General features: G+C 43.4%; 4 protein-coding genes across 9 annotated transcripts in view; 3 read left to right on the forward strand and 1 right to left on the reverse strand.

Moving 5' to 3' along the window:
* Positions 1-2,065: 2,065 nt before the first annotated feature.
* LOC116785231 (T-cell activation Rho GTPase-activating protein-like) lies at positions 2,066-27,745 on the reverse strand. The gene is made up of 5 exons (XM_032684503.1): positions 27,524-27,745; positions 19,214-19,409; positions 18,659-18,776; positions 6,746-6,932; positions 2,066-2,264 (listed from the first exon to the last, which is right to left on the reverse strand). Exons 2-5 carry the CDS (start codon positions 19,313-19,315, stop codon positions 2,252-2,254), a joined length of 420 nt encoding a protein of 139 aa, XP_032540394.1. The 5' UTR covers positions 19,316-19,409; positions 27,524-27,745; the 3' UTR covers positions 2,066-2,251.
* Positions 27,746-27,831: 86 nt separating this feature from the next.
* LOC116785098 (T-cell activation Rho GTPase-activating protein-like) lies at positions 27,832-79,647 on the forward strand. Of its 2 annotated transcripts, none has more exons than XM_032684316.1 (12): positions 27,832-27,900; positions 35,233-35,321; positions 71,768-71,809; positions 72,244-72,328; positions 72,436-72,489; positions 73,070-73,136; positions 74,583-74,755; positions 75,537-75,698; positions 76,106-76,215; positions 76,778-76,973; positions 77,333-77,450; positions 77,656-79,647. In XM_032684316.1, the coding sequence occupies exons 1-12, from the start codon at positions 27,859-27,861 to the stop codon at positions 78,831-78,833; spliced, it is 2,316 nt and encodes a 771-aa protein (XP_032540207.1). In that variant the 5' UTR covers positions 27,832-27,858; the 3' UTR covers positions 78,834-79,647. The 2 variants fall into 2 exon arrangements, with proteins under 2 accessions (XP_032540207.1, XP_032540208.1); XM_032684317.1 differs by having other exon boundaries at positions 74,586-74,755.
* A 10,694-nt stretch (positions 79,648-90,341) lies between these two features.
* On the forward strand, positions 90,342-98,291 carry RSPH3 (radial spoke head 3). The gene is made up of 8 exons (XM_032684098.1): positions 90,342-90,538; positions 90,714-90,801; positions 92,102-92,243; positions 92,829-92,974; positions 93,541-93,744; positions 94,743-94,905; positions 95,958-96,044; positions 97,890-98,291. Exons 1-8 carry the CDS (start codon positions 90,417-90,419, stop codon positions 98,150-98,152), a joined length of 1,215 nt encoding a protein of 404 aa, XP_032539989.1. The 5' UTR covers positions 90,342-90,416; the 3' UTR covers positions 98,153-98,291.
* Positions 98,292-101,877: 3,586 nt separating this feature from the next.
* PLAGL1 (PLAG1 like zinc finger 1) overlaps positions 101,878-143,615 on the forward strand; it is a 50,582-nt gene continuing 8,844 nt past the window's right edge. The window contains exons 1-5 of one of the 5 annotated variants that reach the window (XM_032682809.1): positions 101,878-101,950; positions 122,049-122,091; positions 137,115-137,270; positions 138,309-138,421; positions 140,658-140,807. In XM_032682809.1, coding sequence (XP_032538700.1) covers positions 122,073-122,091; positions 137,115-137,270; positions 138,309-138,421; positions 140,658-140,807 — 438 coding nt within the window. In that variant the 5' untranslated portion in view covers positions 101,878-101,950; positions 122,049-122,072. Of the gene's footprint in view, positions 101,951-122,048; positions 122,092-125,159; positions 125,284-132,657; positions 132,759-133,155; positions 133,304-137,114; positions 137,271-138,308; positions 138,422-140,657; positions 140,808-143,615 lie in introns of those variants that run through there. The other 4 variants (XM_032682811.1, XM_032682812.1, XM_032682810.1 and 1 more) reach the window with 4 other exon arrangements.

The raw sequence follows: 143,615 nt of genomic DNA on the forward strand, positions 1-143,615 counted from the left end.
ACCTCTCAGCAATTACTAGCAACACCTTTGGAGCCAGATTTGTTGGTTCACTGCTCTGTTTTGACCTTCAAGCACTTATGGTGTGGGAGGAGAAGGCTGAGGTGCTGCTGGACTCCAGAAGCAAGGTGTTGTGTCCCTCCACCTGGTATCAGTTGAGGGTAAGGATAAAGTGACTCCAGAGGTAGTGGTTTAATTATCTTGGAACAGTAAAAACATTGTCATTGCAGCAATCAATTTCCCACCCATGTCATTTGGCCTTACAGACTTTGCTTCGGGTAGCTTAGTACAAACATATATGCATTAGAGATCATCATAATCTTGCCTCGGATCATCTCCAAAGACAGCCCCAGTTCGATTCTAGATCTGAGAGAGACCAGGAACACAAGAGCTGGGAACACCCTTGTAGTTCTGAGTGAACCATATTGTCCCTAAGGCATGCTAGGCTGTCATGTGCGGCGTTTTCCTATGGGAAAGAGATTGCCCTGTGTTGTTCTCCCTGGCTGTGCCATGCCTGCCAGGGCAGATAGAGAGGAAGGGGAAAGTACAAAGTCAGCTATGGCCTTCTTTTACAGAGCTCAGATTTAGGGCCACGTGCTGTGAGCACTTGGGATGTTGTCAGAGTAAGGGCTTCACAGTGGGCCATAGTGGGTAACATGACCTGTTTCTGACACAGCGTGTTGAAATGCTGTCACCTGGGCACAGACTCACTTCAGAGTGTCCAAGTGCTCTGGGCCCAGGGACATGAGTGGTTTCTTGCCTGCCACTCATGAGGAATCTGGTCTTTGAGGCTTGTTTGTGAAAGCCTGCAAGAAGTACTCAGCCCTCTTCACGCCACACAGCAGTCCAGACCTTCAGGGTGGTTTCCCTGCCCAGCCCTCCATGGCTGATCTGCCAGGCAGGACAGCAGCACAGAGTGGGAAAACTGAGAGTCCTGGCTACTGCCCTGGTTATCCTTTACCTGTGTGACATGGTGAGGCAGGAAAACACTAAAAGGGCCTTAGAGACAACAACAAAACAAGGTGTGCATGTGCAGCTGATTCACAGGGTGGAGTAACAGCTGGATGCACTGGTAAAGCAAGACATCGGTCTCATAGGTGGGGACCCTCCACAGAGCAGATGTACCTGGGAAGGTTCAAGGGCATTCTGGAGAACGACACCTAAGGTGTTCCCAGAAAGCCACGTGGACAGAACTAATGGAAGTAATTCACCCACACTATTTCTCTCAGGGCACAACGCACCATTTTTAACATTGGTGTCCAAAGTGATTGGAACTCTCCTGATCCCTTTAGGAGGCTTTCTCATAAGCAAGAAATGGGACGGCAAGGAATAATTTTCTAATGTATTATCTTTCCAGATATCTAAATGTACTCCTTCCCTACATTCCTCTCAGTATCCTCCACCCCTGTCGCCTGAAATAACTGCTCACTCATCACTGTAGTTTAGCCATGCTGTGCTGTACAAATCCAGAGAGATAAGAAACAATATTCTTTAGATAACAGCACTGAGTCTTGCACAATGTTCTCTCTTGTCTCAGAGTTCAGTCTGCACCCTTAGTTAAAAAAAAAAGAATGTAAAAACAAAAAATGAACGCCTCTTTACAGAAATTGCCTTAAAATGCAGCATGCAATATACTGTGCGGTTTCAAGCAAGATTATGGCTACCATTTTCCCCACGGTTTCCAACGTGTTGTATTTGAAAGGGTCTCTTTTTCAGTGCTTCAAGCAGCAATTAAGTATTGTGTTTCAAATGCCACAACACATCAATGGTGAGTAAATAATGGCTTAAATAAGAAGTAAGAAAAAGATTTGTTTGCTTTTGCAGGTGTTAAATTTCAGCAGGACAATCTAACTTAAACAAAGCCCTAAACAAATGTTACTGGAATTCCTGACTGACAACCTGAGTTTCATGTTAGACAAGAAAGATAATCAAAATTATTTCTCCTGGCTCTAAAGTCTCTAGGCACTGATTTTTACCATGGCTGTAAATTTCTGAGATTGAGTTTTTTAACTTCATTTATAACATTTTTGTTTAAATTGTTAGTGCACAGGAAAAATGATTGCAGAAATTTTGTGTAGTTAAAAGGTTTACTTTGTAATGAATATCTTTAAAAAACCAAACAGTAAAACTCACACTGACAAGTACATTGCAGGATTTAAATGTGGATTTAGGTTATTTTCTTGTTCTTCTGGTAACCTGCTTATTACTCCCCTGACAAGAAATGTAATGCTACGTATCCAGTCCCCAGATGGATTCAAAGGTACATCCTGTAAGAACATTAGGAAAAAGATAAGTGAATAATTTTTAGACAGTAATTAATTCTGTGTAACCCAGGAAACTCAGCTGCAGTGAAACCCTGTTTGCAGAGAAGGGAAAGAAATCTGCAAGTTGTTTCAATGCAAGCTAGTGATGCTTGTAAGTGAGCCCCTTTCAAGGATTCAAGCTTGCAATCCTGTCAAAGCCCTTCAGAGTCAAGATGGTGGGACAAGGCCTGTAGCTGAGAGGTTTAGTGGAGAAAATTCCATGACTTCACTACGACAGGCTCCCACGATCATTCTTAATTGGTTACTTTAGATTAGTCTCTCTGCCAACGTTTGTTAATGTGAAATGATAACCTTGAACTGTGTTCACGGTTTAAGTATAATCTAAAGACCTGCATGAAGTGTACAGGGACAAAGTCAGAAATTCTTTTGCACTTGTGTGAGGTCAGAATCAGGATGATTCTGTCAACCTGATCACAGGATTGCAGCAATCCAGCTATTTATGGGCTTTATCAAACATCAGATTAAGAGTCTGTGTGTGCCAATCGTCTGGGAATTAGATCTTACCAGCCCGATTCTGCTACTTTTAGCCATGGTGCTATTACCTGATTTATTATATAATCTTATTTAAACATAAGTAGATGTGGAAGAGGTAAGTTCTATGTTTCTTAGAAAACTTGAGCTGACATGAATAGAACAAACTAGAGGTTCAGCAGATATAAAAGTCTGAGGTAACAAGGTAAAATTGAAATGGTCCTGGTCACTACAGTTGCCCTGTTTGTTTTCAACTCAATGCCTATGCCAGTTGTTTGTCCTAGAAAGAGAAAGAAGAGAAATTCTTTAAAATAACAGATTCCTTTTAATCAGATCTGTAATTTAATGATCCTCAGGCTGGCTCCAGGTGTTCTGGGAGAGAAACAGACTCCTGTGGTGTACACCAGGACCTTCACTGGAGCGTGTGTACAGGGCAGTACATGCAGGATGGGAAGGGCCTGCTACAGCAGTCAGTAAACTTTATATTATCCTAAGACCATAATAAGTTGGTTTAACTATTCTTCATGTCTTTTTTTTTCATTAATCATTAATATTCAGTTAATACAGCAGTGAGCAGAATGTACCCACAGGTTTATCCATAAAGGAAGCAATCTACTGCCGGCTTTACACCAGTGCTGTGTAAACACTTGAGTTGCATTAAGTATTGCATTTCTGTGGGAGTAGTGGCACATTCAGGTGAGCAAACAAAACACTTTACAGAAAACCAAGCACTTCTGGTCCAGCCCCAGCCCACGCTGCTACCAGCCTGCAACTGTGTAAAAATAAATCAATGTTGTTAATGAAAAAAAACCAGGAAGTGAAAATTATCCCATCTCTTTAAAATTCAATGTTTCTGTTAGTTCCACAGGACTTCTGCTTCGTGCAGCTTGAAATAGCATTAGAGAAACCCTGGTCTTACTCCAAATGCTCATGGATTTCAGTCAGTCAGTCAGTATCAGGCCCAGGATGGGTACTTGAACTGAAACGGTGAGAAAGGAAGTGCAAGGGACCACCATTACTTCCCAGCATCAGAGTGATTTCTTATAAACACCTTAAAATACTCTTCAAACATTAGAAGTATTAATAAATATATAATTTTACAACCCCTGTACTGTCCTGTTACATCTACCTCTGTGTGAGAGATAGATATTCCTCTATTCTTGATCCCTAAATCACAGATTAGGTTTCAAATGTCATTATTCAATTGTTTCTTTCTCCACAGACATAACACTTCACTGCTGTGCAACAAATGGAACTGACCCAGAAGGAGGCTGGGATCTGCAAGACCCTCCTCAGATTTGCAATGTTTCCATGCCTTAAAGCACAAATATGAACTGTTGTTGGGACCCTGTGGCATGTCGTGCCTCATTGTCAGAGTCTGTGACTTCAGCTCTGCCTTGCTGGCATCATCCAGAATTCAGTGAAATTACAAAACTTGTTTAATCCTGTGCATACACTTAAGAGTCTTGCTGAACTTGAGCTTGAATAAAGCATGGATCCAGCAGGCATTTCTGTATCAAGGATAATAGTTGACTAATGAGTTCAGGAAGAGCTGATGGACAGCTTACAGGGACTGTGATCTTCAGTAAACCTAATTTACATCCTTAACATTTTTAGAATTTCAGTATTGTGTCTGTACATCAGAAGTCACCGGGGCATATGTACTGCCCTGTTTTCTTGCAGACACAGGAGCTTTGAATTTTATTCTCTACCCTACCACATTCCAATGCAATTCCTTTCCTTAATGAGCATGCACCCAAAATGACCTCTATGTTCCCTTCTTCAAAATGGTGCACTGTTTCCCTGAATGCTGGAGCTAATATTTTCATGACAGAAGTTGCAATTTTTTTTCTGTGCAGCAACATTTGCAACAAGACTGGCTTTGCAAACAGATTTTTTAGCCTCTCATTAGGTTGACAAGAATTTGGTCAGCCTGGTAAGAAATTTTTGCATGTGGCAAACTAATTTTATTTAAGCACTCCGTTACATTAGCCTTTTAAAAGAGCCTTCTGAATGCAAAGGCAGACATTACTCCTCAGTCTACCCTTCCCTGTGCATTACAAATTTTTTATTAATGAGGCAGGTAGAATCTGACTTTATGCAATCAATTATAAAAATATGTTAACAACTTTAACACAAAATTAGCACCTTTCAGGACAATAACATCATTCCCAAACTTCTCTCCATTACATGCTATTCCTTACTGGTTACAATTTGTTCTTCATCATTCTGTGAGTCTCAGAAAACTGAGCAGTGTACTGCTCTGGTGACCAAGCCACTAGCAAGGCAGAAACTGGATCTGCCTAATCATTAAGCACTACTCAGATCTTTTCCCCCCACAAAAGATGAGACTCAATAAGCATAAAACCTCACTGACATTCCTTGATGATGCCCTTGAGTTGTGGTGGTGGTAAAACTGCTCATCCCAGTCACCTACAATTACTACACGTAAGTGAAAAAGTCCACTCAAATCAGCCACTCCACTAACAATGCAGTTTCACTATTTTAATGTTGGGGAATTAGTTGCATTTTCCTTTTGGCCCAAGTTCTGATTTGACTCCCTGTTAAGTCAATGAGGGCCTAGAGAATCTTTCCCTTTGCTTTGGTGATAGGGGATAAGCCCAGCAGTCAAGGTTTATTCTTCAAATATTAGCAGAAATTCTCTGCTTATCAGACAGTCAATACTGTTAGGTCAAAGACAATAAAATCCTTGCATCCAAATATAAGCTTTTGTTAGATCTTAGCTGACAGATGGATTTATAAATTGATAATACAATCTTGAATTTCTTCTTAAACTTCAGTAAAGGGAAGCATTTGAGAAGTGTGAATCTTTCCAAAATAGCTCCTTGAGGAACAATACCAAAACTGTGATGCCTACTCAGGAACTTTAATGTCAGTGAACCTTGACTTTCCAATTATTGTAAACTGTCTTTAAATAAAGAGTATTACAAAACTGGCATCTAGTTTTATATTTGTTTGGACAAAACAACTCAAGACGCTTGGACAAGGACAGAGCTAACCAGATATGAAGCAGATCTATGCTAAACCTGCAGACTTAACTTTCTGCTCCCTCCTAAACTTTTTTCCCCGGAAAATTTACCAGTAGGCTTTATAAAAAATTCCATGAACCTTTAAGCGCTGAGGGCGTGCCCTCAAGCACCGTGAAATTCCTGAAAAGACTCTCATAGGTTTCAATAGAATTGTAATCAAGCTCTGAATGTGAGTGGCAAAAGACTCTCCAGTTTCACCTTCTAGATGTGATCAACAGTGGTGGAAGTGCCCAGCTTTGTGAAATGTGTAAAATTTTATAGTACACTGTTGTATATGGCTTGGTAGTAGTCCCAGTGTGACAGCTTGGGAACCCTTATAGAATAGTATATGTTAATTCCTGACTGAATGGTTTTTCATGAATTAATGATCAGCAGCTGCTGGAAGGAATGCATTTCCCTTTCTTTCAACACTGTTTCATATATAAACACACATATAGCATGATACGCCTCTAAATGTATGTATAAAAGACATATAGCCAGGATTGCTCTTCAGAAATTACAAAGTAGTGCCAGGTGAACAGTAGCATAATCTCTTGTTTAAACAATTCAGTACTTCTGGGAATAACTTTTAAGCCTTAACATAAACAGGTTCTGAAATCCTAGAACAGAAGTTGGACAAAGAGAAACAGCTTCTGCAAAGTTTATGTATTGCATTCCACTTGCCAAAAACCTAGTCTAAATCAGGAAATGGTGTGAACTAAACTATTCAAAGTCCAACTAATTAATATTTTACTCTAACTGTTAGCAAACAGTTATAGTAAAAAAATCCATCCCCATCTGTGTGCTTAGTGTGTGATGGGCTTGGATTTGCCAGAAACTGTCCAGGAGCCGTTGGGTTTAGGCTCCAGATTAACACAGATATTGTCTGCACAGGCAAAATCCTGTGGAAGATGAAGGACTTACACAAATGAGTACTTCAGGGCCACACCAATAGGTTGTTGCTTTTCCAACCTGTATTGCTCCCAGAAGATGCTGGGAGCATCCTTTCTACTGGCTGTAGAAAACTGGGGATTTCCGACACCCAGCTCACGTGGCTTGATTTCTGCATCCTCCTGGGAGCTACATCCAAGAACTCCAGGGATCACAATTCCTGCAAGATTTAAGGGAGGCATTTTGCACAGCTTGTTCAGTCTCATGTTACATTTGCCAAGCTAAAAATTGTAGCTTTCTTAAAGTGCTGTGCTAGTTGAACAGAGTTTGGTGAATGGGAAAAACTTCCACACTCATGTAAGAATACCAAGCAACTGGATCTTGACACTACTTACTGTTGAGTTCTTTGACCTCATGAAATGGCAATCTGGTCTTTCACCTTTCCTGGTGGAGTTTTCTGACCTTACTTTCAGGTGCATACCAACATACACAGATCTACTGGGAACCTGAGGGACTGCAGCAGCCAAAAGCATATATCCCAACTATAATCACAAACTTTCTATAAACCAAGCATGAAAGTCACACATGGCTTTTATGAGTGCAGTGTTCTAGAGGCTATTTTTCAATGGCACTGAGTAATATTTAGCCCATTTGTTAAAAGCACTTGAGCTATATGAAAAAAAAAAAAAAGAAAATCTGCAGTGACCTGAGCCATTGGACTCTGTGCCATCCTGTCATGGAAGACTGGGGATGTGAGGATACTCCTATCTAGACCCCCAAATCAACAAAGCTGAATTAATGTATTGTCCAGAGAAGGGCAATGAAGCTGATGAAGGGCCTGGAGCAGAAGTCCTATGAGGAGGGGCTGAGGGTGTTTAGCAGAAGAAGAGGATGCTCAGGGTGACCTTACCACTCTCTACAACTACCTGAAAGGAGGTTGTAGCCAGGTAGGGGTTGGTCTCTTCTCCCAGACAACTATCAACAGGACAAGAGGACATAGTCTCAAGCTGTGCCAGGGCAAGTTTAGGCTGGACATTAGGAAGAATTTCTTCACAGAAAGGATGATTAAACATTGGAATGGGCTGTCCATGGAGGTGGTAGAGTCCCTGTCCCTAGAGGTGTTCTGGATGTGGCACTTAGTGCCATGGCCTAGTTGACATGGTGGTGTTGAATCATAGGTTGAACTCGATCTCAGAGGTCTTTTCCAACCTAATTGATTCTGTGAAGGTAGTTTGTATATCTAAAGATGGACTCAACATGGCTGCTTCCTGCAGGTTCATTTCACTGGTGTCAGGGATATCCCAAGGGACATAGCACACCTTCAGTCAGACCAACACCTAAGGCAGCTGTGCCTGCTGTCACTCGTCCCTCGCACCCGCCCTCCCCTCAGGTTCGTGAGCCCAGCTGCCCCTGCCAGCCTTTCATCCCTGCGTTGCTGCTGCGACAGGGACAAGCGACCGCTGCACCACAGGATGTTCTCCCCCTCTGCAGGTCAGGCTAAGGATGAACCCCCTGAAATATGCCTCTGTCCGCCCTACCCGCAGACCTGTGGCAACCCCACACTCGGGCGCTGCTGCCCTCTCCATCCTGGCCATCAGAAGCAGGAGGAGGGAGCCCTCCAGCCCCGCCATTCTGCGCGGAAGCTGAAGCGCCCGGAGATGACACAGGGCCTCGGGGCAGGGACGACGCCCACTTACAGCAGGGCAGGAAGCCACAGTGTCCCCCTACTCCACCCCAGCCCGGCGAGCCCGTGACTGCAGACACTGCTCCCGCTGCTGCTCCCCTTCCCTGCTGACACGGCTCCCGCTCCCCAGGGCATGCGCACAGCCGGCCGCTCCCGGCACCGCCCGTGCCAGCCCGGGAGGCGGGGGCGGCGGGACTTTGCCCCGGGAGCGGCGGTGCCGTCACCCAGGCGGCGCCCAATGGTCCCTCGCGATTAAAATAGCGCACTATAAATAGCGGCCCGCTGGCGGTGCCGCCTGGCCGGGGCCAGGTGTGGCGGGCGAGCAGGGTAGGGGCCACCGCCCCGGGCCCCGCCGCCATCGCCCGCCCCGCCCGTCCTGCTCCAGGTCCCGGCTCACCCGCGCCCCGGGGAACCGGCTGGGCGCGTCCCTGTCCCTTGGGAGAAGCCCCAGGGCAGGGTGTAACGCCCTCGAGGCCTCGCTGACTGGCTTTGTCACTTCGTCCTCCCTCAAGGACTCGGTGACTCTTCCTGCAGGTGTTCGTTCCTTCCTTCCTTCAAACCGTGCGCCCCTCCTCTCTCTAAAGCAGCCGAGGGAAGCCGGTGCCATACCATCAGGAAAAAAAAAAAACAACTACCCTGTTCTGGCAGCTGTGCTATGTGTGTGCTTTTAAAACAGCATCTGTTTAAGACCTGAGACTGGCTGTTCCAGTGAAGGAAGTGGACTGATAAACCTTATCGCCTTGGCCTTAGCTCTTCCATCTCTCCTCCATTAGTCTGAGCCATGGTGCCACAGGAGAAGGTTGCAGAGATATTACAGGGCCAGGCCCTTTCTGGGTAAGATGCTGACAAAAAGATGCAGGCCTGCCTTCCTTGGGGCTTACAGCTCAGGCCTTCTGATCCTAAGCAGACATACACAATGAACACATAAACCCATGTCCACCATGGAGACACCTGAGGTGGGGTTTTCTTTTTATCCCCGTTCCCTCTGGTTGAGTAGAGGAGAACTGTATTAAAACTGACATGACTCAGAATGACAGCAAATAGTCTCCTGTTTGAAGATTCTTACCTTTTTAAAAAAGTGATAAGGTAAATGTTAAAAATACACCAAGTTCCTGACTATGCTCAAGATTTTAAGTGCTCAGGGGATCACTTCAAGATGTGTTCCTACTTGCTTAAGTATGCTGGGTTTGTGGACATGCCCACAACACATATTTCTTGGTCTGCACAGTGCAATTGCATTACACCTGTTTTCATCCTACTAATTGCATATAGTCCATTGCTCCTTTCATATCGGAGGAGGTGTCAGGTATAGGATCACTGGGTTTGTTTTTTTAAGGGTGTTTTGTTTGTCTGGGAGGTTTTTGGGTTTTGTTTGTTTGTTTTTTGTTTGGTTTGGTTTTTTGGTGGCTTTTTTTGTGAGACCTTGGTAAGATAAAGAATATGGACTTGCTATTTAGGAATATATTGTGCAGTGTATTTTATATAATTATATATATATATATGCTTTCATACAGCTGAATTCTCAAAATATGAAGTTTATTCTCTTTTTTCCCCCCTGAAGTTACCATAGATTCAAGGAGAGCTATTTACTGAAATGTGTAGCATAGCAACTGGGGTAGAAGAGAGATCATCAAATGAAATTATGAGGTGGCAAGTTCAAAGATACCTCTTCACACAAAACAAACCTTGGAACTCACTGCTACAGGATGTCAGGAATCAGTTCAAAAAGCAATTAAGCATAATCATGGAAGAAAAATCTGTGCAGAGATGTTCCACACAAACACCTCTGATTCAGGAACTCTTTGAGGTGCAAATCCGCATCCTGCGGAAGCATTTTGGGGAGCAGCCTCCCCTGTCCTCATGCTGTCATTAGGCAATTACTGTTGGCTGCTCTAGGAGTCAGAATCCTGGACTGGACTTGAAATGCTGCTGTTCTGACCCAGCACGGTCATCCCTATGATTGACTGTCATTTCATTAAACATTGGGGGTTTTTTTCACAGTCTTTAATAAACCATAAGCAACAATTTTTTCAATAAACCTTTGTGATACAGAAATGCTGTTTCGTTATGCTCTGGTACCTCTTATTCTTTCCTCCCTGTTATTTTGATTGAGAGATGGAAGGTTGCTTTGCTGTGTGTTTGTATAATGCCTCATTATCAAGCTGAGCATGGCTCCATGCCTGTATTTCCTAGTTAATTATTTGATATAAATAAATATTATTAATCTTTATTTCTGAAGATGGCCACAAGCCAAAAGGTTTGCTGATTGCATAAACACCCAAAGTAAGAAACTGTGGAGCTCCAGTCCTCATTTGCTGGTGGAATTAGACAGATGGGCCATTTGAGAAAGTGATAAAATACCAGCAATACCTGCCTAAAGAATTACAAATTCCATGCTCCATGTCTGCAAGGGCTTGTATTTATTATCTAGGAGTGCAGGAACAGACCTTGTGACCCTGCTGACACTGAAGGGTGAGATCAAGGACAAGAGGCCAGCACAGGAGAACAGGCAGTGCCAGCCCCCATCTCTGCCTGGAACTGCCTGCTGTGCTTTCCCCGGTGAAGCCAGAGGCTGGCTGAGGACCCACGGTGGGTCCGTGCACACCAGAGGTGCTCTGCAGCCCCACATCTGCCTGTGGCAATGCCTTCTTTTGGCAGAGAGGACCAGGTGTCTCCAAGGGGGCGTGGAGGGCCTTGCAAGGGGTTGGGCAGGCACCAACTGAGGGCCACATCCTGACATGAGGCTTGGAAATTGGAAATGGGGTCAGCTGGGCTTCAGAGGCTGGGTCCTCAGATTTTTCCTTGTAGCAGGGAGATACAGTTGCCTTGTGCGACACAGATAGCTCCCGTTCCAGCCTTGCTGCCAGAAGGAGACGGGTTGATGCATACACTTTCCCTTAAAGAGTCAGTTGTCCATATGCATCGGATTTTTTTTTCCAAAGAGAAGCAAAATTTTAGTGCTCAGAGGTAGAAGTGCCCTGAGATCATATGGAGAACAGGAGCATGATCGTCCCATTGTACTGAACAATATTCAGCAGAGGTCTTCTGAAAAAGATTCCTTTCCTGTCAAGGCTGGAGAACTGCTATAGACGCTCATGCTTTTTTTTGAAGATAACGGAAATCCAGTGTATCAGTCCCAGGGCAGGGGGGAATAACCTGAGGGAAGACTTTTTCCCTAAGGAAAAAGTGGATGTGAAAAAGTGAAAAGAGGATGTGTTTCTTCTGAGGAGTATCCTTGCCATACGGATTGGATTTTATAGCTGTGTGCACCTTTTGGATTGGAGGCATAACCTCCAAAGCATACAAGGATCCAGCTCAGAATGGATATGGGTAAACCAGCAAAAGCCAAATGGCAGACCTATTGTTCTTTCTGTTTGTCTCACCTGTATTTCTGTTACTCTGCTGATTTTGCAGGGGATCAGGGAGAGGCTGCATGCATACAGAACGACAGACAGCATCTGCTTACAGAGATTAACCATGGAAGCCAGTCCTGATACAAAGTCATGTTTCTTCATTGTGACAGCCTATTGTATTTCTGATAACCATGAGATCATGGCTTTAGCAGCCCCTCAGAGCCAGCTGTTTCATAAGGATGAGTAGTTCTTCAACAGCTGCTTAAACATGGCACTGCACCTTGTACTCAGATGCTTTCTATAGCGCTTTTTCTCAGAAGCAAGTTAGCATATAGCGCAAATAAAGACAATAAAACTGAATTTTATCTTTAGTTGGAGGGCACAGGCCTGAAGAGGATGGGATAGGTCATTGAGCTCAGTTCCACAGAACCAGCAGCAGGGATCAGGCTTCAGCCCAGAAAGAGCTGCAGAACAGTTATTCCACCTGCCCCATGCTCAGTGTATGTTTATACCATGTTGGCTGCACGCCTATGGCCACCTTCTGTACTTCCCAGTATCTTTTTAATGAAACTCAGGCTATTAGTAGATGTCAAAAAGTCACACATATGAAGTTGCATAGGGGGAGAGGAGAGGTCAGTGGCGCTGGCACTGTGTCCCTGTGGCTGAAGTGTTTTCCAGTCTCAAGTCCCATGCTGCTGTGGCACCTATTCAGCTCATGCCAAGTTCTTAGAGGAACAGGGTAAAGCTCTCCCGACTTCATTTTCCTTCAGCTCATCCAGTCCATTCCCACAGGCACTGTTGCAGCCCTGTGCTGTCCGCAAGGCCAGGCAGGTCCTGCAGCCCAGGCACAGGGTATAGATATGTTCATGTGGTGCAGTTCATCAGCATAACTTCTGTGGGAACCACAAGTTCCCCAGCCAACCATGGGGAGGGACAGGAGATCTTGTGTCTCAAAAGCATTTGGAGAACAGCAATATTTTCTTGGAGTGGGGCAGCAGCTCAGAGACTTTGGAAGAGGAAATCTTTGATAAATTGTCTAAAGGAACCAAGGTAGTAGGGATAAGGAAAGAAAAGAAAAATTTTAAATTTATATTTTTTTTATTTTATTTTCAGAGAGAAAGACTTATTTTATTGGCTAGTATGTCTTCAGACAGCGCTGACATTTTCATTCTGTCTGTCTTTGTCACTAACTGGAACTAGACAGTGCCTGTAATTTGACAGTTATACACATGAAAATACATTAATTAAGATTTGTAATTTTTACATTTTAATTAATGATATTTTTTTTCTTTATTTGGAGTGTCAAGCTAGTGTTGAAGGGAAATTGCAATTCAAAATTCAGAAAGCCACAGTTTTTAGAGTGTTTGTTGGAAGTAATCTGGGCATACTTGCCAGAATAATATGCTGAATCAATGTTTATTAAACAATGGTAATGTACTGGATTTGTGAATTCCAGTATTAGTGATCTGATTACTTACAAAACCCATGTTCTTAAGATTTTTTAATTTAGTAGATTTTTATACTTGTCTGGAACAGAAAATTACAGTTCTCAGCTATTTCACTCATGGTCACCCAGCATTACATGTAACCTCAGTGGAAGAGACAAGCTTTGGGGAAGCCCAGAACTAGTGTCACTGCCAGCCTGCTCTGTCTCTGCCTGCAACCCTCTGCCACAACCCCAACACTGTCCCCAAGAAGCCCCTGTAGCACTGTGGTCCCATGTGGATCCCAAGGCAAGTCCATCCTTGACACTGCATGTAGCAAGAACCCATCAGACTTTCCATAGGCACCTGTGGAGTGTCCAGTGTAAAAACTTTTGAGGGCTGCTCTGGCAAATCCTAATGTTTGTGGGTTTGGCTTTGCCACATCAGTAAAATACCCTTCAGAAGGATATTTTTATTGAGATGGGTGAAGGCATTAAGGAGTACAGAGCAGGGGTGTCCAACAGTGGATCCTTGGGCAGGACAAGTGTGGTTCCCAGGCTGGAGTGGACTCACACGATGAGCAGTGGGTTGTGCAGGTACAGAGTCTGCCAGGTGACCTCAGGTACCACCTCTGAGAAGAAGTATGTTGGCAGAGATGACTCCCCATGGAGTCATGGTCCCATGGGGATCAGGTAAACCCAAGCTGGAGCTTTCTCTTCTTCCTTAACCTTTGGCCATAGGAGGGTTTTGGCAGGCAGCTTACAGGAGCATGAAGGTTGGTCACCCTGGAGTAACCTCACTTCTCCAGCCTCAGGACATTCACTTGCCACTGCTACACAGCAGAGACCCAAGGGTCAGTTGTCACTCTGTCAGGTACACAACTCTTCTACCTCTCATTTCCGACCAGCTCCCTTCCCATATGTCAGTTTGTCCCTGCTACACATTTCTAATGCTGCTTTGTGCAAATGTTTTAGTACATGTGGAAGGAAATGCAGCAGAACCTGCCCAACCACTGATCTGTCTACTAGCAAGATGCCCTTTCTGGGTCAGTGCAGTGCAATTTTATTGGCATAGGAGCCTGTCTGGCTCCTAAGTAAATTCTGTTGCTACTGCTATCTTTAAGTTAGAGCAAACTTAAATAATTCCCATTCAGCCAAAGGAATGTGACTGCTGGGCTGACTGCAGAGCAGTCATGTCCTTCCACCAGCTAAGAGTCACTTGCAAAAGGTGTTTTGGGAATGGTCATTATAATAATTTTCTTTTAAACTTGGGTACACCTTATCCATGCAAAGAAATATTTTTCAATAAATAAGCATTCCAGGTGCCTGTGCTGCTGTTATCATTAAACAAATATTTTATTTAGGGGGCATGGAAATAGGTTTATAAGGTTTTTTTATCAAACACAGTCATTAGCTGTTGACAAAAGAACACAGACTGCCCCATATATTGGGGCTAATAGAATTGGCTCCCCTGTTCTAATATATTCTGCAAATTTATTGTAAGATAATTTCTACACAATAGTAATATTTTCATGCTACATTTTTTTTGAGGGCAGATTTTAAAGTGTGGGTATGATTTACAGGCTCGGATGTATTTGTAAAGTCTAATGAAGTAAAAATGGCACTCTCATATGAATGATGCTACAGGAAAAATATCTACATGTAAGTTGTCACGTAACTTTCCATAAGTGCCCTGTATCCGTACTACAGCAGGTGGAGGGTGAAATCCCAAGCAACATTAGCTAAAACACATTAGGCTGACCTTGTAGTCTCTTAACAATTTTACAGCATAAAAATCCAAACAAATTCTTCACATTATACTTAAAAAAAATTGTATGAAGTCAGGAGCCTGTCTTTCTAGATATGACCAAACGTGCTTTCTTTTTTCTACTTGTACACTTCAGGTATCACTTCAGGTAAGTGAGGATAGGACTTTCTGAACAGCACTTTTAGTGTTATGTGAAGATTAGCTGTGATGCAGAAGCCTTGGAATTTCTCTTGAATGTGTTCTTGACCTTTCATAAACCAATATTACTGAATTATTGCAATGGATATAATTAACTATTTTTTCTTACAGCAATTTAAGAACAAAAATAATGTCACAGACAATTTAAATACAACAGTTCAACACCATCTAACTAAATTTTCCAGCTAATAAAACACAAAGTAGAAGTGGCAGAAATAAAAATCTTCCAGTGTACTACTTTCCCCTTGGACAATTTCCAAAGTAAATATTAAAGTCAGCATTCAGTTGCTCGCATCTTTTTGCAAATAACCATAGCAAACCTCTTAGTAATGCTGAGTCCCTTGTAAAGGTATGACAAGATATCCACTAATGAGTAATCCTTAAAATTGACATTTAATATTCCACCAAAGAAGCTAAAACATTTACAGTTCTCACATGCCACACCTTAATGTCCTTTTTAATAATTTTAATCCAGATAAAATAAACCATAATAAGACTGATTTATATGAAGTCATGACAGGAGTTTCCATTCTCATGAAAACAAAACTGGTGTAAAGTCCAGCTCCCTCTGACTTCAATAATCAAACCAAATTTTCACTGCCAGCCTTTGACTTCCATCTTGCATGTCACCAAAAGAAACAGAACAATTGTTCTCAAATACTAACAGGCAGGTGGAGTGAGCATCGACAATTTTAGTTTCAGAGAGATGACATATATTTTGATACTTTTAGGAATGAGTGGTAAATAAAAAATATAGCCCTTGAATTAGTGTGACATAAACCTCAGAGTTTAAAGAGGAACATTACATCTTTAGAACGTGTCTGTGGTGTGCTAGCCTAATTTTGACCTCAAAGCATCTGAATATAGACAGTTTAACACATTCAAATCTTCAAACAACTGAGTGGATTTGTTGGTGCTTGCATCTCATTACTTCAGATTTTCAGCCACCTATAGAGAGGCAAATACCTGTCACCTTCCAAGGGCATATTTCCATGTAAGCAATAGCTGTCCTGATTATCACTAGATGTCCTAGCCCAGGATGGACAGAAGGCAGGGTCTGCTTTTGAAGCCACAAATAAAAGTGCTCCAGTGAGGTCCAGTGGACCCTTTTGAGGGTATGGAATGTGGAGCAGGTCCTTGAATCTTCAGGTGTCATTCCTGACATCCCACTCTCAGACTGGGATCTGCCCTCCCGGGTCAGCACACATGGCAGACAACAGTCTGAACCTGAAGACCTTCAGGGACAGCAACCTTTGCTCCACTGAGATGCCCACGTGAGACTCTGTCAGGGCAGAAGAGGCAAATGTGATGCTAGCTTTCCTGTTAGTCATTTACCAGCTCCCTGCTGGCCCCCAGGCCCATCCTGGGTGGGTCTGTCTGCTCCATCTCCCCAGGACAACGGGGCGAGCGTGGCTGCTGGCATCCCCTCTATATCAGCCACATCAAGCTCCATGACTGTCTCCATAAAGATGATCCTAATCCTCTGTTGCCCACTACAACAATTTTGGTACAAGTCAGATGGTAGAATTTTATTACCATTTCAGCTTTCAGCTTTTTATTTTTACCTTAAGCTATGGAAAGTGTGTTTTTCGGTACCTTGCCAGGTTGCATCAGGAAGCCTGACACTGGTCTCCTGCTCACTCCCACAGCTGTACATTTAGGGAAGCCCAGTACCTAAGCCTATGTCCATACAACCTAGAGAAATTCTGGAAAAAAAATATTACACAACTCAAAATGCATGCTAAGCAGGAACAATGCTATTACACTGAATAAGGTCTGCATGACAAATGCTAAAGTGATGCCTGCAAAATCAGTCACTCGTGGCCATGGTGCAAACTGTTGTCAATAAATAGGTGGGTATGCAAACCTGCCTTTGAGGAAAGGCTTTAACCACAGGTAAAAGTGCTTTGCTTAGTATTATCAGTGACATCTGGTGGTAATAGGCAGTAAATTCAGTTTAAATATTTTTAAAGGTTATGTGTGATTTTAAATGGCTCATCCCAATTGAAGTATTTTACAAAGTTGTATTTCCTAAAGTGTATTTCTTTCTGACAAAACCGTATAATGACCGTGTGACTTGCCAGGAGCAGAGACTAACCACGTCTGTATATCGCATAGTATTTTTTGGTGGTGGGAAACACTGGAACCAAGTAACCCACCAAAATATTTAGTGTGCCTGAAAAGCAGTTGATAAACATCCGTTCTTTGTTACTGTTTGCTACATATTACCTTGTGTTTCAAATCTTATAGTCATTCCAAATCAATGAGTATGGCAACAATTCAATAGGTGCAGATGGGGGACCAGTGTCAGCTAAGGCAGAAAGAAGCATGAGTGCATCTGGGGGCTAGTGATGAGTGGGCTGGAGTGAGACACCACACACCCTACCACAGACAGTGTAGGGGCTGCCAAGGAGAAGCCAAGCACTCACCTGGACCCTGTTTCTGTGTTCCCAACAACTTCTTGGGCTGGACACCTTTTACAGGGGACTCTGTAGGTCTCAGCTGAAAGCAGCAGAACCAATGCACGTGGAGAAGCCCCTTCCTTAATTCTGCACTTAACTTCATTGTGTACAATGAAGACTTTTTTGTTTTAATACCTTCACTGAGAAGTTCCTTTCTGATTTTGCCCAAGTTTAGAATCAGAAGCTTGTTTCATACAGGAGAGATGTTTTGACAGTGCTTGGGGAACTGCACCTCTCCTTTTGTTGCTTGCATGGCCCCATGTACTCTCTTTTCTTCTTGGGTGAAAAATGGAGAAAGTTGTATGCCCAGAAAATCACATTTCTGACTCCCTATGTGCACCTCTCTTGATGCTTTTCTGAATGCAGCTCTAGAAAGCAAAAGCTGCAAGGACTTTGCTGTAATTTTTAAATGTGGTGTTTCAGTAAGGTAAACATTATCCAACAAATGAACAGTAAAATGAAACAAAACGTGAAACCTAACTTAAAACATACACCAGGCATCCATGAATGCTCTAATGCCATGTTCTCTGTAATGTCTGTGACTTTTTGAAAATGGGTCCTGATAAGATGTTTCATGGCACAGATTTCTGAACCCAGCATCTAGACTTTACAGTTTCAGTTCACCTTGAAGAACAAACAGCTCTCGGAGCAGTTAACTTTGATAAGGAAAGTGTAAAAAAGGACATGGATAACATATCGGCTGTGCTGAAAATGTGTCTTTCTTTTCTTGTTCCTCCTGAGAAGCAGTGACAAAATAGAGATGCCTGGACCTATTAGGTTGGGAGAATGATGCTGTTTCAAGCCTGCCAGAAAGATCCTTGAGGTATCCACACATCTGTAGCAAAATGTGCTTAAGGCAGATGTTTAACATTAGAATTTAATTCTGTTTTGTGAGTGTTGTCATTTGAACTTCTGGAAAGTGTTCCTATAGAAAAATACTGCATTAACATATTGAACTGTCAGCAAATCTCTGGGTTTCCACAGATGTATTAACATACCAAATTAAAGAATTTGGCCCAGCAGCCCCAGTCTGCCACATCCCCAGTCCATTCTCATACCTGTGGAGCTGTCTGTGTGCTCTGGTGACTCCTCAGCTGAGGCACAGACAGGGAAAGCAATGTCTTCCTCAAATATTTCTGAGCAGTTGTTTATGAGGAACTCCGCCAACGCTGTCACCTGCACACAGAAAAAGCTCATTTCAGTCAAAAGGGAAGAACACATATTGAGCAGTCTTTCCTGCCTGGTGCTGCAGACAGATGCATCTGCCCCAATACAAACAAAATGCCATCAGCCACAGCTTTGGCCTCGTTGCCCAGACAACCCATGGGTGACAGTGCTCACTGTGTGCCTCTTGCCCTCTGCATGCAAAGTATCCAGGAACTGTGCTGGGACTTAGGGGACTGTGGGCAGCTGCTGCTTTTGCTCACAGGAGGCAAAATGAGGGGCTGTCTGGCCCATCACATTGCAGGCTGAGGGGCACCAGAGCTGAGGGCCACCCCTGATATCCAGGGGTGCTGTTCTGTTGAGCTTTTGCAATAGCAGTGGCAGTGGGATCCCTATGGATGGTTCGGAGCTGCCCCAAAGGGAGTGGCTGCTTGGTCAGCTCAAGATACCTTGTCATTCATCTCCTTCTGTACTTCCAGTGGGAGCATGCTGTCCGTCTCTGGGCTCAGCATATTTGGGCCAACACAGATGGCCAGGTTGCTGGAGTCCATCCTGTTGGTCTCAGCATTTTGGCTGATGTGGCGGAGCAGAGAGAGCAAGTGCTTGAGCAAGACGAGGTTTGGTTTAGGCAGTTTGTCAGCCACCCTGCACGAACAGAAACAAAATGTGACATTAATTGATGGTGCAGTGGCTTCTGCTTCTCTATTTGAGCAAGTCTCAATTAAATTCAGACAGACAATGCTTCCTACAGAAAGAGTCATGTGTGTGTTTTATTCACTGCTTAGGAGAAGTATCATTCATAAATCCCCAACCACAGCTGAGTATGTGGTTAATTCTAAGATCTTGAATTACAAGGTCTTGATTGAAAGGCAGCATTGCAGCAGCCCATGTCCTTGAGTAGATGGGATGACATCAGGAGCTGCCACTGGAAGCTTCCCAAAAGCAGGTGAAAGCCTGTGGTTGTGCTGTGCAGGTTTCAAAGCAGTATCAGTCAGCCTCTACTTCTGCTCTTTCTAAAGAGCAAAACATGGCGGTGGTCTCCACCACCGTGCCCACCAAAGTGCCCAACTTTACTGCCAGCAGATATGAAGGCTCTCTTTCAGTGACAGTCCCACAGCACCATGATGCTAGCTGAGACACTGCAGCCTCTGCCCTCTTTGTATAATAGCCATTTTGTAGGGCAACCACCATTGGGGTCTGTCCCAGACAAAATCAAGTGTAAGTGGTAAGGGTGGGAAAAGAGTCTCACTGGGAAGGTCAGAAAGGACTCCAAGACATGTAGCTGAAGCAGGACTGTGCAAGCCAGGGCTGTATGAAGCCAGGGAACAGGAATATGGAGAGGGATAAGGACATCTCTTCAAAAAGCCACCACTTAAGTCTCAAGTGCAAAAGTCATTCAGACCCTCAAGATACTTTAGAAAAAGTTACTATGGTTACTTCATCCATCACCCCATAGCTGAGGAGACCCAGAATGAAGGTGGGTAGTTGGGTGTGGGTCAGTCGCAGCTTCCAGAGGGGCTGCTGCTCCCCAGGGCATGGGGACTGGCACACAGCTGCTGTCTGCACATGGGTCTGCACAGCTGGGGCTTGGGCACTACAGGGTCCTTGGCTGCTGCAGTTGTCAACTGCAGGTTTTTTGAGGACTGAGGAAAATTGCGGTCCTAAATGTGTCAGCTGGAAGGAAACAGTTTTGACTTTGTGTTTGATAAGAAGCCTGCCCCGCCTGTGGCTTTGTTAAGAAGACTTTCACCTCCCCACAGGGCTCTCCAGTTTGGCTCTGCACTCATGGTTGCACAGAGGAGGCCCCGGGGGTTTCCAGCTCCCGGTCCTACTCAGAGCCCCAGCATCATCCCCTGAGTGTGTGTGTACACGTGGGTGCAAGGGGACGGTAAGCTGACACAGCAGGCGCTAGAGGGCAGGACAGCCCGCAGCAATCGGGCTGTAGAAACAGGTAGAAAGACACTACTGATGTTACCTGTTGCACATTGCACACCCTGCACTAGTGACTTCCCTCCTCTGCTAAACCCCAAAGGCATCGGCCTTTTGCAAAATCTGGTCATATTTATAATGTGAGAATCCAAAATCTAGGGTCACCCTACACAATCCACAGTAAGAGCACCAGAGACTCAGAATGGTTTGGGTTGAAGGGACCTTTAAAGATTATCTAGTCCAATGCCCCTGACATGAACACATGTCCTCTACTAAGTCCAAACCAGGATCCTGGATTTCAGGGCTTTCTAACTGCAGCTGCTGAGTGTTTCCACAGCATGCTTCAGCTTTCAAAAAGTTCAGCAGAGCTGTGTCAGTCTGTCATTTGAATGAGATTGGAGGAAAAAATACATTTCCCTGTCTATATTCAACCACCTTTTTGGATGTCCCAGTAAGTAACCCTTGTCACCTCCTTACCAGGATCTGGTGTTTTAGCTTTCCACTGCCATTAGGAGATGCCTCAGCTGGAGGTGGGAGAAACTGTGCAGCACAGCTCCTGCACACTTTGTGAGAGTGAAGCAGAGGCTTTAGCACACAGATAGGCAGGATGCTGAACTTCTGCTTTCTGTTTGTGGTTTGTACAGAAATCCTCCTGCAATATTCGTGAGGAAAAAGGATGTAGCAGAGTCAAACCATTGAAAGCCAGAAGTTATTCTGTGGAGCAAATCTTCCAAAAAGTTTGTATGCCACATGGGCTCCAAAAAACCTGGGGAAATTTTCAGAAGTACTTAAGTTCCTGGCTGCTTTGAAAACATGTCCAGGGACATTGTCGACGTGGAAATCTAGTCCCACAGCTCAGTGGAAATGACAGGACGCCCCTTTCTTGCTACTGCTTCACTTCTGAAATTGAATACAGCATTACGCATGGAGCAGGATGTGTAAAACCAAATGAAACACTCAACAGCCACCTAGAAAATGCATGCTGTGCCTCAAAAAGCATAGATTATCATGGGCTCATTACCAAACCCTGTGTAGGGAGCAGCCTTGTTCTGTTTGCACACTGAATTAAACTCACTTAGTTTGCAGTCTCAGAGCTGTGATTGGCAATTCATGCCCTCCAGCCCCTCTGGCTGCTTTTCCAAGATCAGAGCTCCTGGCACAGACCCTGACACAGCTACTACCCTGCTCCCCAGCTAAATAGCTGCCTGCATAAAACACTAGCATTTTCTCTTCATGGAAACCTGGAGGGAGTGCTCAGCAAACATTATGCAATGCACTTAGAGCAATGTTTTCAGAAGGAATGCATTCCTGCTGTCTCTCTGCTCAGGATCAGTAATTCCTCTGGTGCTCTTTGGCCTAAAGGGACAAGTACTACCTCATCCCACACTGCCTAATACCTGTTTTCCTTCAGACCATGGACCTGGACTCTCTTGCAAGCAGCTCTTGCTACTCAGGGCTGGGGATAAGAAAAGGGTGCAGATGTGCCTCTTTTCCAAAGTGTACTAACCCTTGAAGATACAGATCCTGAACAGTTGTTGTAGAATGTTGTAGGATACTCAGATCCACCACATTTGCAATGCTTGACCTATGTGCAGTGTCTCCGGGTATGTGTGATCCATGACATCCCTCCACCTTGTTAGCTGACATGAACAGAAATGTCCATCCAGGGATGACATGAACTCTGAGCTTGGAAATAAACACTAGGAGAGTCCCTCAAGAACATCTAGATGACTGAACAAACCCACCTGGGCGCAGGTTGCCTCAAACACACTGCACGCTGCCAGCTACCAGCACTGCAGTCAGCATTTGTCCTGGGTGCAAAGTGATTGTGTGGCCCAATGCAAGAGCCAGGTGGTCACCGTTGCTAAATCTCCTTCTGAGCAGAGAACCCCTGAGCTGCAGAGGCACACCACCCAGCCCCCAGCACACACATGAAGTAAGACTCTCATTCACTGCATGGTCCCTCATCACACTTTCCAGCCCTCTGATCCAACCCACAGAGCAACCAGCACACAAATGAGAGGTTGCACACCTTTGTAAATAAAATCTCAAGGAAAGAAGGATTATGGTGTTTGTCTTCCCAAGCCACCGTTACACATGCTGATGCTCTGCTTCCCAGGGAGTGGTTGGACATCTGCCTGATGATGGGAAGCAAGGAATGAATTCCTCTTTTTGCTTTGGTCGCAGGCACAGCTTTTGCTTTTCTTATTAAGCTGTCTTTATCTTGACCCTTGAGGGTTTTTTAAATCTTATTTTCTCCCCCTGTCCTATTGAGGAGAAGGAATGAGAAAGCATCCAGGGAGATGTCTGGCAGCCAGCCAAGATCAACCCACTAGTCCTTTTTCTTGCCACCCAACATGGGGCATGAGATAACGCCAGTTTTGATCTGGGCATACTATAGCTGTGGCAGCTGATAATTGGCAGGCTTCTGCATGGCTCACAGGGCTCATTTGATTTACAGCATAACAGAGCCTAGGGCTCTGCAGTGGCTGCTTTCAGCTCCTGTCTTTGCTGCAGTGCTTATCTCTGTGTTTTGCTGTGCCTGGAAACATTCTGATAAAAGCAGCAGCCATGTGCTTGGCCCTAGCACAAGTACCCTCCCTGTGCCAGGAGGCCTGTCCTACAGAGAGCTGAGGGATTGCATCTCTCTCTTCCCCTCTAGGGCTGATGTGTCTGCCTTCATCTTCAGAGGTCCGCACCAAATCCCTATCTAAGCCGCTTGATTAATGTAATCTTTTTGTCGTTTGCATAGAAACTGATTTTAGCCTGATGTTATGAGAAAACAGTTTGCCAGTGAGGTGACAAGGAAATGTGCCCTTAGGACATCAATCCCTGGGTTGCAGGGTATGTGGGAGGACTTGGGCGGGTGCCTGGGTTATCACTTCCCATAGCCTGTGATCTTGCACCTCTACAGGCATGTAATCCCATTCAGCTGGTGCACTACTTGGTGGAGGGGTGCCTTGCCTGCCCCAGTGAAACCCAGAAGCTCTTATCACTTCCCTAGGGTTTTTCTTGTGCTTCTTGAGCCTCCCTTCAGCACCATCAAGGGAACATGGTTGAGACAGGGACCCAAACCACATCTGGGAACACTATGGATAAGACAGGGATCAGAACCCTAACTACAGTAATTGCCTTAATAGTCAAAAAGAAGCACTGGATACAGAGGTCAATGGGTCCATATCATCAATTAGTACAGGAGCAGGAGGAGGAATGGTCTGATCAGGAAGCTGCTCCTTCAGCAAGGAATCAAGAGGAGGAAGTAAAAGAAATCACCGAGAGGTGATAGTGGGTCCCTAACCTTTGGCAGACTTCAAGATATGCTGCAATGTTATAGCCACCAGCCAGGTGAGCAGATTGCTGCTACTACTACTGAAGAAGGCATCCAACATCTGAGAGAATTAGTAGTGCTGGAAAGTCTTCTACAGTGACCTGGATGACAACCATGTCTCCAAAGATCCTGATGTCCAGTGTACAAGAGCAAGTACTAGAAGGGTTGTCCGTAATTCACCAGCATTATATTCCAGTCACCTGGAGATGATAGACTAACTAGACTCTGATATACCAGCTGTGGAGAGTGACCCATTTGATCTGACTTTTGAAGAAAACCTGTTTCTCTCCTTGTCCCCACAGACCAGCACCTTGACTGTCGGGGTGCCCAGACACACACTGTGTGCCACTCTCTGGTTCCTCCTGTGCGACTGGGCAGGGGACATGAGGAATTGAGATGGTGAGCCCCCTGTGAGTTAGGAGCCCATGTACAGAAATTGAGGGGGAAGAGGGAAGGCAGCTGATCAGGAGGGCCATCCAAGACAGCTGTCAGTTCAGCCGCTGTTGAGATGGTGAAAGGCAACCAGCAATCTACCAGGTATGGAAGAGGACTAAGGCTGTCTTCTTGGTTTTGGTGAAGGGACTTCTGGTCTGATGCTGAAAGGGTCTCCAACCTGGAACAGAGGGTCACTGCCTTTGGTCAGCAGGAGGAAAGTGAATGACTGGTTTTACTGGACTGTGTGGATTTGATGACCTGGCACACTGGATCTGCAGAAGTCTAAAGCTTTGGTAGACACTGGTGCACAGTGTAGCCTAATGCCATTACAGTACATCAGGTAGGAACTCATCTGAATTTCTTGATTGACAGGGGAGTCCCAACAGCTGTCTGTATTGAAGGCTGGGGTGAGCTTAACAGGAGACAAATGGCAAAAGTACCCCATTGTGACCAGCCCAGAGGCTCCATATATCCTTGGCATAGACTGTCTCAGGAGAGGGAACTTCAAGGACCCAAAATGGCAGTGATGGGCTTTTGATGTAGTTGCCATCCTTTAAGTAGCTTCCTGCCTTGCCCAGCCTCCTGGACGATGCCTCTGTTATGGGGTTGCTGCATGTCAAAGAACAGCAGATGCCCATGGGTACAACGATGGTGCACCATTGGCAATATACAGCAACCAAGACTCCCCAGTTCCCATCCATGATTCATCAGTTGGAGGGCCAAGGAGTGATTAGAAAGACTCACGAGGTTTTCTTTTAAATCTCATTTTCTCCCCCTGTCCTGCTGAGGAGGGGAAGTGAAAAAGCATCTGGGTGGCATCTGGCAGCCAGCCAAGGTTAACCCACCACACTTCTGTGCACATACATACTCACAGACTTTGTACATGTGTTTATATGCCTGAACATACATATGTTCTCCTCTGAGCTAATTCACTTAGTAACAGCAGGCAAAGAAGACCAAGTCAGCTTTAGAGATGGTGCAAATGAATGCGAAAGAAAACTTCAGGTTGGAGAGTTGACATCAATTCCTTGAACTAATTATTATTATTACCGTATTCCACACAGCTTCCAGGGAAATGCTGTCCCTGATCCTAGGAAAACCCAGGTGCTGGCACAGGTCCTGCACCTTTCAGGTGGTCTGAGCAGTGCCATTAGCGACACCTGAGGAGTAATTGTCAACAGAAGCGATGGTACCAGAGCCTGGATCTCAGTATGTACAAGACGTGGCAGATGGAGTGCAAAAGCAAATGGGCTGGCTAGCAGCAGGCACGTTAGTAATGAAGTGTCACAGGAGCTCGCAGATTCCTCTCTGATTTTACTGGGCTATGTTCCAGAGTTCGTCTTCACCTTTTTTTTTTTTTCTTAAGTATCTGCAAATGAAAACCTGCTAAGCTCTTGGATAAGTGTCCTTTAACTTCTCAGCCTCTTATGAATTTCAAATAGCATTTTTTTATTATGTTAATTGGTGACTGATTGTTTTAATTAGGCATCCCAGTTAACCTTACACTGCTAACACGGGTGAGGCTTTGTGTAGATCAAAACATGTTTGGTTTTTTTTTTTTCTTTTTAGCATAAGCATAAAAAAGAAGTATGAATTGTAAGAAATAAGATGACCCCGTTTGCAATTCTGATTTTCATTTTCTTTCTTTCACTGCAGTCTTCAGTCGTCCCCTTTTGAAATTATCCAGTATTTTACATGCAGAAAGGTCCTGGCCAAGACACTGTGTGAGCTTAGAAGAAATTTCTTCCCTTTGCAGCAATCCAGAAAACATTTGTGACCTAAACAGCAAAGCAACAGTCTGTCTCAAAACTCTCCAGTTTGAGCTAATATCAAATAATAAACACATTTGTAAATGTAGAAATCAATCACTCCTGATCATGCTGTCTGGGAACATATTGCAACTTCCAGAAAAGCTGGCCGGCATTCATGTCCTGGAGGGCTTAACTGAGCCTTCACAATAGTTGCACTGACGATGCCAAACCTCGTGTAACTTCCCTGTTGATTTCTGCAGGCTGCCAGAGGATGTCACAGAGAGAACCCAGAAGCTCAGAGAGAAGTTTTGTTAGTATTTTATACAAGTGATGCACTCAGCAATAAAGCTGAAAAAATGCCAGGGGAAAAAACCCAAACAAACGAAGAAGCTCTCCAGAAATCCCCGGATCACTCAGAGCCAGAAGAGGGAGGATAATGCTGGCAGAGCTAGGTACCTGGTTTGTGTACAGTTGCTGACTGTACACAAGCAGGGGCAGAACTGCTGTCATTCAATGCAACTTATGTGGGAGTCTGTATCCACCTGTCCTTTCAAGGGGTCTGAGTGGTTCTGAAAGGTGCTATATTTTGCTGTTTGGGATGCTTTTCCCCTTAGGAGTGCCTTGCGGACAGTCAGGGATGTGAAAATTCATCCCTCCCACTCCTCAAGGACAAACTGGAGCTCTTAGTAACCATCCCACATTTGACAGGACATTTGTCCTTCTTATGGGAAAAAGCAGTTCCAATGCTTTTTTTTCCTAGCAAAAATACCATAATCCAGACTGCAAGAGCTGATGTCCCATCTGCAGGCAATTCATCATTACTTGAAACAAATCCTTTATCTGTAGCTGCCAAGCAACACAACTCAGTGCAAGCAGGTCACTTTGTAAAACATGCTAGTTAAGTACAGGCAAGTCTGTAGAAAAATAATCCGCTTTGAACTAATAAAGCTTTCTAGTGCTTGGATAACTTAGATTTCAATAAGAAGATGGAAAGTGTTGGGTAGTAAGTAGAAAGTCAATCCCAGTTAAAGAGCTCTGTGCAATTCTTACTAGACTTTAAAGGGTGATTCCCCAAACCTGTGCCCAGGACTACACTGAGGATGTGTTTTCCAGACCGAAGTGGACACTTGCATGGATGATGAATGCATTACAGAGTCTATACCTCCAGGCCAATGGTGATACAGACCCCTACCCCTTAAGTGGCTTGGGCCCATCCCTCGTTCCTGCATGCCCGATGGGCACAAATTTAGGCTTCAAGTTCTCCGGCACTGGTGCTCGTTATTTCCGACACCCTACGGTGTTACATTCATACCTACCACGTCGCCTCGGTAATGATCCTGGCAAGGGAGGGCTTGGCTGTGAAGAAGCCGTGAAGGCTTTTTTCTTCGAGAGTCACTTTTCGCTTTTCACTTCATTTCTCGCTGCACCTATCGATTTTTGGGCTCTCCTCTCCCGGCAGGTCCGTCCCTGCCAGCGGCCCGGTCGGCATGCCGGCGGACCCCCGGGGTCTGCTGCGGGAGGGAGCGGCTCCTCCCTCGGCGGGGAGGGCTGGGGGCGGCCGGCGCCGGGGTCTCCGCTCACTCTCTCCGGCTTCGCGCCCGAGGCGGATCCGGACCCGCCGCCCAGGGCTTCTGCAGCCCCTCCCGGAGCGATGCCGGGGCCGCGGGCAGGCGGCGGCCCCGCGCCCGAGGCGGTGAGTGCGGGGCGCGGCGGGGCGGGGGTGCGGCGCGGGACAGCCCCCTTCTTCACGGGTGTTAGGGACGATGCTGGCCGCTGCCGGCGCAGGTGATTTGCGGATAGAGGCAGCTGAGGAACTGCCAGGGATCTGAGCCTGGTCCTGAGTCTGGTAACAAGCGAACTCCGAGACTTCCCTTGTACCACTCTGGCGATGCGCCTCCCACGGCACTGGGCCGGTGCCGGACTGCTGGGCTCCGCGGGTTCGTGCTCTCAGCCCCGTAGGGCAGAGCTCTCCTTATCCCGAGAATGGGACCGCGGGAGCCGGGTGGTGTCAGGGTCAGACGAGCAGGGGCCAGGTCGATGTGCAGTTCCTAGCTGCTTGCCAGAGATGGAATTTGGAGACTGCTTGACGATATCACTGCACTGTCAGATTGCTCTGGTACCGTGTTAGGGCAGCAGAGTCCTGAAAAACAGAACAAACAAAATAAAACCCTCACCCACGAGTAAATGGACGTTGGTTAAAATAAAACCGGGGAGGTTCTTGGCTATATCTGTGTGAGAGAGAGTTAAAACATCATTGTGTGGAGAGGTTTAACATCATTGCAAGAGACACGTTTCACATCAGTGCGTGCTGTGAACTCTGTCCCGCAGCACCTGGTAGTCTGGTATGAGACCAGGACCAAAGCCTGGTCCCCTGGGGTGTCTCAGCTGCAGCGATTGCTCCTGTCAATAGGGAGAAAGGCCCCGGCCACCAGCCCATCGATTTCGAGGCCAGAAGGGACCGTTACATCATTTAGTCTGACCTCAGACAGGAGCAAGGTGCTGGCTGGGCTGGCTGGGAAACAAAAAGAAAACTGCAGAGGACTGAATCTCTGCACTGAGCCATGGTATTTCTTCATGGCATTATCAGCTTTGATAAATAGATTTTTCTGCTAAAAATGAGATTATTGGCAGGGGCTTTCTGCATGGATCCCTTACACAGAGATGCATGGATGATAAGTAGAAGCTCCAGAGCTTCCAAATATAAAGCCTGGAAGAGTATTTTATGTGATAACTGATCTGGTTTTCCATTTTACCTCCTACTTTTCAAAACTAAGGCTGATGGCAGAAATGGATTATTTTCCAATGAGAAAGTGCTTACTTAAAAAAAAAAAAGAGTTAAGAGGAAAAAAGAGAAACAATTAACAGTTACATTTTCTTCAAAGAAACTGTAAAGAAACTGTCTGTAGAAACACTGTAAAAAATTGAAAATTTCAGATATGCATATTTTTCTCTCCTTCCCATTTCTTTCTTTTTAACCTCTTTATTTTTCTGTTTCTGAGAGATAAAAAAAAAAAGAAAATAGTAGGTGATTATTTAGCAGAGAAAATTGGGATGCTGGCTGCCCCAAGATCAATTTTTACTTAACTTTTTTCAAAAGTAACCTTTCAATACACATTGAAAAAATTTGCTATTTTCTTTCGACATAACACAGCCCCAGTACTCCCATCCATAGCATGAGGGTGGATCCGTCTTACTGCACTTTGATGCTTCACTTCTAGTTTTATGGATCTATTTTACTTAAGTCTTATGCTTTCTCAGAATACCAGCAGTCTCTGAAAATGGAACAAGTTAGTACCAATAAGGCTCTTCACCTTACATCCCACTGTTTTTGATATTAACAACGTCCACAAACCCCTTGCAATGGCCCAGGAATGAAGCATCACGAGGAAGTTCAGGCTGTGCTGGGACATGATCCCCTGAGGCAAGAAGGGTGACTTGATTCCACAGCCCTGTGTATACATCAGTCCAGTGCACCATCTGCCACAGACCTCTGGGTCCTCCTGGGAGCTTGAGAAATGCGTATCTACAGCAGACAGTCATGGATGTCTGGCTTGCATGATGTGGCAGGAAAAGGGACGACAGTGTTTGCGGTTAATGAGGTCCACTGCAAAGCTGCTTCCTGCAGTAATTTATTACCTTGGAAAGCAGGGGTGTGATGTCAGACAAATAACTGGCCCTGTGGGAGGTCAGGACACCAGGAAGGCAGGATTAGGAGGATGGGAAGATGAGGGGGAGAACAACATCCCACTACCACTGCTGCTGTCTCCAGCAGCAATGCCCAGCAGAACTTGGGGGGGAAGGGGAGGATTTGTCACAGCTGGGTCTTGGAGAGCCTTCAGCAAGGCCCCTGTGGAGGCTCTAAATCACACTGATTGCACAGTCAATAAAGAAAATCTCATCAGTCCCAATAACCAGGCTGTCAGCTTTTAAACCTATTTAGATAAAGATCTGTTTATTATTGTGTTGTTAGAAGTCCAGAATAAGTGCGTTGACTCGAGTGATGTTAGTGCCACAATGTAGGAGAAGAGTTTTAATATAGACCAGGCAAAGGCAAATTCTACTTTTATTTATTCTACATAAGCCTGGACCCACACCTTGGGATGGCTAGTTTAAATTGAGTGCTGCTGATTTCAGAGAGACCACTCTCTGCCCACGTTGATATAACTGAGACCAGAAATCCTCCTATTGGGTAAATTTGTAATTTCTTTCCCAGCCTGCCTGATTGAGCCAAACCAAGCCCTCACCTAAGGGAGTATCTGTAGGGCAGCTCTTACTGGATGCAGTGGGGCAGCAGAACACCCAACAGATCCCAGAAGGTTCATGCCCTGGTCCATGAAGGACAAAGGAGATGGACAATGCAACCTATCTGTGTGCCACTGGGAAATACTTACAGAGGGTTGCCCATCTGGAATGTCAGCTAGTGGGACTGACTGTAGAAACAGCCAGGGCATGCACCAGTCAGAGTTTGCCTGACTGACTTGAGAATTCTCCCTGGCACTGCAGCATAATTATCTCTAATCATTATAAATTAGAATATCACACATAAACTGTTAAAGCCAACCCTGACACTTGCTTTGGCCCATGCCAAGTAGCAGTGCCCTGCTCCACCACTGCCCTGCTCCACCACTGCCCTCTTTGAAGCAGCAACATCCTGGGCAGTTCCCAGTGGGGAGCAGAGCCCTGCCTCAGGATTAGCAGCACTGGCTACCACAGGCACAGCCTGAGCCATGAAACCAGCAGCATCTGCAGGTGGTGTGGTTTGGCAGTGCAGCACCTCCATGCCTCTTATCTCCCCTTGCTGCTAACCTCAGGCAAGAGACAAAATTGGGAAGAGAATCAGGCAAAAGCTCATTTAAATGACTCAGTGCCCTCAGGAGCCCTTTTTTCTTCCCTTTTGGTGGTCTGATGTGCTGGCGTGGTCACAACTGCCCCAGCCTCCTCTGCATGTGCACATGCAAGATGTGGCCAGGGAAATGAAAGTCCCTGAGAATTTCATTGTGTACCCTGGGAAAAGCTGGTTGAGGAAAGGCAGGTTTACCTGCCAGCACACCTCCTGGAAACTTCCTGGGCTTCCCTCCCTGCTTCTGCTTCTGGTGTCTCATGCAGTTTGGTTTAAGTGACTATTTAATGTGAACTGTGTGAAATATCTGTGTTTCTGCCAGTGATGGATTTTTTCAGGAGAAGAAGGAAGAACAGAAGTTTGCTGTTTTCACAAGGACTCTCACCTAGTGTGGTGAAGGGGGCAAAGAGGCTTTTAATTTGTCCTTAAGGATTGTAGAAGTATGTTTTGAGATGGGGAGGCATTTCTTAAAGTCACGAAGAAACAAAAGTCCAAGGTTTTAGAAATGGGATTAGTTTTCAGCTAGTGCTGGCCCTTGCTTGCTGAACAATCTGGCCACCTAAAAGTCTCTTCAGATGGCAAAATCATGTCCCTGTATACACACTTTGAAAGGCTTTCTGAATGAGTAAAAACAAGCAATGCATTTGCTCCTATAAACCAGCAGGATGTAGTTAGCTCATCTGAGGAAGAATGACTGAATTCTGCATTTTCAGGTTTTTTTTGGTGGAGTGCTTTGAGATGAGAAAGGAGATTTGACTTCTCTACCAGTTTCAAAAAGGAAGTAATTTGGTGCCAGCGTTGTTCAGCACTCTCAGTAACCTATATCCCACCACAGCCTGCAGAGCAGTGGGATATTTTTATGACTTTCCCTCCTGTTTTTTTGGTTATGGTTGAGTCTTTGGGCAGCTCTCCTTGTGGGTGTCTGGGATGAAGCCCTTGTGTGGTGCATGTAAGTGATTTCCTTAAGCAAATGGCTCCCAGGGAGTGCTTCTGAAATTCTGCCGTCTGCAGGTGCCATCCTTGTGTTATCTGCTGTGTGCCTCAGAATGAGAGCAGGTCACAGGCTAGAGTAAGAAGGGCTGGAGTTAAACTTGCGGCAGAAAGTGTGATATCCTCCATGAAGCAAGCAGAGATTTCTGTTAAGTGGAGAAAAAAACCCTGAAGAGAGAAACTATGATGTAACTAATAGTCAATACTGACATAAATGTGATCAAATTCTCCCAGCTCTTGGACCACACGGCAAAGTTAATTTGTCTTCTCTGCACCTGCTGCAGTCTTTCAATAAAAATGACACTTAGTTTTTTTCCACCAAAGTAGTGGCAACACTTGGCAATAAAGTGTTTCTTCATGACATAACATTATTTGGTTCAATAAATCAAATAATAAATCCCTTGTATTTGGAGTGAGAGGAGGTACATCAGGTCTGATATTTTCACTGGTGACAAAATGTGCGTGTGTGTATATATGTAACTTGAAATATATAGCTCATTTAATCTTTGCTATATGTGCTTAATAGATGAAATTGTGGCAACTCTAGAACAACAGGAATAACAGCAACAGGAATAATTTGCTTTACACTTGTCTGGGGAGAGGAACAAACCCATTCTTCCCTGCAGTGCAGCACTATTTCCTCCCCAGTCCTGGTGGCATATCGATCCAGGCACCATGAACATCATACTGCCACCACCTGTAACCCCCATCCCACCCTGGGTGGCAGTTGGGAAGGTTGTGTTTCCGAGAGCATCTCCTGCCTGCTCTGCAGAGAGTGTGCCTGGCTGGTCCTAGGCAGATTCAGAAAAGGTTCCCAGCCAACCTTTTGGAGCCATGTGATGGCAAATGTTGCACCAGATTAAGAAACTAGTGTCTGCCCTCCCATGTGCATCCTGTTTGGGAGTCTGCATTGCACAGTGCTTGTGGGTTTAAATGGAGGCAGGATGACAGACAACACTGAGAGTTCTATAAGCTGATGTAGTCAGTGCTCGTGATACAAGGGAGTAAGCTGGGGAGAAAATGGGCCTCTGCCTGGGTGAGGATTGATCCTCACTTCCCCTGCAGGGTGCAGATATTTCCCTTGCTGTATCTCTAAGCTAGTGTTTTATTCTGACACTGCAAAACCTGTGATGGCTAGACCGTGCCTTCCACACAAATGCTATTTTAAACTGGAGCTGGAGGACTACCCCCAGCCAGAGTCCCAATGGGCTCAAGCATGAGGACAGCACCCTACAGCATCTTAGGAGAATAACCTTTTCCCAAAACACTTTTAACTCCATGAGCTATGAAGTGACTGCTGTGAGAGCAGCGCAGGCTTTGTCACGTACTGACCTTTTGTTGAGCAGCTGAGTGTAGAAGACCTTCTGGTAATAATGAGTCAACACTTCAAAGAAAAGACCTGCTGCTCTGATAACAGACTCATGTACGTAGTAAGCAATTTCAGTGTTCATTTCTTTGACTTCTGATTGTGTAAATTTAGGTATTTGTAAAAGGTAGGCAGCAAAAAGGGCCATGATAGTACAGGCAGGAACAAGCATTGCCTTTAGAAACCAGATCCTCTACAGGTATGAAGCAGTCTCACCTACTTCTGTCACACAAATTCCCACATCCAGAGAGGCCACGGGATTAAATATACCAGTGCCAAACTTATATAAATCAGGAGTGAATATACAAAGCCACTCCTGTCTTTCATTCTTCCTAGCAGAAAGTAGTTTTCTAATATCTCAAAGCAGTGCTGCGGCAGCTTCATGGTCATGCCTGCCAGCACCTTTCCCTGCAGCCAGAGCAAGGTGACTTCTGCTGCTGCTTTACTTTTTTCTGGTAATAACAACTGGGAACATCACTCATGTCCTCTGGGAAACTGCATTTGCTATTTTGGGTTACATGGGCTGGGACATCACGGGGTTAGTCTCAGCCAGATGGACTCCCCATAATCCTTCACAGGGCTTGGTCTCTGACACCTTCAGGGAGGACACTGTGCCTGCCCTTTGTACTGGGCTGGTTTGCACTGACTTGGTGAGATCTTGCTAGAGAAGATTTGCAGACCTCAGCAGCAAGGCTTGTTTGCCATTTTAAACCACATGGAATGGTATGCTGCTAGCAAATTTTCAGGAGTAAACATTGAGAGTTAGAGGTAAAAGCTGCTGAAATTCTGATCAATCTGAAACAAAGTTCAATAAAAAGCAGATGGTGTTTTTAATCATTCTTTTCCTGTTCAGTAAATGAGGCCAAATGTTCAGAAAGTTCTCTGTAAATATATCACCCTACTTTTCAAGTATCTCAAAGAAATACTGAAATATGACTTTAATAAGACAGGCATCCCCCAAAGGGCGATAACCTGCCCTTTATTGGCCTCATGTCAACACTTGGCAGCAAGGAGCCATTTCTTGACTCTGATGCTCCTCTGTTGTGTCACTTGTTCCTAAAATAGCCTTGTTCCTTAGCACTCATGCTTGTGTTCAGATGGCGGGCAGCCACATAGAACCTGCTGTCCCAAAGCACAGATTTCAGGGATTTTAGGTCTTTAAGAGGCCGGGAGCTCCCCCATGGATTTGCAGGAGGTAGCTTACCCACTTCTAATTGAAACAAGCTTGGTTGCCTCTGCATGCTGGGCTCACTAACAGCAGCCTCCTCTCACCTTGCATTACAGAGTGTGGGGGTCTGTATCCAACCCATCTGCTCCATGGGCCTTTCAGAGTCAGTGCAGAGAAATGGGCACTTCTGGAAAAGGACATAGCTCCTCTTCTCCCAGGCTGGCTGCAGAGGCGGGGAGGGAAGAATGGTGTCCTACAAGTGTCCATGTCTCCCCACTGCCCGTAAAAGGAGCTTGGGTTGAGCAGCCACTGTGGTGCTGAGGTTGCTCTAATTTAGGCAGACACCTACCAGGGTGCCTCAGCTGGTGGCCCCAGGGCTTTGCCTACAGTGCTGCAACTGTGCACCTGCCTTGGCCAGTGCTGCCAAGCCTGGCTGGCTCCATGGGGCAGCAGCTGTTGTGCCAACCACTGTGGGAGTCAGAGCCTTGCCACTTGAGGGGAAATTTGGCAGCATCCAGGACTTAGGAGCACAAACAGACTTTATCCTCCTCCCATATACACTTTGTAGCAATGACTTCTATAAATACTCAAATCCCTCACCTTTGTGGGAGCTTTGCTGGAAGATGGGAACTGATAACAAACAACTCATTCTTGCTTTCAGCCCCTCAAGACTGTTCCTTCCCGCCGGTGTTCAGCACCATCGCTCTTATTCAGCAAAGGTTTGAGCAAGCCATGGTTGCCTTCAGCCAGGTATGTACATTGAGTGCCTGCACAGATGCCAAGGGGCAAGGCGGTACACCTTGGCTTGCCCATGCATATATCATATGGCACCGCCGTCAGTGTCCTGCACTAGAGGACCTCAGGCCAGTCGCAGATGTGGGAGTGCACATGTGGTGCCTGGGGCAGCTGAGCTGGCAGAATCGTGAGTTCAGTGGGGGCTGCTTTTGTAGAGGGGATGGAGGAGAGAGCTGGTGGGAACTGCCTTTCCTGGCATTGGTCCCAGCTGCTTTTCTCTCCCTCCCACCAGGCCTGTGTGAACCTAGCAGTACCTGAGCCTCTTTCCTCCATCTCTCCCATCTCATGCCAAGGACTGCTAGTGCTGGTTCCTTGTTCATACTAGTTTCAGCTTGTTTTGTTGAGAAGCTTCCATTGGCAGTTTCCCCTGAAATGCATTTTGATTCTTTATTTTCCTGCTGTTTTTCTTTTGAGTAGCAAAGCCTTTAAAACAAGCAGAAGAGTTGGCTGTGATAGCCTTATTTTGCTACAGGTCACAGCGTACCTGCAAAAACCAATGGGAAGTACCTGCTGATGTTAGTGGCAGTGACTCCTTCCTTTATTGAATTGATTTCCAATAAGCAGAACACTGCTATTTGAGCTGCAGCTACTTCACTGCAAAGCCCTGACCTCCCTTCTAATAGACACAGTGCAGTTAGTCAAACAGCACTGCTAGCTGGGCATGGTGGTGTTGCAAGTAGGCTTATTATGTATTTAAAACAAACTTTTTCAGAGGAAAGGCAGGAAGGGCATCAGTATCTTGGGTCTTCAGGTGCCGAAAGTCCAAGGCCTTGAGCACTCTCTGCATGGGGAATGGGGCAAGTTTTGCTGTACAAGCCCTTACTCATTAATTATTCTTTGCTTATATCTCTCTTCAGAGAGAGCACATTTTTTTGCATTCGTTTCTTGACATGAACATCAGAAGCTGTCAGACTGTGAGAAAGGCTGAGTTTAACACATTTTTCTTTTGCTGGAAACATTCCTGATTGAAGTCTGTGCGGTGGCTCTGTGTGATACCTCCTGGCTTTCCATACAGCTCCATCTCAGAGCCCAGAATCATCCAACAGCCAGGGGGACAGGTGGAACTCAAATACCGAACGAGCACTCACTGCTCTGTTTTCTTTGATGCCATAATTTGCTAGGTGTTACAAGTGAAAAATACTATCACACACCCTACTCCACAAGTGCTACAAACTCCAGCAGCCTGCAGGAAAAGAATGGCTGTTGATGTCTCTATAAGAAGGAGACAGCAGCATCCCTGTGTTAGCTGGTGATGGGAGATCAGCTGGAGGGGCAGTTGTGTCCCTTGTCCAGCCCTGAGTCCCTGCCTCCTCCAACCTCTGGCTTTGGCTTTCAGAGCTGTGTCTGTGTAGATCAGACCATGCTGGGCAGGAAAGTGGTCCCAGTGCCTCATCCCCCCTTTGTGCTCAGCATGGTCCATTTCTGCAAGGAGATAGCATTTACCAAGAGCACAGAGCAAACCCTATGGTGTAATCCACGTTGTTGCTAGAGCCATCAGATAATTTGCAGCTAGTGTCAGCACCTAATTTGTCTGTGCCCTGGGTGTGTGGAAGAGGGAGGTGTGCTCTGGCAACCTCAGTTTTTATTGCGACCTCTCCAGACAAAGCCAGTTTAAGATATGTCAGATGCCAGCACTATGCTGCACCTATTGTAGAAAACAGAGGGAGAGGGCAAGCAGCAGAACTGGGAGAAATATCCAAATAGCCAGTGGGACCTGAGTTTTCCTGTTTGTCCTTCAGGCAGTGAGCTGGGGCAGGGCAGAGCAGGAGCTGCTACTCCTCCACACAGCTGTTCAGCAGTAGTGGTTGCCTCCCTTTGCCCCAAGCCTTGCCTTCATAGTGCTCTCTGGGCAGTGGGGGCAGGAGGGTTGTGATGGTTTTCACACTCTTGGCAGCTTGCTTCCCTGGGTGGCTGCCTGCTTAGCCTATCCCTTGAGTTGGTGTTAATCCTAATAGCCTGGGTAGAGCCCCAGCTGCTTCATTGGCATGTGCCTGACAGCACTAATGGCCATGAAGGCCTTGAATCAGCTCATCTCACAAAATGATGTATTATTTCCACTGAATACACTGAAATCAATGAATAGACAAAACCTCTGAGGTGCAGAAGAGGCTCATGTGAAAGTCAGGTTAAACCAAGCTTCCTTTGTGCTGCACCCACAGTCCCTCCCCGAGACCTCACACCTTGTGACCAAGCCATTGGTGGCTTCACCATGACATGAGGCGATGGAAAAGGCCCACAAAGCCCAATGGAAAGAGATTTTTGTGTGTCTGTGATCAGCACAAATTAATCAGCCCTTAAATGAAAAATGTCTTTCGTATTTCAAAAAACGTTGCCATCTTGGGGAAGACTCCAGACTTGCTGCCTGCAGACACGGCCTAGAGCCCCTGAATCTGTAGAAGCATAAATAGAAAAGCCTCCATTACATTTAATAGAAGGAAAATTGTCACAAGGTGGAATCGTTACGAGTTACCCACCTTCATAAAGCTGTCACCTTTCAGGATTGAGAGGAGTCACAGATGGAATATTCCCTGGGTTTTTTTCTGTGCAGGCAGTAACCTATACAAATACCACAGAGCACTTACTGGAGCATTACTCTTCATAGCCACTATACAGCGAGGATGAATTTCACATGGGGGGTGATAGCCTTTGTGATTTGGTTGCCACACCTGTGAACCATTGGGTCCTGACTGTTCCCAGTCTAAATGGTGATTTTTTTTCCTCTCCCCTGCAGAAGTTCACAAACAACCAGACTGGGCTAATGCAGGTGATTGTAGTAACTGAACCATAAGTCATTTCCAGAAAATTAATGAATTTATTATCCTGCAGATTCAACTATCTAGAAACTAGTTCTCTCCAGCCCTCAAACCAATTCCTGCTTGCAGCAGCATGCAGGATACACTCTAATCAACTACTGCAGATCTAGACACTGACTGAAGAGTTGGCTCATGAGAAAAAGTCACTGAAGTGTCTGCTTTCTGAACCTACCGAGCAACTATCAGTAGCATTAGGAAAAGATAAGGATAATCACATGGTTACTTTCTAGTTGTTAACCAACAGGCCAATCAGAAATCCTTCGGATTTATGTTGGAAAACTATCAGGAAGTGACAAACTTCAGGAACTTAGTAGGGCAAACCTTTTGCTTTAAAGCACACAGCCTTCATAGCAAACTGAGACCCTGAAGAAACATATTCCTTGGGACATTGTCTAGAGGACAATTTCTGACAGCTGATGTTTATTTTTGTACCAGGCATCTTCTGTACCCTGAGGCTGAGTTTGCATATTTCTCATTGGATTCTAACTTCATTGACCACTCCTGGCAGTGAAGACATTAAACAAGGTGCATCCTCTTCTAATATTTATGGGGACAGGATTCCTACCCCCACAGGTTTTTTACTGAATTTTCCACTGATGTTATGTTGAAGAGGTCAGTGGACCCAGACCAACTCTCGCCATGACTGCAGGCGCAATTGCACGAGGTGAGAGGAGCAGTGTACTGAAGATAACACTCAACTGGCTTTCAGGAGAGTGAAGCAAGTCTGATCTGCAGCTCTTATTGTGACATTTGGGAAAGTCATTTAATTAACAACTATCTTGATTTCCAACCTGATAATGAAGCTAGCACTGCGTTTCCTTGTGGAGGGAAATGTGTTTGGGGGATTCTTTGCACTGATAGAACAAGGAGTGAGGGAGCTTGGGCTCGGTGTGGTGTTTTCTGTGTTGCCCCGGCTCCTTCTTTTGCCCAGGCAGCCAGGTCTGAGCAGGGAGGCACAGCATGTACTGAACTCTCCTACAGAGATGCTGGATCTCATCCCAAAACTGGAGATCTGATTCCTGTCATCATGCAAACGCATTTATTTGCCTTTTATTCTTGCCATGCCAAGCTGAGAAAGCTCAGGGAAGTATCTGCAGAGATGCAGAGGGGGTGAGTCATGAAGAGTCTGGTGGCTGACAGCAGAGACCCTTGTGTGGAAGGCTGCGATTAAAGGAGGTGGGAGGGTTTCTTGCTGGCCACAGGACTGGAGTGGGCAGGTGTCAATGAGACAAGAGAAGGTTATTGCAAAACACAGTCTCTGAAGGTGAAGTCAATAAGGTTGCTGGTAAGACTGCGGAGTTTTGTGGGTCAGCTTGAAGCTTCAGTTTCCTTTCCATACCCTCCTACTACTTCTTGACAGCCATGCTACTCCTGCCCTTCACTTTTTCTCTTCATTCACTTTTACTCACTTCCATTTTTCACCCTTTGTGTGCTTATACTAGCTAACTGCTTTAGCTCCCTTGTTTAACCACCTGACGATAGTACTGCGAGTTTTCTTGCATAGGCAGGCTGATGGGAAATTAATGAATAAAGAAGTAATACTATCATAGCACCAGCCGTGTGGAAGCCTAGTGGGCAGGGTGTTGCTTTTAGGGGAAGAGTAGGCATCCACCCCCTGCTCTGGTTCAGATTACCATCAGCATGACATTTCACCTCTCTGCACCACAAATCCCCATCTGTAACATGGGGTTACTAATGCTACCTTTCCTCACAGGAATATAGTGACAAAAGGAGTAGTTAAGAACTCAACACAGTGATGGGGCTGATTCATTTGGAGGTAGGCATAAGACAATCAGGAACTGCAGAGGTCTGGAGCAAATCCAAAAGATGAGGTTTTTCAGAGTAAGACTTATCCCTTTATTAACTCTTAGCATAACAGGACTCTGATCTATGCGGGATCCCTCTTTTTTATAATAAAAGTAATGAGTGAAAATGCTTCATATTAATTGGGAGCAATTTGGTTGGGAAAGAGTTTTGTGAAAACAGACCTATTTATAAATACATAATAATGTACCCAGATTCTCGTGCGGGTTGGTTCAAAACAATTCATAGAAATTGTTCCAATGAGAAACTCAGAGGCTGGCTGTCATTATTATAGGAGGTGTCTACTTTCTTTGGAAATGTAACATTTGTGTTGAAAGAAAGCAACACTAAAAATATCACCCAAACTAAAAAGGTTCTCTCTGGGAAAAATATGTCATTGTTGTTTTTAGAGACCTTAAAACTTTCATTCTACCTATTCTCTAACTTTCATGTGAGCTCTAGAAACTTGGCCTGTGTGATTCCTCTTTGTGCTTTTGATAAATTACAGTCTTACGAAAGCTGCAATCTGAATGTATTCAATGAACACCAAAAACATCGTTTTGACACCAGGAAAGTTAAGCATGTTTTGAAACATTATCGACCTGACACTGGTTGATGCCACCACACACAAATCTGTGACTCCAAGAACAGTCATTGTGAGCTATGATCAGATAAGTTCAATGTGGTAAACTGGGAGCTAGGCATCTCCCATACAGGGATCAGCCTGCAGAGCCCACACCGCTCCATGACAAGAGGTGTCCAGGTTGCAGTGGATCAGCCCATCAAGGCATACATGAAGCTTTAAAATGACTGGAGGGACTTCAGGTGTTACTGTCTTGTTCCTAATTGTCACCATTCCCTGTCTGGAAGTTATAGACAGCAGCAAGAGCTGGTGGGTGGTAACTCACAGCTCTGGTACAATTCTGCTACTTCTGTATTATGATGCTGCATGATGGGGTTCAAAGTAAGCTGGAGATTTCCCACTGGAGAAAACCTCAGAGTTGTTCTATTGCTCTATTTCACCTGCGGACTGGTGGGACCAGAATGCTCATCATGTGGCCAGTGACAAGCAGCATCCAGCTGCTGGGAAACAGCTGCTGCCCTCATAGATGCTGAACCGAATGGTTATTCCACACAGGGCACAATCTGTGCTTCCACCAACACATCTTGTTTAAAACAGTAAAACTTTTATTAGGTGTCACGCCTCAGTTGTAACCAGCTTATCTCTAAACAGCTAATAATTTCACTTTACTTATAAATGAAACTCTGAGGCAAGCCAGAAAAGGTTTTCCTGACCTTTCTGCATATACACAGCTATTCTCATCTATGTGCCACAAGAAATGTGCAGCGGCACATACGATGTTGCTTTTGGACACACCTGAATCCATCAGCTCTGCAGGCATCTGGGCAAAGTTTATTCAGAAATGGCCAGTGGTGCTCATGAGATGCTTTTAGAATACAGGATTCTGCATTTTTAAAAAAATGTTGCACCTAGAGAAGACATCAAAGGGATGGGGGCTTCAGTGCTGTGGCCCTGTTAAAAGACAGGTCTGAGAAGAGATAGCCTCAAACTGAGAGATTCACTGAGGAAAATTAGAAGCATTGCATTGTGGACTAATTAGCACCCATGACAGCTAACATCCTGTCTGCTGGTGGAAAGGAAACACGCTGTGGGCGTCCCAAGGCTGACATTCATGCCTGCCATTTCCCCCCTGTTGCTGTTGCAGGGTGGGCAGCACAGCCGGCAGTGTGCTGCCTTGCAGACCACTGGCACCCTGGGCCTGGGAGAGCCAGCAGGCAGACACATGGCTGGAATAGGGGTCTGGGGAAAGCAGCATTGCTCTGATAGGGGTGTAGTCTGACTTGGAGAGGGCCCCACTCTGATGCCTCCCCCTAGTAAACTACCATCCCTTCTGCCTCAGCAGTTTTCTGCATGGCATTTGGGGCTGCACTTGGAATTCTTGCAAAGGCACATACAGCCCATTAACATTCAGGAGGTCCTGTGCTCCTGAACCTGTCAGGAGTGGTAACCCTGGCCATTGCTGGTGATGCCTTTAGAGCCTCCATCCAGGACCTCCTCATGTTCGGCAGCATGAGGCAACCCACAGAGGTCTCCTGCCAGCACATCATCAGCCCTGTGCTCGCCAGGGCACCTGCTCTGCTAGCAAACAAGATGCTGTCGTGGACTTTCCCCATTGCTGGCACAGGATCATTCCTCTCCGAAGTTGTTCAGGTGTTGCCAACACAGCTCTGTCCAGGACAGCCAGCCCTTGCCAGCAGCTCCTTGACACCACCTGGAAACTGGCACAAGCTGGCTGTCCCCAGCAGACTGCTTGGATGAGGTCTCCTTGCTTGGCAGCAAAGATGTGGACTGCCCTGTGCCAGGTCATCCCAGAGCTAGCTCGTGCAATGTGCCAGCATTGCCATGGCCAGTGTTTGGCATCTCCCCAGTCACCGGGTGAGGACACTATGAAGGACCACTCGCTGCTCTGAGTTCAGGGCGTGGGCAGGGTCCAGCCATGACCAGGTCTCTTTAGCTCCCTTTTCCACTCAGCAAACACACTTTCCCCCCACTCATTTCATAGATAAGACCTGAGTGTGAGATTCCCTGGTGCTGTGAAAGTGTTCCAGAGGCTATGTCCACCATAACAGCAGTGTCTACTTCCTCTAACTGGGGCTGCCCTGTGCAGCACCTCGGCCCTTGAGCAGGTCTCCTAGGATGCTCCTTGAGTAGCCCTGGCACATGGCTGTTTTTGGGGCACATGGAACAACCTCGGCTTCCTCACAGATCCCAAAGACTTTCACCTTGGCTACCTGCAGTGCTCTCCCCTGTACGGGTGGAAAGTTTCTTACCAAGCATAGAGGTGAAGCTGTTTCCTCTCAGAAGGCATAGCACAGGACCTTTGTATGTTTACCCTGTGTGCAAAGCACTGGCAGCAGACACTTTCTATGGCAGCCAGACACCCTGCTCTGCCCTACCCTGCTGGCTATCCTGGAGACAGTTCCAATCACCTTGGCTGGTCCATGGAGAGAAGATCAGGGGAAAGTGCTGAACACTGGGCAGAAGACCTTTGGTAATGAAACCACGCAGAAGGAGTAGGAACAAGCTAGAAAATGTGTCCCCTCCTCAGCCTGACAGGAAGTCCCCAGCCTGTACTCACGATGGGTTGTGACTGTGACTGGGAGAGCAGGGGGACGGCTAACACCAGCACAGAAACTGCCTATCCAGCCCAGGGAGGAACATTTCAAAACTGCAAATTGCACCTGGAAAAAGCAAGAAATTGCACTAGCAAGAAGCAGGGAAAAAGCATACATCTCTCTTGTGGCATTCCTTGAGGAGTTTCCTATGAGTCCGCTCAGTTCGGGTGGATAAATGCAATTTCCAGCTGCAGGAATCTGAGGCAAAGATGGGACAGATAATTAGTCTTTTGCACTAGTTGAGGGTGTCTGTATCTCAAGCCTGGCTGTGCAAACCCATGTGCAGACAGCAGCTGTGTGCCAACCCCCCTGCCCTGGGGAGCAGCAGCCCCTCTGGAAGCCCAGACTCACACCCAACCACCCACCTTCATTTCTGTGTCTTCTCAGCTTTGGTGTGAAGGGTCAAATAATCACAAACACAGACAATTCTTTCTCTAAAGCATCTTGAGAGCCTGAATGACTTTTGCACTTGGGACTTAAGAGATGGCAGGCCATAGGCTTTTTGGAGAGGATGTCCCTGTCCATCTCCATATTCCTGTTCCCTAGGTTCATCTAGCCCTGGCTTGCACAGCCCTGCTTCAGCTGTGTGTCTCCAAGTCCTTTGTAACCTTCCCAGGGAGACTCCTTGCACTCCCACTCCTTGCACTCCATTGTATCCAAGGCAGACCCTTCAATGCGTGGACTGCAGGATCCTCACCAGCCCTGGGTGAGTCCCAGGGCTGACTGGAAAAGCAAAGCTGTGTGAGTGTGCACCTGCTGGCAGTGGTCTTGAAGGTGAGCTCCTCTGCCCTGCAGCCACGGGTGGACATTGCTTATCTGCACAGACCCACTCCAGTGCCCAGACCTGACCAAGGTGGGACTCCAAGCTAAAGCCAGAGCAAAGCTTGATTAAATGTTTCAGGCTTAGGAAAATTTGGCATTTTCTTTTTCCACCTTACTTTCAGTCCCACATGATTTCCTGCGTGCCCAGAGAAAACTCACTTTGTCCTCCTCAGCATCCTCCCAGGGGGGAATAGTGAGATTTATGGGTGAACAAAAAGCAGATGAGAGCTGGGTCCTGTTGTTACCCCAGTGCAAATGTACGTGGCATGTCCTTGTGCAGCCCACTTGTGACAGTGGTGAGAGGCACCTTTGAGATCAGGGAAGATGAGCCATAGAGGGCTGTGGGGCCACCCCAGTGATAAGCCCCAGGGCTGAGTTGAGCCAATTAATGCTCATCCTCCCCTTGCTAAGGTCTGCCTGAAGCAGTGCCCATTCCCTGACAGGAAGTCTTCAGTGCTGACTGAAGCTAAGAGAGCTGGGCAAGTCTCATCTCATCAGTGAGGTGGCTCCAGGTTTGTTTGGAGATCAGCTTCAGATCGTGCCATGGTGTCAGCCTGGATGGGCTATTTCAGCCACCAGCATGAATGAATCCAGAAGGTTTTGTCCCACTCCCTGCCTGTGCTCTCACATTTGGCAGGGCTTTTAAGTCCAGTCATGCAGTTATCCAGTGCCTCTACTTCCAGGCAATCTTCTGCTAGCCAGGCCCAGGAGTACTTAGCTCCCAGGTTTAGCCAAGCACGGGTGCCTGCAGCCAAGGTCAAAGCGGGTAAACACACTCAGACAGCTCTTACTGCATGACACCTACTACTCCTACTCTTTCTCCCATCCACATATTACCTCCCACAAACAGCACCTTTTACTTCAGTCTCCACAAAATTGGTTAATAGTTAAATGTCAACAAAGCCTTTACAGTTCTCAGCAGCCCTGGAGCTCCCTGTTAGCACTCAGCTGACACAGCAAGCAAGGGCTTGGGAGGAAGCAGCACATATGTGGGTGTGCTCCTCTCTTTGCACAAGAGAAGGGCATTGTTGGAGCATCACTCATGTTTCTCATTCCACACGTGACCCTGCACCTGCTCTGTCAAGAAAAAGGGAGCTACGCAAGGAACAACCAGATGAAGCTGCAGCTGGCTGACATAGGAGAATCTTCATATGCCTTGAAGGCATGGTTCACCATCTATTGCTCTGACTCTGCTCTCTTTGAGATCCCTGAAGATTTGATTGTTACTTGACATGGGAACCAGGTGTAAATGAGATAGAAAATACATCTGCACTTAATCCTCCATGAGAGAGGGCAAACTGGAAGGTGCAGGATCCCGCGTCGGTCTCAGCCCAGTTCACTGGAGGATTGTGACCACAGACCAACCCACAGTTTGCCAGAAGCAAATGTCCTTCAAGGCAAGTGCAAGTGTCTGTAGGCCACCCAAGCCAATGGAGGACCCTGGTGTTCTGCCGATAGGCCTTGTGTACTTGGGTTTTGTGTGGAAACACAGCCCAGCTCCTGGACCTGTCACAGTCCCAAACACTAACCTCTTCTCTCATCCCAGGCAGCAATCACATCCTTTTGTCCCTTACTGGGAAGCTAAGTGGCAGGACCCTAGCCTCTGATTAAATCTTTTAAAACTTAGGCATAGAACGAACTGGGGCTGAGGTGCAGTCACAGTGGTTCCCTGCTCCACATGGATTACTGGATTAATGAGAAGAGACCTGGTTGTGGAAATTAGCCCCATAAAAGTGCAGCATGAGGCAATACTGCTGTTTTTGGCATATGAAAGAATTAGCAGTTGCTGAGATTTCGAGCATCCAGTGAAAAGCAAGGGACCCGAGGAGCTCCCACTGGAGGATAAAGTCTGTCTTTGGTGCTTTCTGTGCATCACCTATCCATCAGTGGATGGACCATTTAATTTTCAATCAGACATAGCCAAAAAAGGAAAATGCCATTTATTTGAGCGTCAAAATGAATGTCCCACTGAGTTGCTCACCTCTGGGCAGGAGGAGGGATTTTAGCCAAACTCATTGCAACTATTTCTTACTGAACAATAATCGAGAGAAGATAATATGCATATTGTCAACTATTGTTTTTCTAAGCCTCTTGTATTCAGTCTGGCCCCACAAAACTCATCCAGGAGGATACCTTATCCCTGACCTCACTGCATATCAACTGCATGCAAGCCCTTCTTAGAAATGCTCTTGATCAAAAAGACTCATCTTCTCTGAGAGTCAGTCTCTACACTGCATATCCATATACAGGAGTTTTATCAATATTATTCTGCCTGGGTATGAATTTGGGTTCCCACAAAACTGCAGGTGTGAAGCTGCTGTAGGACCCGGTGTCACCAGAGTCATGGGACAGCTGTCTCCACCTCTCCGGCAGCCAAAGGTATTGGCTGCACAGTGGTCCATGGCATCTATGGACAGACCTGTCCACTGGTGTCTGCATGGCCCCTGGCACCTGGCCTCAGCTTTTCTAGTGCTTTTACCCTCTGTGTGTTGGTAATCCATATCTTGCTTTAATTCAGATAGATGATGGAAACTGGAACAGGTAGCTTGTTTTAAATCATCTTTCAGATGCTTATTAGCAAGACAACCACTTGTATGGAAGTTTTAGATACTGAAAACTGGATGTGACCTTTGGGTATACCAAAAGCAATTACCGGAAATAAGGATATTAATTTTACTTTAGGAAAGTGTTTGAAACACTGGAACCGAAGGACTTTTGACATGCTGGCATGTCTATTTTTTTTAAGGATTTGAAAACCTGATGAAACTGCAGGAAGATCCCTCAAAAACTGCTGCAGGGTTTGAAAAAACTCTTCAGAACAAATCTGAAGGATGTCAGCCCAGACAACTTAGTACAAGGAAGATCAAATGACTCAGGGTATGTGTTCATTCATGTAGGGGAAAAAACTGCCAGAAGAGTCTCTTGAAAGGTGGAGAAATAGGCATTAGGAGAAGTGGTAGCTGTACAAGCTGGGAAAAATAAAATATGGAAATAACCAACCATTAATAGCCATTGTGAAAGTCTGAACCATGGTGAAAAAAAATCAAGGTAAATGGTGGTCTCTGCTGAGACCATAATGGAAGAGCCTTTTAGGGTGTGTAGGGGAGGTGTATATGTTAAGTAAAAGCAGAAGCATTTTATTCAGCACACATTGCTGGCTGGGCTTGCTCCAAGACTGATTAGACCTAATTTCAGTGTGGACATGCAGCCAGACTAGATGATTTTGTGTACTCTTTCCTGGCTTTGTAGATGAACCTATGCATTCATGCTACCTGTTTTCCTAAGGAAAAAAAATATCTCTTCTGATTGACATTTCCTTATCCTTCAGTCCTCACTTAAGCATAGTTTCCATCAACCTCATCAAAGTGATGTTCAAATACTCCTGCAAGGCCTAGGTCAGATCTTACTCTTGACCCTTCTCCCAGCTCAGAACATGACTCTGATGTACCCCTTCCACAGCTTCATTGCAAAAATAAGGGACCGGTTACAGGAGAGGAAAAGAATAAGCAAGCATCTAAAGGGTCCAAACTCACCCAGTCACGTCTAGAAAGACAATTCCTCACTTTCTTGGGCAAGCAGGAATATTTAACTACAGCCAGCCACACTTTGCTCTTATCCACAGTTGTAAGGTTGGACCCATGGTGGCCTTGGATCACAGCTTCCCAGAAACCCAGCAATGAGCATTCATCTCCTCTTGGCTAACAGTAGTCCTACTTCTACCCAAGTAAATATTTACACTGATTATGTCTCACAAATATCAAGTAAAATGGATTTTCTTACTTCTTATGTTTCTATATTTTCATATAATATATCTAAAAATAATCCCTGAAACCCCCCTGCCTTAAGTGTTTCTTGAAAAATAACAAAAAAACCCAAGAAACTCTCTAGTCAGTTATAAACAGATGACGGGAAAATCCTACACTTGACTAACTGTAGTACTGTGGCGGGGCTTCGTCTTTGGGGATTTCTCAAAGTTCAGCTTCTGCACGAGAGAGCTCAGAGCCAAACTGAAAGCAAAAGTCAGTCTCTGCTTGGAGCCATGCTGAGCAAACCACAGGTGAGCTGGGTAAATCTGCAACTTTGCTTTTACTGATCCACACCAAACCAAACAAACAGATCTTTTTGGTGCTGGCCTGAAGAAGAAATTTGAAAGGAGCTTTATTTCTTAAGAATAGCTGCCCAAACTCTTATTTTGGCAGGCTACTGGGAACTTTCTTGTTGAAAGTGGAAGAAATGCAAGAAGTTATCTCACATTTCAAATAGTTGATTTTCAGCTGAGAAAACATTTTTTTCAGTGAAAGCATTTTATATTCAGTTAAACTTTTTATGATGCAGAAGTCATTTCCAAAACAGTTTCAATCTTCCCTTCATTTTGCAAAGAGACAAATCTAACCTGTTTTTCCTCAGAAAATTTAACCACTTTGACCCTGCCAGATGCTCACCATAGAGATGGCTGGGGGTAGCAGCACAGTCAAGTGGCCGCAGCTGCCCCATCAGCACCCTGCTCATGAACCTGGACCCTGCAAATGGACGTATCACTGCCTCCATCCTCACCCCAGGGAAATCTGAAGGTATCCTAACTTCAGAGAGCTGGCTCATGGCAGAGATCTCCAGGCTATTATGCTTATATTATAAAAATATTTCCCAGAAAAGTGGTAGCTGGTTCTTTATTTGAAAAGGATTACCAGATCCCTTCAAACTGGTAACCTTCTCCTCACACAGACCCCAGGAACCTGCTGTGTCCAGGTTATAACCTGCTTAGACAGAAATCTGGTCCTTGTTCCACCTGTGGTGCCCTGATTTGATTGAGCCCCAGGCTCTGTCCTATAGTAAGCAAGGTTAATAATAATCATGCTGATGTCTATACCAACAGCATCAGAGGCAACAGAGCATGCCCACCCTCAGGCCAGAAACCCAGCCTTCCTATACATATAACAGACTGACACAGTAACTTTTTCTTATCAAAGCAGTCAATTGAATCTATAGAATCAAAGAATTATTTATTTTGGAAAATACCTCTGAGATCTTTGAGTCCAACCGTTAACCTGACACTGCCAAGTCCACCATTAAACCATGTCCCCAAGTGCCACATCTACACGTCTTTTAAATGCCTCCAGGGATGATGACTCCACCACTGCCCTGGTCAGCCTGTTCCGATGCTTGACAACCCTTTCAGTGAATCAGTTAAGCATTAACCACTGGTTTTCAAATCAGCCATCTGATGTTTCCCAATTTATATGTGAAGGGTGCAAGCTTTCACTTCAGGAGAGCGACTTGCATAAAGTCTGTGCTAACCTTGAGGAAATCATCGTTATCCACCACTCTTTCATAGTGGCTTCAGCCACAGGCAACTCTCCTCCTCCTCCAGCTCTACTTTTCTAGTTGGACTTCTCCATTCAGACCCTGATAATACAGTGTCTGGTTCAAATGCTGTCTAATGAGCAGATCCTTCAAAACAAATGGAAGTGGGAGAGCCAGCAGCTCTCTTTATTTTAAAGAAGCTTTGAAACATAATTATTCAGGAGGATACCGAAGGCAGAAAGGGAATTTCCCTGGACAGACTTAGTCTGAGGGGGGACTGCTAGCACAGCTACAGGGAAGTTCACAGCACAAAAAAGATCAGGTTCAGCCTTTAAATGCATTTCATCTGCTTTGCATATCATAAATGTTTCTCTAGCCTCTTTGCTGGGTAAAGTGCTCATTTCAGGATCCCAGCTCTTGTTTTTTGTAAGTTTCACAGATAAAGTATAGGAGACCAGGCACCCTGACGGGAGCGATGCTTTTGAAGTCCTTTATCCTCACAAAAAATGCATCAGGAATCTAGGACACTGCAGACCATTACTCAGAAAATGCTGCCACTCTAAACAGGTGCCGGTTGGATGTGTTGCAATCTAGTATGTAAATCAAGACGGCTAGCGACTCTTAGCAAAGGTTTTGCCCAGTGGACCAGGACAGCTCTTTTGCAGCAATAGAAGGAAAAGTTTACTGTACCCTAGCAGACACAGAATGGGTTATGAAGTATAATGTTCCTAGCATCTGGGTTTTTTTGGTTGAGTTTTGGGGTTGTTTTGTTTTTTCCTGTAACTGTTCTGCATGCATGCATCTAAATTCTGTGTAGCTCATACATGTAGTAAAAATGTAGTAAAAGTGTTTGAATCCTTTTCCTGTGTCCTATCCAGGTAATTGTGCTGCATATTAGGAAAAGCACCACAAATCAGACTAATTTTCCTTTCCTGGCAGCAATGGAGAAAGGGACTTTGATTGTTCTCCAGGGCCCAAAGGATTTGGTTGTGTTCTTAGAAAGACCCTTTCCTTGGCTAAAATTATCAGCCTAAGCTCTAAATCCTTGGGGAAGAAAAAATACCAGCTTTCCTGAAAGACTCTCTGCCATAGTCTTAAACTGCAAACACTCCATAGCACCCTTTCTCTTCAAACAGGCAAAACATCCAGCCTGCACACAGGTCAGACAGCTCAGCACACTTCATTGACTTTTTGCTTTCCTCCTACATTCAAACAAGTTGGTATTTCTTCATAAAGCCCATATTTCTTAAATTACTCAGGGGATGAACTAATTTATCAGCCTGAAGGTGTGGGAAATAACAGAGTCTGCACCTCCTCATTCAACCTCAATTGCAGTATTTGTCTTACTAATGGACAATGAGCATCTTCTGTTTCCCATCAATGCTATTCAGGCCTGCTGAGAAGTGACTTATCAGAGAGAGATGACTGAAAAAGAACAGAAAGATCTAAACGTATTCTTATTAATTTCTTCTCGCAGACGGTTCAGATGTAGTTTTTCATTTCCATTGTTTGGGGTACTTAAAAAAGTTTCAGTTATTGTTCAGTTATTTTATTAGATACACTTCCTATCAGAAATTCCCCTAGATGGTATCTATAGGCAGAGTTCTTAAAATTGATTTGCAATGTCACTTTTGTGATACCATGATACAGATTTAGGCTTTTTTTTTTTTAAATTTTTCTGCTGAGAAGCACAAGGAAGAGCAACAGTCTTTTCTGGTTCTTTGAGGTTTGTTTGGTGGGTGGTTTTTTTTTGTTTTTGTTTTGTTTGTTTGTTTGTTGCTGGGTTTTTTGGTTGGTTGTTGTTGGGGGGAGTTGTTTTTGGTTTTATTTATTTGTTTGTTTTCCTTAATTTTTTCATTGTAGTGCTACTGACAATTATAAATCTTGCCTTTGTTTTTTTTTGGCTTCTTCTTGGGTGACAGAAGAAGGTGAGGGGGAACTTAGCTGACACTGAAAGAAGAAAGGCTGTGCCTTTAATGGAAATGTTTTCCTCTACCTTCTTTAGAATCACAGAATCATAGAATCATAGAATCAGCCGAGTTGGAAAGGACCTCTGAGATCATCAAGTCCAACTCTTGATCCACTACTGCTGTGGTTACTAGACCATGGCACTAAGTGCCACATCCAGTCTCATCTTAAAGACCTCCAGGGACGGAGAATCCACCACTTCCCTGGGCAGCCCATTCCAATGCCTGATTACCCTCTCTGTAAAGAATTTCTTCCTAATATCTAACCTAAACCTCCCCTGGCAGACCTTAAGACCATACCCTCTTGTCTTACTGATAGCTGCCTGGGAGAAGAGGCCAACCCCCACCTGGCTACAACCTCTTTTCAGGCAGTTGTAGTGAGTGATGAGGTCTCCCCTGAGCCTCCTCTTCTCCAGTCTAAACAACCCCAGCTCCCTCAGCCTCTCTTCATAGGACTTGTGCTTGAGTCCCTTCACCAGCCTTGTCGCTCTTCTCTGGACCTGCTCCAGCACCTCAATATCCTTCCTGAACTGAGGGGCCCACAACTGGACACAGTACTCAAGGTGTGGCCTCACCAGTGCTGAGTACAGGGGAAGAATCACTTCCCTGGACCTGCTGGCCACACTGTTCCTGATCCAGGCCAGGATGCCATTGGCCTTCTTGGCCACCTGGGCACACTGCTGGCTCATGTTCAGCTTCCTGTCAATCCAAACTCCCAAGTCCCTTTCTGCCTGGCTGCTCTCCAGCTACTCTGTGCCCAGCCTGTAGAGCTGCGTGCAGACAGCATTAAAAAGGTGTCATTTTAAGGTACCTTCAAGGAAAAAAAAAAAAAGAGTAATTAAACACAGATTTTTGAGTATAAACCCATTCAAGCATTTTTATCTTGCTTATGTTGCATGAGAACACTCAGACAATAGTGGAACGTATTAATTCACTTTTTTTAGTCATTCTTTAACATGCCTGTATACTGCTTTACAGAGAACAACCAACTGCTGCTGAGTATTTGAGTATGGAGGTTTGCTGTGGTCATTTGTAGGGGCTTACCACCACTACATATCTTCACAGGTCTTGGTTTCAATTGCAACTACAAGCAGAAGTTCCAAAATAGAAAGGAAATTCCCCAAAATGTTTTTAAAATCAGGAAGTAGAAGGAAGCTGGTAATACAGAGCTAATACAAATGCTAGCCTCATTCACAGGGTATTCCATTCCTGTTGAGTGCTTCTGCAACTCAGATTTTTGGGCCTCCCCTTCCTTGAGTATATTTTAAATACAATATAAGGAGATTGTGCTTGGCTGTTCAGAAAACCACAACCCCTGAGGATCAGACCACAACACAGAAGCCTTCAGGTTGTTTAAATGTTACTTGGGGGTTTGCTCTGCAGACACCTCAACACAATCAGCATGAAGAAAGGGCAGGGTTGTCCCCTTAAATCCCATCTCTATGTGGCTCAGAACTATTATGGATATGAACTATAAATGCAATCTGCAAATCTGTCCTGTATGTCTGTATTTTTTTTCCCATGTAAAAATGACAGAATCGTGTGGGCATAACTGTGTATATGGATGTCTGCACATGTAACTGTGCATTTAGTGGGATTGATCCTGTTTTCTTTTCCTTACACAATGCACTTTTGTAACAAGACAAAGATAATGCTCAGAGAGCTCTGAGACTGGCTAGCCTCCTCAAAATCCAAGTTTTCTTGTTCAATTTGGAATAAATAGATAGAATAAAAATAGCTTGTTTCATGAAATATAGTCACCCACTCCAAAAGCAGAATCCTGCTTTATCACCATCAGCTCAGAGCAGTGGCCGGGAGGTTGTCTGTTACAGTGGCTGTGTATCCAGTGTTGCCTGATAGCCCTTGAAGACCTTCCTAAGGCTGGGAGCACTGTGTGCACTGATTTCAGCTCCTTCCCAGCACAGAGTACACAGGCTGATGGCAGTTTGTGTCTGGAGAACCAGTCAGAGCTTCCAGGCCTTCCTCCTGGCCCTGGGGTTTGGGAGTCTGACTGCCACAGCTTCCATATTAGAAAATATTTGCAAAAGAGACTCAGACCTGTAAGGTTTCATACTCTGGAAAGATTTGTTTGGCTGATTGTTTTCGCTCTTGCCTCATATTGCAAAGAAAAGAAGCATGGAGAGGTCTGGGAGCTGGCTGGCAGCGGTCCCAGAGACCAGCCAGGATTTGAGGAGATCTGGAGAAGAACGAGTCTACCTTGGTCATGTCTTTTTCTCACCTTGCAAAACCCATCTTCACCATCTGTTTTTGTCCTGAAGGTGGGGAGGATGGCAGAGGTGCTGTTGTGCTAACCTTGCAATCAACCGAGGCTCTCATCCGATGGGTCACTGAGGTACCCCAGGAACATGACAAGATACAGAATATGCCACAGTGACTTGGACTGATAAATGGTGTTCAGCATACTTAAAATGCAACCTAGATGAGTGTCAGTGTTATGTCACAGAAAAATTATTTGTATTGGGGCTGATGGATACAGGGTTTTTTGTGTGTGTGCGTGTGTATGTCTGCTGGTTTCTGAAGGTCTGCGAAGGCTTGAAGTCATCTGTGAAAGGTTAAAACCCTCAAGTGAAAAAAAAAATAGCTTGAAATCATACACAGGTGGTGTTGACAAATAGCAGTTTCTCAGGGGTCCAAGAGAACTTTTGCCTCATTTTGGGCTGGTTGAATGCTAGTTGATAAAGCATGAATGTGACAACAGAGCCTTCTCTGTGTTACTAAGTAGTCTGAAACCCCACCTTTGTCTTTTTCAAATATACTGTAGTTTGTAATCACTAAGTCAGTCAGCTGCTGTGAGGATGACACAAGCAATGGTCATTTCAGCACTGGGGAAAGACCCAGTGGGGTAATGATGATGAACGTGTCCCAGACAACAGAGAATTCTGGTCATGGGAACGAGCAATTCAGCAAATTTTTCAAATAACAAAAGGCACGTTGTTGCTTTCAAAAGAATAACGCAAGCCAAGCTAAGTCACTTGATTGGCAACAAAATGAAGAGATCATTTAAAAGAAACCGAGTGTATCTGAGTTGTAGAAAACTTGCATGCTTTCACAACAAGGCACTAGGCATTGAGGCAAGACACCAATCAGCTGCCACAGATCTTACGATGTTGTCGGTCACATGAACCAGCGTTGCAGAGAAAATCTCTCTGATGTGCCTTTTAGACAGTTACTCAGCAGATCAGCTGCCATGGGAAGGCTTTCTATCTCACCAATTATGTTCCATTATATGATTTAAGAACAGGAGTCCCTAGCAGCATTAATGAGAGAGATGGGGAAAGGCCCCCAGTCTCAGCAAGGTGAAAAAGCAAACTTTTACCTTTCTGTACTCCCTTGTAGGTTGTTGCACGTCTAAAAATCATTATAGCTCGTCAGATTAAAGGGACTGGTTTTTTCCTGGCTTGCCTGTTAATTCATCACATGGAAGCAGACCCTGCTTCTAGTTTATCAGCCTCCCACATCCAAACAAGAAGTGTAACACTTCAGAACCAGCAAGTTCCTCTCTGAGGAGGAGGTTGGTGTGAAGAAATATCACCAGCAATTGCTTTCTGAATGCACAGTGGGCTGGAACATCCTCTCACTGGCACCTGCTATTATGTAGTCTTTGCAGGAGCCCCTTGTTGACATATGCAACCACACCTGCAGATCTGCCTCTGCTCTCATTCCTTTTTTTCCTTTCTGCCTTCTGCTTGGTCAAACTGGAGGCATAAACCCAATTGCTGTCTGGGCCTGAGAGCGTTTTGCACTCTGTGCCTTGGGCAAAGCAGGGGAGAACTCAGCTTAGAGCATCCCCAGTGGCAAGGCAGGCACCTAAAGCAGCTATTTCAAAACTGCCAGGAAAAATCAGACATGGCAATCCCAGGCTTCCTTTATCATAAGGGAGGCATGAGATTGGTACAGACCCATGCTGCTGAGGGGAACCTTGGCTAGTAAATGAGATGCACCTCAAGTCACAAAAGAGTTGAGTGAGAGCTACTACTGGGGAGAACTGTTTAAGAGCAAGGTGCTACTGTTGCATAGTGAGCAGTATGAGTGGAAGGAAAACAGTGGCGTTATTTCCTAAGAGCTGCACAAGGAGGATGTCTGTCTTTATCAGGAACTGAAAGAAGCACTTTTCTATAAAGAAGAGCAAAGAGGAATTTTTATTCCATCTCAGTTTATTTCTTCATCTGGAAAACAGGCTCCCTCCAGTTTTCCTCTTAGGCTGAAGGAAGCGTGTTACTTGTGCATGCTACTCTATACATACTATGTATTTAAAATCCATGTGTGGTAGTGTGGGAAGTACTGAACAGTTGAACCTGTGGTTTAAATCCCTTTATAGTTAATGAGCAGAAAAAGGCAGTTCCAACTGCAGAAACCCTCTGAGCTGTTTTTGGTTCCTACTGTAGGACAGAATTCCTACCCATGAAGACATGCCTGGTTACTCTCTCTCTGAACTATGGAGAGAGTCTGGGTAACTAATTTGGATGTAGAAGTGTCAGTTTTAGACAGAAAAAAATAGCCAGTGGGTGTTATGCCTGCTACCTTTGCACTGACAGGGATGTCTCATTTGTTCCAGCCCCTTGGACTGGCTATGTCCACTAACAGTCTTAGATTTTGACTGCATCCTTTTTGGGCAAAAGCTGTTTTATTGTACTGTGTTTGAACGCCTTGTGCTCCTTCCATGAACCCTCAGTGTTGCCACATGTGAAACTGACAATAACCATCATCTCAAAAAATGAAAGTATGCTTGTGTCATGCTTCTGCAATTTCAGTGTTGGGATAGCGATGCCAGTGTAAATGGCAGGATGGAGGGAAAAAATCAGGACATATGTAAGAAACCATGGCAATGTCAGTCAGAATGTCTTCACAGCAGTGACTGTTGCTGATTTCTACCATCTGAAACTGTGAGCCTCCAATCTCAAAGACCCTAGGATAATCTCAGTGGGTTAGAGCATGGTGCTAATAATGCCAAGGTTTCAAGTTCTATCCCAGTATGGGCTATTTGCTTTAGAGTTGGATTTGATGATCTTGTGGGTCCCTTCCAACTCAGAATATTCTGTGACTCTCCAAGAGGTGGTTCCCATGGTTGCTCTAAGGAGGCAACCTAGAATTGAGTCCCTGCCACTCCCCTCTGCAGCAGTGGCACAACCTTCTGGCTGAAGCACAGGCTGGGTCTTGGTGCAGCAAAAAGGCAACATTCAGGTGTGATGAAAAGCAGGAGGCACTCATCTTCAGATGTAGTAGTTCTCTTATCCTTATCTGGCCCACTAAATTCCCTGTTGCCCTTTTTCTGGTGAATTTTGGTGACATTTCACAGAGCTGGGCTGGGTTGCATGGCACAACATTCATCTGCCATTCTATCTGGGTCATCTCAGGCTTGTATCAGAATGTGGGAAGTGGAAGTAGAGGCACCACTTTGTATCTAGACTGTGATCACATTATTCTTCCCTTTGTAAGCAGGCCATGCAGTAAGCATGCAGCACCACAACAGCAAGGCCAGGTTTGTAAGAGGAATTGTGCTGAGACATGTATGTGTAGATGGGACAGACGGACAAAGGCCCCCAGTTTCAGCAAGATGAAAGAGGGCAAACTTTTACCTTTCTGTATTCCCTTGCATATTGTTGTAAGTCTAAAAATCATTATAGCTGGTCAGATTAAAGGGCCTGGTGTAGATGGCTGAGATAAGAAGGGCAGATGTGCAGGCATGTATCTTTTGTGTACTCCTATCAAGAGGAAAGCGGTCACTCTTGGTCATAGGAGACCAGAGATTTACTTTCCCCTGAGTTGTCTAAAACTAGTTGAACACCAGGAAGCACCATTCCTCTTAGAAATCCTAAACTGCAGGCTGTGACAGGTCTGGAAGGAGTGAATGGCCTGTATAAAATCTAGAGAACCACTGAGATCTCTTTATTTCATGGCACAGCTCACTAGTAAGTGAAAGTTATACAAGATGTAGAGATCCAGGATTGAAAGAGACTCCCATAAAGATGTCTTCTGGCTTCATCCATCTTTGTGTCAGACAAGCCTTTAGTAACTTTATATTTCTCCATTCTTAGTCTGCCAGAGGAGGGTGAAAACACTGCCTTTCTTCCACCTCACCTCCTTTTTTCATTGCAGCCTGTGTGTTCCTGGGGGCAGTGGCAGCTCCTTGTTAGAAATAGCCAAGAGCAGTCCCCACAGTATAGGATAGGGCCAGATCCTGGCATGTCAGATGCTGTTACCAACCTTGCACAGAGCGAAGAGAGGAATGACCTGATTTGGAAAAGCCCTGATCACCTACCTCCCTTGGACAGTGCCATGACCACTTTGAAGAACAATCCTGACACAGCAGTCCTGGAAAACATTATATTGGTATGGAGAGACTACAAATGAACATTTGAACATTCAGCAGAAGTAAGAATGGGAGAACAGAAGGGAAAGGCCAGCCATGTGGATATCACACATAGGAGCAGAGCTCCTTCATTCTGGCATAGCACAGGGCTGGCGCAGGCACATGAAGGACCAACTCTGCTTCAGGAGAAACTTACGCTCTATGCTCAGAGTCAAATGAAAGGTGGGATTTAGGCTTTGCTGACTGATATCCAAGCCTCCCTAGCCTCCTTGATCTCTCTTACATGAGGAATTCATGATCTTTTCAGACACAGGATGATGAGCTGGATGAGGAACACTTTACTCATCCCATGAAATGTTTCTGAGTCTTACAAGTTTTCAGAAGAAAATTCTGTTCAGTTTGCACAAAACTCTAATTTCCCAAGGTATTTCCAAAGAAACTGGAAGAGAGTTGCACTTAAATAAACAGCAGTGTGAAAATCAGGCTAGACAAACAATGTCAGTCACAGACCTAGCAACATTGGGCCACTTGGCTGTCTTTCATTGCAAACTAGCAAAACGAAAGTTAAATTCAGTGAGTGAATTTTAATTGCAACATCATTCCCTGTGATGTCTGGTTTTGGATATCTTGAGCCTCTAAGAAAAACATCTTCATAATCTGCAGAAGTAACTTCCCTTCTGCCCCTCTTGCAAAACTTATTCCAGGAAATGATGAGAGAATTAATAGTATAGTGAGGAATCCATTTCCAGGAAAAAAAAAACAAACTTCAGGCTGGATGGAACAAAGACAAGAGAAACTGAACAGTGTGGAGGGGAAACATAATCACAGCTACTGTGAGGTAGCTGCATATCTCATTGCAGAAATAAAACTGGGCTAGAAAACACCACATGGGTTGCAATGAGATGTATTAAAATTTTTAAATAAGAAAGATAAGAATATTATTTATATTTATCTTAAGCCCACTCCTTATGCATTTATTTCAAATCCAGAATAAGAAAGGGATTTCAAGAAAAAAAAAATTCTGTGTAGCCATATGAGAGACATTAGGGGAGCACATGGAGTCAAGGCAGCTAAAATAGGTTTGCCCATACAATCATGAAGTGGACACTTCCCAGTTACTTCCCAGTTTGACCTGGCAATCGAGATCTTTCTTCAATTCTTCTTTCTTTCTTCAATTCTTTAATGTAATTTCCCACATCTTTACTAGAGGGAAACCTCCCTCCCTTTTTAAAATTATTTCTTGTTGTGCAGGCATATGCATCCTTTCATTTCAGATTTCCTTGTTTGTGAGCCTGAGTTTGAAAGCTGGGGCTCCCAAGCCCCCAACAAGGAAAATTAGCTGTGTTTATAAACCTGAATGGAAGGAAAGTTGCAACCCAGCTTAAGCCAAGTCCAGGGAGGTGGCTATGACTGGACAGCTATTCATACCAAAGTCATAGATTCCCATTCCACTTTTGTTTGGTATAAAAGGGTCCATCAACTGGAGAGGGAAAAAAAAAAAAAAGAACAGTGAGGGTTAGTAAAGACAGCCAACTTTTCCAGAGACCATTTTTCTCTCTCTCATTCTCATCCAGAGCAAGCATGATGTGTAGCTTTTTTTCAGTAACTTCAGGTGGCTCTACAGAAACCCAGCAGACTCCTTCTAGTCTGTTTTCCCTTTTGACAATCTCTACTGTGACTTTGGATCTGTATCTCAAAGGCAAAACAAGTGGAAAAACAGATGTAAATAGCCGAGGAGCTGGAGCACAGGTTCCTTCTGCTTGTCACTTTTCCTGTCTGTCTCTGACCTCCGTGCTACTCCTGCCCTCAACTATGGGCACTGCACAAGCTGGGTGACATGGGCATGATGAGAGCTGCTTGCTCCTCATTGAGCACTCTCTTCCATCTACCCAACTTCTACATTTCATTATATGTAACATCCACTAGTATGTGGATTTCTTACTCCACCCTACCATCAGTCTGAAAAGAGAAATGAGAGAGAAAAGTAGAAGAATATTATACCTGCATAGGTGTTAAATAATTCTTTGTCTTTGCTAATAATTATTTGTTATGTTTGTATCCTTGAAGATGTCACCCAGGTGTTCTTGCCACAAGCCCTCCCTCTATGCACCAGCTGAGGGGCTTGAACACTGTTATTTTAAGAGTTTAGTCGAAAAACAAGTCACGGTGGCTTGTACCAGGTGAGGGCTGCTGTCTCAAAGATAAAGATGCATATTTGCATCTGAGGAGCATCTCTTCATTCAGCATCTCTGTCAACTGCTGCCTCCCTGTCTCATGGGCCCACAAGCAATATGTGCCACAGCAGAGGTGGAAGCTGTTCAACTGGCTAAACCATCTCCCTCCTCCCTGCCCTGTTGCAGCCAATTTGACAGCTGTCAGATGTTCTCAGCATGGTGGCTGCTGTTGTTGCTGGATTGGTACTGATGGGAACTTTGCCTTTAGTGTTCCTGCACTTATTGGTTGATGGGCAAACAAAGTGTTCCCAAGGCAATCCAAGCTTGCAAATGTCTTTGACAATGTTTGGTACTTTCTACCTCCCCAAAAGCTGAGTGGACTTTAAAGAAAATAATGCAAAGGTATTTTTATCACTCTGTAACTTATATATAAAAACTATGTATTTATGTTGAACAGCAAAGACATTGTGAAGGTTTGTGGGTCCCTCAGATGAAAGATTTTAAGATTCATACATAGCAAAAACAGGGACCACAATCGAATCCCCCTTAAAATAAATTTAGCCCCCATCTACAGAGAACTCAGTCATTAGGTATATTGAAGATTTGTTACTAGCTGCTCTTAAATTGAACTGTAACCATCCCTGGAGGTTTTGAGAGAAGTGTGAGCATACACACACTCTGCCATAGGACAGCTGGTTAGTAGGAATCAGGTTAGCCAGCATTAATGGCGTGAGGCCCAGTGGAAGTTGGGGAGTCTGTAGTCCAAATCAGCTATGACATGCGCAAGTGGTGTTATCCATAATCAGCCAACACAATAGGATGATTGCTTGGTTTTCTTTACACCTTTGTTATTGTTGCATATTATACGGGAAGATCCAAACACCTCCTGAATTCTTGCAAGACTTTTAAAGGATTCATATTTTACACTTTGCATTATAGCACTGCTCATGAAGGAAAATGGTACCTTCCTCATTTTCCTGTAGCCAAGGGTGTCCCTTTTAATGCACCAAGTCTGTGGAGAAGGAACGGTTTCTGCCTGTGCACAAGATTATTAGCAGGTCAAAGTCCTGTTGAAGGTTTATACACATGGTACCATAGTGAAGATACTCCAAAGCATAGTAGTGATCCAGCACCCACTTACAGTAAAGGATATTGCACTAAAGGAATATCTCACTGTGGCCCCATAAGTTAGTCCAAGGCAGAGTTCATTCAGAGCAGAGTTCTACTAGGGACACAATGAAATCTCTTAATTCATAAGATTTTGGTGAGTAGATCTTTGAATCATACTCATTTTTTAGAGACAAGTCATCAACTAAAACTTGATTTAAGTACTATTTAGAGCAACCTGTCTCTGAATCCCATCCTTGCAATGTTCCTGTGCAATATTTCTGTGACAACTCAAATAAAAACTTAGATGCTGATGTCCACCCCTTTTCTCTCTGTGCCCCCAGATCTGGAATTTCAGGCAAGCACCCTGATATTAAATCCATCCTCTGTATTATCAGGTGCAGTCTAGGTCATGATTTTATGCTTTTACCATCTGTTTTCTACAGAAATTATTTGGGGAATGCATCACATAGACTCTCTGTAGCTCCTTTCACTGGTATTGAAAATAAAAGGGATCGCAATGAGAAGCGCTGCACAAGCACAGGTTAGTTTTATCTCAGCCATGGTCGGTGCAAAGCGATCACGAAGAAGAGAAAACTGAAAGGAGTTACACCTCATGTTGCAAGAGCCTGCCTGTTCTCTCCCTGACACTGATCTCAGACAGAATTTGCCAAAGCAGTTATGTTCCCACCTCCTGTTTTAAATGAGGGTGGTGATTAAAAAGGCAACAGGTCCCTAAGTATCTTTGATGATCCGGTCCTTGGCTACACTTCCTCACCAGAGCCCTCAGTGGTAACTCCCCAACGTAAAGATGCCCACAGCTGACAAGAGCAGCTCCAGCCTCCTCTTGCTCAGATGGTGCACAAGTCATGGCAAAGGAGATAAAATCCCACCAGTAGGCATATGCTGTTTCCATCCCTTCTTCTCTTCCAAGGAACAGGGAGGAGGGTGATATCTTGACCACACAAAGTGGATCCCTCATACATATGTATTATTGTGAAATCACCATGTCTGTGGTTTCTAATGGAAATTCCCATTTTGAGGACAGACATTTTTATTAAAAGTAACAGAATATTTCATGACAGCAGGCTTTTATAGGTGTTCTCTCACAAGACACAATCCAAAAACAAAGGCCTGGGATTTTTTTTTCCCATTTTTTGTAGCAACTTATCACTGTTTAATTTTGAACACCACCTAAACAGGATGGTGGTGTTTTAAATTTGGGGTGCATGGAGAGCCAGGCTGCAGGAATCAGGCCCTATTCAGTTATACCTACACGGATACAGAAACAGCCACACAAATCACTGTGAGGGAAGGCATTTTTGGCAGGAAAATTAATTCTGCAAAACTAGTGTTATCTTGCACATTGAGAAAAGGAGAACGAACAAAACCTGAATTTTGAGGAACTAAAACTAGGACCTGCTAAGCAATAATAATAAAGAAGGAAAAAAGAGAAGGAAGATGAAAGAACAACCACAGTCTCTGACTGTAATTCCCTTTTTTAGAATTAGGTCTGTATCAGAAATTAAGCAAACTACTTTCAACTGATGAAACGTGGATTTTTTTTTAATCAGTACAACATAATTCAGCTTTTAGAAATGAAACTGGAAAATACGAGCATCTTTTTTCCCTTATTTTCATTAAAATCACCTTATCTACACAGAATACTGGCCAAACCTCAGCCAAAATTCTCTAAGGTAAGCTAAGCAAAAATTGCTGGTTGACCAAAGAAAGGATATTGTTGCCATTAGTTAAAACAAGTAATCTTTGCAGCATAAAATGGGCCTTTGCCTCTGGACCAGGTACTGCAGTGTACTGAAAATGAAAGAGGGGAATTTCAAGCTCTGAAGTGATACATAAATCCAAATTCCATTGATTTTCACTTGCTTGAGATGAGAGTAGAGGAAAGGGGCAGACCTATAAATTACAAGGATAAAGCAGTGATTTCTGTCTTGGAGCCAAAAGTATTCAGTTCACACTTCAGCGCATTCAACTAAACATTTGTCTAAACATTTTGGTGAAAAGTGATGAACTGAATCAAGTACTTTGACACACCGAACATCTCAGCTTTCACACAGATTGTGTCACAGTGGTGGAAAGGAATGTTCTCTGGCTTGTTGTTGGGATATAGAGCAAGAAGTCAACCTCCATACACACATCCCTCCAGTCACTATCCCAGTGGTTTTTTGGAAGATTAAATACAAAGTTTATGAAATTGGCAGCTACCTCTTACTTCCAGCACTTATTCTATGTTGACAATACAAGGCAAGAGCCTCCTTAGGAGCCTGAAGGTAAATAGCAGTTGCAATTACTTCAGTGCTGTGTGGCCCTTCCCAAGCTCATGGTGAAGGAAGTAACCCCTTGAAGAGCATGTAGATATTGGGTGACACCATTTCCCACTGTCAGCCCCACTGTCAGCCCCCCTTGTTTAAAGCATAGCCTCTGCTGTGATCATGCTGGAGTCTCCATGCCAAATCCCTTCCCAGAGGTCAGGAAAAGGGAGAGGAGTTCATGCTCAAAAACACTTTTTTTACAGAATGTAGGTAAAATGGATAGTTCAGTTGCCATATTAAATGGTTATTTAATTGTCACATTGTCATATATTATCCTGACAAGCTGCATGCTTAAAATAAGTGAGTATTGGATGTGGTCAGAAATGTGCTGCATTTTGATTCTACTGTAAGTAGAACTGTAAAGACCTTGGAGGTACACAAATAATGTCCAGGAAAATAGCATATTTTCCTCATGGGTGATGCACTTTAAAAATGCTTTAATTTGTCAAAGGTTTGTCATTAAGGCTAAAATTAAGGACTTCTCTTTGCTACACAGCACATAGGAGATAGAAGAGGCAACTCTTTATGGGATTGTCCTGTATGTTCCAGTTTTCACCAAAAGATATCAAAGCACGTTATGCATGGCAGTGACCTATTATTTTCAGCATGTTTTTCATGAGAAACTGAGGCAGAAAGAAGGCAGGCTATCTTTCAGATGTTGTATGGAAAATCAAAGGGCAAACTGAAGCATGTCCTGGAGTTCACACACAAAATCCTAACACAAAAATACAATTAGAGTCTTTGGTTAGTCTGAAAATTCCCTAATAGGGGGATTCCTGTGTCATAGGTTGTCTACTGTTTGATTACTGAGAGCCGAGGAAGCCTGTTCAATTGTTAAAACAATGATTTTTTTCCATACTTGTGACGTTCATTAGGACTTTTCCTTTAAGGTCAGAACAGAAGTATTATCTGCATTGTTTATTCGTGTCAGTCTCACAGTTATGACAAGTTTACATTGCAGCACACTCTCATCCAAAAAAACTGTGGGAATGCTTAGTTCTGGAAGCAGCCAGAAATGTTGCAGGGAGAAGGGACAACCACTGGGGTGTAACGAAAGCCCCCCAAACTCTCTCTTCCAACAGTCGGGCTCTCCTAAGATAGCACAGACAGGAGTAAATTACAGAGATATGCCATATTTCAGTGCCTGATTTTAGGAAACAGTTTTGTGCTGAGTATAGCATTGGATAGGACTTACTTAGAGCTATAATAATTCCAGGGGGTTAAGTTTGAAAGATTCACTCTGAGGATCTGTGTATAATGCAGTAAGAATAGCCACTTTGCCTTGCTACGTACTAAATGGAAGTAGGACACCCTTAAAAATGTACTAGCATCTTAGTTTTGGCATAATTTAGAGGATAATGAGTGTTCATTTTTACTCTCTGAATACTAAATTCAATTAAGTTATATGAGGAAAAGATTGGTTCACAGTGTTGCACAAGCAGTACTAAGACTCTGTAGAAATATGGTCTTTGGTTTACACAAATGTTACAGCAGTTGCTGAACTGTACATCTTTTGGCTTAGAATTTTTAGATCTTATGGTAAGAGGATTCCATCTCTCTTTGAAAAGACACTTCTTGAGGTAATTCTGGGGCACCTAATCTTATCTCAACAAGTAACCATGTAACTGATAAAAGGATCTAGTAAAATTCATAGCATTTCTTCTCAACTTGTCCTTAGAGTGAGGACAGGCATTTCTTTTCAGACCTGAGGAAGGGTTTTGCACCTGTATCAGTTAGCCTGGTCAAAGATATATCCTCCCCTAGCAAATTTTCTTTGCTCATTCTAAGACAGTTCATGACTATAATACCACACACAGCAACTGTTTTCAGATTGAAAAATCTGAAAGAAACATACTCATCTGATAGATGGGAGAAAAGGTAAAGCCCAAACAAAGCATAGACAAACCTTTAAAAGGAAGTGGAAATGGAGAACAAATTCTTCTTTTCAAGCCTCAGCCACCACTGATCAGGGAAATGGGCACTGTGGCATGCAGGGTACCTTCTCTACATACTCTTTACTGTCATTTCTGTGCAGTGATTGCATGTCTGAAAGCAAATGCAGGATTTAGAGCAGGCACACACAAGTGGAATAAGCAAAGGCAGCCATAACAGCACCTGGTCTGCATGTCAGCAGCATAAATTAATGGCCAACTTCGCAGGAATGCAAGCCTGAAAAGAACAGCCTGGCGGTTCTGGCTGAGCCCTCTCCAGTAATGAGTCAAATAGCAGAACTCAACCTGAAAAGCATTTTTTCTTCCCTTGACCCCACTCTCACTAGGAGGTGATCCCAGGTCCTGCATGCCCTGGAGGGTGGGAATTCCTCTCTTATTCCTGGCCTGGAAGTGTCACCGTGCTTTTGCAAATGTGAGAGTGAGGACCTGGCTGCCCTGGTTCCAGGTGTGACAGCCCTCGGTGCCCTCCAGCTGTGGCGGTCGGAGCTGGTGCCCTACCCTATGGTGCCCCTCCATACTCCGCATGTCCCTTCTGCAGCAGCAGCCGCGGTCCCGTTTGCCCAGGGACCTCGTGATGCCCTGTGGCAGGAGGCAGAGCCCATACCATAAGAAGCATTTGCTTTCAGAAATCCTCATAAGGTAGTCATGCTTCAAAACAGGACAGCGATACAGAATTGGAGTGTTTATATAAAACACTAACAGGGCTGCTGTTGCTAGTAGCAACAATATGGCAATCACCAGCTAATATGGAGATGTTTGTTTTGAATTTATCATCTCGATTTTGATGGGTGGCCAAAGCTTCACAGAAGAACATTTTATTTTGCTGTGTGTGGATGTGCATGCACAAGGACAGCACATGACAGCAAGCAACCCTCCCCAAGTATGGGGTCAAATATTCTCAGGGGAGTTTAACTGTAGTCAGCAGAGTTGTGCCTGGAAAGATTTGCTTTGCCTGACGCTACTTTTGCCTGGAGGATGGAATCTAGGTGCGTGGTCATAGAAGTTCTTATTCTTGGTTAACTTAGTGGTGATGAGCAGTTACTAGCAGTTCTACTTATTACTTAGGAAGTAGGTACAACAGAGGAACGGTAAACTCACAAGGGCAACACTATGATGAAGAGTTTGGGGATGTTTCCATCATACCACTGGGGCTTGGAGGAGGCCAAGTGGAGACAAACAATGGGGAAAGTCCAACTACTTCTAGTTGTTCCTCCTAGGCACCTGTGGTGACAACTGTGTTCATGGCGATGCGCGCTTGCTTTGCCTAGAGCATCTGTTGCTCTGCTGGGGGAGTGGTATGGTCTTGCATCTCTTGAGGTTGGCTTTCTTTTCTAGTTTTATTATCAATGGGGCACATACACAATGAAACCCAAAATTACTCTCAGGCCAAGTTTTCTCAGTCTTATTCCAGACTGACTCCTAGGCCAGTCTGCAGATCATATTTTTTGTGAAAGTGAGATGACTTCTGCTTGAAAGTCACACGCAAGTTAGAATTCAATGTGAAAACCAGGTTATCTCTGGTTTCCCCTGATTCTCATGTTGAGATCTGAGATAATTTTGATGCTGAAATTCAAAGCCAAACAAAAGGTGCAGAAACAGGAGAAATACAAGCCTACATTAAAAAAAAAGAATCAAAAAGAAAACATTTGTATTAATCCTGAAAAGCAAAATCAAGACTCACACCTCTCTGTATTCATTAAGAAGCATAATCTGTCCCTGAGAGCAAATGAACTTGGCAGAAAAGTCCCATCTCGGTTTCTGATTTGTGAATGAACAACATAAAGAAGCAAAATAAGTGAGAAACCTGCTGGAGTAACAAAAAAAGTGAGCGTCTCACTTTTCCAATATTTTTTGAGTACCTTCAACCAGAAATCTTGAGAAGAACAGGCATCAGACTGAAATATACATATTCTCTATGACCATTTTGTAAGCAAGCAAAGGTTTAGATCTGCATCTGCTCAGTCAGAAATGATGGGCAACTTCAATTCCCTGATGCCTTTATGCTGGCCACCTCAGGGAGCCCAAGGAACGAGTAATTCCCATTCAGACACAGCTGAACAGCAGCACAGACCCTTCGGAAAAATGTCCCATATGCACCTGTTCTCCACAGCTAAAAAAACACCTACTGGAACCAGTCACCTGAAGATGAGTAAAAATCTTTAGAGCTGCCAATTTACTCTTGGGGAAAGCACCCATGAAAGAATAAACAAAACATCCTGCAAAGCAAATATAACCAAAAGAGTGTCATGGGAAGGACTCAGAATACACCTTTGTCTGTATTTATGGTGCTATTTTTTATTTTTAACTATTTCCTGTGCAATAGTAACACAGTGTGTAGAAGGGTGGTGCAATCTAACCCACACTACAATCTAACCTTGATATCTAACTCAGGATAGAAGTCAGCTGAACAGAGCTGGGAAAAACTGACAGTGAGTTTCACTTTCCAAAGGCAGGGTTAGTATGAGCCCAGGTTCCACCTGACTCCTGCAGGAGTTCAGCACCAGCTGGGTTGATGAACTGTTACAGGCAGGAGGTAGGGATTGGTCTGATCAAAGCTCCGTCCATCCTCTTTTCTGTAATCAAATCCTGAACTGTGCCTATGCAATCCCTAACACACTCTGGAGAGTGAGTGGTAGGAAATCAGAGCTGCCTTCAGAAGGCATGTATAAATGTGACCTGTTACCAGGAATCCACTTGCCAGCCTGTTCCTGGAGTCCATGGACAGACTGTACAGAGCTTTCCTTTCTGAAAAAAAACAACCAACCCAACAACCTCTGACTTGGGCATAATTGCTTTCCTTATTTTGGTAAAGGTTCCTTTTGTTCCCTGGGGAGACTGCAGCTGTGGCAATGAAGACAAAACTGGAATACAATCCCTTTTTCACGTGGAGAGGCACTGCTGAAGGCTCTTTTTGCTCTATATGGACTTGAAAGAGTCACTGCCCCAGGCGCATCCTGCTGTATGCTTCTCACAGCTACACTCCTGCTGCCTCCTTGCTGGTACAACATAGCAAAGCTGGGTTTCAGGATTCATTCACACAAACCTTTGTTTCTAGAAGCTACTGTGTCAAACATTTGCAAGAGTAATAGAAATGAATAAAAGTGAGCTGTGGCTGGGATTTTCCCATTTGTGGTTTGATGAGGAGGGAAGAAAAGAGTCACTCTCCAGTCACAGTAGATTTATTCTTTTGTTCCTTTGTTTGCTGTCAGCTACTGATTCCTTTCTCATGCCAACTGATGCTGCTCTTCACTGAGCCACAGTGTAAGAAGAGAAAATGCCTAGCTTGACTGGAACTCACACAAAGGGGAAAATCACCATTTGGTCTGTGTTGACAGCAAGTGCTATATAAGCCCTCTCTTCAAAAATTGGTTGGGCAAAGTGATTGGGAGTGGAGCACAAAATCAACTACGGTCTCAGAGAAGAAAGGGGCTGTCTGGGACCAGAGGGAAGCAGAGGCATCAAACTGATGTCCTGGATTCTATAAGGAAAATCCTTCACATCTTGAGGAGCAAACCTAGTCTTGAGAGGTTTGAATCTATCCAGGGCTGACTGCTCTGCAGGACCTCTCTGTTCCTGCTTTCCCTCCAGTGAATGTAAGCACTTCAGCAGAACTGAGGGAAGCAACCTGACATACAAGAGAGAAAGAGCTTCTACAAAGGCTTCTACACAGTTCCTACAAAACCCTTGCAAGTCCACCCTCTCTGCCATGCCCTGATCTTTGTGTAAACATGCCATGTCTTTAAACATGCCATCACTTAGACAGGGATGGATTGGGAGTAATACATCACCTGCAAACAGCTCCAGGTGTACCCAAGCCACCTGCCATCTATTCTGCTTGCCCAGGGCAGTGGCTGTGGGACAAGAAACATATTGCTCTGAAGCATCATGGTGTAAGATCTGTACCAAACTGAGGGAGGATCAGACCACAGCAAAGATTTCAAGTGCAAAGCAAAGCAGAGCTTTTGTAGATGGTGGTAAAGATCTTGGAGAAGCTGTTTATGTAAGGGAATTTCATTTGTAAAAGCCCCATAGGATAGGCCTTTTCTGTTAATATGCAGTGTGGAGATTGGCTTTGGGTGCTACATCTGTGTTACCCTTTCCACACTGATGGAGGAAGCTGTGAAGCTGCTCTGGCTGGTAGGCATGAGGACAGCTCTTCTGACCCTGGGACCCTGCACACAGCTCTGCAGTGCTTGGCAGGAGCCAGCACATACTTACTGCTTTTCAGAAAAACAGTCAAGATTCCCTCTGTGTTGCCATACAATTACTTCACCAAACCATTGCTTTTTAGGATGCCTGCTAGTCACATGGGGCATGCTTGTTTGTAATAAAATAAGTTGCTTTAAAATAATTTTGGCACAAATTAAGTGTTTGTGATACATATCATAAAAGAGCTATTAAAAAAAGAATGCTCTCAGAAGGGTAAAAAAAATCAAATTGTTTTTCATATGGGTGGACCTATACACACACATCTTCCACATACAATGGCCATTATATCCCCACAATTGTTAATGGATTAGAACTAATTTGATAAAGAAGCAGCAGTGTGTGCCAATGCACAGTCTGGTGATGTGCTATCAACACACCACCCATTACTGTATCTTTTCCTGGGAAACTCAAAGCATTATGCCCTGTGTACAGCTGTGGCCTAACTGTAATTTAAGCTTCTGGCCTGCCTAATCACCACCCATTAAACTCACATTTTCTTCACAAGTCACACATTTTCCAGATCAAACCCTGTGTCTTAGTCATGCAACAGACTGAGGTCAGAAATACATCTGTTTACAGTGCTGGAATTGAGGGCAAGGCAGAACTGAAGTCCATAGGTCCCCTAAGCCTCTGAGATACTTAACAGACAGGTATGTTTGGATATACATTTAACAGATGTTGTAAAAAATAGATGCTCCTTGTCCCAGAAATCCTGCTGGGAATAGCAGCAGCAGTGCTGCAGCTGCCAAGCAGCCTCATAAGAAATTCTCAGGAGAAAGTGATGCAGGATGACAGTATTTCTGCAACCACATGCATCAGCCCATGGAATTTAGTAGGGAAATGACAGATATCATGGGACAGATAATTAACAAAAAAGTCAGCAGTGAGTAAAAGATCAGTGGTAAATGCACAGGGCTGCAGAGTAATTGATTGAGATTCTACTAAGTTTCAGCCTTAAACCAGTCTACAGACCACTGTCTCTACAGAAGCATGGAAATGACAGACCTCAGGAGGACTTGAAAGGTCTTCTACAGTAACTCCCCTCCCTAAAAAAAAAAAAAAAAAAAGCAGAGTGGCTCTCCTTTTGCCCTTCTGGACACATCTCTATCTAACCAAAAGTAAATTTTGCACTTTGGTTTTCTGCCAGAGTCAAGCTGAGATCACCTTTGTGTTTTGCATGAGACAGGGTCAGTACTACACAGGCCAGGTCTGATGTGGTTAAGCAAAGAATGGCTTTCAGGGTAAATTCAGCAGCGGATGTAGCCATTACGTGCATCTGCAAAGAACTGTGTTAAGACACAGCCCCACCCTCTGCACATGTGAAATGGAGCATCCATGGGGGAAGCAGCAGAAAAACCAGTTTCACAAGTGGGCTTTACACCCAAATCCACTGCTGAAGAATTCCCTACCATTTGACTCAGCTTTAACTCCTCTTTTTCAGAAGTTTAAAAGAGTGGCACCCCGAAGAGGTTTGTAATTTGCCTTGGTCAATAAATCAAAAGAACTAATATCATGCATTTAATATCAAACATTGATGAATTTGTATAATAGCCTGGTAGAGCGAGTACTATATTCCTGATGTGCCCAGGCTGGGGGCAGTTAGCAACAGATCCTGAAAAACTACAGGGAGAGCAGAGATAGATCTTTCCTGGATATTTTTATCTCTTCAGCTGAATTAAAGTTTAATACGTGGACACATAGTTCTTAATAAGACATATTTTAAGCAAGACTTTACATTACTTATTGTCATACATTACTAAATTGTTACATAGTGCCACTTCTTCTATAGAAGTCCAGTGCTAAGACTGTGAAGAACTACTTAGCACTGGCAAAGTTTGTTTCTACATCTTGCAGACAGTAAACTGTTGCCATTAGCTTTTAGAAAAATATACAAAAACATTTCCCCGAATCTTGTCTATTCCACTCCTCCATGACTTTAACTCAGTGTAACTTGACTTGGTGGTGCTGCTTTGAACTGCCAAACCTAATGTCTCTGAGCAGTCAAAGGAATGACTGTACCCACTGCTCTTTGACGGTAAGGAGAACCTGCCCACACTGCAGCCCCCTCTGCACATCCCACCTCTAGCTGGTGATGAGAGTTGGAACCTTTACCTGGTGAGTGTCTCATCTTTTCCACCCATAACAGCTACCAGAGGTGCATTTTTTTTTCTTTAAGAAAAAAACCGGTAGCTCCTCTAAAAGGAAAGAGGAAGCCAGAAATTTTGTAGCGTCTCTGTCCTGCCCAATGATGCTTCTTCCTGTCTGTGAATTTCCACCTGCCCCTTCTGCATATATAAGGCAGCACACGTGGTATAGACTGTTTAGTTGCCTGCCTCCGTCCAAAGGATTAGCAGCAGTGGGAAGTGATGCTGTTTCTCCTTTCCTCTGCAGTTCACGGGAGGTAAAGGAGCTCTGGCTGGACTCACTCCTTGGGTAAGTACTGACTGAGATAAAATCTGTGGCACTGTGGATGAAGTCAGCAGAGGGGCTTCAGATGCAGCTGTACAGAGCTGTACGAAAATACAGACGTGGGAGAGCTGTGCCCACTGCTAAGTGTAGCTCGTGGGCAGAGCTGACCGTGTCTCTTAGCCTCGTGTTTGCAGATTAACGACCATATGTAGCTGTCACCATTTGCTCATTTTTTGCATGAATTAAAAATGGAAAGCTGCTTTTATTTTGTTTTAATCAAGAGGCAGCTAGGGCAGCAGGGCTGAGCATCCTTCCAGAGAAGGGCTTTATGGTTTACTTGTGTGGGGGATCTTGCTGGTTCAGGATCATACATGCTAGATTGGCTTTCAGGGGAGAAAGACAAGAAGGGTGCAGTTTTACAAAGCTCTTTCTTTGTCCATTCTCTGTTCCATAAACAGGCAAACAAAAAGATTGAAGGAAACCAGAGTGTCCAGAGCTCCCCCAATCAAACTCCTAATGAAAGTGTTTAGCAGCTGTAATACTGTGAGTGTCTTAATTGTTTCAGCTCTGTCAACAGAGTGATTTTGAAAAGCTCTGATTTCTAAACTATACCATTCAATTACTCACAGTGTCTTTGTTTTCTTACCTAGTCAAAGACACTAAATGCTGGGAACATGGAGAGTCTGATTGAGTGCCAGTCAGAGGTAAGCAGCCCCTACATTTTCCCAGCTCTTTCTTGGGTACTGGTGTGAGATATCTTAGCAAAGTGGGGGTGGCCCCTCTAAGAGCTACCGGCTGCCTACCCTCACCCAGGAGCGGGCAGAGCTCTTCAAAGGCAGCTCTGTGCAGCACTGAGCAGGAGCTGGGCATCGCTGGGGGCAGTCAGTGCATTCCCTTGGCTCCCGAGGAGCTTTGCTCAGGAATCTTTCAAAGCCATCAAGGCTCCCTGGAAGAGTTTGGGAGGAAATTTCCAGTGCCAGGGGAGAACACAAACAGCAGGCTGTGTCCAGCTGTTGCTTCTCTGGATCAAACACGCAGCCTGAAAGAGCACAGAGTTGTGACCTGCCGGGCATGACTGGGGTGGCTGCTGCAGGGTTTACCTCAGACCCCTCTATTTGGCAGTGAAGCACTGTCAATCCTGGACTGAGGCACCTCTTCAGCAGGTGTTGGGCTTGCTCTGGTTATTCTCCGGAGCCTCCCGCAGAGTTATGAGGAGCTTCAGCAATTCGCTGGTGCCCCTTGCTACTGGTGGCAGGTCTATTAACCCTAACATGCTTTTTGCAGGCTGATGCCAAGAAATGTCCCCCGTTGGTCCCAGCAGATGCTGAAGACAGACTTTGCCTCTCAACTGGTGAGTTTTAAAAACAAACTGAGGAACTGCCTTCTTATATAATGCTTGCAAGCCGGCACTTGTGCAAAACCACCCAAAACTGCCCACTTCCCCTCCCTGAGAGTAATCCATAGCCCACATCGAGGAGAGGGCTTAAGCCCTGGAGTGCCACTCGCTTATGCTCAATGGCAGAGGTGACAGTGCTGAGTGCCAGAAGTCTTGTATCCCTGTCCCCTGGTCCTTAGAGCTGTTTCAGTGTGTTCCCTGGCAGCGATGGGAATTAATGTGTTTCTTTCTCACTCGAGCATCCCCACTGAGGTGTGGCACTGGAAGCCAGAAGAGTACTGCTACCAGCTGTTGCTTGCCAGAGCAAATAAACCCTCCTGGCAGCAGCAACAGCACTTGTTTTTTCTCACCATGCTAAACCTCAGCAACCTGTAAACAACCCAGAGGAGACCATTAGCAGGGCAGGGTCAGATTTGGAGCACACCATCATATCAGATCAGCTTTCAGAAGTACCAGAAGCTAACGTTTTATATGACACTATAATGTTAAGCGACTTTCTCATAGTTTTTAACCCCTCCCTACTTGTGCTAAGCCACAAAGACAGGTCCTGAGAATTTCTCATCTGCTTAAGACAATGTCATTTTGGAGTAGAAGGCACACCATTGGAAATTTGCAGAAGGCAAATCTTTTAGAAAGCTTTCCATCAAAAGGATCTTTCTTTCACTGTTTCCCAAAGAGAAAAAAAGGCACACCCCACCACAATACAACTACCATCTCTAAATTCTTATCATGCCGTCCTCTTAATGAAGCAGATGCAAAACCCATGCTAAGAGATTTCTGACCCTGAAGCCTGTGAGGCACTACTGTGATGCTCCCATCCTCTGGGGCAAGTATCACCTTCCACTGGCAGGCTGGCAGGGGGCAAGGACTAGCTCTAGAAGGACACTGTTGTTAGAGCTGGCTCCAAAGCTGGCAGAGGTGGAGCAATGTGTTTTTATTTCAGGCTGTAAAAGAGGCCAAAAAGCAGAAGCCCCTATTTCCACTCTTGCCCTACGGCTGGGCCACAGTCAGACCATGTAGTGAAAATTGTTGTCATTGCCAGCTGCCCAAGTGGCATATCTGCCTCAAAGTTATCACAGAAGCCACTGCAATATCAAAAATCTCTATAAATGCTATTTCTATGCCTTGTATGTTCCCACTCTCTAAGAAGAAACAGTGATGAGAATGATAAAAACACCCAACCCAAAACAGGAAAGGTGGTGGCCTTAGAGGGATGGTCACAGTTTTACAGTTTAGGTAGTTGTTTCCCTAGTAACGACTTAGTTGTCTTTTAGTTTCTCCCCATTTAGTTTGAGTTGTTTCAACATACATCTCTGCACTACATGCACATGAAAGACCATATAGTGCTCTGTCAGGGTTTAGGGGTTTTTAATCCATTTTTTGCTTTCCTTTTGCTTGCAGCAGATGGAACAAAGAAAAGAAAGAAGCTGATATCGCAGTCATTTACTCTGAGACGAAGCTTTACCAATGGAAATTCCCCAGGGCAGCTAGACTTGGGTGCCAAAATCACTCTATTTGGCCAGCCTCTGGCAATTATCTGTGGAGAAGATGACACACTGCCCCAGCCAGTCCAGGTAAGGAAGTATGGGGATACAGTTATCATAATTCTGACTTCATTGGGAGGCAGGATCACCAGTACTTGTGCTGCAGCACCCAGGAAATGAGTGATTTTGGTGTTTCCGTTCCACACCCACTCCTGATAAGCTCGGGGCCCATCCCAGATGTACAAAGGGTCAGGTCTATGGGTTTTGTTGAGCCCACTCAGATTTCACTGGAAGTAACTTGGAGACAAACCAGGACCGGGAATAGGAGATGAAGGTCTGCTCCTTAGTATAAACTTCTGTGATTCTACAGCAGTAATTTAAATAAATCTTTCAGCAGCATAAACTTCCAAGGATTTCTGTATTTCCCTGAAAAAAGTGTACAGCTATGGACTGCCACCAACAAATACCTAAACATTGTCTTCTGGATAAAAACGGTCTTGTAACAGTTCTGCCACTGAATTGGCTCTCCCAATAACAGGCATTGGTCTCTTACAAGCAATATCTGCCTGGCTTGTGAGGGAAGGGATTTGAACTAAGACTTAAGCCATCCCTTTATTTCCTTATGGAAGGAAGCAAGGATGACTCCACTGAAGTTAGTGGAATTCACCAGTTCAAAAAGAGGGTGGACTGGGGGAAAATCAGGCTCTTGCCTATGTAATCTACTTGGAGCAGGAACTAGATACTGAACTAATCAGAGCACAGTGTACATCTGGACAATTTTTCTTCTGTTTCTAAAGAAATGTCCTGCTAAAGGACCTTCCTGCACCCAAGTAACTGTTCTCTCATTTCTGTTTGATTTTTTTCCCTGAAGGATCTCCTAGCTATATTGTATATGAAAGGACCTTTCTCTGAAGGGATATTCAGAAAAGCCGCCAATGAGAAAGCACGAAAAGAATTGAAGGAGGACCTCAACAAAGGCGGCAACGTGGATTTGAAAAGCAAATCTGTGCACCTGCTGGCAGTGGTTTTGAAGGTGAGCAACTCTGAGCTACATCGGTGGGAGGACATTGCTAATCTGCACAGGCCCACTCTAGTGCCCAGAGCTGACCTAGGTGGGACTCCAAACTAAAGCCAGAACAAAGCCAGACTAAATGTTTCAGGCTTAGGAAAGTTTGGAATTTTCCTTTTCCACCTGATTTTCAGATCTACTTGTGCTGCTGATTTCCTGCATGCCCAGAGGAAACTCACTTTGTCCTCCTCCTCAGCATCCTCCCAGGGAGGAATAGTGAGATTTTTGGGTGAACAAAGAGCAGCTGAAAGCTGGTTCCTGAATTGTACTGCTCAAGTCAACCTGCCTCCTAGAGAGCCCATGTGACAGTAATGCTCCCTCTGTCCTCAGAGATAGTGTCAAAGCTTCATATAAATTTCTTGGCCTTGCAGGACTTTCTCCGAAATATTCCCTCCAAACTCCTGTCAGCTGACCTCTATGAGAAGTGGATGCAAGCTCTGGAGAAGCCAAGCAAGCAGGAAAAAATTGAAGAACTGAAAGAGTAAGTTTTTCAACCAGGAAGTTTTTCAACCAGACCCAATATGATGGAGTGGCTGGTAGAGGCCAACGATGTCTTTCAGAATCAAGAGTCTCATTTAGAAGCCTATCATTTATATCAGCTTGCTATTGCTCCATGGGGCTTGGTTTAGAGGGCTCCAGCAGCAGCACTTCCTGAACTTTTTTGAGATTGCTCTATGAAACAACCAGCTTAGGAAGAGGGCAGAGGCTGCAGTGTCTCAGCTAACACAGTCATGGTGCTGTGGGACAGGCACTGATATGGACCTTTCACATCTTCTGGCAGTAAAGTCTACTCAAGGACGTGGGCTGCTGCAATGCTGCCCTTCAGTCAAGACCTCATAATTAAAAATTTTGTAATTAACCACATGCTCAGCTGTGGTTGGGGATTTATGAATGATACTACTTCTAAGCAGTGAATAAAACACACACATGACTCTTTCTGTAGGAAGCATTGTCTGTCTGAATTTAATTGAGACTTGCTCAAATAGAGAAGCAGAAGCCACTGCACCATCAATTAATGTCACATTTTGTTTCTGTTCGTGCAGGGTGGCTGACAAACTGCCTAAACCAAACCTCGTCTTGCTCAAGCACTTGCTCTCTCTGCTCCGCCACATCAGCCAAAATGCTGAGACCAACAGGATGGACTCCAGCAACCTGGCCATCTGTGTTGGCCCAAATATGCTGAGCCCAGAGATGGACAGCATGCTCCCACTGGAAGTACAGAAGGAGATGAATGACAAGGTATCTTGAGCTGACCAAGCAGCCACTCCCTTTGGGGCAGCTCAGAACCATCCATAGGGATCCCACTGCCACTGCTATTGCAAAAGCTCAACAGAACAGCACCCCTGGATATCAGGGGTGGCCCTCAGCTCTGGTGCCCCTCAGCCTGCAATGTGATGGGCCAGACTGCCCCTCATTTTGCCTCCTGTGAGCAAAAGCAGCAGCTGCCCACAGTCCCCTAAGTCCTAGCACAGTTCCTGGATACTTTGCATGCAGAGGGCAAGAGGCACACAGTGAGCACTGTCACTCATGGGCCCTCTGGGCAGCGAGGCCAAAGCTGTTCCTCCCTTTTGACTGAAATGAGCTTTTTCTGTGTGCAGGTGACAGTGTTGGTGGAGTTTCTCATAAACAATTGCTCAGAAATATTTGAGGAGGACATTGCTTTCCCTGTCTGTGCCTCAGCTGAGGAGTCATCAGAGCACACAGACAGCTCCACAGGTATGAGAATGGACTGGGGATGTCACAGACTGGGGCTGCTGGGCCAAATTCTTTAATTTGATATGTGAATATATCTGTGGAAACACAGATATTTGTAGAGAGTTCAAGATTCTGTTCCAGTGCTCTTCTGCAGGATTTTTTTCTGTATAGTTCTCTTTCATCCTCAGCCTGTTAGTGAAAAATAATGCCTGCTTTCTTCCTACAGAACAGCTATGTGCTGCTCGTCAGAATGACTCTGCCTATGACAGCCCAGATCCCGAAACTGAAGGCAGCTCCTGTAACTCTGAGATGGAGCAGCGCAAAGGGAGGAACGCTACTGTGAGCAGAAGACATCCAACACACATCTCTGCCTCTTCTCTGACTAATTTCAGAAATGACATCAGCATGATGGATAGGAGGTACTCAGAGTCAGACTTGTCCTTCCAGAATTGCCTTGATAGCACAATAAGGAAACAGAAGCTAAATAAAAGTGAGGACAATTTTCCGGTTCCCCAGAAACAGCTGGGGTTGGAGGCACTGGAGAAACGGCTTGCAGTCTTACCTTCACATTTATCAACTGACTCTCTACCCAAAACATCCTCCAGTTGCTCCCTGGAGAGCTCTGATGGCTCAGTCTTCACCAGCTCCCCAGTAGTTTCGCCCTCTAGTCCCAAAAAAACCTTTTTAAATAGGCCCCAGTCCTTTTCCACCAAGGCCACCGAAGACTGCAGTACACCTATCAGAGAGATCAAAAAACATTCCATGTCGTTCTCTTTTGCAAACCACAGGAAAACACTAATAAAAACCCAGAGCTGGGGGCCTGGAAAAAACATTTTTTTTCATAGAGACAGTTTCACAAAGAAAGAAGATCAGTTCTCCTGCAGAATTGTCCAGGAGAACAGTCCTAATGATAACAAACCATTGCCTGTGGAGTATCAGCAAAGGCCCCGTTTCAGGTCGGTTGATGAAGTGTTCAGAGAGGTAGACCAGAGGAATCCTGGAAGACCACCCTCTTATGAAGAGGCTGTTAAAAACTGCCTGGTCACTAAAGTTGCCTCCCACAATCTCACGGTTCAAACTATGAGATTAGCGGTGTCAAACCAGGATGCTCCGCTGCCTCATCCATGCAGCAACAGTGCACAGGATACAGCATATATGGCTCTAAGGGATCTACCCAGTGCCAGAGTTTCTGCAACGAAGGATTCGGATGTGGAAACTGAAACCTTCAGTGTCACTGTGGGAGTAAACTCCCGTGTGAATTTACCTGTGACCCCAGGACTCTACCGATTGAGAGCCATGTCTGAATCCTGTCAAAAGAACAAACTTGAGTACATTGCTCGGAGGTGCAGCCAGCCAGTTTTTGAGGCAGACCAGATCCAGTATGCTAAGGAATCATACGTGTAAAAAGCCTGTCCTTCCTCTTTGCACTGTACATACTGTAAAAATAGATATCTTCTCATCCTTTGTAAGATTTTACTTTCAAGAGACTAAGAATAAGCTAGGTCTGCATGAACTTTTTCTTCCTGAAGTGTCTGTCAGCTTGACATGTCATGTTCTTTCACCACAAGAGGTGGTGGTGGTGAAGACTTGTATATCATTATGTAAAAATGTGAGTGTGTTGTACATAACCTGTTGTGTGGGAAAACTAGTTAGTAGATGATAAACCATGTTGTATTTGTATCCTGAAAGGACAATTAAAAGGTTGGCAGGTCCAAAACCTGTCTCACCTTCTTTTTGTGTTCTGTATGGTCAGAGACTCCGTACCATTTGTTATGTATGTGCCAGGTGATGCAATGCTTTGCTGATTTTCTACATTAAGAATTGGGTTGGCAGTTATCCTAAAGGGGGAAGACCTGTTCTGTCATCAAGGACACTTCAGTACTTTTCCATAAACCTCCTGTACCTGCTGCCATTCTGTCTTCCTGCTTGCTGGTGATGAGAATGATCTGAGCACTAACCAGCATTAGTGTTGTCTACCGAGCCTGGGGTTAGAGGTACCAAAGCCCTACGAGGTCATTATGACAGTGTGTCAAGTAACCCTCATGTGGTCTGAAGTGGTTTTAGTTTAAATAAACTGGATAGGCTAAGAAAAGAAAGGAAGGAAGAAAGAAAGAAAGAAGGCGGATAAAAAAAAGAGATGAAACCAAAAACTCCTGTAGGGAAACATTCTGGATTTCAGCTTTAAATAGTTCAAGTTCATTAAAAAAAAAAAAAAAAAGGACAAATAACCTTGTAAATATGACTGGAAGTGCAATGTGTTTTTATGGCTCAGCAGAGTCTTGAATCAGAGACTTTTTTTGTCCTGTGTAACTTCACTACAATAAAACACTTTTCTGCATGAATGCTAAACTGTCCATTGTCTGTTTTTGAAACATCTAGACCCTACACATATGGTCCCTACTTTTATACTATTCTACAGGTACTGCAGGTCTGCTTGAATGACATGGCATAGCTAAGTTGATGGAAGGAAAGTAAATGACTAGCAGTATCACTGCTGTTGTTGTAAGAGGCCGCAGGCTACATTTTGGGAACGAATCCCTCTCTGTCAGGAAAACTAGTTATACTGCCATGTAACATCAGTTTTCAGTGAGGTGGAAAGGAAGCTGCAAAGAGGTGATGCTGTTCCAAAAGTGGAGCCGATTAGAAAACAGCACACCAGCTTCTCAGGAATGTTTTCCATGTGTAGGTGTTCACAGGACGCAGAGAAAAGGGAAGGAGAATGCCTGATCTGACAGAAGTGATGTGAGATGGATCATACTGGTAGGCTGCAACTAGAGGAAAATGCCACTTCACTCAGCCCCCTAAACAGTGGCACTCTGCTTCCAAGCAAGCTGAATGAGAGGGCTTGGCTGCAAGCTACTAAAGGCCTTTACCATTTTCTGGAATCTGCAACTCCTGGATCACAGAATGACAGAATAGGTGAGGCCAGGTGGTCCTGGTGGTCCAGAATAGGTGGCTGTTCTGTCCAAGCTCCCTGCTCAAGCAGGGTCAGCTAGAACAGGTTGCTCAGGACCATGTCCAGACAGTTTTTTAATATTTCCACAGATGGAGGCTCTGCAACATATCTGGGCAACCTATTCCTGTGTTTGACCACCCTCACAGTGAAAAAGTGTCTCCTTGCATTCAGATGGAATTCCATGTATTTTTATTTGTGCTCTCTACATTATGCCCTGTGTCAAGTGGGAATTACAGTTTTCTTTTGTAAAAAACAAAAGCATCTTGCCCTTGTGGCAAAACAAGCGTGAAGAGAGAATCCACGTGCAGTGGAAAGGCTCAGAAGCCACAGAAGAGAAAACACAAACCTCAAAATATACTCAAACAATAATACAGCTACTTCTTTGGTAAGTGACTCATTCTTTTTGAGTGTGACAATATTAAGGATCTGAAGATTCCTGCCCTCTAACCAGCAGAAAATCCAGGGTGAATAAGCATGGTCACTTCACCAGAGATGAGGAAAGTCTCTCTTTAGGTCCAAGGTGTCCTAAGGCAGATAGGACAATCACACTAAGAAAGCTTACCTGGGCTTAAATATTCAATATAGATGAGTCTAAATCTTCCAGCTCCTGAATAAGAAAGACCATTTGGAACTTCATGTAAGGCATTTCAATCAACGCAGAAAAAGGAAGAGAGAGGAGCTCTACATATAACTAACAAAAAAGGGGTGAGGTGAAGGAGTGACCCAGTCACCCTCACCCTGCTCTTGCATTTCTTCAGTCCAGGAAACACCGTAATTAAACAAAATCTAATGTAAAAGGACCTCAAAAGAGATTTACCTCCTTTTTGATGGGTAACTTGACTTCCTTCACCCCTTCAGACATGGCTGTTTAGTCAGCATTATTTTCACTCATGTTTCTCCGTAGAAGTGATTTCTCTTCTGTATAAGCATGTAAGAGACCTCAAAAGCCTAGGATGACACAGAAAGTAGAGAGCTTTGCTTTAGCACTTATTCATCTGCCTTTGGTTCAGAAAATAGTTTCATCGTGCTACCAGTCCAATCACATTCTAAGATCCAGCCCAGCTATCCTGGCCTCCAAGAGTAAGGCACTTTAACTGCTATATCCAACAAGTGAATTATCTGTTTTACAAGTGCCTTTGCCAAAGCTGCCTTTAACTTGTCAGGTAGAAAGATCAAACAAAAGATTTTGGCCCAAGAATTGAATGATGGCAATAAGCCTCTCATTCTCCACAGGTTACCCCATCATCACTATTGCATCACTTGCTTCACACACCCAATTTTCTAATTTCGTGAAGACACTCTAAACATACAAAGCATATAGGACTAGAAGAGGGAAGAAAGCAATATTAAAGCAGAAAATCCAAGCCTGTGTCTTGTAAGGCAATGCTGGAATTAAGACTGTTGGTGCAGTTTGAATTCAGTTCCTTGTGTTTGCATCCAGCTGTTGTTTTCAATCACATGATGCACTCTGTTCTTCCCCACAGGATGCACCTGCTCTGGGGAGGAACCAAGGTTGTGCAGCAAAGGAGAAAATCTTAATTCTGGCATTCTGTTCCATGCCACCACAGACAACCCTGACTCAGACCTTTATCTTCTCCACTCCTGACTCCTCATCTCTGCCTCATTTTCATTGCCTCTCAATTTCATTGCCTGAATTCCTCATCCAGTTATGTCTCTTTTAATTGAACAAAACTGAATCTATCCCTATGGACTTGCTGTCAAAGTCTCAATTTCATTTCTGTCCTCTCCATCCCTAGACCTACTTCTCTCAGTCAGCCAGTTTCAGTTTTCCTTTTCCAATTCTTCCATGTTTTTCTCTCATATCTGCACTGGTTGTTATTGCAATAAGCTCCATCAACACTCATCTAGCCTCAGTTCCACACACATTGTCCCCATGGCCCCTCCCCCCCCTTTTTAGTCTCTGCAAATGCAGAGAATTGGAATAAGTGCAGGAAAATCTCTGCAAGCTACAAGAAAAAAAAATACAGAATTCATAGAGCCCAGAGATGGCCTTAATTCACAGCTGTAACTATGGAAAGCCTCAGGATGAAACTTCCATGGACAGAGGCCCTTGAATTTACGAGATTTCAGCAAGGGGTCTGCACATCTCTTGTTGTACGGAAATACGGACTGTCAGTTATGATAGAAGGAGATTTGGAGCTAGGTTAAGGTGAAATAATAAGTAAAAATAAGCCATTTTCCCTGTGCCTCACCAAAACAATTCACAAGCTATGATGTAAGGGATATTTCTGGTAATATGCTCCTGTTCTCTGGAAATTGCACTGTCAGTACAGTGATTATTTTCTGCCTCTACAAGCAAGGCCTTGGGGAAGAAGCTTTCTCACCTGTCTGACCTCTTCTCAAAGTTGTTATCTGAAGGGCACTTGTTTCTGAGAACTGTGAAAACTAAAGAGACAATGAATCCTTCACACCTCAGGAAGAACAATTTCTGGTCACCTAGGAATGATGGACCATGCTACCACCATGATACTACCATGGTCACTTCCTTTGATAACTGCTACAACATAACCCAAGAAAGCCCTTCACTGGACATTGTCACAGAACAGAATCGCTACTCAACATAAAATCTTTCTTCTGTATTTTCCTCCCATGATTGCTACCTGGGTACCCCAGGCAACACAGATTGCTGGTACGAACCCACTGTAAAAGTATATAACAAACACAATCACACCAACTTTATACTAACTAGTAGCTTGGAGCATAACTGTCCACACTTTGTATTTGGCATTGGTTACCCAGAACTCTGTTCTTTTGGGGATTGAAACACTGTCTAGAATGTGACTGTGGTCAATTCCAACACTTAATATAAAGCCAAGAACTTGGGAGGTTTTTTATAATGGGATTGTGTCTCTTCAGCCTTTTGCTTGGAACTAGATCTCTATTTTCTTGTAGCATTAATGACAAAATATATGGTCTTGGGATACTGCTTGGAGTGTATATACTTTAATGTTAAAAGCTAATAGTAAAATTACTGCCTCATAAGTCAGTTACATATTGTACAGAGTTTCACACAGACGATTTTTACCACAATGTTCCCTCTTATAATATTGCTATCAAATGTCTCCAATTACAACAGGAAGAAGTATCACAGCTGACAAAAATCCCATCTGTGTTATTTTTAGTCTGGGAATAGGAGCTCTTATTTCTTTACTGCCTGTTCTGGTTTTGGTGCTGATAAATCACCGGAGACCAGGTGGTTTGCTGCAGCACCACACCAGCATTGCTTATTCCCAGGTTGACTCATTCCTTGTTCATAAACTGCAATTGACAACTGCAACTTTCCATCACAACAGGCAGGTCTCTTAAGCTGGAGAACAGCATTTTGTGCCACAGCAAGGCCAAGAGATTGCAGCACTTGGCTGTCACTTGGCTCTGAACAAATAAAAACATGCTGCTACTCTGCTTGCATGAGTCAGTGTGGCTCTCGTGTTTCCACGAGGACAATTTCTGACTACAGGAAAAGGAAACCCATCTTGGTTAAGCACTCTGGTTACATTTTTCTCTGAATTTTGTTAGCAGTCAGTCCTTATCACCTGTGCCATCAGAAGAGAGTAAAAACTTCAGAGGAGCTTCTGAAGGCTAAAAATTCTGAAGATGGAGCAATTTTTATTTAAAAAATCTGACAATGACAGAGAGAAAGATCCATGGGAAAAGGGCAACCACTGTTGGAGAAGTGATATAGTCCTCATATTGTCAGCCGACTATCATATCCATAGCTGCCTGCAAGTCTCTGTGGATGCTAGGTGAACAATGGCTTTTTCTGCTTCTCTGTTACTCAGAAATGCTAAATATCTAGTAACATTTTTCTATAAATACATAACTTTTATTGTTTTAAATCAGTCTTTTCCATTCGCAATGATAAATACATTAATTTAAATCTCACCTCTGAGCGAAGCCCATTCCAAATTCTACATGTTCTTCTGCAATGGGAGAGGAAACCACAGATTATTTTCTGTTTCTAACCTGAGGTGTCAGCATATAAGTCTGAACAAATTGTTCATAAATTCCAAACATGGTTGACTCCGTTGAGCTCTGCTTCCTCTGCAAGGTAATAATATGAAAAGGTTTCTATGAAGGGTTTCACACTTTCTAAACAAAACATGCTCTTTAGCCAACAATCTATTTACGGAACTGATCCAACGGCTGCTTGACACTCTTCCTTCCTACAACCCACAAACCTCCTACCAACTTCCTCAACAGATGCTACAGTCCAAATTCAAACCCCGCACCTTCAATATCCCACAGGTCATGCCGAAAATCATAAAACCATATTTTAAAAAAAATTTAAGGCCAAATCCAGGCAGATTCCAAGACAGATGATTAGAGAAGATGCTCTTATCATACAGATTGGAGATTTTTCTGGTTTTCTGAATGCTTGCTGCACAGTCTTGGGTCTTGCAATTTTTTCTCCATAACAAAGCTGTGACTTCACACAGCAAGTGCACCTGTGCAACTGTGCCTGCAATTCACCAACCAGACTTCTTCAGCACAACTGGCGGCTAGGTGAGATAGTAACCACAGTATCATGCAAGAACTTCACAGAGCACTGTACTCTGAGGAGTACACAAAGTTACATGACACAATACAGAGATGCACACACACCTTAAAAGCTACAAACACCAGAAGACATGGCATTTGAGAACTCCTTGGGTGTGTGAAAGAGCAGAGCAGCCACCAGTTCTCTGTAGGTGATCAAGGGAGGATGATCTCGAGATGAAGATCAGAGACTTGTAGTTCAACATGCTCAACATCAGGGTCTGCTTTTTCCAAAAGGCCTCCTGCCCAGTGCAGGTTTTGGACTGTGCAGTTTACCTCCAATAAAGCAAATACTTTACTGCTCTATCTCCCAGAAATGTAATAAAGGGCAATTTGTATCAAGATGGACTAACACCAGGACTACAGTGAAGGGGCAACAGAAGCAGATGAGTCTTGTTTTTTACTCTGCAAGTTTAGTGCAGTTGAACAACTGCCCTCAATACGTGGAGATGGAAAATAAGGCAGATCTTCCTAGGGCAAAAAAAGACAGTGGGAGAGACCTGTTCAAGACAGGGAGAGGTAAGAAGGGGCTGGAGAGGTATAGCAGCACACAGTCTATTTGAGCTTATATAGGAAGGTCACCAATAATTGATTTTCCATTTGACAGCGTAATGTATGATAATTTAAAATTAAGTGTGCATTGCTCCACCCCTCAATAATTCTTTCTAGTTACTGTCTCGGAAGTCCCATGGTGGCATAGGGCAAGAATACAAACCCCGCAAGAAGGTTTGTCCTGCTGAAAAACAAAGCTTGTGGGGAACATGGAGGGAAGGGAACCTAGGGAAAATGTTACTGAGACTCAGAGGTGAAGTGGTAGAGGGAAGCAGGACTGTAAATTTTGTCTGGAAACCATAAATAATAAAATCTAGTTTTTAACTAGTGCTGGAGAAATTAAGGTCTTCAAAACTGAAACCTCCCAGTCCTGCCCAACCACAAAAACTTAGAACTGGGGTTAGGAGGAAGCTGTGCTTCTACAGAGAAAATGAGGTTTAATAATTTTGGGTTGAAGATATGAGTGATAGAATCTGCATCTTTTTCTATTCACAATTACATATGAAGATTAACAAATCTTAAAAAATACTGATGTCACCAGCAGGACTCAGGTTTAGCTCTGGTATTTATTTTTCCTTCTGTGTCTCTCCCCTGTCTAAACTCTCAGGCTGGTCCACTGTACTTTTTAAACCTAAGTATCTCACTATTAGGCCCAGGCCTATACGCAGGCAGCATCTGTTTATCTCAGATGCACTGAGCCCAGTGCTTACAAACAGCAGCAAAGACACCATCTGCGGGCTGGCAGACACCAGTGATACAATACTGACACAGGATTGCTGATTTTCTTTGGTCACATCACTGCAGCAAGTTAAAAGTAGGTTTCAGGGCACTTCTATTAATTGTTCTCCAACCGCATCAGGGCAAATAGTATATATGCACCTCCCTTGGGCTCTGTAATTCTTTCATCTTTGCAGTTACACTGATGGCTCTCCATGTTAGTACTGTGGGTTTTGTATTTCTGTCAGACATCTCAGAGCACTGATTAACAGCAGCTTGATGCTTTCTGGGATTTTCAAGGCTACTCTGTGCATTTCCATCCCTGGAGATTTTCAAAACCTGGCAGGAGAAGGCCCTGACCAATCTGATCTATCTTTGCATTTCTACCAACTTAGGCAAGGAGGCTATACTAGAGACCTCTAGAGTCCCTTTCAGTCTAAACTGCTCTGCGATTCTTTGATATCTTCTCAAAAGCCATGGCATTTTCACTTCCAGTAGAGTTACTTCCGAAGTGAGAGATCCATTTCTTAATGTGCAGGCCCAAAGGGGTAAGAACTGCAGCTTAAAATTCCCTCTCAGGATCATGGGGAATCAAATGTAACCCAAAAGTCATGTATCGTGTATGGCCAGTCTTTGCGAACGAAGATTTGGGAAAGGTCTTTACCCTTCGAGCCTGCGCAGTGGATTTTTTAGGTGAGACACAGTGTGCGCTGAGCTGAGCCCACCCTTTAATCCTAAGGTTCATCTGCCAGGGCCGAGCAAGTGAGGTCCTCAGGACGCAGGTTTGTTTAGAGTGACCTTCTCTTAGATGGATGGCCTTACAGGGCTGACGAGCTCCATCTGCCCAGGGGGAGTTTCCCTAACCGGGAATCGAACCTGGGCCACAGCGGTGAGAGTGCTGCATCCTAACCACTAGACCACCAGGGGTCCCCCAAATGTCAGATAATTACATAACATTACATCATGAAAGCATTCCAATATTTTTAAAAGCAACCATGGTTCTCTTCCAAAGAGAGGACAACGTTCTGAGAAGGCATTATGCCCCTCCATGTCCTTCCTTGACATCTAAGCATTGTCTGTATCCATAAACCTCCTTCCTTTCTTAATTAAGCAATGTTGCAGAAAGTTAAGATGTTGAAAACTGGACACAGCAAGTCTGCTCAGCATCATACTGTGCAATGCACTGTGGTACCAGGTCTCCCAAGCTCGCAACATCCAAGCTAGTGTCCTAGGAAGACCCAGGCTTAGCACTGTAGACCCCTTATATTGTATTTCAAGGTGTCATTCATTAGTTACAGAATCCATCCCAAGTACTGCAGGAAATAGTGGATGCACATCTTCTGTTACTACACACTGACAACTTCACATTTGCTTTACTGTGACTAAACTTGTTTCATATCCAAAAAAAGAAAGCCAAAGGCATGCCATAAGGCATGGTACAATGCCAGGAAATTCTCATGAAAACAAACATATAAAAAAATAAGTTCTGGCTCCAAGACATTCTAACAGACCCACAGCAAACCTAGAAGGAGATAAAACCCTTATCTGAAGCTTTCAAGTCAGTTGAAGGCACCTCAAAAGACCTTTCTTAGCTGCCATATGGGAGATGGACTGATTCATCCCTTTCTAGGCAGGCCCACTTCCCAAGGAGTACCTCCTGCACTGCTACCTGTGCAGGTCCAAGTCAATCCTCCAAAGAATATGTGAAACAGCCATTGTGACTGTAAGATCCCGAGAACAGCTAAGGGTACTAACGGCAGCCTGGACATCTGATTACAATCATCATGTTTTTGGCTCTTCCTGAACTCAGTCTTGTGATGACACGAAATGTTCCAGAACTCACTAGGTATTTCTAGGAAAAAAACAACATTAAAGGGGGCAAGAGAGAAGAGATGAGGCTTTGTCACTTATAAAGCTCTGCTAACCTGCAAGTCAGAGACCTTTGTCCCTCCAAAACGATACAATGCTTTTGCACTAGACTGGTAACTGAGGAGTTAGCAGTGTTTCACAGATGTGAGGAAGAGAGTTGCTGCCATTCAACCAGTGCACTTATTAGGTGGATTAGAAATTCACCCAAAAGGTGAGGTACCAGGCTGGGGCCAGCTTAACAACATGAACTTGTGGGCAATAGGTAACAGTCAGCACCGCAGGAATCCTTGCTCCACTGGTCCTTACTCCTCCTGGTTACGGGCCCTCTTCGCTTTGTCTCCCTACCCAGTCCATTCCAGCCAAATTTCTTGGTTTGTTCAGCAAGCACACTCCATTCCTTATCGGATCTGTATAGATGGGTGTTTTTTATGGCTATGCTGCAGCTGTTTTGCATTGGAACAGAAACACCAAATCCCTAAAAATCCTGGAAAGGTCTACCCAGATTTCAAGTCCCCAGTCTAAAAGCAGTATAGTTAGCTGTACAGCCAAACTCAAGGAAATATGAGTCAGGTCTCCAAAATCAAAGGGTTGCATTGGTTCTGGCCAAATTCAAGGGCCACAGTTCTCTGGCTTGGCTCAACTGAGATGCTTATCATTAACTTTGCTTGCCCAGACACAAACAAATATTGAAGGACTGCTCTCCCCTCTTATCCCAGTGATACTTGAACAGTACTCCTGCAGGCCGATATCCTTCTGTCCTACCACCCAGCTAACAAGAGTCTAGTCAACACAACTCCCATTCCTGTACTGACTCTGCAAGCTGCCCATTATGAATTACAGAAACATTCCTTCTTTTCCTTTGCCTCCCACACTTGGCTTTTTTTGGTAGGGTTGTTTTTTTTGGTTTAGGGTGGAGATTTTTTTAACTTGTTTTTTTAAAAAGTTTCTCCTGTTTTACAGCTTCTTTCATGCCTTTCAGGCCCCCTATGAAGTACACTCTGCTATTTGCAATTCTCTTGTTTGTGACTGTCTGCTCGCGGCTGTGGTGGAACACAGACATCTGCAGCACTAACATAACTGAGATGAAATAAACAGAATTTCACACGAGAATTACATTTAAACCAAAGGTTTCAGAAACAAAAGTCACGGGCTATTTTATATACTCTGTCTTGCTAAAGCGATCAAGGCATATCACTAACCACAAAGGTTAAAAAAGAAGGCTATCACTTTATCAGTAACTCTTCATTGCTTTTACGTTTCTCTTAAAGGAAAATTTTCACATAATCTGAAAATACGTCCTCATGATTTGCCCTGACAAGGAGTGCAGCTCACCATGGATGGGATGGCATACTGAGGACGCACCTCACACTCCTATCTCCCATCATACAACACCTTTACAGTATCCAAATCCCCCGCTTGTGTGGAAAACACAAAATTTGGAGTGCAGCTGTTCGAGCCGGTACTTTTCCGACATCAGTACCTAAGCCACCAGTACGCCATCCAACAGGCTTTAGCGACCCCCCAGCCAATCTTTGCACCCCAATGCCACTGCAGATCAAGTTAAGTCACCGCCAGTTTCCCTGGAAAGCTCCGAGTCCCTGAGGAGCTTGTCCAGCGACACCAGCACGACGGTGACACCTCGCGGTTCAAATCCCTCATTACCTCGGCCAGGGGAGGCCCCGCAGCGCTGGGGCCCTTTATGGGTTACGGTGGTGTTTTCCCTGTGCCTGGTGGGCCGGCACGTCCTCCTTAATCCTCCTGAGGGTTTGGTTCTTCCTGGCAGGAACACGCCCGTGAGAGGGGACGGCACGAACCGCCGCCCGCCGGAGCCACACCCGCGCACAGCAAAGGGTGACTTAATTGCGGCCTTCCAGTTCCTGCAGGGACAGCTGGAGAGGGGCTTTTTACAAGCGCATGTAGTGACAGGGCAAGGGGGAACGGCTTCAAAATGAGAGTAGGTTTAGGTTAGTTGGAAGAAATGGCTTGCTGCGAGGGTGGTGAGGCACTGGAACAGGTTGCCCAGAGAAGCTGTAGATGCCCCAGCCCTGGAAGTGTTCAAGGCTAAGCTGGATGGGGCTCTAAGCAACCTGGTCTAGTGGAAGGTGTCCCTGCCCATGGCGGGGGGATGGAACTGGACCATCTTTAAAGTCCCTTCCAACCCAAGCCGTTCTGTGGGTCTATGAACGGCCCCGCCGCCGCCTGCCCCGCGCATGCGCCGCGCGTTGCCCAGGAGACGGACGCCGTTACAGCTCCCTCGCGGCCCGCCCCGCCCCGCCCCGATCCGAGCGGCGCTCCATCGCCCCGCACCGCCCGACGGCTGCCGGACAGAGCCCACCATGCTGCCCGCCCGACCGTCGGAGCTGACAGTGGCCCCCGCGCTGCCCTACAGCTACAGCAGCCAGCCCCGCTCCCTGCTCGCCCGCCCCAAGTACCGAGCGCCACCCGACGCCGCCGAGCCGTGAGTGCCGCTGCCCCCGCGCCCTCCGCGCCTTTCCTTTCATCCCGGCTCCCTCGCCGCCCTTCCCAGGGAGCCCTTCTTCCCGTGTCTCGGGGGGAGCTGCCCGCTGCGGCCGGTCGGAGCCGCTCCGGGGGGTGTGCGGTGCTGCAGCCGGCGCTGTCTGTGCTGCTCGCAGGGAGAAGCAGCCGGTGTGCTACGGCAACATCATGCGAGACCCCAGAGTGGCGCGGGGACCCGCTTTAGCCATTCGCCTCCTGCCGCAGGTATGTGTTTCTGGTTTTTTGTTTTGTTTTGGTTTGGGTTTTTTTTTGGGTTTTTTTTTTGTTTTGGTTTGGTTTGGGTTTTTTTTTTTTTAATGTGGATCATGCTACAGCTTTGTTGGAAAGTCATAGGTAGGCCAGGAAAGCTGTTCTTCATTTATAATTTTAACTACCGAAGCTGTAATTTTACTTAAAATGTTTCACATAGTCACAGTTAAGCTAGAGTGTGTCTGTTTCCAGCTCTTCTTTAAAGCACTTAGTTTCACATGAACTTCTGTAGTTCCCATTTATTGTTTTCCTCATATTAAGTACGTGATTCCTTTTTTTGCCTCTCCATTTCTTTCTAGGATCATCTGTAATGATCCTAAGTACAAGTCATCACTGCATAATCTGTGATCATATGCAAGGTGTCATCAGGGAGAATTGCAGCTCCTGGGAAATTGAGTCTTGGGGTAGACTTTGGCTTATCCTAGCATAGAAGCAGAGCTAAATGGTCCAGCAGTATGCAAAAACTACTTGTGAGGAGGCAAAAGTATTTTGTTTACCCTGATGTAGTAGTAAGTCATAGAACCTTAGAATGGTTTGGGTTGGAAGGGACCTTAAAGATCATCTGGTTCCAACTCCCTGCCATGGGCAGGGAGATCTTCCACTGGTTCAGTTTTCTCAGAACCCTATCCAAATGTAATACTTTATTTTCAGAGAATATTTCAACATAGATGATTTGATCATATACAAATTTAAAGCAGTCTGTATTTTTAAAAGCTACTTCATGTAAATAACTTGTGTTGTTCAGTATCTGTTTCTTAGAGTGAATTTCACGAAGTTTTTGTTTAAGAAGTTCAAAACTGATGTTCATTTCAATCCATAAGCAGAGTACTGAATTTAAAAGGTAGTACGAGTTTCTTTTGTTTCATCAGCAGTAATTGGTCCTGTAATTTTTATCTGGCAAATAGTTGTGTTCATAATATGATAACTGGACTTAAGTCCATTTGACGTCTCAAAATTTGAAAACTCACTTGTCAGAAAAAACATATCATATTCACTTTCAAATAACAAATGGATGCTCTTACTGTGAGACGCCATTAGTATGTGCCTGTAGGCAGCTAGCCTATGTTATTAGTTTCATGCCCTACAGTCTTTAAGTCAACCAAAAATTTAGAGTCAGGATCCAGAAAAGTAAATCCAAAATGCTAGATTGCTGGCAGTCAAATCAAACAGCAATCTTCAGTTTCCTGTAGAAAGAATGAAATATCATTTTCAAGTACACAGTTTTGTGGTTTTTTCCTTCCTCGCTCCTGCTCAGAGTACCCAGCCCAATTCCCCTGAGGTTCAAAAGCAGAAGGGTGCACAGAAAAGAGCACTGGCAAAAAAGCGTGCAAAAGAGCCAGTTCGACCAGGAACACCAGAGCCTGTGGAAGGCAGAGAGCATGTTTATGTGCAGACAGGTAAAAGGCTTTTTTGGTTTTTTTTATATGCATCTGCAAATAAGGCTTGCTGATCTATATTCACTTGCTAAACTGATGATGAAGTTGGTAGAATCACACAGGGATAAGCTTAAAATCATAGAATGCTAGAATCAGAGGTTCTATAATCCTTTCCATTATAACCCCTTATAAACTTGTCTAATTAGTGACATTTTCCCAGAAGGTCTGTTTTGCAGTTTTCAGTGTACGTTCTTGAACACTAGTCAAGACTTCTTCATTTATTCTTTCCTTTTCCAGGATCATCAGAGAAGTTTCATATATGCTTAAAATTGAGAGGTTTAAAAAATTTTGCTTCAAGTGAACTACCCTTTTTGGGAATCACTTCCATGAATTGCACCTGACATTACAGGGAGCATAGCATCAGATGGCCTATGCAGCAAACTGATCTATGTTTTAAGTTGAGCTGCCTTTTTTTTTTTTTAACTTTATATAAGGTATTTTATTTGACTCTTTGGATATAATTCACAGTGTATAGTCATCAAAAATAGTTTAGAGTTAAAATAAAAAGAATCCAGCTTTGAGTATTCAATGTGCTTTTGTTTCTAGAACTGTATCTGGAAGAGATTTGTGATCGTATACTAGAGGTTGATGGAGAGTGTCAAACAGATGAATTTTTGGACAGACCACCTACTCCACTCTTCATACCAGCCAAAACGGGAAAAGATATAGCCACGCAAATAGAAGAAGGAGAGGTATGAAGCAAAGTCAGTCCACAAAGTGCTGTTGAAGTATGTCTCCCATGCAAAACACATTTCTGATGCAAAATTGAAGTAGAAACAGAAAGGAACTAATCCTCACAGAACATGCAAAAAAAAAACAAAACCAAAAACCAAAACCCAACCTAACTCTCCAATGTCTACTTTGAGGTTAGGTGCAAAATTAAGAAAGATACTTCTCCATATGCACTGGTTCTGCTGCTTTCAGCTAAGAATTACAGTGCTGAGAAATGCGCTCTTCTGTAAAACGCGTCCAGCTCAAGAACAGGTTGGGAACATAGAAACAGGGTCAGCTTGTCCCTGGCAGTCCCAACAGTGGCTGTGGTAGGGTGTGTGTATCTCACTCCAGCCCACTCATCACTTACCTCCCAGCTGCACTCATGCTTCTTTCTGCCTCAGCTGACACTGGCCCCACCTGCGCTTCTCTGGCCTGCCTTCAGCACAAGGTCTTTGTTCAGCCTCCTGTTCTCCTTGCCAATACTTGTTAAGAGCAGTTGTGATCAAGGGACATTTATCTCTGTTTCCGTGATTCTTATCCTCAGTTGTTTGACTTTGACATTGAAGTTAAGCCAATCCTGGAAGTGCTGATCGGGAAAACAGTTGAGCAGGCTTTGCTGGAAGTCATGGAGGAAGAAGAGCTGGCCCAGCTGCGGGCACATCAGCGTGCCTTTATAGAGCTGCGTAACGCAGAGTTTGCTGAATTACAGCGCCTGGAAGAGCAGGACAGGCGAATCAGAGAGGAGAAGGTAGGACTTTCCTGCCTAAGAGCAAAACAGTCTGAATGCTCATCAGAAGGGAGAAAAATACTTCCAGTACTGAATGACAAGCTGTGAGATAAGCCGGATATATCCCAAAGAGCACTGTTAACTTTGATATTCCTCCTAGTATTTTGGTGAGCTGCGCTCTGCCATGTGCTCTCATACACCACCATCATACTGTTGTGTTTATTTGGAGCAGTCACGCTTGAGTGACCTGGTATCATCTGATCAAGAGACCAGACCGACAGCTTTTTATTCCTGGTGCAGCTGTTTCTTAAACCTTTTCATTACAGTAACTGCTAAGAGTGCTCGAAAGTAAGAGAGACACCTAGACTTTCACACCCAATGCATGCACTACTCTGTGTGCACACATACATCTCTAGATCTCCAAGTATTATGCTATATTATTAATATTTAGTAAATAGGAATAAACAGAAAAGGCAAGTCTTACTCACTATTCATCAGCCTTGTATAATTGGGGTTTTTAATGTTTTCCTGGACCAATTTGAGTTTTAATCTTTTTAATCATCAAATAGGATAGAATATTGGAAAGATGAAAAGTTCAGGAAACGCTATCCAACTTCATCTCATTCTAAGGCCAATGATCAGCTTGATCTGCAATAATAAAGCAAGAAGGCATGAGATCAGTGTATACTAAGGCATCAGAGAAGGGTTTCATTTGGCCAGCTGTGAGGCCCTTATTTTACAGACTTCCCAAAATCAGAAGAGGTGGACCGCAGAACACAGAAATGTAATTTTTGGGCATTTTAATAGATTGAGTACAAGCTTGCTTTGAAGCACTCTTTCATATGAGGAGTTTTTGTGAAGGGCAGAGGCTGCAAATACCAGGTAGAGACTATGATTATCTGCAGTTTTGATTATCTTTGCAATTTAAGAGACTCGCACTGTGATAATTCTTCAAAGTCTAGATCAAAGAAGTAACAGCTAAAGGCCTCTAAGTTTCACATGCATAATTGCCTTGACAGGAACGTCGTAGACTCGAGCACTTGGAAAAGCTGCGGAAGCAGAAAGAGACCACGGAGAAAATTGCAGCTCGGGCATTTGCTAAGCGTTACCTGGCTGACCTTATTCCCTCAGTCTTCAGCAATCTTTATGACAGTGGATTTTTTTATGACCCTATAGAAAGAGGTTTGTATTTGTTTTTTAAAAATATATGAACTAAGTAATATAAAGCTCAAAACAACCATAAAACATAGCACATTCTCCTATTATTTAGAATAATGTCATAAGACTTTATTAATTTACATTTGTGGCTGAATTCATGTTTTAACACAAACAAATATTATTGGTCATCTGTACAAGTAGTCAAGAATAAGCAAGAGCTGACAGTGTGACAGTGAAAAGATCTGCTTTGGAATTGGAGAGATATAAATGAGTGGTTTGGATTGGTACAGTAGAGAGAAAGAGAGAGAGATCCAAATTGAAGTAAATATGTTTTGATAGAACAGACAAAGAAATCAGTATATCATTCTGAGCAAGGGAGAAATTAGTCAATTAGAATTAGGCCCTGAAAATAATTTTGGACTTGTACATCAGTGATCTCCAAGCCTTTAGAATCACCAGCATTTCTTATGGGCTACCTTGCTGCACCCCACTTCACCAGGCTCCACATGGGCGCAGACCGCAGCTTGGGAACAGCTACATTCTCTCCAGAATAAGTCATGGGGTTAATGCAGAAACTGAGTGTATTTTGCAACCAGGGCAGGCTTTGGGACCACAGCATACAAAGAGTATGATTTGAGAAGTACATGGGTAAGCAAGAGCTCTTTAGTCAGAGGGAACAAATGCTTTCAGCAGACCACACGCCAAATGTCTTTGAAAGCAAGGCAGGAAATGTTATTCTCCTGACTTGTTCAGGATAGTTATGTGGATCTCACTAGAACATGATTGTATATCTCAACTGTGCTAGCCCTTCAAGGGTGCCAGACCTCTTTGAAAATCACTGCAGTTGAGAGGACTCTGGTCAGAGTCCATAATGATGAACCTCAGTAAGAGAGGCTGGAGATAAGAAACCAAACAACACTCAAGAGATTTCATCTGACTCTTACAATCAGGTGTTTTCTGGCAGGAGGGTTCATCCCTTAATCGTTGCAGCAAATAAAAAACAGCCCTCAAGTCCTGTCAGTCATCCTTAATAAAATGGCATTCTCTCTTTCTTTCTTCCTGCTAAATTCTTACAGATATTGAGACAAAATTCCTTCCGTGGCTGATGTCAGAAGTGGAAGAAACACTACAGAAGAAGGTTCTGGGGAGGACAATGCTTGACTGTAAGTTAGCAAATCCCGTAATGTAATCTGGGCTGCTTGAGATTCTTGATTGCTTTTTTCGTGGTTAGAACAAATATCACATTTACATCGTCACTGTGGATTAAGGTAGGAGGTATCATTTTAGCAAGAACTCCAAGTACCTTTGTGTTTAGGGGTTTTTTTGGTTTTTTTTTTTTTTTTTGGGTTTTTTTTTGGTTTTTTTTATTATATTAAAATGTTTTAATGTTTGGAAAACTACTACTACATACAACTAGGTAACTGATTTTCATCTGAATTAATAGGAGTGTCAGTCAAGCTGCACTGTTCACTCTCTCCTGGCTTTATACTGTTTGAGATGTGTTAATACTGGGAGATACAACATGTGTCAGGAAGAGAATGGTTAAAGAACACAATTCTTTTTTTCTGCTATAAAGCTTCTACTTCCTCTGTGTTACACAGCTATCATTGCTGTTATGTTCTCTGTAGTGTGCCTGATTATGCCAGTGGGAACAGAAAAGCCCATCCGGTGTACTGCCACATGTATACAGTGAAAGTCTCTTAATTGATTTGTGTAAGCTCCCAGCACTCCTACATGAAAGGAGGATAGTCATAGGCCATGATTGACTGAGAAGTGAGGTGACCAACATTTTTCATCAAAACAAGGGCTTACCTCCTGCTATAGTCAATAATCTTGTCCTTTTGAAATAGATTGAAATATCAGTCTTTTTTTTGGGCTAGTTCAAGCTAAGTATTTGGGTTCTTTTATTATTCGGTCTTCAGAGGCTGTAGTTGAAACACTTGAACAGTCTGAACTCTCTCTTGTGTAGAAACACAAAATTATGATGTATGTGTATCCACTGGAGTGCTCCTAGATCAAGCCACTTTTTACACTTGCATTACATCTTCCTCATTCCTATAGTTTTCCTCTTGCTGGGATTTTGAGTTTTAATTAAAATTGTGTTTGCTTCATTTGGGTTTATTTTCAGTTTAACTGGGACCCTGAATTTTATTTGTTAAGATATAGTATGATTTGGACAATTACAGCTGGTCTGTTAGGTATTTTATCCTGATATATGTGGCAGTATGTACATTCAAGGATCACTTCTTCACATAGCTCTTCAGGAGGGGAAGGAAATTTCTGTTAATAAAAAATATATTGTATGTGACTACTGAATTAAAACATCCTTAGGATAATGTTGCTGCAGGATACACTATTGATGACAATATCTATCATATTCCTGTTAAATCTGTTTAATTGTTTAACTAGATATCATAGTCTTGCTCCAGTTCTGAGATATACAGAGCATTTGGCATAGGCCAATAAGTAATGTCAGCAGCCCATTTTGCTATTTACCCTCTGTATTTCCTGACTTCTACCCAGTTACCCACTGTTGAGTAAACATCATCTCTGCAAAAGGAATATTCCCCAAATTTTGTAGAGGCAAACACAGCCTCAGCTGAGACAGTTCATGGCTTCTTTCCCCTCTTAAGCAGAAACAGGGGAAAAGTCCCTAAGGATCCATTTTTAACCTATTTGAATGAAGACTGCCCAAAACATCACCTTATGTGTAACCTGGCTAGTCCTTGTTCCTGATGGGGTGACCTGCTCTGGGAGTGAGAAGCAAATGTGAGGAAATCAACAAAAATATCCAATATTGCACTCTTTTCAAATCACAGCATTGAGTGTAAACCAATCATTTGGCTACAGCAGCAGGGATGGTTTTGTCTCACTTAAATATTCTTTCATTTTTAGTGTTACTTCAGGGTTCTTTCCCTGTTTAAGAAGTTACAGGTCAGTAATATATAAAAAATGTTAAATTATAAGGGTTTTCCTCCATGTTTGTTAATGGTGGCTTTCTGTTTCAGCCTTGATTCGTACAGTGGTTGAAAAACGCTTAGATGCATTTAGCTGTCCCCCTCTGCCTGATCAGACGGAAGCACCTGCTGAAGAGCCCAGGCCACCAGATGCAGCACCCCAGGTCTCTGGTGAGGCAGATGCTGCTGACCAACCAGTCACAGAGAAAGAAGAGACTGGCCAACCTGTTGCTGAGGAACGGCCTTCAGATCCCATCTCTTCCCAGCTGGAAGAATCAGATGAAGCAGGAACACAGGATTTGGAAACTGAGTAACAGGCAAGTCATCAAGTAAAAGGAGATGAATGGCTCAGAAAGAAGAAATTAATTCCTCTCTATTTACAAGTATTGTGCCGTACCCATGCTGAAAGAGGAACCTAAGCAACAGTAAAAGCATTAAAACATGTTTTCCATATGTGGCATTGTTGATTACAGGCTGTAAAAATTGAGATAAGTTACTAGTGCAACGAATGGCAGGGAAATACTATCCCCTTCTACACAATCCAATCCATCAAAAAAATGTGAGATTTACTGTTGAAAAATACTGCTGTCCCACACCCTGTGCTTGAAGGACATTGAGAGCATCATAATAAACTTTGCAAGTGCTTTGATAATGTTCTTGGAACAAAATTTCCTTACTTTCCCTATTTTGAAAGGTTGCTACTACAGCAATTAGATAAATTGCTTTTCAGTCATATTAGTCTTTCCTCACAAACTTGAATGGGCATCTCAGCAGGTAATAGAGCAAAAGCAGTTGTCCTTCAAGCTTTTCAAGTTCAAAGAGTTCCACTAGGAACTTCTGCCAGTGCAAAATCCTCATTAAGTCCCTGACTCCTGGAACCCAGGTGAGGGGCTGGAGCCACATGCTAAGTCCAGTCTCGGTTTTCTTTGTAATCGTCCTTTCCTGATGGTTTACTGGAAATGGTACCAGACATGACTGACAGAATGTGCCTGCACTTCCTAAAGTATCTGTCAGTTCACAGGCCAACTCCTCAAGTAGGACAGTCCCCCTCACAAAAGTACATCTGTGCTACATTGCAGCAACACCGTTTCCTTGCTGGGTCAGTGTCCCCAGCAGGAGCTGTCCTCGGCAGGCAGGTAAGGCCGAAGGGTGGCCAGCTCTGCACCCAGAATGGCACGGGGGGCGGGGCACGGGGGTCTGCAGCTCCTGGGTGTGCGTGTGCTGCACGCACAGGGGAAACCGAGAGAAGAGAGAGGGAGCTGTCGCTGCAGGCACTAGAGGGCAGAACAGCCCACAGCAATCGGGCTGTAGAAACGGGTAGAAAGACACTACTGATATCACCTATTGCACAGTGCACACTCTGCACTAGTGACACTCTTCTGGACTTCCCTCCTCTGCTAAACCCCAAAGGCATCGGCCTTTTGCAAAATCCACTCATTTATAACATGAGGAGCCAACACTTGAGCCACCCAATGAAGTCTACTCTAGATCATAGAATCATTTGGGTTGGAAAGGGCCTTAAAGATCATCTAATCCAACAACCGGCCCTGCCATAGGCAGGGACATCTTTCACTAGATCAGATTGCTCAAAGACTCATCCAGCCTTGCCTTGAACACTTCTCTGAGTATTGTGGGTTTCAGGGCCTTTTAACTGCAGCTGCTCAGTTTTCTATGCCATGTCTGAGCCCTACAGTTGATCTGAACCCTTTCAAAAAGTTCAGCAGAGCTGTTTCAGTCTGTCCTCTGAATGAGATTGAAGGAAAAGTACATTTCCCTGCCTATATTCAGCCATCTTTTCAGACAATAAGCAACTAGATAAGCAACTCTTAACACATCTGGGTGCTGGACCCAGAATGCAGACTTCTGAGTGCTTTCTCCCAGAAACCAGACATGAAGTTCATGGCCTTGCGCTGTGTCCAAAGGACCACTTGTAGCAGAGGAGTTGAGGTGGTACCTCTTCTGGTCATGCCCAGGCTGGGTGCCTGTCAGTAAATGCCTCAAACAGAAGTGTGTGCGCTTCCTATCTTTGTGTGTTTTATTAAAAGCAGCTGGTTACTATATGGCTGTATCCATGTGATTTGCATCTATTGATTTCTCTGCGAAAAGCCAAAGCATTACTTCAACAACCAGCGCGGCAGTTTAGCTCCTTCTTTACTTCAACATCCACTTGGGAAGTCATTGAGACTTACTGCCTGACCCTCATTCAGTTTGGGAATCTTTTTGATACTGACGGACCACATTGGGACCATTGGACTCTCCACATTTCTCCACTGCACAATGACAGACTGAGAGCTTTCTGGTGAGAGTAAAGTTGACAACAAGTTTGCTGCTGGCCGAAATGATGGGTTTCAAAATGCTGCAAAGAGCACAAAAAAAAGAATACATCTATGAAAGTGTTTGTTTGCTTGCTTATAAGCATGTGTTAAACATGAACCTTACTTTATCCATTTTTAATGTCTACACTCTCAGGAGCCTGAGGAAGCTATATTACCAACAGAAATACACAGCAACAGCGCAGTGGTGTTCACACAGCCACGGAGTCCTGTCCTGCACTCCTGCAGGAGACATCTTTAGACCAGTATAAAAGTATCTATCATAGTGAAGTAATGAAACTATTTCAGTGTGGTTTCTCTCTGCCAGTGTTTCTTTACTAGTACAAACCAGAAGCTAGACATGACCCAGAGTAAATTTCAGTGGTCTAGCTGTTATGCTGCTTGATTGCAGTATCATTGTAATTATAAACTGCCTTATGTTGCCTTACTCCTCCTCCTCAGCTGCACCACAGACATTTGGCGCTCTCGAGTTGCCCAGGCCTTGGTTATTAACATATGATAATATTAACACATATGTATTGTCACTGGCAGTTTAAGTTAATAAATTTAACAGTGAACTGTAGCAACTCTGGTAGTGGCATATCCCATGCTGCTGACTGCCATGGGGTTCATGATTTCTGACAAAAAGTCTGGCTGAGAGACTGGTACAATGTTTGCAACTGCCCCAATAGATTACTTTTATCTGTGAGAGCCCTAGCTGGATCTTGCAGCCACTACGGAGACAACATATGCTGTTAAAAACGACCTGACAGTAGATTTTGATTTAACAGCAATTGTGATTCAATCATTCTTTGAAATTGAAATTATATCTACTTTAAACCCGGGGGGGGGGGGGAGAAGGGGGAGGAGGGCAGTGTTCTGTGTCAGCAAGACCATATCCAGCAGATCAAGGGATGCCATTATTCCACTCTATTTGGCCCTTGTTGGTCTATTTCTGGAGGACTGACCCCAGCTGTGGTCTTCCCCAGTTCAAAAGAGGCACTGAAAAATTGGAAGGGTTTCTATGGAGGGGCACAGACATGTTTAAATGTGAACTTGCCATAGGAAGCAAGACTGAAGGAAATGGGTGTGTTCAGCCTGGAGAAGAGAAGGCTCAGCTGGATCTGATCATGGTTTCCCAGCACTGAAATGGTGGTTATGGAGAAGGTGGAAGCATCTCCCCAGGGGTGACCTGCGACAGGACAAGAAACAGCCACCGTTTGCTTCAGGGGATGTGCCCATGCTGCCTTCCCGCGCTCCTCAGCCTGCTGGGGTGCGGGTCTGCAACAGAACCCCAAGTGAAGGAAGCAAAACCAGTACGTGTGTGCAGGACATTCTTAATGCTGTGAGATGCCTTCCTGGGAAGAAAATAACCATCACCAGCGCAGGTGGCGGGTTGCGTAGATCCTCACAAGTACGGATAACTCCGTGCGGCCACAGCAGAGGCGGTATCGGCGGCCGGACAGCCGCGGTACTCACAGTCCGTTTCCATCAAGTTTCCCGGGAGCGCCGCCGCCGCCGCCGCCGCCGCCGAAGGAGCGCTCGGGTACCCTCGGACCCGGACTCGCCTCCGCGCTCCGCTCGGTGCTCGTCCCCACGGCCCGCGCTGCCCCGCAGGGGCGGAGCGGGGAGGGGACGCGGCGCGGCCGCCCCTCGGCCCGGCCCTCCCCCGCCCCGCCCGCCGCCGCCAGCCGCTTCCCGGGGCCGGACACAGCCGCGGGGACTGGGGGAGTTGTCGCCGCTGCGCTCCCCGGCCCGGCGCTGGGGGAGCGGGCGGCGCCCGCGGAGCTGGGCCATGAGGTGAGCGGGGCCGGCGAGCGGGGCCGGGCCGGGGGAGCTCCGCCGCCCCGCAGCGGGGCCGGGGCGCTCGGGGAGCGGGGGACGCGCTCCGGGCGGGGCGCCGGCGGGCGGGCGCCGAGCACCGGGGGTGTCGGACCGGGCGGGCCGCCTGCCGCCGCAGGAAAGCGAACTGTGCCGCAATGTGTCCCCTTTCAGGAGGAGAGTTTCGTCTTTACTTACTTATTTTCCGCTTCTCCCCTTTCGACTTTCCCCACGCCCCGGCCGCCGCGCAGGCTTGTCCGCCCGCAGCGCCGCGCACCGGAGCCCCGGGACGGGCGCCTGGCCCGCGCCCGCCCCGGCCCCTCTTGCGTCCGGGCTCCGAAAGGCCGCAGGACCGGGGACTGGGGCGGGGGGATGACGGACATCTATCCATCTTTCCTTCGCGCTGCTCTCCAGCCCCTGACGGGGCTCTCAAGGCAGAGCGTGGGGCAGCGGGCGCTGCTGTGATCTGCGTCTGGCCGTGGCACCCCCGTGACGAGAGAGTAGGGTCGTGGTCCAGGAGGTTTGTTCCCTCGTGAGAAAACATCTGCGGGCCCAAAGGTGCGCCCGCCGCTCGCACACGGGTGTCGACGCCTTCATCAAAATCCCCGCCGACAGAAGCAGCCGCAGAACGGTTTGCATCAGGTTTTCATCTCTCTTCAGCAGGCTGACAGCTTACTGAGATCGAGCCTTGAGCTGCCATTGACTCCTACGGGACACACGACTTTTGTTTTGTTATGTTTTCTGTGGGGAAGAGGGATTTACCACATTATCTGATTTGTTTGTTGTTTTTTTTTTTCTTAAAGTACCTAACTTGGTTAAAATTTAACGTTCAGTTGTTTTTTATTTCCCTGTTAAGAGTCTGTGTCCCTTAGTCAAATGGCAGTTCATTTAATAGAAAGGTGAATTTGGGACAGCCAAACTCTTTTCTGAGGGCTGTTGCTTTCTCTGTATGACTTGAGCATAACAAGTATATTTTTCCTTACAAAGGAGGGCCAGTAAGGCTAACTGCTTTTTTAGAATGTATTTGAAGTAGTTGATGAAGAAGAGCACAAAGTAGTAACTGTCTTTAAAATGTGAATTTAAACATCATCTTCCCACCTCAGCTCATATTTTTAATTTATGAAAGACTGTGTAGGACAGAATCCAAGCTGTGTTTTTGGGTACATCATATATCTACTTATGTATTTGTGGCTACTTTGTTCAACATGTAGGATTATTCATATCACCTTGATGATGAGGATCTTCTTGAATAAGTACAAATGATACAGATGTTCGCTTTCCAAGAAGCAGTAGGAGAGGATGTGCTTGGCATTATTACCGGAAGATCAGCAAATCTGGCTCTGACAGGATGAGGAAGAGATTCCCAATCTGAGCACTCACATCTTGGTATTGCAGTTGTAAAATTAACATCAGCATGTGCACCTTATTATTGGTTGTCCCAGTGTTTAGCAGAAAATCTGTCTGTTTAAGTCTCAGATACTTAATCATGCACAGCAGCACAAAGTGTCAATCAGTCCTGTCCTGACTTGGCAGCTTCTCCAGCAAGAGCATCTCTTTTTTTGTCGCGCAATCTGCAGTACACCACTGAACCTGTAATGTGCAGCATTTCTGTTGTGCTCTGACCATTCACTGAGGAGGAATAAAGATGGTGTCACTGGGAATTTCCCTTCAGCAGTCCTTCCTGTCCCTGTTGTTGGTCTGAAGAAGCAGCACAGAGCACCGCTCTGCTTCTGTGCATGGGGAGTGATCATACTGTGTGAGACAAAATGGGGCTGTGGGGGGCAGGTGGCTCTGGGTGGAACCTCTGCTAGACAGAACTACAGGTACAGTGAGAGGATCAGTGACAAACTGTGTGACTATTACTCGATACTGTGCATGTTTGCTGCTGTGGTGCCATTGTATGTGCAGTATATTTTCCACCAGTAGCGTGCACTTACTTTCCCTGAATTGTAAGTCAAAGCATTCAAAATCTCATTTGCAAACCTAATGGGAGTGGGTATAGATCCTGGAGTAGTAGAACTGCCTAACCTCATTTTGAATTGTTTAGTGCTCTGACATGGAAATAGGGCCTGATCATTCTGATCATGTTGATCCTAAAAACTGATAATAGGATTATTTGTGTTAGAGTGGGAATAAAAGATAGAAATAACATTAGAAGGACTGTACCAGTTCCTCTGGACCTGTGCATCAGAGTGAGAACAGTAGTGGGAGTTTGGAGAGTTGGATAGAAGAAGGTACGTAAACACAGGAAAATAAATAATTATTTCTTGAAAGGGGCCATTTAATCATCTAGTTTATTCTCTAAATTTAACCAGGTTGAAGTCTTAATTTGACATCTTCAAGTTTATTTAAAATTGCTCAGTTTTTCAAAGATAAAAATGAAGAGTTAAACCATTTTGACTTCATTACTTGTGAGTAGACTTTCTTTTAACCTGGACACTTGTAGGTCACAGATTGATGCTTTCTAACTAAAGATAATAATTTTTATTTCCTTTTAATTCTGTAACTTTCTCTGCAGAGAGAATCTCCTTGTTGTGAATGTCTGTGAGCACATGCATGTGTTCCCTCTCTGTCTGCCCTTCTGCAAGGGCTTGGTGGAAAGTAAACATCGTAAGATAATTCCCCTCCCCATGACTATTGAGATACATTTAATCTACAGTGTGTTGCATGCCTGGGACCTGAGCTGCTGTCCTTCTCCCTCAGACTCCTAATTTCTTGACTGATGATTAAAATCCAAAAAACATCAACCTCCACCCTGCCCATAAGTAAATACGTGCACTGTACTTAAGACAGTCAGTGCTGGTGTTATAAATTTCACCTGACTTTACAAATCCAACTAGTCCTCTTCAGTAAGAGCAATCCAACACACAAGATGTTTTCAGAACTAGAGTATTGCCAGTAGTTCCCTACTGGCCCTGCTGCGCTTTTATTTTAAGATGTTCCTGCTTTCAAAGATAAGCGGGAAGCAAACAAGACTGCTTCAAGCACCAAGGGAACAGCAGTCACACACTTCTACTTAAGCCCGTGCCACCGTACAAGCGATCACATCATTTAATTGTCACTAAACCCAGAAGAAACTGTTTGTTCTTCTCTTGCGTGTGTGGAAAGAAGTAGGAAATCTCTTTAAATGATGCCAAGGATACTGCTATTTTGTGATAACTAGCAGGAAATAACAAGAGTTAGGACAGAAAGAAGGTCAGTTGACTTGAATTCTATATGGGAAAGTCTTGAAAGTTGATCATAAAATGTAATCCTGCACATATCCTGAGGATAATCAAATAAATATTTTGCTTCTAGCTTTACTTTTTTGCTGACTTATTTTTATCTTCCAATGCATTCTCCTGTATGTGGGCTATTTTTAGTTTGATGTGAAAGTGTGTTTTGGGTTTCAGATGTCTCCAACATGACAATATAGAAGTGACAGTTCTTTCCAGTGGACTTTACTGTCTGTATGCTTCTTATATTTCCTCTTTTTCCTTGCTTTTTCTGCTTGTCCTGATTGATCTTTTGTACAATGGTATGAGTTGCAGTGCTAAATCAGGATCAAGGATGCCTTTGTAAACTAGTTCTGTCTTAGAGGACAGAGTAGATCTGTTTTTATCTTTCTCCTTCCTGCATCTAGAGCACTATTTTAGGAGAAACTGTTTCACAAACAACTTGAGATAGCAAAATTTAAGCTTCCCGAATAGTATTAGCAACTCATCATTGCAAGCTGGCATCATCATATAATAGAGATTGTACCATAAGGCACTGATTTTTAGTTCTAATGAGTTGGAGAGATAACTTGATCACACTGATTACCTCACAGTGTTTTCTCAGATTCAGATTTCATGATTTTTCAAAGCGCATCCCTGAAAACTGACACTGTATATTCCCTTGCTTAAACCCCAAAAAACTGCAGTTGGAATAAAGCACAGAAAAGCATGCATTTCTAGTCCTTGTGGTGGGTCATAAAAGAGTTTAAATTAAGCTCAGTTGTGCTGGGTTCGTAACAAAACATTCTTGTTTGTTGTAATTTTTTCCTCTGGAGGGCCTCAGGTTTAAGTATAGAAAGATTCATCTAGCAAATTCTTGAAGATAAACAAATATAAATGAAAACTAGTTCTTGTTAGTATCAGTGAAAAGCCTAAAAAAGTAGCTATGTAGAAGAACTGCATGCATTTCATCTTGTTATTCTTAACTTAGGAGTATAAAGGAAGATATAAGGAGTATCTCAGGAATACTACCACGGTCTGCTGAGTGGCACCTAGTCCTGCCTCTCCAATGATTAAGTAATGGGGAAAAAGACATTCCAGCTGTCTGACCCACAGGGATCAGAGAGTAAGTGCTGATGTTCATCCCCAGTCCAACTGCTGGGAGACAGTCCTCTGTGTAATGTAGGATTCCCTGTCCCAGTTGTTGTCTCTTCTGTCTTCTCCTCCCCTGCTCTGAGGAGATGGAAAAGAGTCTGTCCTAGGAGGATGCTTCTTCACTGCCTATTTTCTGTGTATCCTGGAGAGGAACAGGGGAATTGTCTCTTTTGTATGTTGGGATATAATAGGAGAGCATTCATCTCTTGGGTCTCTTGAGTGATACTGTTTCTTTTGCCTTACATGGGGCAGTGGGGGTCCTGACGGGGAAGCTCCTGTGCTCATACTTAAGGTAGTTCAGCTGGTGGCTGCCCAGACCTGCGTGTTGCACTTAGAGGTGTCTCAGTGCTAAATGACAGCTCTGTGTGCTGAGGGGTGTTGCAGATGACCTACATGACCCAGACACACCTTGTGGAACTTCTCACCATGTTCATTGCACAGATAGTACCATGCTTTGTCTTCACGGTGATGCTAACTGTGTTGGAGGGTTGTGTGCTGCCACTTCAGGAGCTCTAGTCACTCCAGAATGGCAAGATTCATCCACAGATTAGTAAATTTGATGGGTTTATCCTGTTGAGAGGCACTGTCCCTTGTCAAACTTAGATCATCAAATGATCGTCTGAAGAACTGTAGCAGAAAACGCATTGGCAGCAAATGCAGAATAGCAGCTGGTAGAGTGCACTTAGGAAAATACTGATGTAGCATATCTAACCTGTGCTAACATATACAATAGCAAGCAAATGTAGTGATATTGAGTAATATTAAACTTTGCTCCTTCAGTCAGTCTCGTTTCCAGGTACCTGTTGCTGTGAATGGTTTTGAGGAACTCTTGAGGATAAGCAAGGATATCTTCTGCAAGAGTGTCATGTGTATCTTTTAGAGAGAAATGCAATACCAAGAGTCCCATGTGATTCTTTTGGTCATAAACTGTCACTGCAATTTTGTTGGTTTACTTTAGCTGGAATGTTATTTCAATCACCACAGCCTGTATAATGTGATCAACAGCTTGGTTTGTCCTGTCCTACAGAAATAAGTAACTTTAGAATCAATACGGCTTTTTTAGAAGATTACAATAAAAGCGCTGCAAGACTGGGCAATAAACAAGCTATAAAAAGTGGTTTACATGGCATGAAAATTGTTTTGACAGTGCCTTAACAGATTGACGCCCAAAGAAGACATCAAGTGCAATAGTAAGCAGTGAAAGGGCCAGTGATACACGTGTTAAAGACATAGCAAAGAGGTGGAATTGCCAGGTGGAATTGTCTCTAGAGTCATTGTCACAGATATGCCATGCAGAGAACCAAGAGGAATATGAAAGGAAGAGAAGTAGGGATGCTGAACAAAGATGTGGAAAGAGGTGATGAACAAAAGGCAAAGGAAAGATAGTAAAATGATGGAAAGTGTTAGCTAAAAGAAAGAAGTTACTAAAAACATAACTGAAGTTGGATTGAAGTAACAAAAGAGAAACTCTTAGATGGAAGAAGAGTACAAAACCCCCAGAGATTTGTTTAGTCATTATAAGTTCTATTTTAATTCAATTTTCATTTAGTCTTAGCAACCAGCTCAACTTTCTGTGCAGAGAGGCAACCTTCAAAATGCTCTGGGACATGGTCTGGGATGCTTTCTGGCTTCTGATTTTATTTTTTTTTTTCCCATGCTGGGAGACATGGCTCACCAGCCTCATCGAGTAAGGAAAAGACATTAAACCCTTTTAAAGTGATTAAGATAAACTAAGAAGATGTAACATAATGCTTTTCTGCTTCAACTGCACTTAGGTATCTCAGCAATCACACATATTAATTAAACAAGTGACTTAATATCTCTCCCAGTGAAACAATAGCAGGTGATTTGCCTGCTGAAACACTATGTTTTAACACTATATTTTTGTGTTTTAAGGGCTCATCCAAGAAAAGACCAGGGCTACTGGCCAGAATGAGTCCAAATGCACTATGATGCACTCCTCCCTCTTTCAGTGGAAGAGACAGTTGAAAACTAGCAGATGAGGTATCCTGAGTAGAAGCATCATTTACTTCTTGTAAATGTGGCAGCCAGGCAGCCCTTCCTTATTCCAGTGGTGCTAGGCACTTGAAGGAGATCAAGAGATCACTCAGTGATCTCTTTAGTGGTAGATGCTAATGCGAATAATGAAAATAAGAAAAATTGTGTAAGGTGAGGATTTCCACAGTTGGGGGAAAGCTGTTAGATCCCAAATGAAGGAGAATGAAACTCCCCTTGTCCAGAAAAGGGCAATATAGCTGATGAAGGGTCTGGAGCACAGGTCCTATGAGGAGAGGCTGAGGAAGCTGGTATTGTTTAGCCTGGGGAAGAGGAGACTGGGGGAGACCTCATCACTCTATACAACTACCTGAAAGGAGATTGTAGCCAGGTGGGTGTTGGTCTCTTCTCCCAGACAACTAACAATAGGACAAGAGGACACAGTCTTAAGCTGCACCAGAAGAGGTTTAGGGTGGACATTAGGAAGAATTTCTTCACAGAAAGGGTGATTAGACATTGGAATGGGTTGCCCAGGGAGGTGGTGGAGTCACTGGCCCTGAAGGTGTTTAAGAAAAGACTGGATGTGGCACGTACTGCCATGGCCTAGTTGACATGGTGGTGTTCACTCATGTTGGACTTGTTGATCTCAAAGGTCTTTTTGAACCCAATTGATTCTGTGACTTCCTGATTCTGTAACTAACAATTTCAGTGAAATGTAGCACAGCCTGTAGCACTGATTCATCACAAACCAGTGAAACTGATACATTTCTGCAAAATGTTTTGGTTTCAGTTAACTTAGCATATTCAGGCAAAAATAAGTTTACTGGAAATATTTTGACTTGTTCATGACTCACTTGTTTTTACAAATCTAACACTCCTTTCCACACAAAGCAAGTAAATACACAGGTAAAGCAAACATATGTACTATAAAATCCGTGATACTAAAATTCTGTGTTCTGAAAGGTATTCTCAGCTTGCCCTTATGTGAATCCATTTGGGGGGGTCGGGGAGGTGTTTGTGTGGTGACATGCACTATGTTCTGGTTTGAAAACCTGTTGCTTTGGAATTTTAATTTTACTTAGAACAAAAGATTGCAGAGGTGTTTTGTGTCTCTTGGCGGTTGCAGATGGATCGTAATGATATTCTTATCACTGGTCATGCCCAGGCTTCTGGACCTTATTACTTCTCACATAACAGCTGCCAGTGACAAGAATAATTTTTAGGCTTGGAAATCATCTTTACTTGACCTGTGCACATTTACATGCTGTTCTTCTCTAAAATACTCTTAATGTTAAGTGATAGAAGGAGTCATCTCCCTTTTTAATGCATGAATTTGCTGTACGGATTTTTCATTGAGTCTGCTAAGGTATGTGGAGGTTTTTGGCTACTGAAAATGTATCTTAGTTTTCAAGCATTTATTGAATAAAATGAAGAAAGGCTGCCCTGACCAAACCAGGGAGATTGACAAGGAAGAAAACAAAATAAGGATAAATAGGAGAGTAAATTGGTTTTCCCTGTTTATCTTATTCTAAAAGAAAAGATAGGACTTGAAGTGATTTTTTTTTCCTCTAAATTGTTCTTACCTGAAACAGTCAGATTTGTCAATGTTGAAATCTGAGTCTCAGAACATTGCAGGCTTCAGGACCAATACAAGCAAATATTTACAGATTTCTGGACCTCTAGCAAAGATGAAATACTGAGTTACAGAGTGTATAAGAGGATGTTAGAAGTCATCCAAGTGACTTGGTTCAGAAAATGATCAGATTTTTGCTGGTTTTCATACCACTTTTATCAACATTAAAAATCTCAACATTATAAAATAATAAATTATAAAAATTAGTATAGACTTCAATAACTAATAGAAAATAGAGAATAAAAATAAGATTATTTTAAATGTTTTTTACCCAGATCAAAAAAGCCATTCACAGAATAGTTGACAACAATGTAGAATGAGGGTCTTTTTTGATTTGTAAAACTATTAGCAGGATATATTATTTTAAAAATTTTTACTTTTCAAATTCACTGACTTTTTAGACTGTGTAAATCTCTGAATTATCTTTGTGGTCAGTGATTTGCACTGATTATTTTATAAATTAATTAAATAATCATCTAATTTAGGAAAACCCATAGTCAGGTTATAATTTTAAATATTAAATTATAGCCTGATAGCAAAAATTGACGCACATCTATTTAGGTATTAAGGTGGCTGTCGTACTATTAGTAATATATTTAGGTCTCAGAATCTGAAAATGCATTACATTGTCATTTTAATATAATTTATTTTGACAAGGATATTCTTCAAAAGTTGAATCCATGGAGTTTACAGGACAACTTCAAACAGCATCTTTGTGGAGAGTGTGATCTGTGCTTTCAGTTTGTCCCAGCAGAGCCACTGGCTCTTGAATCATATGGATTCTCCTGATATGAATCTGGTTGGCAATCATTTATTAGAAATCTGTTAGTTTTTTATGAAGATTGTAGTAAATGTTGGAGACTAGAATGTCATGGTGCAACAAGTAAAATACACTTCAATAATTGCTGACAGAAACCATCCAAGTATTGGATAGCGGACAGCGTTAGATAACCCTAAGTTCTTCCACTTGCAGACCTCACATTCCATGTAAACATCTAACAGAATATATTCATCTAGGTTTTTATAAATTATTGAACCAACTTTCTGATAACATGGGGTGCAAATGCCAAACATCTGAGTTGTTTAGGGTTATTTTTCATTAACTCACAGAACCATACTGAATGGATATTGCAAATATCAGAGTTGAAGCTGAAGAAGTCATTCAACTGAGTGAAGAAATATGGACAAATGACCTTTTTGTGAACTTCTATTAAGAGGTTAGAGATCACTTAACTTTTGGGGTTTTTTACATTATTGTAACAAGCTTTTCTATATCAGGATAACTTTTAAATGAAGAAATAGTGTTCTTTGCGTCTGCTGCTAGATGTTAATCGGGTTCCAAGGCTGTCTGAAAAACTGGCATACAGACAAGTGACTACAATAAAAATACTGAACTGCTGAAATAGAGGGTCTATTTTATATCTGCCTGCACTTTGCATTCATTAATCCATGGTGGACCATATTTCAAGCTACTTATTTGGTAGTGATAGGAGAGTTAATGGTTACTTATTTTTAAGTTGTTTTTTTCGTTCTCTGGAAGTAGTGGCTGAACTCTTCCTTTACTGGTCTCCTCAGGGCTCTTCAGCACTGGCCTCGTTATCCTGGTTCATAATTCCTTTGGCATTCTCCTTCACTGAAGAAAAGAAGCTTCCGTAGAGAAGAGACAGTCTCCTTTAATTTACTCAAGTTTCAGTTTTGCTGGAGAAAATGGTAGAACAACATTGCTGTGCAGGTTGAAACGTTACACAAGCAGGAACACTGTGCGTGTAATGCTGCATTTTTTTTGGCTTCTTGTTTGAGTAATGTGCAAGAAGTGACATAGAATCCCAAAAAGGTTTGTATACCTTATAGTTGCTGAGGAGGCTTCCAGTCCAAACCTCCAGTTATAACTTTGTGTTACAAGCTGTCAGTACAGGAGAACAAGAGGTTCAACTGATATTTAGTTGACAGTGGGGAGCAACATTTTATCTCTCCTTTATCTGAGAAACAGGTTACTGTGCTGAACATGAATGATCTGCATCTGCTTTTGTTCATGCATAATGGCCTGCATATCTACTTTTATTCATCAATAACCTGCAAGTCACAATTTGTGGAATTTTGGAGTCATCATAGGGCTTGATAACCAAAGGAAGAACTAAGAAAACAGCTAAATAGTAGTTGAGAATGTGTAACTTTCGTTAATCAGGCATATATACAGTATTTGGAGGATTTGGATATTTTTAGATTTGTGCACCATAGGCATTCTAAGCACTACTATGAAAATATAACCACTAAAACTAACATACCCTTTCAGCAAATGCAGTAAGGAATCTTTCCTCAAGTTACAGTTTAGTTCCAACAGAATTAGTCCCTGACAATTAGTGTGATGGCCAGTTTCAGTAAATTAGTTCTAATAATTGCCCCTTACCTCTGTACCGTATGAAGTGGTTGGTTGCATTTTTCATGCAGTATCCTGCTCCAGCCAGTCCTCATGTGTGAACAGAAGTGAAAGGATATAGATGATATTGCTGCAGAGTTTGCCATTGACAGATCCGGCTGCTGTTGGCAGAAAATCTGAGTGTGCAGATTGAAGCAAACAAATGGAGGGATGTGACAGGCAGCTGTTATCCAGTATAAGGCTTGTGGCATTTAATTAAGCAAATTAGTTACTGCTGTCTCTCTACCTTGAATATTAAGGTCTTAGTGAAAACTCTTTGCTTATGCTTTAGAGTTATAAGGATGCATTAGTGCTATCATTGCTTCCTTCAGACAGCTTAAGCAAATCTCTGAGGCCTGTAGGAGTGGACAGGAAAAGGAAAACATTTTTTCTAGCCGAGACACTGGTAACAAACAGAGAGGCATATTGTGGAAGAGCATTAATTATGTTTTGATACATAATTTATGTATAGAGACATCCAGCTTTTATGAAGCAGCTAAAGACACCAAGCTGCTAAACCTGTTGAAATCACTATTAAGATCACCTGTTGCATCTAAAATGCCTGAAAAATACTAATATTCTTGACCTGAAATCCTTTTTTAGGTAAAAATTCTTTACAAGTTTCTGAATAGAGTAGTCATTTCACAGCATTTAAATTTAGAGCTGCTAAATGTGTGTGAGAGTGAGCAAAACTGAGAAGTGGAATTCGACCAAATAATTTGAATAAAAGTATTTAGCAGCAACATTACATACTGCATCACATTATTACAATAGTGCTTAGGATGTGCCTGGGTGATGCCGTAGGTAAGTGCGAGTTAGTGAACATCTGAGGCTGGGAGATTTTCGATTACGAAGCAAGATGTGTGAGGTAAGGTGTTGGCTTCCAGGTGACAAATCTGTTTTTATGATTTCCTGAAATTTACTGATGTTGCTGAAGTACTGGCTAAATGTGTTTCCCCCTCTCTGGTCACAGGAGTGACTGTTGCACCATGTGAAAGTTGTCTGTTCGTCTGTCTCCACTGCGTGTTTTGCTCATCACTTTGGAAAGTTTGTGGCTGCTAGTGTGTTTTATTTGTATAAAGCTTATGAAAGGAGCAAGTGTTAAAGCCAAGGTTTTTGTCAAACATTTGTTGAAGTCTTTGGGGACAGCTGCTTGAGGATGATGCAGGAAAGGGACAGGAAAACTCCCTGCCAACCAGCCCCTGTCCAGCAGAGAGGAGTGGAAGTACCTATCTTGAAATGAGTGTTGGGATGCAGGTCTGAAGTAATGAAAAGAGTTTAGCCAATGTATTGAGGGAGAACAGGAAAAAGTGGTTTCTCACGTGACCTTGTACAAGTGGGTTTGGTGTTTATTTTATGCCAGGGCTCAGTCCTGAGTTTCAGCCAGTAGACCAGAGTCCTCTCCACAAGCTCATTGAAATGGAAATGGTTTTGCCCTGCTGCTGTGGAATGCAAATTATTTTAGGAATGTTCCTGGGTCTTGAGGCTTTCTAAAGCTCACACTTTTAAGATTTATTTTTTTAGCTTATTTTAAGCAATTCTCATAACAAAACAAGGATCCAGAAAGATGATTGGTGCCTTGATCCTGACCCAAACAATATGAAGTGTAGGTTTGTCTTCATGTGTACGAATAGTTCTCTGCAAGTCAGTGGTGGAAAGACATGGGAAATGCAGAATTGCTTTGCTGGATCGAAGTCAAAATACTGAGTGCTTTGCAAAGCCAAATAACAAGAGCAGCCCTCAGTAAGGCAGGCTGGCATGAGATGCCATTTGGTATCATTCCCTAGGAGTTTTTCTCCCTTTTGTTGCTATCTCTTTTTAGAAATACTGTTTAATAGCATTTCTTATTATCAAGGCACTGGAGACGAGCAAAGGCTTGTGTTTGATGCCTTCTCTGCCACAGGTCTTTTGCTGACTAAAATAGATCAACATGGAGTGATAGAAGCTAGGAAAACTATGATGAGAGAGAATGCCGCATTTCAGAACAAGAAAAGCTTGCTTAGAAACATGGAGTGGGATTTGTTGGTCTTTGTGTTTTGGTATCAGAACACAGGATTTAAAATGGATTTACTTTTAATGAAAATTGTGGGGTTTTGCTTTAAACTGAAAACAGACTTGTATATATTAGGTGCATATGTGGACCATATTTGATGATGCTATATGTTGAGGGGATCATAACCAGGTTAGACTATTGATTGGTTGGTGAAAGGAATGGTAAGACAGGACTTTTTTACATACAGATTTGCCAAAATATGAGCCAACAGATCCAAAAATTATCGAAGTCAATAGGATCATGTCTTGAAGTTACTGGCAACTAACAGTGCTCTTGGCTGCTTGCATACCAAGGCATTTAATCTGTAGAGATGTGTACATAGTTATAAAATTTCCTTCAGCAGCAGGACCAGTTTATATATTTGTGTAGTGTCTGTGTATATGTGTGTATACATAATTTAAAACATTATCACGAAGGTATAAAAAATATTCTTAGTAAACACATTAGAGAAAATATATCCTTCAGTTTATGACTTTTGTCCATCCACAGTCTGCCTTGTGGTTTTGTACAATTCTTTTACCTTTGCATAATCCTTTGTTAAAGAGAAAGATGTTACATATATAATTTTGGGGTTTCCTTATTTTTTACATTCACAAATAAGACTTACATAGGAAGAACTTCTGCAATATTAATGAGGCAGATTTCTGGATCAGGGACACAAGCTTTTTTGTGTTGTACTGCTCAAGTTTTTTGCTTAATCAAGGGAAAGATGCAGAATCCTGTACATAAAGAAAAACATGATGGCAAAACAATTATTCTGTTTTATAATTCTAAAATAATTCCAAGATTTGAAAAACAAATATAATTGGACCATTACAAGTTATGTTATTTTCTATTATAAAAATAGTGATTTATAATTTTCACCAGTGAGGGACTCTACATGTGGTAGATAAAAAATTGCACAGAATAGCACTGTTGGACACGTTCGATGAGTTGTACTTAGCATTCACCAAATCCTGATGTGGGTACACACGTGGGACTAACAGAAACTTCAGAAAATCTCTGTAGGTTTCTTTAAATGGAGAATTTATTCATTTTTAGTACTCCATAAATCTTAAATAATTTCTCTATTATTTATATTACTTCTATATTATTCTATATTATTATTATTTTCTTTCCTGTTCATAAATTCAGGAGAAGAGAAACTATGTCAGCAGAAATGCATTTAGCCCACCACGAGCACTAGCAGTAGCCAAAAGAACACAAGTAGGGACACCAGTGGAATGCAAATGCTCTGTGATAGATGTGTTGTCTCCTGAAGGTGTGTTTTCTTCTGATGGATGCAACCTGAGTCGTAAGGTATGCTGAAAGTTAAACCCCACCAACTGATTTCTGTAGTGGGGGAAGAGAGTCCTTCCCTGATTTAATCTCAGTGTAAGTAGGTTAAGTGCGGTTTTCCTGTCATATCTTTGCTTGTGTGTTTTAAAGACATCTGCAACTGTGTTACTTACCATAGATGTCTTGAAAAAATACTTCTATTTGTTTTTTACCTTTACACACCTAAAATATGGTAAAAGGTACTTAGATAACAATATAAATTTACATGAGGCTGTTGTGAATCTATAAATGAATTGTGCTGGACATTCTTCCAAGTATCTGAGGTATAGCAGTGTCCCTTTTCAGCTGCCTAAGTAAGGCGGATAGATGACTTCACAGCATCAGAAGAGTCTTCTGGTGACTGGTTAAAAATGCACCTCTTTGGCATGCAGCATGAAACTGAGGTGCATTTTTGGGCTGTGTAATGTCAGGTCATTAGAAAGAATATGCCTGTGCTGACAGTTGTCATTGTTTTTTGACATTGTTTTTGTGCGGAAAACAGTGTAAGGAATTCTGTAATAACTTCTGAAGACTTGGTGGGGGCAGATGCTAACTGGTTCAGAACAACCGTGTTTCCGCTTGCAGTGGATTCATAATTCAAAAGCTATCATCCAGGTCTTTGTCTCTGCATGGTATAGGTCTCTTTTGCAGGCAGCATGTTCTCTTGTCATCTTCAGATGGCATCATGATGAAAGCACAGGGTTATCACCCACAGTGTCAGTGTGGCAATATGAAAGCTTTTCCTGTTGCTGCCATTTACATCTCTTCCCACATCAGTGCCTGCTTTTCCTCTGGCTTTCTGGGGCAAGATGATAGAGAAGGTAGATGTATGTCTTCTAGAAGAGAGGTCAGTGGACAAGCTCTGTCACATGAACCCATGAGTGTTATATGCAGGGTAGCTGTCTTGAGCAACTGGTTGTAGTCTTATGTTGCAGACATTGCAAAGGTCCCTCACAGAGAAGTTTCCTGGCTTCCCTTGCCATGGAGTTTGTTGTCTCTGATGAAGATGAGCTTCAAGGCCAGTGAAGCAAGTACTGTTTGGTAAAACCATGTCATCTTCCTAGAAATTTGTAGTGACCTGCAGTGGCTGCATCATGAACAGCCCCAGAGCTCCTGTGCAGGATTGTTTCCCTTGCTGCGCATTTCCTTGTGGGAGTCACCTTTTCTCTGGTGCAGCAGTGACCTCGATCCTCATATGGGTCCTTGTGGACCATACCTCAAAACTAGCAGTCCGGTTTCATTACGCCCGCATCCTCTGCATCAGAACAGCATGGGTAACAGGTACTGCCTTTCCCACTGGACCCTGGACATCACAGGGCAATCCCACCACCATCATGTGTATCTATCCTGAGTTGTACATGGCCACAATGTAGCCACTACAGTCACTTATAAAACACAAAATGCATAATTTATGAATTTTTGGCAATGGTGGAACAAGTGAAAAAACTGAAACCCTAAAATTCTGTCTCCTGGACAAAACGCACTGTGACATGTTCTTCTAGGCAGTGCAGAACCCGTCCTCACTTCCTCTAGCCAGTGCATAACCACTTTATACCACTACAAAGCACAGAACTTTTCATCATTCAATGTGCCTGTAATCACTGCTTTGCTATCCATAGGTTGTTAACTATCTATTATACATAACTCACCTAAATGCATGAGTTAATTTTCTGATACCTGAAACCCTGTAAGAACCTCATTAGACTTTGCCTCTCATTTTCAGGGTTGCAATTTTCATGTATGGGAAATGTCCTCTACTTTGCTTTTCCTTCTCTTCTGCCTATTCATTGATGAGAAGTGATGATATTTAAGAGCAACCACAAACAACTTCTTTTGACTGTGTAGGCAGCACAGAAAATTTGGCCAGTGAACTACCCCACTTTGTCTAAAGGTCAATGTCATACGTCAGTGGGGTTTACAAGGAGTGAAAACAGAGAACACTGGCCAATGTTAAACTGAGGCCAGCATGGTCGCTGACCAACCACTTAAGTTTAGATGGGCAAGTGACTGGTGTGGCCAGAAACTACCAGGCACTGTGCCTAGTTGGCACAGCATATGTGGCTGCCATGATTTTGCATGTGTTGGAGACCCCTTGGTCAGGGGTCAATACACTGCACAAAGGGTACCCTTGAAGCAGGAGAAGGAATTATGGTGGTGGTTTTCTGCAGCTAGGAGGACAGGCAGTTCTGGGTCCATTTTGAGGATAACTGCAGGGAAGAGCTGGCATAGCTTATGAAGGACCTTGTAGTTCTGCTTACATTCCCTTGCTTCTGCAAATACTCCTTGCAGTACTTGTCCTTAACCTGTCACAGATAATGTCCAGATGAGCTGCTGGAAGAAGAGCAGTTCCTTGTGTTGGTGCAGCTGCTGCTCTGTTGTTCTGCAAGTGGCTTGTATTGGAGTGACTGGGATGCCCTCACAGAGGTCCTCGCTTTTGGTCTGTAGTCTCTGTGCTTTTCCCAAGGGCTGGACTTGGACACTGTGGGGTTGCTGCTGCTAGTAGTGCTTCGTCAGATGACTGTATGGGGGCAGGAAAAGAAAGCTTCTCAGGCTTTGGTGGCCTGTAGAGAAAAACACTTCAGTGATTTACCACAGAAGTGACACCACAGAATAATTCAATCAAACCTTAATTGGGGTGTTCATGGTGACCACCATGTCACTGCAACATGGTTGGATGGCAGATGTGTTGGGGACGGGAAGGGCATAGACTGAGGCTGGACTTTCTCATGACAGGAGACTGCTGCAGATCAGATGTGGGAGGATGAAGGTATACTACTGACTCAGACCATGTGGGAGGGAAGAGCTTGTTGTGTTGCAGTGGTTTACTAGGTGATTGCCCTGCAGATTGAATGCCAGCACAGTGAAGTCCTTTTGCCAAGTAATTCCTTGCAGCGGGGATGAAGTCTTTATTAGTTGACAGCACTGCATTGACAGTGGCAACATGTAGCCTGCTGTTTCTGGAGTTGACAAAGGTTGGCATGTATACAGTCACATATGGATGCCCTTAGAGTCCACTGTTCCCTCTGCAAGGCATGAATTTTTAGCAATTAACACCACAGACAAGTACCTTGCTCTCAGCCAGAATTGAATCAAACTGCAGAGTAGATCTTTTTCAGAAATGAAGTGTTTTCTGGATAATGGAAATCAGACTAAGACACTTGCTGCTTAGGAAGCATGCACTCAGCATGCCTGTTTTCACCTGAAAAAAGGAGACTCGTTGATGCCCTTTTAGCATGTGGGCCCCTTTACTACTCCTTTCTCCCAGCTGCACACAGTCCCAGTCGGAGACAAAGCTAGTTTATAAGCTGTATGTTCACCAGAGGCAGCTGTTTTGGTAGAGGACAGAGGTTACAGAAGAGAAGTTGATGTGCTGGCACTTGTGCTTCATACTTCATCTGCAGTCCCCTTGATCTCAGACACAAGTGATTTACCAGCAATCTGCCCATTCTCTGCCTGGCTTCTTGTAAAAACACATAGACTTCAATACTGCAGGACTTGATTAATTTGCTGAAATGTAAGTGTCTAATAGTCTTTGAGATGCCCTGTGTAGCCTTGCCTGGCTTTTAGCTCCTGGTCCAGGAGGGACTCTTTTTCCTTTACAATCATTAGTATTGCTATCAGACTCATGTGGATGTTTCAGATGTCCTTGGGCACCTTAAAAGACACAGGATGCTTGTGCATGGGCAGTTGAAGCATCTTTCCTTGTAGTGTCTTCCCTGACGAGACTTTCTGATGAGTTGCTCCCTCTTAGTTTTATCCCACTAGGGAATGTGTGCAGCCCAAAGGTGGAAGGGATCTTTTTGGTTTGTGTTGAAAATAGGAATTTTCTGCAGTAAAGTCTATAGTATACCTGTCAACTACCCCTAACCACCCACCACTGGAAATAATCTTTTAAAATACAAAGCTTGTACTTGTCTTCTGTTTGATGAAGTCAGCATACACTTGAAAGATAAGTTTAAGGATGTGGGAAGGAAAGACTAGGCGTTCTTTATATTTTGACATCAGAAATCTTCTAAATTCCAGAGTCCAAAGCATCTATAAAATATATTTTCTCTACTGTATTTTATGCTAGGATTTACAATTTGATTCCTTGGGGGTTTGACTATGTTGCAATGAGACACATGGTAAGACGATGAGTCTGATTTACTAACTTTATGTGTCTTGTTCTTGGGATTAGGTCTGCAAGCACTTAAATGAGGATATGTATATTTATTTATTGTCAATTTGCTAATGTAATCAGCATCTTCTTATGTTGCCCAGTAGTGTTGGATGTACATCACTGTTGAGTAAATGCTAGGGAGAGCGCTCAGCATGACAGCAGTATGGTTGCAGGCACACACAGCATGTTCTCAAGCTAAGATGGCAACTTAGGTGCTTGCAGTGGATCACTGGAAGTGTTCTCTTAGTCTTTTCAAACATGAAAATGTGCTTCTAGATTTCAGCAGATAGCTGGATCTCAGCTTCCTCATCCTGGCACCTGACAGTCACAGCTTCCTCCTCGGCAAATTCTCATCAGCAGGCCACTAACTCCCCTTTGCCTCATCATCCTCTGTGTTCATCTTACTTACCACTGCTTTACTTTCTGTGAGTGTGTTTCCTTCTCAGTTCTCTTTATTCCTTGCTATTCATTTTTCCTGTCATCTTTATTGCCTTCTTCCAAACTCCCCTTCCCTCAGCTCTCCCAACCAGCTCCAATTAATTTGTAAGTATCTTACAGTGTGTTTTCTTTGACGCATTTCAGTCAGCAACAAAATACTGTTGTCTTCATCAGAGTCAAGTTTTCATAGAATCATAGAATCATTTAGGAAAAAACTCTTCAGACCATTGAGTTCAACCATAAACCCAGCACTGTCAAGTCCACCACTAAACCACATCCCTAAGCTCCACGTCTACATGTCTTTTAAATACCTCCAGGGATGAGGACTCAGCCACTTCCCTGGGCAGCCTGTCCCAATGTTTGACAACCCTTTTGGTGAAGAGATTTTTCCTAATATTCAATCTAAACATCCCTTGGTGCAACTTGAAGCCATTTCCTCTTGCCCTTGTTACTGACCCCCACCTCTCTACAGCCTACTGTCAGGTAGTTGTAGAGACCGATAAGGTCACCCTGAACCTCCTTTTCTTCAGCCTAAACACCCCCAGCTCCCTCAGGTACTTCTTGTAAGACTTGTGCTCCAGACCCTTCAGCAGCTCCGTTGCCCTTGTCTGGACGCTCTCCAGCACCTCAATGTCTTTCTTGCAGTGAGGAGTCCAAAGCTGAACACAAGATTTGAGGTGTGACCTCACCAGTCCTGAGTACAGGAGGACGGTTACTACCCTAGTTCTGCTAACCACGCTATTGCTGATACAGGCCAGGATGCCATTGGTCTTGGCCACCTGGGCACACTGCAGGCGCATATTCAGCTGGCTGTTAACCAGCAACCAGGCCACATTCCAGCCACTCTTCCCCAAACCTGTGGCACTGCATGGGGTTGTGACCCAAGTGCAGGACCCAGTACTCCACCTAGTTGAACCTCTTTCATTCACTCTTAATTCGTATACACACAACTTCAAACACTGCCTGAAACTTTCAAGTTTTGTACATGACATAAAATGGCATATATTGATGTGATTTGTACTGTTATTTGTGTGTTCCCTTATTGTTACATGCATTATTATTTCTGTTGCTCCAAGTAGCCTTATTCACTCATTGGGATCCCGCTATGCTGGAGACTGCTCAGACAGCTACAGAAGACTCAGACTCTGTTCCTGTATGCTTATAGTAAAATTTCAGTCAAAAACCAGCAGATGAATGGGAAGAAAAGAAGATAAATTAGTTCAGCAGAAAATTAGAGGTCTCCAGAAGTCTTTCAAGAGAGCAAATTAAATGTCTTGTCCTATATTTGGTTAATATTTTTTTTGACTCTGCAAGGATCAGGACTGTTAGGATGAATACCAGAAATAGCAGGCTTAAACACAGAATGGCACGCAATGGGGTAGAATACATGATGCCTGAAAATCCTGTTTTAATAATAGATGTTAATGAAGATGTGAGTTACAGTGAACTGCTCTTAGTTAAAATGCATTACATTAATATTGTCAGTTCACATTGTCTGTGAAATGAAGTGGAATCAGTTATTAAGGAATAAAAAATTAGATGGATTTATTCTTTTTTTCTGCAAGATAAAATTCTTCCTTGTTAGATTTCTGTATATATATTCTCCTTATTTCCTAAAGAACTAAAAGACAATGCATATGATTACTAGCATGAGATATAAATATGAATAGTGCTAGGTCAGAAAACTGATAATTCTTTTTTCATTTATTTTTTGTAGGTTTCCTTTGCCTGATCTGTAAACATGTCAACAGACCTGCTCTGTAAGTACATTTCCATTATCCCACAGTGATTTTTTTGCACCATATGTTTTTATCAGATTCCCAGATGTACTCATGATTGATGTCTTTTATCTGAAGTATAAAGTCTGCTTTTACATTTGTGTTTCTTCTGAGACATCTGTCGAACAATATTACCATTATAATCAACAGGATTATTCTTGGAGTAAAGCATGACTTAATATGAGTAAAATTGTAAAAATCTGGCCCAAGTATAAGAACAGACTGGTTCATTGAGACTTAAAATTACAATTCTGTCTAAAATGTTTTATCTATCTTTGGCACAAATACCATCCCAGATTACTACAGAGTGATGTGCTCGGGGTTTTTAAATCGTTTTGTGAATTTAACTCCTGTGTTTCCAATGCATCATTATCCCAGTCGTATCCAAATCTCATGCCTCATCACTATTATCCATCCTTCTTTTTAACAGAAAAGAATATACAAATGACATATCCTTATACTATGCTGTCGTAACTACCACAAAAGACTGCTGCCCACGTTTCCCCGATACTCACACTCTCTCACTCCAGCTTAAGCTATCCGAAGCATTAAGTACATTTTCTATGCTTATTGATCTGATCTACATGCTTTCTTTTGGAGTCCCTCCAGTGCCTCAGCTGCCATTTTTTATCATTGCTTCCAAGGGCTACCCAGCTGCACACTGTGCAGTATAAGAGGGGAATTTCAGAAACCCGTTTTATTGTTCCTTAATACTTCCCCAGAGGAACAAAGAAAACAATATTTTTTTCATTAATAATTGTATTCAGTTAAGAAATATAAACCCATCAGTGGCTGAGTGGCAGCAGTTATCTCTGGGGGTTATATCTGTACTTCAAGATTAAGTTATTTGTGCATTTTTTGAGCTTCAAGTGCGAACTGGCAATTTTGGGGCATGCTTAAATGCCATTTGGATACAGGGAGAACTCTAAAATAAGGCATGTGATATGCCTGACTGTATTGTATACAACAGGCAGAACTGCTGTCAGGAGTGAAAAGTTAAAGAATGGAGAGAGGGAAGGGTGACTGCACAGTAGTTGGGGTCAAGACTCCTCAACTGTGCTAACATGTTTAAGCTGGTTTGTCTGTTATAGCAATTTTATGCCCTATCAGTTTCATTTTTCTTTTTTCAGCTCAGTACCTCTCTCATGTTTCTCCTGATGATCAGCGGGTTAGAGAAGTTGTCACCTGAGTAGAGGTTGAAGGAGCTGGATGTGTTCAGCTCAAAGAAGAGAAGGTTCAAGGGAATCTAGTCGTAGTACAAGTCTTCCAGTACGAAATGGTGGTTAGGGAAAAGGAATTGGAAGCACTCTTTCCCCAAGTTTGCACTGACAGGACAAGAGGTGATGGTCACAAGTTGCTTCAGGGGAGATGCTTGTGGATGCATGGAGCATTTTTACTGTGGGATTGATTAAACACTCAAATAGGCTGCCCAGGGAAGTGGTGGAGTGTCCCTCACTGGACATATTCAAGATACAGCTTGACAAGGCCCTGGGTAATGCTATTTAAGGGCCTGCTTTCAGCAAGAGGCTGGTCTAGTTGATCTTCACAGGTCTCTTGCAACTTTGATAATTCTGCAGTTCTGTATTTCTTGGTGTCCTCAGCTATCTTCTGTGCAATGGTCAGTCATCCCTACCACCTGTCCCTGGTCTTCTCAGTATTGTACTGCTTGCGCTGTGCCAAGTCCTGTGATACTCAGTCATGGTAGTGATATAGACATTTGTCTTCTCACTTGGACATGTGTGAATGGCCTGAGTACCAGTGCTGAGGGATCTTTACAAGTTCCAGCTGGTGGGAGTACATGGGCATGTGGGACTTGTGACAGCCAGGCAGTGCCTTGGTAAAATGTCAGTGCACAAGAGAATGCTAAAGAATAAAACAGCAGATCTGTACAGATGTGAAGTGACTCTAGATCTTTATGTCTGTATTTATATGAATAAATATTTCAGAGCCAGCCCATGAGCTCAGTACTGCCCTATACTAGCAAGCAACACTATGGTGTGTTTTGGGGATAATATCTACCAGACTGTGTTCCAGGTAAGGAGTTTGGATATAACCAAACTGTTTGTTGGGGAACAGATAAGGAGTTGAGGAGCATTTAGACATGTGGAGCTGATGCCAAGTGGTCTCCGCACCTAAGAACCGGTCTCTGTCTCTTACTGTTTAGTAGTAGATATGTAGCCTAACCACCAGTCCTTAAACTTGTCCATAGCATCATCTTTTACTAATGCTTGGTTCAATACAAGGTCAAATTCTAGCATTAAAAATCTTGTTCCAGGTCACATTAATGAAGACAAGATGTATAATTTAAAAAGTAAAAATCTAACCAAACCAGAACAAACCCCCTTAGTTTCCTAGGGAAAAAAACACTACAGTGTGGGGCAAATTGCACAAAGAAAATGTCATGGCTACACAATACAAGGACTGCTGCAACTAGACCTCAAACTCCGGCAGCTAAGTCTTCAAGCTCATGGAAATAAACCTAAAAAGCCAGCATTCCAGTGAACTTTCACCACAATAAATTTGAGGTAGCAAGTGTTTCTCTGTTTGAGATGGAGAAGCTAAGAAAAAAAAAAGTTTATGGAAAATCTGGCAGCTACTGAGGCTCGACTGGTTGGGGAAGCAGCAGACTTCCCTTGGAGCTTGTTTTTCTTTTTATCCTTGGATGAACTAGTGTGCAGTATATTATGCTGTGTGAATGTAGGGGTTTGTCACGGTTAGCGCTGGGGGCTGTTCCAGGAATGTAGGAAGATGACGGGTGTGAATGGAGCATGCAGTGGTCAGTGGGGCTTGAGCCTGCTCTTCCGAAACCTGTTGCTGCTCCTCTCAGCCCAGCCGGCCAAAGCCAGGCAGGAAAGGAGGTGGATCTTTGATCTCTTTGTTGTAGCTGCTCCCTGGGAATTTGCTGAAATCAATGCCCTGTTTTCCCAAAGAAATGAATGGCTATGCCTAACTAGCTTTGTGAAGCACTGGGGAATTCACCGCTTCTGTTTATTGACAGCTGAAAAGGAGCACATGGTCCTGAATGGGTCCTCCTGGGGAAACAAAACAGAGTGGAGTTAGACTTAGTTGAACAGAGGGGCATTTGGAAAAATCTGCTGAAGGAAGATGGCATGGTTCCTGCCACCCTGTACTAGCATAGCCTGACTTTTTACTAAAATTGATATTTTAAATAAGGTAAGGTTTGTTTTGATTTCCCATACACAGCGAAATTATGAAATGTTTGCGTTTCTGTTCTTAAGTGCAAAAACAATATTTGAATTGTATTCTGTCACGGGAAACACCTAAGAGACTCATATGCTGTTTCTAGCCTCTATATGTGCTCGTTTGTTCTTTATCTAATGGTAATTAGTGAATATGAAAAATAATAGAAAATAATTCAGTATTTCGGTCTTCCAGTCAGGTCCTGAGCATCAGTAATTTATGTAGGCTATTATATGCAATCTTTTTATGCCTTTGAGAATCAGCCCAGTGGCATTAGATGATTTCTTGACTGATTGCTGTGTTAATACTTATACACAAGGCAGGGACTAATAAGCAGGCCTGTCTGGCAGGAAATCTGGGAATCTAAAATCCTTTGAAATGTAAGGATATATTTCCAAACCTCTGTTTCCATGCATGGAATCAAGGCAAGAGATAGACTTACCACTATGCTTGCTGCTGGCTTTAGATGTACAACTTTTTTGGAAAGACAGCAAAGAGTAGCAAGAGGAGGATGATAACGAAGAAGCAGTATTTTCTTCACGCAAGTTCAGAACAGTTTATTAGACTGAAGGAATTTGGTGTGTAATTCATATGTAAATTTTTTACTGAAAACAAGAGAACAAATCACTAGAGTTCCTATATTAGTTTCTGTGGTGACTGAAGAAAAAGATTTCTGGGCTCATGCAGCTACAACTTCCAGGTGTGGCCCACTTATGATTGCAGGAAAAAAAATTAGGTAATGTTATTTCTTCCTTTGTTAGTTTAAGTGTAAGGGCAAGCTCTGAACAGAATAATTGCCATCATGCTGCCTTGTTCTTACATGGCAGTAGGAATTGCTGTGTTTATGTTGCAAACCTGATTTAAAGTGTCTGTGCATGTGTGCAGTAGTTTGAAAAGTCTTGAGTAGTCCCCTCATTTCAGGGGAAGTACTTGGGAAGTTTCATGGTCTGTTAGAATATTTTGTGTTCCTCAGTCTGGCATTTTTTCTTTGAGTGATTTTGAGCTAGTAATCTTACTAGGTTTTGTCTCATTTTGCTCTTCTCCCAGCAGATAACTTACCTGTTTTTCTTGGAAGAGTTTGGGCTCCATATGCAAACATGCTTTCTTTAGATTACTTTGTGATCCTTAAAATGAAAATACATTGTTTTACTGTAGAGCATCAACATGTTTGCTTGTGGCTTTACCATTAAGTTTCTAAGATTTTTAGAGGGAAAGGCAAAAAAAAAAGCAAATGCATTTACAATTTTGACAAACATGTAAAAACACTGAACTCAAGCAGGCAGATACGATGTTTGTGGGCTCTGTTGACATTATTGTTATCCAAATGGATCAAGACTGTTTTTAGACCTCACTTAAGTGTATTTATGCATGATAGGCATTGGAAGCCATTAAAATTTAAAGCTAATTTAAAGTTAACATTTAAATTGCACAGGAGATACGTTTGTAGGTTCTTTTAATGCTGTAATCTAGATATGTTATGAAAATGTTGACTGGGGAGGGTTTCTGGGTACTTTTAATGGTGCAAATAGAAAAGAATTACAGTTGTGGAAAGCTCAGTTGATTGGGGCTTTTTTAGTTGGTATAATGGAAAAGAAAGTAGATGATTCATATGTGACACGGAAGGTGGCACTTGTTCTCTGTTACTTGGGCGATAAGACAAGGCAGAGTGTGTTATGTTTAATTTACTGGACTGGAAGGTGGTTAACCAGATGTGTGGGGAGGTGCATAAGGATGTTCTGTTATCACAGTTTTCCATTTGCCTCTTCTAACTTGAAGGATCTTTACAAAATATTAATATCGTTGTAACCTATTGGCAATGTTGAAGTGGAAGAAGTATAAAATACTTGATTTCCAACCAACAGAGCAAAATATACCAAGTACAGGGTGGGATATGTAATCATACACAGCTCAAACTAAATATATACACTAAATGACTGGAGTTACACATATACATATCTGAGGAAGGGTGCATGTCCCCCAAGGTGATGCATTTACCATCCTTTGGTCTTGTTCTTCGAGCTAGGAAGGTATGAAAACAGGAAAAAATTCCTTGCAGTTTTGCATTGCAAGATTGCTTCTTAGATTCTAGCAATAGAGACTACTGTTACTTTTGTCTGTGTGACTTTTGGAAATAATTAAAAGAAACTATAAATTAATCAGAAATATAGGAAAAGCGTTTGAATTTTATTTGATCTCAAACTGGGATGACTGTCAGCAGTAGAATAAATAGGGCTTTATGGAGATATTTATAATCTGAGTTTAGAAAGCTTCATCTGTAGGAAAAAGTCTGTGATTTTTTCTAAACCCATAAATTTTTGCAACTCTCATGTAGTTTTTCTATAATAATCTATAATCATGTTCTTTGTATTTCTGTATTTTTATATTACTCTTAGAAAGCAGAGTGAAGGTTGTCCTTATGCCTGAGGAGAATAGTCATTGTAAGGAAAATGTACTGTACTGCTACCTACTCTGTTGCTGCCAATTTTGTTATCCTTTCTTAGTCAATCTGTTAAAGAAGCTCAGGTAGACCTAATTTCTTTAGTACAGTATCAGTCAAGACGTTAGGTAATCATTTTGTGGTTCCCATTTCTTTAGTGTAGAAAAAATACAAATAAATGTTAGATCTTAGGAAAAAGAAAGCAAGTAAATGGAAATGTAGATACTACACTTGCATGTGTATTTTTTTCACAGAAATACATTTTTGTGTCTTTTCAGCAGCAGAGCTTCCCAATGCCTATTTTTTTTTTTTAAGAAATCACACCTTAAAAGAGGAGAATAATTGAACAGGGTCATTTTTTTTCCCAGAGGAACTGGGAATCAAGCATGCTTTTTGTGTTGGAAATGAGGCAGGGAATAACAGAAGTTGTTGACAGTATCCTCTGTTATGAAGCGGATGCGTAATAAGAGCTAAAGCTGTTCTGCCAAGCTGTTAATGACCTTTCATTTACAAAAGCCAATGCTTTTAAAAGAAGATTCCTTCATTTTAGTATTTTAAATATATACATTAGGGTTCATTAGTAAAAAAAAAAAATTTCTCTTGGATGAGTTGGAATATCAGTAGGAAGTTTGGGTGGTTCACTGAGGAAGTTAACTGATTTTCCAGTTTTATTCAGGCATAGTTTCCACTGAATCTAATATGCATTGGAGTATTCTTTCAGGACAGACCCCAGGGTCACAGCTCCAACCAGTCTTATGTCTCCGTGTATACACTTCTCCCCATGGACTTCCTTCTTTCATAATGTGGCTACTTGCACATCAGTAGAGCTAAGTGCACAGACGTGCACCTACAGAAGTGGGTCACATCATTTTTGCACTGCACTTTTATTCCCAGTAGCTGTGGCTTGCTTCATGTTGTTATAACTGCCTCTAAAGACTTCAAGTTCTCCAGCCATGGGATGAGTACAATATCTCTTTGCTCTGTCATGCCAGGCTTCCTTGTTGCATCCTACAGTAAACTCATATTTCCTTCTCCAAAGCGTGTCTACCTGCCTGGTTCTTTCTTTTAGTAAACAGCTGGAAATATATCCCAGCTGCTAGTATCTTTGCTGGGAAAGTTCCTGCAAGTCTGTGTTGAAAGTTGTGTCATCTGTGGAAAATCAAGAATCGATTTGGGCTGCTTTCCTAAGGAGAGGTAGCTTTTGCCACCAAGCCTTCCACCAGTCTCCTCCACACAGCATCTGGACTTGGTGAGCAGTAACAACCAAGTTCAGTGATGGAGAGAGAGACCCAGTCTAAGGTTCCCTTTTAAGGGAATCTTGCAAGGGTTGGAAATATTTCAACTAATTAATACTAAGCTTTAGTCATTACAATTGCTGCACTTCGTTTATCAGAATTGAAACCATGGTGTTGACCTGCCATCAGTAAAACTGTCAACTGTATTAATGCGCTTGATACAGTGTGTGTGTGTGGCTGCGTACATGTGTATTTATACATACATACATTTAGGAAGATATAATGTGCCTGGGTTTTTTTCCTGCTAGTAAAAAGATGGAAAATTCTGGTGTCTGTGTTAAATTGCCGCGATAGCATTTACATTCTCCACTAAAAGGTCTGACACTAAAATAAATCAACCAGCCTGTCAAAAATATCCCCAAAAGGCCTCTTTGCTTGTCACCAATGAAAGCCTCTTCAGCTGTGGTAGGTCGAACCTGTGCTGTGGGAGATGTATATTAGGGAGTCCAATGTGTGGCTCACGAGCCCCAGGGTGATTATAAGCAGTTTGAATATGACTCTCTTGATAGCTGGCTGTGTTTCTGTGAACAGGGGGTTTTAGTTTTGCTGTCTGCAGTACAGAAGTGGCATGGTTTGAACAGTGCTAGGGAAGACCTAAAGCAAGACGAAGGTGTTGCAGCCAAGGAGCCACAGCCTTGCACCAGGTCTGACTGCTGGAGAAGATGAGCAGAGTGCATCAGGAAGGCTTTGCTCTTAGGAGGCTCTTGCTGGGCATTTTGTAGGACCACGCTATGCTGACTGAGGCTCTTTCTCGTAAAAATATTGTAGTTGTGTCTGCAAATTTGCTGTTAACTTCCTTTCCTGTTTCTGGGTCTAATTTTATATGACTTCAAACAGTGGAGGGAGAGGGAGAGAAGGGAAAAAAAACCCCTGAAAAATCCAACTGTATTTTTGAATTTAATTGTTTGAAATGTGTTCAGCATTTAACAATGAGAGAAGTCTCTTTGTTTGTGCTGATTAGAAGCTATTAAATGTAAACTACAGGAGGTGATTTCACTAGTAGTTATGTATATGGGTTCTGATAACAGCCAAACCCCATGTGGTGTACTGGAAATGTGACACGTACGTTTTATACCAAGAATAACGAGCAAAAGATTATTTTTTAAATTAGCTTTCAATCAATCAATGAATTTTTTGACCTCAGGTCATTTTTAGATGAATGAACCTACCAAGAACTTTGATAAATCAGTTGATCAAACTGCAGTGAAGTTAAACGTGATAAACACACCTACATACTTTCCCCACTGTTTCGTTTGTTGGTGGTTTTTTTTGTGTTGTGGGTTTCTTGAGGGTTTTTTTTCTCTAATTTTATGGGAAAGACTTGTAAGTTGCTGCCCTTTCAGGTGTTCAAACAGTGGAGGTAACTTTTTTCCCTCCTAGCTGGGAAGTCTGTAAGATAAAGCAGAGCACAGAGATGCTTTTCCTGCACAGGCTTCACGGAAACCTGCTGAAACTGCTAAATTTCACAGTCCAGCTCTGATCCTTGAGGCTTCTCTGTTTTGCTAAGATTTTCTAGACAGAAGGAGCACAGTAGCCTCATTGGGATTGGTGTGAAACTGAGTTTTTGTGGGAAACTGGTTAAATTCCTTCTGGCTATGCCTGTTGTAGTACTTCGTGGCCACCAGGCAAAAAACTTAACTGTTCCCAGATGTGCTTGACTGTCATCATGATTACTCCCTGTTAGGAACTAGTAATGAATCATAGTTGTTGTTATCTTGTATATGTTTGTATAACAAATAGTTTTGGAGTTCTGAAGACTTTACATGTTGGAACTTGTGTTTGCCAGGAAAATGCATTTGTGCTTTGTGTTAGAAGGTTTCTTTATAGTCAGATAAGTGCTGAGCCTCCCTTCTTAGAGGCATTCTTCCATAAGAACAGCTGTGCTGTCAAGATCGTACTGCTGTGAGGAAGGAGCAGATGCCTTGACAGATGATCTTCCACTGCTGGAAACCCAGGGATGTGCCCTCCCTCTGAATCTTCGTTCTTCTGGGGAACAAAAACAGAGACACGGGGAGGTTGGAGGTGAGATGAGGGAAAGCATCACTGCAGATCAGTGGCTGGGTCAGGATGCCTGAGGGCTGGGTTCACCTGCAGTGCTGGGTCCCCGTTTTAGGGAATTAGCTCGACCTGCCAGCCTGACTGAATGTATGGGGTGGGGTGGCAGTAAGGCATGTTTGCTGTTCTCTTTCTCTGTTTCTGTCTCCAAATATAGTAACTCATTTTTAAAGTTTTACATTTTAGGAGCATGAGGTCATGTTCCCATGAATATGTTTAATGTTAAGAATGATTTCTGGGATGTTTGCAAACCACCTACTGTTCTCCTTCCCAGGGAGAGGGGGCCCCAATGGGTGTAGGCATTTACGTGCAGGGTGCTGCTCACTCCTGCGCAGGAGCAGGACTCTTCCTCCCCCTCCATCTGCATCTCAGGAGCCCCTGTCCACTCACCAGAAAGCCTGGGCATGGCAGTGACCAGCACAAGGCCTTGGTAAGGAGCTGACACTGCCCTAGCAGCACATCCACAGTGTCCCTGCTGGTGCCACCAGGCAGACTGCGAGGCTTCATGGTCTTCATGTGTCAAAGGCGTGGGAACTCACTGCTTGAAATCTATAAAGTTTCCCTCTTAAGCATGTAAGAGTAAATCTCTTTTTCTCCTCCCCCTTCTTTTTGCAGGTGGTGTTGTTTTGGGTGCAGGGTTATGGAAAATGTAGTACCTGCTTCCCAAATAATACACTGTGTCAAGCACAAAAGTGCAAGTTTTCAGTCTTTGCTCGGGTGAGCAATCGTGATTGCAAAGTCAGACTGGAGTGTGGTTTCTTGATTTCTTTTTTTTCTTTTTTTTCATGCAGAGCTGAGCAGTCGTACCTCTCTGTTAATGCAAGGTTTTGATGTATGACATAGATGTGAAAAGGAGACATTGAAGAAATGTTTACCTATTTTAATGCTGGATTAGGGATCAGTTATTATAGTTAAAAAGTGAAGATCAGTCAGTAGAAAATTTAGCATGACATTCTGCATTATGGTAATTATAGCAAGTTCTATTTTACTTTAATATAAATAGGATAAATTATTAATTAAGAGCTTCATTTTGCACATCAAACTTAGGACACATAAGGCTTCTTTCCTAAACATTTCTTTACAGTGGGAATTGTGTCAGTGACCCACAATAACGGGAAAATAACTTGTGATTAACTGTTTGCTAATTGAGTACTTTGACTTTTTTGCCAAATAAATTATACTGTAGAACAAGGCTTTTAAGCTTTTCCAGCACAGAGTGCTGCAGAACAAACCACAGGGCAGGAAACCCTCATGCACCACCTCACACACCTTTGAGTAAGAAGAGCCAAGACTGGTATGTGCAAAGCATCTTGAACAGAAAACATCCAGATGGTATTTTTGCAGCGTTCCTCTATGTGAAAGTTGAACAAGGCTAACGGAGCAGTACAGTTTTACTCTGGGATAAATTACTGTTGTTTGCTATGCAAATCTTATGATTGTAATTAGTCTAGGATTTGGACTGTTGTGTACACTGATCTTTGCTCCCTCTGCTCATGGGAGCTAATTCTAATGCTGCAAAACAGCACAGCAAATGTCAAGTGCTGCTCAGACGCCGATCGTTTCTTGCTCAAAGTGGACGTTCTAGAAGGAATGATTTACCTCTGCCTTCACAGGGAACATAATTGTACTGCAGGCATCTTGTGGGCCGCTGAAGTGTTCAGGTACTGTAAAGTCTCTCTTGAAAATAGAGGTTGGAGAAAACGCAGGAAGGACGTCCTGATAGGCATCTAATTTTTAGCAAACTGTTTTTAAAAAGTGATGTTCTGCTGCTGATTGGTTAAGGAGCTGGTGGCATGTCTGAGCTATCATGACAGTGATTGTAGTTCCTAGTATGGTTATGTATAGCTCCTCTTATCTCTGCAGCAGACTCTGTGTAACTGCAGCCTGTGGCTCCTTGCCCACGCTAATGAGCTCTCCCCGAGGCCGGGCTTGTGCCTGTGGGGGTGGCACAGTACTCCACAGTGCTGCTGTTTTGGAAACCAGTTTGTTGACTGTGCTCAAGTCCAGCTTGCCCAAGCTACTGTGCCAGCTTGGCTACTGTTGGCTGCGGGAGCTTGTCCCTGTGCAGCGTGGCTGGCCCCAGAGCCGTCTGGAGGGCGAGGCAGGCTGGTCACTGAGGCTGCCAGGCTGTATAGTCTGAAGCAAAGGAGAACTGTCACCTAGACCTGGACTGGGGGGAAGAACCAGCATGGTGAGGACGGTACAGGTGAGCCACATTCACAGCCCATTCACCTCCTTGGGAACATGGCTACCACCGTTCGGTCAGCTCATGTGGTTGGAGTGCATCCTGCAGGCAGTGGGTCTCACTTTTCTGATGACCCAAAGAGCCGGGGAAAGCCGTGGCTGCTGCCAACCATGCCTCTCAATAGCTGGGAGAAGTGGGAGCAGATTCAGGCACGGGGATACCAGGGTTGGGGTGTACAGATATGCCCTTCTGTTAGCCCCTCCAGAGGCAGTTTGTGGGGGGTGAGCACCTTGTCCTTGCGATTAAGGTGGTGGCTGCACACCTGCAACCTGGTCAGAGTCTGCACCTGCACCCGTGCCAGGCTCTTCTGTATGCCTGTCTCCCCCCTGCTGCAGTGAAGTTCAGCAAAGTAAAAATCTTAACAGCTACAAGATTTGTTAGCTTGTGTAGTTGTATCTCTAGATAGATAAAAAGCATGATTTGGAAGTTTTTCGGAATCACTGCAAAGGCAGAGAAAGAATGAAGAAATACCCTCTAGGGGACAATATAGCACTGTTGTTCTAAAGGTATAGTAAATGACACGATCTGTTTTTTAACAGCTTGTAACTCCTGTGAATCTCATTTATTTCTTTTTGTTCCCTACTCATCTAAATCACAGCAAAGCAGAGGAATGGTGGCAGTTTTACTTTTTCTTGCGTGCTTGCACATGACCTCGAGCCCATTAATTTTGTTTGTGTAAATACAGTTTAAGGGAGCAAGGAAACTGCAAAAGCGTTGAGGTACTAAAGTGCCCAACAAAAAGCAGAAGAAATCTTCTTCACAGAAAATGATTTTTCTAACCAAGTGTATTTCATTTCTAGTGCTAATACAACAAAGTGTGTGTTGTTTCCATGGCTGGATGCTCGATATTTCAAAACAGAGTGAGTTCTGAGGCTGTTGTTGAAAAAATGCAGTTTACTTAATTAGCCAAGGTAAAAAGGGGTATAAAATCTGTGTAAGCTTTGCAAACCAGTGCTGTGCTGCAGCTATTTATACATTCCTTCACCAATGGCATCAGTAATTTAGCACTGATATACAAAGGATCATGACTTGATCTGTAGTTATCTCTGAGGAAGACTGTGAACTTGACCGTTTTCCACTGTTAGTTTTGGGGATAGAAATTACGAAGATCCCTGTTCCCCAGGGTAGTCCCTGAAGTTATTCTGTTTGCGGTGCTCCAGTCCTGTGGTTCTGGTACACCTGGCAATTCTGAGTCAGACTAACATGTTGGTGTGGAGTCAGAAATACTGTGCAGTGAATGTAGTACCAGTATGCCTCTTAAATAACTTAAGTAATCTAGTTATTTTCAGGTCCCATGTAAAAAAAAACCAAAACATAGAAAATCTTAGAACAAGCCTTGGGCAGCTCTGGATATTTCAAGGCGTCGTGCAGCTATGCCAGGTCCCAAGGTGCTTAAAAGCACTTCCAGCTCTGCAGCTAATTTCATTCAGGACTTTGTCATGCTGCTTAGGTGTGCTACCTGGGGAGCCATCTGTGGGGCTGCTAAGCTCAGTGGCATGCTCAACACCTCTTCTGATGCAAAGCAGTCCCTGATTTTAGAGGAGTGCCTCCCCAGTACCCACCTGTGTGAATCATTTCAGACCTTATGTCTTGGATCTGGAGGACTAAGGGGGTTAGCTAATGCATTACTGCTGAGTTTGGAGGCCGATTCAAAGAATACCCTTTTCCCCTGCTTTCCTTTTCCCGCCTACCTGTGAGCTGCCCACCCTGGGGCCTCTGCGGTGGGCACTGCCCCGGGGAGGCTGAGAGGTTTGCTCAGGAGCTTGGTAGTGATGAATCACAGAGGTATGGCATGGATTGATAAGGTCGTGTACTTTACGATTAGACACATCCTTCCTCTAACAGCAGTTCTTTGTCTCCATTTTGCTTTTGGTAATGTGTTTTGGCAGTTTGCATACAATAACTCTCCAAGCAGGAGCTGTTTGACTTGAGACAAAGTTACTATTATTCTAGGTAAGCTCAGGAAGCCCTCCGAATTTTGTTGTCCTCAGAAGGGTGACTTCTGGAATCTGTTTAAAAGCCAATTAAGTTAAATCACCAAGGAAGTTGTTTTTTTCTTGCAGCCTAGCTGTAAAGGACTTTCAGGTACACAAACCAGTGTATAACAAGAAAAATATGCTTTGCAACTGTATTGTTGGTTTTTGTGCATTTTAAGTGAGGGCTGTAGAGGGGCATGTTCTTTATCTGTAGCACTTGCAAAAAAAGTAATGTATTTCAGCTACTCATAGTGCAGGCATGCAGCCTGGGAACCGTGGCAAAAGAAAACTTACGTGGTCCCCAAATTACTGAAAAATACAGACTATTGTAGTGCCTGCAGCCTGACCGACACACAAGTCTACCTTCTCATTTAAAATTGATGGAGAGCCCAAAGAACTGGGTAGGAACACTTCCAGCTTATTTGGGAGATTTTGGACTAGACTATCAAGGTGTGTAATTTAGTCAAGTGCCTACATCTGTTTACAAACAAAAACCTTTTTGAGGTACCCTTAATATGTAATGGCATTTATGGTGCTAGTGTCCTTTCTCAAAGACATCTCTGATGTTTCCCCAGGCAAAGTCTCCTGAGCTTTCTATGCTTCTCTTGACCTCTCCTTGGTTACAAGCCCCTGTCTGTGGTGAAGCCTCACCTCTTCTGCCCCAGTCTCTGCTACAGTGTCCTGTGGCTCCCTTGGACTCTCTTGACTGTGCTGGCTCCCCTCCTCTGCTCTGTATTGTTGCTTACTGAATAGACTTGCTCAGCAGAGTTTTCATAAGGAAAACAAAATGAGGTAGTCATGGATGACCAATACCAGCTTTTCCTTTTAACTCAGTTGTAAAGCACTGTCGGCTTACTGGTCTGGTTTCTGCTGTCTATAAAAATGTTTTGTGCAAGAAGTCCCCTTTTTCCCATCGCCCTGTGTGACAGCAGTGCCAAGATGACCTTCTGCTGGAAAGTCTCATTGCTCAGTTGTGTCGCTGCTCAGTATGAGTTTCCCTGGCAACCAGTTTGAGCTGCACTGAACCAAAAATATCTCACTGTGCTGGGGGAAAGTCAGTTTGCAGACATGTATTTTTCTTTAATGACTTCTCTGGATGGTACATGTGTTCAGCCTGCAGATGTCATTATTGGAACCAGCGACTGGGAGATGTGGTATGCCCCTTTTCCTTACTTCCATAGGCAGCGAGGCCTGTAAGAAGGCTGCCCTTGCGCGATTGTCAACTGAGTTGTGACTGTAGGACCCACAATACTTATTTTTCATGGTACACTGTGGGTCTTGTCTTCTACTGAGAATGGTCTGTGCAGCAGACACAAAGTCTTCCTTGAATTCCTTGGATCTCTGCAAATTACAGGATTATGTAATCGCAGAATGGGTAAGGTTGGAAGGGACTAACCTTGCCATGTTGTTACTAACAGCTTTGTCCTTCTCATTTCTGGTGCATTTCATATATGCACCTTGATTTATAGGTGAACACTTAATGAGCTCCAGTTTTGCTGCCGTCTCAGTCTTCAGAGGCACAGTTTGTGACATCTCCAATTGAACACGTGTATAAATCTTTGGAGGTCAGGACCCAACAATTTGCACACGAGAGAATGCACAGACTGGAGGTGTTATTTCAAACCTTCCTTATTCAGTTCTTGCAGATAATCTTTTCACTAACTTATGTAGAACACTGGTGTGAAGAAAAGCATTAGTAATTCCAGATGTGTTCTCAAGATGACAAAATTAGAGGAGATTAAATTTGAAAGTAGTATGCCATTTTTAGTAACAGGTTCCCTTTTCTGGATTTGTAGGGTGTGAGGATTGTGGTAGAAGCCTTATAGGAGAATGCAAACTCCACGGACCGCTCATCAGGGCTAAAGATAGGGTTATTCCCAGCCGAGCCCGTCTCACCCTACCTCACTACCTCACTTTGCGAGTGTTGGAGCTGCGAGCTGGAAACCAGCAGAGTAAGTATTTTAGCTCTCTTTCCCACATTTGAGAAAGAGGAGGCAAAAGTACTAGCACTGGCTTGTTTTCATGAGGCATAATCATTGGGCATTAGCAGTATGAAGACTGCTTTATTTTCAGCTGGGCACAGCTAAAGCTCACAGTCAGCTACTGTTTTTTATGACTGATTTCTACTAACTTAGAAGCACAGACTGATGGCAGGGCATTAGCCAGAACTGGCGTGACATTTAGCTGTGAGCAACCAGCTAGCTCTGTTCAGTCAATTCAAGTTTAATTAATGTTGAATTTGTATCTAATAGTAACAGCCACGCACTATTACTTTTTTTTTTAACCCCAAGCATGTAAAACAGGAAAGAGTACTCAATAAAAAGTCAGAAACAAAATGGTAAATGATATCACTCATCCACCCCCTGCGAACGCAAAAGATCACAGTGGGGTAATTTACATTTTGCAGTATCTTCAGTTCATACTTTGGAAAGACTGTTGTTTCCTTCTGAAGGCAAGGCAATTCAAATGCCCAGACTCGAGCAAGGAAAAGATGTCCTTAGTGCACAAATTTTCCACAGGTACCTGTGTAAAAGTAGTCCTGCCTAGATTGCATTTCAGAAAGAGAAAGACAAGGTGTCTATTCTGCCACTCCATTGATATGAGTGTTGCAGAATAATGTAATGTTTTTATAGATCCTCTCCACTCATATCGGGAGAGAACAACCTCTCAGATTATGCCAACAAGGAGAGCATTATGATAACATCAGTTCGTAGATTGAAGAGTAGCAACACAATTGTGTTACATACTCAGTTTAATGTCCTCTCATGGACTTTAGGCACTTTTGCATTCAATGCAGTACCCATTTAAAAAAAAATTTTCAGTACCTATTTACATCCTTTTTAGATTCTTCACATTAGGGCTTACTTGTCTAGAAGAAGAATCCATGTATTCTGCACTGTTTGTTTATCTCCATTTTCACAGCTGTAAATGTATAGAAAATAGTTTGTGATGTCTATATTAATATTAGATTGGTCTCTCTTTGTTCACAGTCCTTGGTGTATTTGCAAAGAAAGTAATACAGAAGAGAACACAGTTTGGTCCTTATGTTGGTCAACTATCTACAAAACTGACCTGCTATGATGAGAGCAGGCTAGTCCTGCAGGTAAAAACCCACTGACATCCTATGAAGTGCATATATGTCTTTAGCAGTTCATGTGTATTTATGTATTTTAGTCAGTCAATTTGCCAACTGATCTAATTAATTAATTGTGCTTTTGATCTGTAAGTATGAATGTAAATCACATTATTAGGCAATACAGCATAACCTGGAGTACCAAAATGTTCCTGTATGTTGTGTTTTCTAGAATTTTGCTTTTCTGCTTTCTAGTTTTACCATTTTCAGAATGTTGGACTTATCAGTCTAACAGCTCTTAATAAACTTTTCACAGAGCCTGGCTACTGAACTGTCTTCCGAGATAACACAAAAGGATTTGCGCTTTACACCATGCCACTGGGAGGTTTGAGTTTGTGCACTGGATTAGCGATGGTGGCAGAAATACGCACTAAGGCACTTGCTTAGTAGGGAGGAACAGTGCAGGGATGGGGAAACATTTCTTAATAATGTGTTAATTTATATTATATATAAACTTTGACACACAGTGCACTACTCAGTGTATTTAGTCAGATTGTTTTTTAGTGCTGGTACCATCTGTTGCTGCATACACAGATTCTTATCATCTCCTCTGGACCATGACACTATTGTTCACACTTTATCCAGCAAAAATAGTGGCCTCACAGGACTGGCCTAGCTTAGGCGTGCATATCCTTTACCACAGGAATTCCTTGGGAGTGATAGCTGATTGTAATCCTCTAGGTTCCAATCTTAGCATTTTGCTGCACGGGGTCATGCCTGAGCACACATCTTGTGTCATACAGCGAGTCCATGGTCAAGTCACAGCCTCTGTCAGGACTTCCCAGCAGATCACGGTTCTTCCAGAGTTTGTATTTCATATCAGGCCGTCTCACCCCCCAGTAGAGAGACACCGGCAGCAGCTGTCCTGTGACACGCTTTATGTCTTTGTATGAGCTTTCTCCAGAAGCTCAGGGCTAGAAAACAGTGTGTGTTGTGAAGAAAATTCTTCCATAATTCTGTTTGAGAGCAAAAGTAATAGCTTCAGTAGTTGCCGTAAACTTCATTTGCACATGGAAGTCATGGGAATGATCTGCCAGGAGAATAACACTGCCAGGAGAATAATCTGTGCGATTTTCATGACATATTGTCACCAGAAAGGATTCGCTCTTCTCCATAACTTTCTTCAGTCTTTTTATGAGACACTTTAATTCTTACAAATGCAGAAAACGTACTTCTCTAACAATGGATGGATGAGCTAAGCACCCAGTTCCTTCCTCTTCACCAAGCCATTGTAAACCACACCCTATCCTCTATCACTCAGCACCATTTGCTTAAAAGTATACAGTGATAAGCACAGCTCTGGCTGATGAATGGACTGTTTCTTCAGAAGAGGAGATTAGAGTCCCAGATTTCCTACATGACAGCAGTAGCTGCCTTGACTTCTCCCTAGCATGAGTATGTGACCAAACTTGTCCAACAGGCAGGTGTTTTCATCGGAAACGTGATGCAGTTAGATAAAATAGTTCCCAGAAGCAATGGGAATGCAACTTTTTTTTGCAATTAATTACTCAGTTACATGGCTAGTAGAACAGATACTTGCTGTGCTCACATCTGTTGTGCAGCTTCATTGGTCAACGATTGAGACGCTATTGCAGAAAAGCAACTGTCTTGTTGGAAGACAATAGTATTTACCTCACAGAGGCATCTTCTTGGAAGGGAATCTGGGAAGAATGAAGTAAAGCAAAAAGAAAGAGATCTTTCTGGCACAGTTGTTCATTTGTATTTACTTTTGCTTGTTAAGGGGAAAAAGACAAGACTGTTAAAATGCCATTATATTGTATGTTACCTCTCTGAACTTATTACACAAGTTATACAATTGTTCCTTGAAAAATGTAGCAGCACTGAAGTTTGAGATTATCAAGTACTCAGGAAGTAGATTAAGGCATAAAGCTTATCTTTCTACCTGCTTGCACTTAGTTCTTATAATATTATCTCTATATAACATAAAAATGATGAAATATAAACTGGAAGTACATACAAAGCCCTACAGTTATTTTAGTAGCAGGGTGCTCAGCAGGTATTCGTTCCTCACTTTCTTTTGCAGTTAGTATTCTCTAAGAGTGATCTATTCCAAAACAACCACAATTTCAAAGGACATATGAGCAAGACGGTAAATAACTGATAGCTGTGACTCCAAGTTAAAAAAACTAATGTGCTTCTATGCAGGACTTGGTTTTATCATGTTCATTCTTCCCCTTTGTTTCAGGTATTGAAAGATGGAGGGAAGTACTTTCTGGACACTCCCAATGAAGACTGTGGAAACTGGATGATGTTTGTCCGGCTAGCCCGGAACCAAGAAGAACAGACCCTTGTGGCTTATCAGCACTGTGGAGAAGTTTACTTCACAACAGTTAAGGTAGTTAAACTGACATTGCTTCACCTGTCATCCAAATGGAAATGTATAAGCAAAGATTCTGAAAGACCAACTCTTTTAAAGATGAAAGATTGATTATATTCTGCCAACTGGATCTTTATTGCACACTACCTTTTATATCACTTAATCCATTGTAAAGCAAGCAGTGTATGGGGTTTTTCAGGAAAGGTGGTGTGTACCTGCTGTTGTGGGTAGTGAAGAAACTGAGCAGAGGGAAACATAAAAATCATTCCTGATGGTGGTGTTTAAACTGCATTTAGTAAAGTTTCTCAGTTCCAGATAGGTACATGGTAAGATTATCTAGCCTTGTTACATTTGACAGTACTTCATTCTGGAAATAACAAACAAATTTCCTTTGCTTTATTACAATTTTGGACATGTAGTGTTTTCTGAGCACATTACCATGTGCTCAGGAGCAGGGTGTTAAGCAGAATCTTTATGTACTATTTTCCATGCTCGTTAAATCTGAAGACAACTGCATAACTAAGCAATAACTTCGCAACATGCAGTGTTGACATGAAATGATCAGTTTATGTTAGAGATTCTGGACTGCATCTTTATCTGTGGAGAGAGAACAAAGTGGTCTCTATTTATAAATGACACTGGAACATACAGTCTTTTTAGTTGTTTTGTCCACTTTCTCAGGCAAAGTTTGTTTTAATCAGAAATAACTTTCTTGCATACTTGGGAAACTGAAGTCTATCTGTTGAACATAATGCTTGTGTATCATGGTGAACAATGTTAAAATGTGGAAAAAAAAGGAGTGGATATTAGTCAAAAGAAGTTACTATGGAATTAAAATCCAGCATTTCAATTTCATTTGGCACATATTTCTGTGCCATAGCAGTGTTTACTGTTGTTTCTCCATTTTTGTTTTTCCACCTGCTCAGTAAGGAAAAATATTTACTGCACAGCGATACTGAGAGAATAAGTTAATAGTGATAACATTTCACACCCTCAAAGTAATTTATAACAGTATGAAATATATTTGGGGTTTGATTAATATTAAAATAATTATTAGGGGGATAACAGAAAAATGTGAAGCAGTATATGCTATTCTGAGACATACTTAGGCTGTGTTTGAGATTCTCATGCAGTCCATACCATTTGAGATTTCAATATGATTTTAACATTGCTTATAATATTGACAGGATTACTAATACTATATTTGGGACACATGAACTTTTCCAAGTTGTTATGAACTGGTAACTTACAATTTCCAGTATAATTTAAGTACTATTGAACCAGCTCTCTGCTGACTTCAGCAGAACCCTGCTTATTGGCATTAATGGAGAGTTGTATCCTATATACTCACACAAAGAGTGTCTTAGGGTTAGGCATGTCTTGGAACCTTTACTGTGCTGTGTATCATAGGGCATGACTTGGGTTTTATTTCTCCTGAATCCCAGTATCATTCACGGTACTGTGTCATCCTGCAGATTTTGTCCAGGTCAGTGAAAGCAGTAGCCTTGTGCTACACTTAGGCACATCCTTCTTGTCATCTGTGAGGCTGCCTTAGGGCTGACTATGAAGTTATTTTCTCAAGATATTTTTAATGGAGTATGTTAAATTGGGGACAGGATCGACTCCTTTCTCCACTGTTTTTACAAAAAAATAGGATTTTGGTGACATGAAACTACAACTACTAAAGCATACATGTAAGTGACATACTAACAGTACCATTAGCTGCCTTGTTGACCTAATGGCTGCAGCCCCTACTTTTAAAAGGTATACATCGTGAGAAAGTAAAAGTCATCCATAGTTGTTGTTTGATCCCAGGATAGTTTCACATGGGCACTGTAGTAGTTTTCTTTTATTCTCACAGATGGCACAGAATAAAAGACAACTTGTAGTGGATTTGGATACTGATGTTTAATGTCAGTTTTACTGAGATTAGAGCTCTTACCTTACTTGACAGTTTCACACACTGATGCACTTGCCCTCCAAGGTCACATTGACCAGGTCTCAACTTCCCGCAGGGAAGATAGTTGCTGGTCCTGTAATTTTGGGCGGAAGGTCATGACAGTGTCATGCTGCGCAGTTGTTTGTGGGTACCAGTCTCAGGTGTCACTGGCCAAGGTCGTAGGACATCCTCAGACATTTGTACCTCTGAAGCTCCCCACAGCTTGGTTTTCTCCATCGGAATAGACTATGTGGAGGAGCACAGTGCATGATCAGCCTCGTAGTTGATGACTCTGCCTCGTGTCCTTAGTTGAGTGGAAAATTCAGCATGTACCATTTCTGTTTAGGCCAGGTGTTATCAAAACGTAAAACCAACCCATAGTGACTGTAGTTAGCAAGCAGGCTTGTGCTTGGGAGTCCAAAAATTCAGTTTTCAACATTATACAGAAAATTATCCCTCACCTGTCAGCATTCACAATCTAAATTGTCTTTACCATGTTTATCCCACAATGATGTTATAAAATAAGTGCATTTTATGATGTCACATTTTGTAGAATAAGACTCAGCTGCTCTCCTCTTGGGCTAGTTTGTTTTTTTTTTTCAGTGACACAAGTTTAGCTTAGTTAAAATAAAACTACAAACTACAGTGCAGTTTGACTCTACCCCTGTAGCAGCAGTGTTGGGTTTTATTATAGATGAAGAAAATTGTGTACAGGGTCAAGGAGTCATATAAATCATGATCCCAAAGTTTAGTTTTCTCCTTTGCTTTTAAAGAACTAACAGATCTTTAGCCAGTGAGTGTAATCACTCCTCTCTTTTATTTGCTGTTCTGTTGACTGAAAGTATTTGTCAGAAGAGGTCATAGTCCAGTCCAAGGAAAGATTTGGG

This window comes from Chiroxiphia lanceolata, chromosome 3, assembly GCF_009829145.1.
Source record: "Chiroxiphia lanceolata isolate bChiLan1 chromosome 3, bChiLan1.pri, whole genome shotgun sequence".
Taxonomy (NCBI): Eukaryota; Metazoa; Chordata; class Aves; order Passeriformes; family Pipridae; genus Chiroxiphia; species Chiroxiphia lanceolata.

Bases quoted from the DNA above. Each gene is read 5' to 3' on its own strand.
- LOC116785098 (XM_032684316.1), top strand. From the start codon at position 27,859: ATGCCGGGGCCGCGGGCAGGCGGCGGCCCCGCGCCCGAGGCG. The intron at 27,901-35,232 runs GTGAGTGCGGGG...TCTTGCTTTCAG, and splicing joins GCGGCCCCGCGCCCGAGGCG to CCCCTCAAGACTGTTCCTTC. The intron at 72,490-73,069 runs GTAAGCAGCCCC...TGCTTTTTGCAG, and splicing joins TGATTGAGTGCCAGTCAGAG to GCTGATGCCAAGAAATGTCC.
- LOC116785231 (XM_032684503.1), bottom strand. From the start codon at position 19,315: ATGGACTCCAGCAACCTGGCCATCTGTGTTGGCCCAAATATGCTGAGC. The intron at 18,777-19,213 runs GTATCTTGAGCT...TTCTGTGTGCAG, and splicing joins AGAAGGAGATGAATGACAAG to GTGACAGCGTTGGCGGAGTT. The intron at 6,933-18,658 runs GTATGAGAATGG...TAAATCTTGCAG, and splicing joins GCACACAGACAGCTCCACAG to GAATTGTGATCCCTGGAGTT.
- RSPH3 (XM_032684098.1), top strand. From the start codon at position 90,417: ATGCTGCCCGCCCGACCGTCGGAGCTGACAGTGGCCCCCGCGCTGCCC. The intron at 90,539-90,713 runs GTGAGTGCCGCT...TGCTGCTCGCAG, and splicing joins CCACCCGACGCCGCCGAGCC to GGAGAAGCAGCCGGTGTGCT. The intron at 93,745-94,742 runs GTAGGACTTTCC...TTGCCTTGACAG, and splicing joins GGCGAATCAGAGAGGAGAAG to GAACGTCGTAGACTCGAGCA.